The sequence below is a fragment of the Denticeps clupeoides genome, chromosome 2 (genome assembly GCF_900700375.1).
Source record: "Denticeps clupeoides chromosome 2, fDenClu1.1, whole genome shotgun sequence".
NCBI lineage: Eukaryota > Metazoa > Chordata > Actinopteri > Clupeiformes > Denticipitidae > Denticeps > Denticeps clupeoides.
This window is the reverse complement of record NC_041708.1, coordinates 35184724-35328902: the sequence shown is the minus strand read 5'-3', so window position 1 is coordinate 35328902 and position 144179 is coordinate 35184724. Positions and strand designations below refer to the sequence as shown.

General features: G+C 42.7%; 6 protein-coding genes across 10 annotated transcripts; 4 read left to right on the top strand and 2 right to left on the bottom strand.

Annotated features, from left to right (window-relative positions):
• Positions 1-336: 336 nt before the first annotated feature.
• On the top strand, positions 337-4010 carry pi15a (peptidase inhibitor 15a). The gene is made up of 6 exons (XM_028969903.1): positions 337-478; positions 575-890; positions 1714-1832; positions 1940-2072; positions 2217-2332; positions 2868-4010. The coding sequence occupies exons 2-6, from the start codon at positions 621-623 to the stop codon at positions 3001-3003; spliced, it is 774 nt and encodes a 257-aa protein (XP_028825736.1). The 5' UTR covers positions 337-478; positions 575-620; the 3' UTR covers positions 3004-4010.
• A 5937-nt stretch (positions 4011-9947) lies between these two features.
• crispld1a (cysteine-rich secretory protein LCCL domain containing 1a) lies at positions 9948-23407 on the top strand. The gene is made up of 15 exons (XM_028966890.1): positions 9948-10053; positions 10272-10538; positions 15252-15370; positions 15449-15581; positions 16232-16347; positions 16626-16726; positions 17238-17363; positions 17937-17997; positions 18634-18700; positions 18830-18960; positions 19061-19104; positions 19202-19274; positions 19385-19460; positions 19542-19675; positions 22052-23407. Exons 2-15 carry the CDS (start codon positions 10293-10295, stop codon positions 22101-22103), a joined length of 1479 nt encoding a protein of 492 aa, XP_028822723.1. The 5' UTR covers positions 9948-10053; positions 10272-10292; the 3' UTR covers positions 22104-23407.
• A 14851-nt stretch (positions 23408-38258) lies between these two features.
• On the top strand, positions 38259-76490 carry dok6 (docking protein 6). Of its 2 annotated transcripts, XM_028968263.1 has the most exons (8): positions 38261-38490; positions 52098-52205; positions 55188-55302; positions 62152-62271; positions 65992-66181; positions 67312-67450; positions 68179-68287; positions 75385-76490. In XM_028968263.1, the coding sequence occupies exons 1-8, from the start codon at positions 38425-38427 to the stop codon at positions 75543-75545; spliced, it is 1008 nt and encodes a 335-aa protein (XP_028824096.1). In that variant the 5' UTR covers positions 38261-38424; the 3' UTR covers positions 75546-76490. The 2 variants fall into 2 exon arrangements, with proteins under 2 accessions (XP_028824104.1, XP_028824096.1); XM_028968271.1 differs by lacking the exon at positions 62152-62271 and having other exon boundaries at positions 38259-38490.
• Positions 76491-76929: 439 nt separating this feature from the next.
• Positions 76930-81666, bottom strand: cd226 (CD226 molecule). Of its 3 annotated transcripts, XM_028965660.1 has the most exons (7): positions 81596-81666; positions 80864-81181; positions 80429-80770; positions 79216-79551; positions 77782-77875; positions 77433-77487; positions 76930-77343 (listed from the first exon to the last, which is right to left on the bottom strand). In XM_028965660.1, the coding sequence occupies exons 1-7, from the start codon at positions 81660-81662 to the stop codon at positions 77224-77226; spliced, it is 1332 nt and encodes a 443-aa protein (XP_028821493.1). In that variant the 5' UTR covers positions 81663-81666; the 3' UTR covers positions 76930-77223. The 3 variants fall into 3 exon arrangements, 2 of the variants coding, with proteins under 2 accessions (XP_028821493.1, XP_028821504.1); XR_003744213.1 differs by lacking the exons at positions 76930-77343; positions 77433-77487; positions 77782-77875 and adding exons at positions 78527-78894; positions 79023-79122; XM_028965671.1 differs by lacking the exons at positions 76930-77343; positions 77433-77487; positions 77782-77875 and adding an exon at positions 78527-79122.
• Positions 81667-81728: 62 nt separating this feature from the next.
• rttn (rotatin) lies at positions 81729-120602 on the bottom strand. Its single transcript, XM_028965682.1, has 49 exons — positions 120457-120602; positions 119638-119825; positions 119344-119539; positions 119154-119231; positions 118980-119070; positions 118777-118891; positions 118124-118271; positions 117753-117918; positions 117427-117608; positions 117014-117129; positions 115292-115459; positions 115008-115220; positions 114465-114577; positions 114253-114379; positions 114058-114183; positions 113716-113832; positions 112905-113044; positions 111746-111917; positions 111507-111606; positions 109674-109762; positions 109018-109135; positions 107957-108056; positions 107544-107609; positions 107264-107455; positions 104776-105015; positions 104317-104461; positions 99691-99857; positions 98363-98582; positions 97566-97694; positions 97205-97315; positions 95434-95592; positions 95130-95207; positions 94833-95019; positions 94395-94486; positions 94126-94222; positions 93367-93565; positions 91678-91768; positions 89399-89543; positions 88960-89097; positions 87675-87877; positions 87231-87336; positions 86477-86574; positions 86322-86402; positions 86087-86213; positions 83889-84091; positions 83495-83762; positions 82827-82930; positions 82645-82714; positions 81729-82016 (listed from the first exon to the last, which is right to left on the bottom strand). Exons 1-49 carry the CDS (start codon positions 120485-120487, stop codon positions 81934-81936), a joined length of 6693 nt encoding a protein of 2230 aa, XP_028821515.1. The 5' UTR covers positions 120488-120602; the 3' UTR covers positions 81729-81933.
• A 4033-nt stretch (positions 120603-124635) lies between these two features.
• socs6a (suppressor of cytokine signaling 6a) lies at positions 124636-130862 on the top strand. Of its 2 annotated transcripts, none has more exons than XM_028965649.1 (2): positions 124636-124758; positions 126560-130862. In XM_028965649.1, exon 2 carries the CDS (start codon positions 126607-126609, stop codon positions 128122-128124), a length of 1518 nt encoding a protein of 505 aa, XP_028821482.1. In that variant the 5' UTR covers positions 124636-124758; positions 126560-126606; the 3' UTR covers positions 128125-130862. The 2 variants fall into 2 exon arrangements, with proteins under 2 accessions (XP_028821482.1, XP_028821475.1); XM_028965642.1 differs by having other exon boundaries at positions 124658-125016.
• The last annotated feature ends 13317 nt before the right edge of the window (positions 130863-144179 follow it).

The following is a 144179-nucleotide window of genomic DNA, read 5'->3' as shown; positions in this document are numbered from 1 at the left end:
TTTACGCGCGTAACGGGGGCGCGCCGGCGACGTGCGCAAACGAAGGCGCGTCGCAGCAATCGGTTACGCGCACTTTCCAAAAAATCATAAATAACTTGCCATAAAAAATCAATAAGCACCAGATCCACAATGGTTGACGTATCGTACGCATACCCCCCCCCCCCCCCCCCCACACACACACACACAATCGGCCAGCTGTGCAAACCAAAAGCAGATGTTTTGATTAAAAGTTAAGCAAGAGCTGCCAGGAAAGGAGAGAGAGAGGAGGGGGGAACCACGACGTTACGTTTCAGGTGACGCGGAGGGGATTCAGCACACCTTCCCCGGCCAAAAACACTTCCTGCACCGGCACCTCCGCGCTATATAAACCCCCGACGACCCCGGGCTGCGGCAGTCACTCGGAGCCCACGCCGTCCACGCAGCCCACGCAGCGCAGGCGACGTGACCGGATCATCGTACCGAATAGAAATAGCTCGAGGCAAGGTTTGTTTGTTTGTTTGTTTGTTTGTTTATCATAATTATTTGTCTTTTTTTAATCGGACTCGTGACTTCCAACATGCGCATGTGCGAGCAGGAGCGCCGCGTCCCACCATCCGCGCACCTGCCGCACCGGGGGAACGATGAAGGGGACCCGCGTCGCCCTCCAGCTCCTCCAGCTCCTCCCGCTGCTGCGCTGCTCCTGCGCGGCCAGCCCCGCCGCCCCGTCCTCGCTGCCCGCCGCCAACCGCACCGCCGCCGCCGCCGCCGCCGGGGTCCGGGACGAGGCTGCGGAGCTCGGCAGGGGCCGGAGGAGGCGCTACATCTCGCAGGACGACATGCTGGCCATCCTCGACTTCCACAATAAAGTGAGGGGCAAGGTCTTCCCCCCGGCCTCGAACATGGAGTACATGGTGAGAAACAAAAAAAAACAAAAAAAACTGACGCTCATAAGCAGTGACTAGAAGTGACCAGACTTTTGTATTCTTGTTGGTGAATCTAGTGACAAAATGTGGTTGTGCATCGCACAGGGACAGACCCTTTTTGTCCGACGCGCCGGCGGACGTCTTGCGACAAATGTCCCCTTGACCATTTGGCATCACCACCTGTTCAGCACATTTAATTGGTGGACCACCAGTGTAGACTCTTGTCTGTGGGACCTTCGGCCTGCTCATCAAACCAGGGTTTAGGGTGGTGGTTGGGGTGGGGGTGGTGGTTGGTGTGAACTGAATGTTCACCCATTGTTCACCTTTCGACCTTGCCGGTGGAAAGATGGCACCGAGTGTTGTGGTCGCTTACGTCTCGTGTGACGGATTAGGACTCTTATGTCTCTGGAGCTCGGGACTGGCCGCCCTGCAAATGTCCATAAGTCCGTAATATGCATATATATACGATTCTCAGGACAAAGATGAATGCTCATTGCTCATTGCAGCTGCTTTGGTTTACCGGCAGAGGGACGGGGGTGTTTTTAGTTCCAAAGGTCTGAAGGAGATTGGAAAAAGCTGGAAATCATACAGAAGCCGTTTCTACAATCTGGTGCTGCAAAAAAAAAAAAAAAAAGTCCTACAGTGCAGCATTATCCCAAATTGCATTCTGGACCGAGACGGAATTACGCTGCGAGTGCGCAGGGTTCAGCCGGTTCGCGCAGTTGTTTGCACCAGATGGCAGAACTGGCCAGGGGGAGATGGGAATGCCGTCACGTCCAATGCTTCTCACTCTCTGTTCTGTCTTGTGCAGGTCTGGGACGAGACGCTGGCCCGGACAGCCGAGGACTGGGCTTCTACCTGCCTGTGGGAGCACGGACCCAGGAATCTCCTCAAGTTCCTGGGCCAGAACCTGTCTGTGCGGACTGGCCGGTGCGTGTCCGCATGATCCCCTTTCCTAGCACCGCGGGACCTTTCATTTGTGACCGCTGTTGCCCGAATGTTACGTGTGAAACAAATGTGTCTGGATTGGGTTACAGCTACAGATCTATTCTTCAGCTGGTGAAGCCCTGGTATGATGAGGTCAAAGACTATGCCTTCCCCTACCCACGTGACTGCAACCCCAGATGCCCTCTCAAGTGCTATGGACCCATGTGCACCCATTATACTCAAGTAAATGGTTCTACTGAAATCCTTCATTTACAATCTCTCTCTCTCTCTCTTTGTGTATGTATGTGTGTGTGTGTGTGTGTGTGTGTGTATATATATATATATATATATATACATACACATATGATTTCATTTTTTTTTCTGTAGATGGTGTGGGCAACGTCAAACAAAGTCGGCTGTGCGATCCACACATGCAACAACATGAACGTGTGGGGATCGGTATGGAAGAGGGCTACGTACTTGGTGTGCAACTATTCCCCTAAGTGAGTACTGGCCTATATATTCTGTTGCATGTTGCCGTATCACGTTATTTAAAACCCGGAGCACTGCCACGTCCTGCCAGCTCACATGACAATGGCCTAAGCGGATTGGGCAAGACCGCGTTCGGGACTTTTTTTCTTTCTCTCTCCCTGAAATGTGCGTTTTGTTCCCTGAGAACATTCACACATGACTTTGGCAACACCGGGTTCGGGGGATCGGGGCTACACGCTGCCCCACAGCAGGTCCGGACTGCTGCATTCCTGCTGCTCCAGCAATGCGTGAAATTACGGAGGACCTCTCGTCGTAATTCCTCAGCCGAAGCCACGCATTTCACGTCTCCAGTGACTTGTGACTGACACGTGACCCGGATACTGCAATTCACAGAAATGGGCTACATCCTCCCATCAGCTTGTTTTCGTGGCCTTTAATGTACAGTCCCCTTCGCCCCGGGCTTTTGTGGACACTGTACACCTGTCACCGCTGCCAGTTTGTCCATTTGCTGATGTCCAGTCTTGTCTGTTTCCTCTTTCTTCCCAGGGGCAACTGGATCGGAGAGGCTCCTTACAAAGTAGGTGTCCCATGCTCCATGTGTCCTCCCAGCTACGGGGGTTCCTGTAGCAACAACATGTGCTTCCCTGCTGTGAACTCAAACTATCTGCACTGGTTCAAGTAAACACAGACAGTGGCCCCATCACAGAGACTTTTCTCACAAGGAATTTGCACAGTGTTTCTTATACCCTAATTTGTATATATGGGCTTATTTAAACTATGATCACATGTTTTAAGCAAAACATATATTGGGGTAGTATGTAAGTATCAATGTACCATGTTACTGTCCTTTAAAAAAATAATAACGGTAATAATAATAACAGTAAGTGTGTTGAAGTGAATGTGAATACGTAATTTATCACAAGAAGGAGTCTAAAATGATTGTTTTACTACTTAGCCTACATGGTGCTGAAATACCGGCTGCTGACTATTATCAGTGGTGCTATGGACAGTACACCCGTACACATGGTGGCAGTCTGACTTGTCTAGGCAGTAATACTAATAATATCTCTGCTATGCACCCGAACAACTATTGTAATGCATTAGTGATAGTAGTATTGGTATTTGTACTCATCCCAGGAAAATTATTTTCTTTGGGAAATTTTCTTCACAAACCAACTGGAAATCCTAATGACATCCTGACATCTGCATCTTTAGAGAATATCACACCGAGCATGTTTCTGTGCTCACAGATAAAGTCTTGTGGTCTTCGAGCACCTTAAGTGTCCTTGAAATGATGGATCTGGATTGTTCCAGATCTGCATTTATGTTCATGGGTATTTCACATATCTTGAACTTAGATGTATTAGGTATTATAACGCAAATGTGCTACATGTCACGTCAATGTCTGTCTTTATAATGCTTAAAAATGCTACAATTAGAGTCCATGAAGAATTGGGTTTCAAAATGTTCTGAATACTGCCTGACCAGCTCATGAAATCCAAAGCTACTGTTCGGAGCTGCTGAGAACTTTTTTGTTTTTGTCTGAGAAAGTGAACGTTGGAACTTTTGCATAATGAACAGTAACATTATCAGCACTGAGTGTATTTAAATTCATTTTGTATTTATATGTTTCATGTATAAAGGATGCATTTTATACACTGATAATAATAAAGAAATGTTGTTCTTCCACAAAGTCTGATGTGTTTCCAAATCTTCTGAATGGTTTCTATTCTATTTCCATGCGCAGGGTGCTCATGATTACGGGATTTGTCGAGAAATCCCGGCTCATCCCTTCCTCTTTGATGCCCTGCTTTTCCTCTGAAATAAATGCTGCCATTGAATCCGACCACATGCCTAAGAGTAAAACTCACTGGCCTCTGAGTGGGAACGGGTTTAAAAAACACGGATCTGCGCCATCTATTGAATGTCCGTTTTGCATTTGATACGTCAGATGGAGGACACTCCTGACGCCCCTGAACTTGGCTGAACCTGACCTCACCCTGTCCTCCATTTGGGCTCAGACAGCAGCGTACGGCTCCCACCGATGCAGGCTATCTGAGACCACTGAAAAAGTATGCTGAGGTCCTAGGGGGGAAAATACGACGGCGTAAAGGTTTTGATCATTTGGACAGACGCAGCGGTGCCTCGGCAGACCTGCAGCTGGGATCCAGCTCCACACCGCGGCCAGCAGACCATCATGTGCCTTGGAAATGGCCCGGAAAGTAGGAAGGTGGAGTTAAAAAAAAAACCTCGTCCATCAGTCGCCATCAGTTGGGCCAGTGGTGGACTAGTGGTTAATGTAAAATGTAAAGTGAAGTGATTGTCACATGTGATACACAGCAGCACAGCACACGATGCACACAGTGAAATTTGTCCTCTGCATTTAACCCATCACCCTGAGTGAGCAGTGGGCAGCCGTGACAGGCGCCCGGGGAGCAGTGTGTGGGGACGGTGCTTTGCTCAGTGGCACCTCAGTGGGACCATGGTGGATCGGGATTCTTCTGATCCGGCAACCTTCTGATTACGGGGCCGCTTCCTTAACCGCTAGGCCACCACTGCCCCTAAAGGAAGCGGCCCCGTAATCAGAAGGTTGCCGGTTCGAATCCCGATCCGCCAAGGTGCCACTGAGGTGCCACTGAGCAAATCACCGTCCCCACACACTGCTCCCCGGGCGCCTGTCATGGCTGCCCGCTGCTTACTCAGGGTGATGGGTTAAATGCAGAGGACAAATTTCACTGCGTGCACATGAGACAATCACTTCACTTAAGTTGCCGATAAAAATGACGGCTAGCGGATTCGGTCACCCGGTCGAGGGAGAAAGCATCGTACAAATTGCCCCTCAAGACCAACGTAAAACAAACCTCTTTACAATGACCCGTTGCGTTCGTTATAACTGGCGGTTATGAAAGAGCCGTATGAAATTCAGACTGCTGCTGTTATTTTCCAATAATGGCCGCCTGCCCTCACTGCCAACGTTTACACCCACAATGCAATTTCCCAGTATGCTATCCTTGTCTAAGCAGCCCTGTCCTAATTAGCTTCTAATTAACCCGTCGCTAAATAAACTGTGACCATTAAAGCTATTAAATAACCTTCTGTCATGATAGCGACGGCTTGTTTATTTCTCTAAAGCCTTGAGCCGTCCAAACGTGGCGAGAAGGTGATTAATCGCTGCAGGGTGATTAATCGCTGCAATCGCTGCCAGCAGACCTTCTTTCCAACCAAATGTCAGTAGAACGCGGCCACCGAGTTAACGGTGCCGCACGGGAGCACCCGGACGTCTGGCGAAAACGCCGCTCCTTCTCCGAGTCCTTCAGGAGGAGCCGTTCACGCAGCCGAGGCCTCCTGTAATTCCCACAGCCCCCCCGGCCAAGGTGCTTGGGTTCAGGCCGGACTTTGTACACCCGCGAGGGCTTCCAGGTTTGGCGCCCCGGCATTACAAAGTGTGAATTGCACACTTTCCCTTTCACCGAAGCAGCAGGCCCGGGGGCTCAGCGCGTAATCAGGCCCAAAGCATTCGCAAATCCACTCACGAATCTGGACGCTTCACCCGCGGGACGGACAGAAGAGGCTTTGAGTAAATCGACTGTCGCGTCAGGTGCACCAGACGGACTTCCACCATCGCGCCCGGCCCTGAAGAAGCTGTCGAGGCCACGAGGGCCTCATCTTGAGCTCTTTTGGAGGGTCCAGCTGGGAGTACCTACACATCTGCTGGACACAGTCTAATGTTTGGGATTATAGGCATGTTTTGAGATCTGCACAGATGTTGGCATGTGGATGTGAAAGTCTTTGCAGCTGTAAATCTCCTGGGCTGGTGTGCCTCTGCTGACAGGATGTTCTGTACTCTGTCTTCGTGCAGAAAAAAACAAGGCGCGTTCTGTAGGTTCACACAACGAATCTGTAGAACTGTGGTCACCTTTCTTAAAATTCTGAATGCAACTTAAAGAGTTCAGATCGATGCCTGGTCCTTCTAAGAAGCAGATCTTTGGCACTGGAGGGTTCCTGCACCTTGCAACAAGGACACTTGAGTTTGTCCGGGGTGGGAGTTGAAGGTGCATGTTCAAGTTTGATGTTGTAAAACCGTAAATTGTAAAATCATGACGAACTAGCTCTTCGGGCCCGCAGTCTGTCTTGCACCTGCAGCTTCTTCTGTGATCCTGGAACTGATTAGTGGATATATAAAATGTCTGGATGCAGTAACATGTAGATAAAGGTACCTTTGGTTAAGTAAAGCTTATAATAAAATAATAAAATGAAAATGTATATTGGAAATATACAATAGATTTAGGTGAAATGACCGAATAACGCTACACTGGCATCATTAAACGTGTAATCATCCAGTTACCATTGTGGGGCTCCTCCAGTTCCAAGTTTTGCATGGTTTAAAGTTGATTAAAAGATCTGGCTTGGGCAGACTGGCCACCCATCCTGGACAACGAGAAGCCTTCATTTTAGAAAAAGTGTTGAATGTGCAGTTTAAAAACACAAACCAGTGCTTATGATGACCAGTGTTTACCTTGAACCGCCTACTGTAATCTTTGTCTTGGACCAGGAGCTCCCCACTGTAGTCCCAGAGGCACAGATTATATTGGGAGGACATCACAGAGATCCCGGAGAAGTGCAGTGGGCCAAGATAAATGTCCATGAGGAAATATAATACTGAGAAATTGACAAGAAATCAGATGAGGGGGGTTTCCAATGAATTTCAAACGTAACTTTGAATAAAAGCTGCTACCATGTCCATCCTAACTTTGATATTAAATTTGGTGCATGGCCTGCTTTGACACACAAACCCATTCACCTTTGGATGGCAGCATGGATACTTTTGTTCCTGGCATTGAGAACACTTGGTTATTGTTGGGTTGAATTTGATTTTATGTCGGAGAAGAATCATTAGCGACATGTTGCCCTCTAGTGGAGAGTCTGTGGGTCTGCATTTGGAGAAAATAGTACTGGCAACCATTCCATAGAGCATTAATCAAAAGTTATTTTTCTGATTTGTATGTCTGAAGCCTTGAGGTCAAAGATTACAGCCTCTGGAGCGTTCTGATTTGGGCTTTGAGAATGAATGTAAAATGAACATTATTCCAGATACGTTTGCAATATCCATCCAGTTCTTCATTTTACTCTGACAGTTTAATTTCTTAAGTATTATGTTCCCATATGCTCAGCATATATTTACATTTACATTTACGGTATTTATCAGACGCCCTTATCCAGAGCGACTTACAATCAGTAAGGGATTACTTACAACCAGGGACAGTCTCCCAGGAGCAATTTAGGGTTAAGTGTCTTGCTCAGGGACACAATGGTAGTAAGCGGGATTTGAACCTGGGTCTTCTGGTTCATAGGCAAGTGTGTTACCCACTAGGCTACTACCACACTACCATATATGTAAACTCCCAGTCCTTACGCTCCCTTAGAAGACATTTTTTCTTATTTTCTACCCTTTGTTGAGCTCAAGGCCGCATATGGTATATAAAATAAATCCCAATTGGATTAATCACATCGAAGAGAAACACCATTACTCTGGAATGTCTGCATTGTGCATGTTTCCGTTCTATACAAACCATGACATCTCTGGAAGAAAATTGGAACGACTGGTTTATTTCCACCTCTGGCAGCTCACTGTTGTTGTACAACTTCCACCAAATTTTTGGCTTGATTTTTGTTTCCGAACCTTTACGTTTACATTTATGGAATTTTGGAGACGCCCTTATTCCGAGCGGCCCAAAACGTGCTTTCATGTTACCATCAATGAAGTAAGTTCACTAGGACTCAAACCATGAATGCAATCATTTTATTCACTTGTAGTTGTCATTTTTGTCTTTTACCTTCAGAGATGGAGGGACCAGGCGAGCAGTACTGGAGGCTCGGAGTATACGAGGTGCAGTGTGACCACAGTGGAATAAATTAATATCTTATGTTGTGACAACTTTTACCCCTTCCTCACAATCCAGGTGGTACAAGTAGCTCTAGCAGATATGATTGCATAAGAACTACTCACCGGAAGAGGGCAGTGCTGAGGCAGATTGTTTTTTATCAAGCGACGCTTCCCCTGGGTTCATCAGGTGCATTCAGGCTTCCAGCACCAGCCAAGGCCCTTGGACTTGTGTGTTTCTCTCTCGCTCTCTCTCTCACAGTGAGACAGAGAGAGAGAGAGAGAGAAAGAGACAAATAGTTCATTTATGCCAAATGTCAGTGTGCTATTTTGGAAAGAATACACTGTTCCTACCATGTGGCGTTCATTCGATACAAATGAAAACCGGTGACGAGCACACACACGCCCCCACACACACTAACACTTGTCATATGTATTATAAATGCATGACTACCTTGGCGTTACGGCGATTGTGTAAAACTCCTGCGCATTCTATCTTATCTGAGCATTTGGTCCTCATTGTGATAAAAGACCCACTTCTTATACTTTAGAAATATGTGTAATCCAGCCCGAGCCATTTCAGCGAGGCTGCGACCTCCATTAAGTGTTTTAGGCCGCTGCTCGAGCGCTTGTATAAAGGATGCAGTATTTCTACGCCTTTTGGAGCACAGCCACAGCGGACCCTGCTACTTCAGCTGGAGAAGCCAGAGAGTCCCGGGCAGCCGCAGAGCCGTGGACTCCACCAGCCGCGGTCAGGGCCCTCTGCCAGTGACCCAGGGAACTTGACCGTAAGCCTGGGCATAGAGGGCTTTCGGGGCGGCGGCAGATTTAGGGGCAAAAGTTGCACGGAAGAAGGCGTACCTGTGGGCTCGCCAGTGCCGCAGACAGGTTGCCCCGGGCCGGAGGTCTGTCAGGAGGGCCCGGTGCATGTGAGCCATCCCCTTGTACGGCGTATTTCCACCGGTGCTTCACTGTGGTGCGTCTGTCTCGGTTCTGTGCCGCATGGTGTGATCGCAAGCCCGGGTGTTTCATTACTTTTTCCAGGATCTCATGTAGGAACATATAGACATGCTTGTGGGTGTGTCTGTGTTCATGAGTGTTCAGTTCTGGCCAGGCTGATTATTTAATCTGTGCGGAAAGTCCTGCGGAGTCGCGGTGAGGGGGGTTCCGTCCAGCGCAGGTGAAAATTGCTGTGTCCGACCTTGAAAAAGTGTAATTAAGAGACTGAATGACCGCTTCATTAGGTACGACTCCACCCTTCTCGTCCTGCCTTGTGCAGTGTGTGAGGGACAGTAGTGGGGCTGCTGCCTCCTACAGCTTATTCTGGGCTTCATTTTTGAGCTGTGTGTACATTCATGAGGCAAAAGTATTTTACATTTACATTTATGGCATTTACCAGACGCCCTTATCCAGAGCGACTTACAATCAGTAGTTACAGGGACAGTCCCCCTGGGGCAACTTAGGGTTAAGTGTCTTGCTCAGGGACACAATGGTAGTAAGCGGGATTTGAACCTGGGTCTTCTGGTTCATAGGCGAGTGTGTTACCCACTAGGCTACTACCACTCTTTTACTGAAATGGTTTTAGCGATACGTTCCACACCATCATGAACGAATGACGCGTCGAACCGAAGCGTCAGGTCGAGCGGGGCCCAGCAAAGATGGGGGTGTCGAGAACCCCGGAAACCAGAGGCTGCGCGGATTAAGGCGCGTCACGTGACACCCCCGGACGAGGCGGGGCCTCGGACGTATAAACGCGCGCTCGGACGCGCGCAGAACGGGAGCGCGCCGAGGAGCGAAGACGCGTCCGTCCGTCCGTCCGTAGAAACGACGTCTTGCTGTCTCGTTGCTGAGGTAACCGCGTTCTTTTTTTCTTTCTGTTTTTTTTTGCACGTGCATGGCACAAGAATAACTTCCGTTTTTCTCTGTTCTGCGCTGTGAGCTATTTCCCTTTCAAGTGCCACTATATATGTGCATGAACCGAAGGAAAACCTGCATCTGTTGTCAGTCAACGCTTTCCTAGATGAATACATGCTTGGTTGTAGATCATTACGAACCTTTTTTCTCCGCAGGACCAGACCCCGCCGCCCAGCATGGACCTCTCTTGTCAGCCGTGGCTGGGGAGCATCCTGCTGCTGTTGATGTCCCAGGCTGTCGTGTCCACGGTGCTGCTCAACGCCACCTACCTGAGCGCCCTCCTGGACAAGTACGGGGACGAGGGGCTGGCCAAGCCAAGGGGACGGAGGACCATCACCCAGGGCGACGTGCAGGTCATCCTGGACCTGCACAACAGACTCAGGGGTCAGGTGTACCCTCCCGCGTCCAATATGGAGTACATGGTGAGAGGAGGTCGCTCCTTTTGTGATTCCAGATTCAAGTCAGGGTTTTTGTCCCTTTAGATGCAATAAAAAGATGAAGATGAAGCAACTGCTGAAATAAATATAATGCCTCTGGCTGCCAGCTCAGGTTAAGGCAGCTTCAGACAGAGAGAAAAGGGGGCGCACGAGAGAGAGAAAGAGAGAGAGAAAAGTCTGCTTAGGCAGCAGACGACCACCGAGGTGGGTCCTGTTACAGCGGGCGGCTTTTTTAGTCGTAGGGGCCCCACGGGGAGAACATGGAAAGGCATGCAATGAGAGGAGCAAAGAAGAAAGCGAGAGAAGCAGGGGTGGGTCATCTCGAGTCTCACCTCGTCCAATATCTCCTTAATATCATGGAGACTTTAGGGCGACTCGGGGGAATTGGCGCACCTTCCATTAACTCCATAACCAATTCCGTTATATGGCCATCTACACACGCTAAATTTCTCCTTCTGTCATATACATGCGCACAGTCACATACAGCACAGGTCAAAAGTTTGGACACACCTTCTCACCTTTGGACACGCCTTCTCACTGAAGGCATCAAAACTATGAATGAACACATGTGGAGTTATGTACTTAACAAAAAGTCAAGACCTGGTCTCCACAGTCACCAGACCTGAACCCAATCCAGATGGTTTGGGGTGAGCTGGACCAACAAGTGCTAAACACCTCTGGGAACTCCTTCAAGACTGTTGGAAAAGCATTTCAGGTGACGACCTCTTGAAGCTCATTGAGAGAATGCCAAGAGTGTGTAAAGCAGTAACCAGAGCAAAGAAACTAGAGTATAAAAATAATGTTTTCACTTATTTCACCTTTTTTGGTTAAGTACATAACTCCACATGTGTTCATTCATAGTTTTGATGCCTTCAGTGAGAATCTACCATATAAATGGTCATGAAAATAAAGAAAACTCATTTAATGAGAAGGTGTCCAAACTTTTGGCCTGTACTGTACATGCATATACAGTTGCATATAATTTTGCAGATTGAACTGAGGCTTAGGGAACAGCCGCAGGACAAAAGAGCATTTTACATATAGTCATTTAGAGAAGGAAGTAATACAATCAAAAAGTTTAGATAAATCAATATTCGGCAATTCGGCATTGCTACATTAACAAACATGGCATGCATGTTTCTATGTTGGTTCCATTTGCTAACAGTCACACCGCCAAGGTTGTGAGTTTGAAGTAGACTAGCTGGATTGGTGATTCCGAATCCTCCATAGGTGTGAGTGAATGGTGTGTGCGTGTGTGCATGTATGCCCTGTGGTGGCCCTGCATCTAGTGTCCCGGAATGGGCCCTGCAGTGCGACCCTAAGTAGGACTAAGCAGTTATGGAAAGTTACCTCCGCTAGCACCACACACCTAGTGTTACTTTTCTACCGTTGTAATTGTAAAAAGTATAAAAGAGAAGCGACAAACAATGCACTCGCTTTTTCAGACACACACACACAGACACACACCCTGGGTTGCCACACATTTCTGGAGCCCTAGCTGTCTATTCCAGCACCACTGGCCTCTGGCAGCTCCCTCCTGTCCGCTCTGCCCTTGCGGGGCTCCGCCCACTCTGGCAGCATCCCACGGCCTAGTGTGCTGTGAGTAGAGGTGCCCGGTGCTGAGTTCACCCGTTCCACCGCGGGCGACAGGGCGCCAGGCTACTTTTTTCCACGTTAGTCAGCCCAGAGCGGGTCTCGGAAAACAGGAGTGGGAACGTGGTGGGCCAAGCGGTGACACGACACCATAAATCCCAGTAATGCTGACACCTCGCAGAGCTGCCCGCTGCCCCTCTGGGCCGGCAGAGTGTGTTGTAAAGATAAAGGCGGTGTGAGGAATTCCAGACCAGGTGAGTGAAACCAGCCAAAGGGGGTGAAGAGGAAAAAGAGTTCATGGACCCCGTACCTTTAGCAGAGCATAACCCCCCAAATCCACTAACCTTCCCTTTTCTGGAAAAGCGAGTTGCTTTTCCAGAACTGAGTTCCAGCTTCCTTGCAGCGTGAGCAGATGGCAGAAAACCACTGCAAATGAAGTGTTAAATGATATAAACAATGCTGTGTGGAGGGACGTAGGAGTCGAGGGGGGGGCATGTTTTTCTTTACACGGCTCGCTGGGGCCCCTCTACTGATTTGAACTCTCTGCTTTTGGCGTTTACATTTACATTTCCGGTATTTATCAGACGGCCCCTTATCCAGAGCGCCTTACAATCAGTAGTTACAGGGACAGTCCCCCCCTGGAGCAATTTAGGGTTAAGTGTCTTGCTCAGGGACACAATGGTAGTAAGTGGGATTTGAACCTGGGTCTTCTGGTTCATAGGCGAGTGTGTTACCCGCTAGGCTACTGCCACCATCTGGCAGTGTGTGATGGTGGACTAATTGCTAAAACAAACCCGAGAGGGTTTTTGTCATTAAAGGAGCCGTTGGTAAGAATTGGGGCCATACTTTCCTGGTGCAGTGAAGGACGTAGCGTGTGGGCACATCCGCTTTACTTGAATTAAATGCACACAGGTTATCAGCACCTCTTGTTTTGTGGCAGCAGTGGTTCCAAATTCCCTGTGGGATGTTGGCTGATGCCCGTCGGTACATGTACATCATTACTAACATAGAGAATGGAGGGGAATTGAGCAGCACGGGTCAGTGTGGACACTGCGCTGTGAGACGTGTTGACAGGAGGTGGTTTACATGGTCTAGAGTGATGAAGAAGGGTGCCGGAAACCTGTCAATCATCTCCGTTAGCTACTCCAACTTTGCTGAGAAAAGCATATTTGAACCTCAAATAATTACACACCAACAAAAAGGGCTGCATACAAATGACTGGCAAGCGGGAAAAAAATGATATGCAAAATGACCCATCAGGCATGTGGAGCTCATTGTCCAAAGTGCATTTTTTCACTAGTGAGCGGAACACAGCTCCAGTCCACCTTATTGTCTGTGACCCTCGCTGTCAATGACGAGTTGAATGTAGATGTACTGGTGGAAGCAAAAGAGGACAGGAGCCATTGGTGCATTTGAAAGTGAAGTGATTGTCATTGTGACACACTGCAGCACAGCACACGGTGCACACAGTGAAATGTGTCCTCTGCTTTTAACCATCAGCCTTGGTGAGCAGTGGGCAGCCATGACAGGTGCCCGGGGAGCAGCGTGTGGGGACGGTGCTTTGCTTAGTGGCAACTTGGACGATCGGGATTAGAACCGGCAACCTTCTGATTACGGGGCCGGTTCCTTAACCGCTAGGCCACTGACAGTTTTCACCTATCACCTCCTGAGGTACACAGTTTGATTACAAGAAGGGTGGGAAAAATCACAATAACACACCAGAGCCATGCTTATAGCATGATATTTTGACACCGGTGTGCTGTTTATGGGATTTCGGCTTCATTCCTGTGGCTGCAGCTGACTAGGTTGAAAGTCTCATTGAATCACACGCTGTTCCATATATTGATTATGCGCTATATAAAGCAGACAATCCACAGGGCTTTCCACTGTGTTTAAACTGGAAGGAGACAAAAATTTGGAGCGTGCACACGGAAAGCTAATTTGCCAAAGCTCCAGACGTGCCGTATCCAGGTGCAAACGGCAGACGTAATGTGTAAGGCACTTGTTCCATAGGGTGCCTGCTATTTTGGGGGGTGGGTTACAGATTTTACAGTAGGGCTGAGCCGTGGGACTTCCAGGGCAGAAATGTGTGAGATGCCTGTGCTCTGACAGAATTGGCACGTATGCCCCCCCCAGCTCGATGGATTTGACTTGTATAAACTCTGGCCCGTGGGTGAAGCGAAGGGCCGTCGCTGAAACCAACCTGTTGGCGAAATAATAGCAGCTCGCCATTTCGTGTTCGTATCGAAGAAACTGAATGTGGGTCACTTCGATGAGGGTCTGCTCGTGTTTCAGTGTTGACCGAATGGCGGTGCAGTGGCTGGAGAGGGGATGGAAGCTGTAAGGACATGTGGAAGTCATTACTGCGGGGAAAAGCGCGGTTGTAGGTTGAACTGAACGTTTAGACAAAACAAACGTAACTGGCAGATCATGTTGCCTGAGGGTCAGGGCGGTGTTGTCGGCTATAGAGGGTTCTGTCAAGCAGAGGGCTGAAAAAGCAACTTTGCTCTGATGAGGCATGAAATTGTCCTTTTTAAACACCCTGACGACCTCGACACAATGAGCAGGAGAGGTCGCGGCTGGATCGCAGGATGTGGCGGATTACGAAGTGACTGAGCCACGCCTACCGGCGTTTGGGATTTTTAACAACTACATTTCTTGCAGTATTCTGTAGCTGTCATTTTCCATTTCCAGGATTTTTTTTAGCATTAAAGGTTCAATTTGCTAGTGGCAAATTGTTGCCGCGGCAACAACTAAGAACAACACAGTATGCCACGTTTCGCACATACAAACCTGTCCACACATCCTTTATATGTACAACTTCTTGACAGTGTTGGAAATCCCTATTTTCATTGTGTTATAAAGGACACAGCACATTTGTGTGTAAATATTTCTGACTGTGCTTTTTGTTTCTGGACTCCTGGGCCATGTTTTATCTAGGCATCTAATTAAATGTACCCCATCTGCATCTGAATTAAACATTCAAGGTTTGGTTCACCTTCCTTGATTCTACTTCCATTGGTACTTGTACTGATACTGGAATATATGATGCATGTAATGAGTGTAGTGAAGGTGTGACCAGAGTGCTTTTGTCTGATCTTGCAGGTATGGGACACCGAGCTGGAGAGGACTGCTGAGGAGTGGGCGGAGACGTGCCTGTGGGAACATGGTCCTGCTGGTCTGCTGCCTCATATAGGACAGAACCTGGGGGTCCATTGGGGAAGGTCAGAATGGTCCAGTCTACTCAATTGGAATAGGATTGTATGCTGTGTGTGCTGATGAATTGCTGGCTCCTGTTCCAGGTATCGTCCTCCAACGTCCCATGTTCAGGCGTGGTACGATGAAGTTAAGGACTACTCTTTCCCTTACCCGCAGGAATGTAACCCCTACTGTCCGTTCAGGTGCTCTGGACCTGTCTGCACCCATTATACTCAGGTACACCAACATCTGTATGATGGTCTCATGATTTTCTGTGTTGCTTCAGTAATGAATCCAGACATCCAGATTATAAAAAGCAGTGGATAGGTGAAAACTGAACATATAGTGTTAGCCATCAAGGCCAGATCTTCTATGGGAACATGACTTTTTTTTTTTTTAACATCCTACACAGTTTAGTTTTTTTTTACTTTTATTTGAAATAAATCACTCTGACTCGCCCAGTTCCTGAAACACAAATTCCAGACACTCAAAGTTACCATAAACATAAGACTCGGAGTCACACTGATTCCGCCCAAGACAAGGAGAACAAACAGCTTAGCGCAAAACGACATCTCCCTTTCTTCGTTTGGTTCTCGAGTCGATACCGGAACCTGGAGCACTGGTGCAGACAAAGCTAAATTCTGGGGAATTAAGAGGGGGCGTGGCCTGAAACGAGTGCTCCGGGAACCCTTGTCCGGTGTGTGCCTGGTCCTCCCGGGATCCGTGACAAGGGCTGTTATCATTAGGTAGTTATTATGGGTGGATTTTAAAAGTCCTTCTTTCTTTGCTCACTGTCTTTGTGTTGACTGTGTGTGTGTGTGTGTGTGTGTGTGTGTGTGTGTGTGTGTGTGTGTGTGTGTGTGTGTGTGTGTTTTTTTTTTTTTCAGCTAGTCTGGGCAACCAGTAGCCGCATAGGCTGCGCCATCAACGTTTGCCACAACATGAACGTCTGGGGTCAGATCTGGGCCAAGGCTGTTTACTTGGTTTGCAATTATTCACCCAAGTAAGCAACCTGCTCAGAACTACTTATTTACATTTACATTTACAGCATTTATCAGACGCCCTTATCCAGAGCGATTTATAATCAGTATAATAAGTTGCTCCCACCGGAGCAACTTAGGGTTAAGTGTCTTGCTCAGGGACATGATGGTAGTAAGTGGGATTCGAACCCGGGTCTTCTGGTTCACTAGGCTACTACCACCCCCACTACAACTACCACTTATTGTATATGTAAATTCATATATCCCATTCAATCCCTTTTTTGTATTCTCTCCTGATTAGGGGGAACTGGTGGGGACATGCACCATACAAACACGGCACCCCATGCTCTGCCTGTCCACCTAGCTACGGAGGAAGCTGCAGAAACAATCTCTGCTATAAAGGTGCAGAATTAGCTTTTATTTTATCGCAAATGCAGTGTCAGAAATGTGGGATGGGTAGGCCCGTATTTTCACAATAAGCCTCGGACGAACTGTAGGAAAACTGTAGGTAACGACTGCATGATTAAGCGGGTACGGCTTTGCGCTGTTTATTTGAAATCGTGCAGCACAGTGACTGCAGACATTGCAGAACAGCATGGAGACAGTGTGGAGATCCGGAGCAGGCTTTCTACTGAGTCAGTTCTCCTGTTTATTATGGAGAGGTGTTAGTCTTGTATGGTTACATTTAGGGTTTGCCAAAGGTGCATGTTTCCATTGTGTTATAATAGACACAGCACATTTGTATGTATGAGAGGTGTGTAATTATTTCTGACTGTGTTTTTTTCCTGGGCCATGTTTTATCTAGGCATCTAATTATTAATTATTCTAATTTTTTTAATAGTTGAGTGACATATTCTTTGTATAGGTTGTATTTATACTGGTGTTATTGATATGCTGCGATTCATGCTTGCAGACGAGTGGAGCGTAAGAAGAGATGAAAACAACGCAGTCGAACCGGAGGCCCCGCGAGGTTACCCCACCGCCAGAACCCCCAGTGAGGTCCCGGTGAAGCAAGTGGTGGTCGACACCCAGCAGATGTGTGAGTACCTGTCCACCGAGCGTGTTATTCTGCCCCAAAGTGCAGCGTCACCTGAAACCAAAGACGCTGTTGAAACGCCATTTCTCAGAAATGGCAGCGCTGCAAGCACATTCCGGCCAGCTGCTGGATTGTTCTCAGAGGCGGAAAAATGTGGGAGAAGCGGAAACGCTAGCCAATTTATTTTGAATTGTGTTGATGTTTTACGGGCTGGATCTGTCAAGCCTCTTACTTGGCACGGCAAGAAATCATTTTTTTCCCCCCAACGTTAATAACATTTTATTTACTCTTTCGAGGAGGGAGCCTTTTTCTCTGCGGTTTTAATACAGGTCTCCTGCATGCGTGTTTGCTCTGGGGGAAACCAAAGCCTTGTGGGTTTTAAATTGCTTCCTCCCATGTAAGAGAGACCCTGGCTGAGAAGCGAGACGCGTCTCCCGGTGAACCCCAGTGCTGGAATTGCTTCATTTTTATTCAGAAAGCTTCACGAGAACAGTTGTGGAGCCGAGATCTATATTACACCGCACAGTTTGCCAGCTAAAACCACCTGACCTGCGTTCTTTTTTTTACTGTGTCTAGCCCAGCAGGTGACCTGTGACACAAAGCTTCGTGACCAGTGTAAAGGGACACCTTGTAACAGGTAATGATGCTCCTGTGTGTGTGTGTGTGTGTGTGTGTGTGTATATATATATATATATATATATATATATATATTGTTGTTTCCTTAGCAGTTTTTAATTGCGGTCTTGTTCCCTAAATCCAGACTACATAATGTTTAGGGTCACTGATGTTTGCTGACCAAAATACTGATCTGAGACAAAAATAATGGTTGGTCTGCAATTGGCATTCACTATGAGTGAACGTTGTCAAAAACGCACACCAACCAAATATCTAGCACGCTAAATATCTACAGCCAATGAGATCACGGGGCATGGGGCAGAGACCTCACAGGGCATGTGCAATTTCTTGACTACAGACAGTCAGTTGTGTTGTACAAACCCTGATGACCCGATTGAGTCAGAAAGTTGTGTAGCGATAACTGTGCAGCTAATTCAACAGATTTTAAAGTCGCACAGTCTGAATGTATTCATCTCTTTACTGAGCCTTTAATTTGACTGAAATACATAGCATGACTAGCTTGGTTCCTTTGCTGGTCAGCTGCTGACTTGCTGTACACTAGCTGATTTCATTAAACCTCTAGGCTACTGCCTCCATTCTAAATGATAAAGTGAGTCTGTATGAGTCTGTGTGTTAAACCTGGACTGTATTTACATAGGTATGAGTGTCCAGCGGGATGTTTAGACGGAAGGGGAAAGGTTGTCGGGACTGTATTCTATGAAATGGTGAGTAAAGAGTTCCCAGATGGTTCACTTTCATTGAACGTCATGCTGATATCCAAGGTGCTGACTAGACTGAATATAAGTAGACTTTAGTCAGAAATATTATTTGCTCTTTCTTTTCCTTTTATATAGCAATCCAGCATTTGCAGAGCTGGTTTGCATTATGGTGTGATTGACAACGATGGAGGTTGGCTTGATGTCACAAGACATGGAAGAAAAGAGTTTTTTATCAAGTCAAACAAAAATGGAGTTCAGTCCCTTGGGTAAGTCCGTCAAAGTATTGTAATATCAATTTGAGGTCTATAAAATCACCGGCCGGGGTTTCCTGAATGTAATTTCGCTAACAGGACATATCATTTACAGGAAATACCACAGTGCCAATGCATTTACCGTATCGAAAGTGACAGGTGTGTGTTCCACTGCAGCTCTCAGCTAATAACTTTCTAAGTAATTTAACTGCAAATCCAGCTGAAACCCCCTTCACTTTCATTTCCTTCATTCCAGTGAAAGTTATCACATGTGAGATGACTGTTGCACAGCTGTGTCCCTTTCAGAATCCCACGAGGCACTGTCCACGGTAAGACCTGCTCTGTACCTTCAGAGTTTTTCACCCCATTTTATTTCAACATGGCCATTTTTGATCATGCATCATCAACTTTTCTCTTTGAATTTATCATATATTTTCAGGATATACTGTCCACGGAATTGCATGGAAGAGAACTCACAAATGTCTCGGGTCATAGGAACAGGGATTTATTCAGATGTGAGTTTTACACAGTTTTTTTTTAAAACTCAGTTCTCGCGTAATTGCAAATGCAAAGTTTCCCATATTTGCTCTTTTCAGGTTTCCAGCATATGCAGAGCAGCGGTTCATGCTGGGGTGATAATGAACAGTTCTGGGGGATATGTTGATGTGATGCCTGTGGACAAGAGAAGACAGTATATTGCTTCATACCAAAACGGCATATATTCAGAAAGGTAAACAAAGAAATTAAATTGTACTAGAGGGAGTATTTCAGTAAAGATCTATCCCTAATCAGTCATTAACAAGGAAATATTTGGTGCTTCCCAAACGATTATTTTTTTAACAATTAATCTAGCGATTATCTAGATGCATTGATGCATCTAACGATTCATTTTTCCTATTGGATTTGATTTCCACAGTAATTAATTAATATAGCTATTTTAATTTAGATGTCGGAACGACAAAAACATTAATTTATTAACATTCCAATGCATGTTCATAGCTCTTAAACTCAAAATTACTAAATAAATTTCAAGTAAGAGTAAAATAAGTGTAAAATAATGGCAGAAGTCACATTCAATTAAAAGGTATAATACTTTCTTAGAGCAATTGAAAGAATTCAATAATGAAAGTAAACTTGGGGGCTTAAGTAGTGTTTTATTGATTTTTTTATTTAAATAAACAGCAGCAATAGAAGCCAGAAGCCCACCATGGTGTCCTTCTTGAACAAATAGAATTTAACAATCATGTTGAAAACACAAGTTTTTCAGAAACACGAAAACATGTGTTACCGTATATTGCTTAAGACAACTGAGGGTCACAGATAACCAACAGTAGCCTGAAGCATCAGCCGGGATTTTGCAGTGTCCTGGGATTTGAGCTGCTTAAACATTCAACTACATTACATTTTACATTTCGTAGACGCCCTTATCCAGAGTGACGTACATGTTAAACATTCGTCATTGGCATCCAATTATTGAATTGATTCAATCTACTCTACTATAAATGTAGTTCAAAGTAAAGGGTTTAGCACTTGTTATACTTGGGATTTCATTCGATTTTTAAAGACATCTGCGTATTGGCCAGTGTTTGAATTTGAAGTGTAAATTACACACTCACAGTTTGTTCATTATAATCTCCAGTAATACCATTTGGAGAATTAAATTTAAAACCTAGTTTTAAAACCTGACAACTAGTTTGCAGGTTCACAGTCAAACAACTTAGTGGTGCTTTGATAAATGGCAGAAAACAGATAAGCTCTTACAATTTAGAGTTAGGTTACTTCAATATGGAAAATGCAGAAAAATGCTGATAGGTGTTTTACATTTTATATAACATTTTTTTAGCAGACAGCATACTTACACAGTCTAGAGCAACTTGCACTAGTAGTTACAAGGACAGTCTTGCTCAGGGACACAATGGTAGTAAGTGGGATTTGAACCTGTGACATTGTGGTCTTTTGTTTCATGGGCCAATGTGTTAAAAACACTAGGTTACTACTACCCATCATTTTTTTATCATTGAAGCATGGAAAAGGCATTGATCCCAAGTCTGAAAAGTATCCAATTAAAGTGACAGTATCTTTATCTGTTAACTCCATTATAAATAGAATCTAATCTAATCTATTACTGTTTATTATAGACTATATACAGTTGCTTTCCCAATTTGAGCATATAGACTTGGTTGGTATTGAGCATGATGGAAGTTGTATTGGAGAATAAGACATTAGGAGGAAGTTTAGCAGGGAATGGGTTGCGGAAAGACATCCATGAACGCTTAAGCTCATATTTTATTACAACTATTGCCAAAGGCAAGACATCAGGCAGACAGCCAATGTTGTCGATGCAGACAAGCCTAAACACTAAAGATTTATAGTCTACTACATAATCACTGCAGTGAAATCAGTTGTCTGCTCCCATTTCTTCTTGGAGCGGCATGAGAACAGCAAGCACCAGGCCAGTTACACCAGTTGTGTAATACAGAGCACCAGGTCTGTCACCGTCAAATCGGCGCTTGGTTTGAATTTAGAATTGAACTCACTTAAAAAATACTGCACTATGGAGTAAGTGCTCCAAGCTAATACTCTGCTGGCCAAACCCATGATGCAGGCACGTGTGCTCCTGTCTTAGGGGCTTTAGCTCCGTGGTCCAAATGGAGGGCAGGAGATGGAGCAGCATGTCTCCCCTAATCTTCTAAAAACGCCGCTGGTCAAAACAAAGCTGATTAGAATAATACAGCCGTACCACCACCACTGGGGTGCTCAATAGAGGAAAGGTTCTGTGTGTGGAAGCACTCAGCAAAATTGTGACTGGGGACACCCAGCCATTTATAAACAGCCATTAAAAAATATTTGGGTTTTTTTTATGATGGTGGAGGCAAATAAAATTCTGGGCCAGATACCATGACCCGCACAATTTTGCAAAATGCTAAAAGCTGAGAAGCAGAACTGATATAGACAAGTACAAAAGGATTTATGCTATCTGCATTTTGTCAAACTCAACAAGTTCTTTAGAGCATACTATGTTTATATGTTTTAAATTGAAAAACATATTAATGTTGGTATTTCCGCTTTACTGTGATTCACCTTCATACTTGTTTTATTTTTTCAGTATGCAGAACCACCCAAGAGGAAAGGCATTTAGAGTATTTGCAGTCATCTGATCGTGCCAAACACGCAAATATGAGAATATGTTTTCTTTGATGGTTTAGGCCGTAACTTTAGCCTTTGCACTCAATGCGTTTGCAGTATAAGTCACCTGGGTGCCAGTTGTGACCTTGATTGTGTAAGGGACCAATATTATATTTGTCCGAGGTTTGTTCCACACGGCTTGCAAATCCAGCATGGGTCTTATAACTAAATAATACATATAAGCACTTGAGGTTTTTTAATCTGTAGTTTCTATGTATGCATAGTGGAACATGTGCTGTTTTGGTTTGTTGTTATTTTTTTGTGTCTACTTTGAACTTTTACATTCTATATTTCCAAAAATTATTTTTATTTTTGTATCAGTGTGATTGTAGATGAATGCTGCTAAATTTGTCATTTTTATATACCCTTAACCATAGAGATTATGGTTAGATTTGAAAAAAAAAAAGATTTCTAATCTTAATTCTTGTTCTATTTCTCCAAACTGAGACTACTGTGTTGACCTGCATAAAAGATGATCCTGATTATAATATGGTCCAAACACACACACACACACACACACAATGATTGTCATATTAGATTTGACCTAGTTGTCACTATAACAACTTGAACAACTACGAGTATGATTAAAACTGTCTGAATACCACACAGCAGATCCAAGATGTTTCTCCATCCTTTCACACAGGCCTGCTCCGCCACTTTCTTTTCTCTCTCTCACAGGGATTGTTTTGCACTATGAACTGTTACTGCTACACAACACAATGATGGGAGAGTAAATGCCAAAAGCCTGAAGTGCCAAATAAAACTGCCATGTACCTGCAGGTCAGGGGGTCTGATTGTCAACGTTTGCTACATGTCTGTTGAATGCCATATTTATGAACATAGATTTTGTGTATTCACATGTATCTTTGATGTTTATAGAAGTTTTATAGAGATACAAACTGCTATGTTTTTTTTGTATTTTTTTTTCGGACAGTATTTGAGCATATTCACCTTTTATATGGATTACATATAGCTTGCCATTTTGAATAGAAAAGTATGCTTCTAAGTGACGTTTATCCTACCTCATGCCCTGTGCTTGCATGGACATATTGGTACTTGTTTCACTTCACATTACAAAGTTCAGAGTGGAGCATCATTTGGTCGATGATTATTCTCAACCTCGATCGCCTTCAGATGTGAGGTTTAAATTTGGCCTCGCCCAGGCAAGTAAAAGATTACTTCAGACATGGCTCTCCAAGTAAAATAAATAACTTTAGGTAGGCACAGAGGCAAGATGTTTTTGTAAGATTTTCCTCTTGTTTCAATAAAGCGTAACTGACGTGACGCGGGGTTTGTGTCTTGAATAATTGCTTCTGCTCTGCAGAAATATGTTGCAGATTTTTTAGGTTAAACAACAAATCAGTGCTGCACAACACGAAAGTGAAGTGATTGTCACACGTGATACACAGCAGCACAGCACACAGTGCACACAGTGAAATTTGTCCTCTGCATTTAACCCATCTCCCTGAGTGAGCAGTGGGCAGCCATGACAGGCACCCGGGGAGCAGTGTGTGGGGACGGTGCTTTGCTCAGTGGCACTTTGGCGGATCGGGATTCGAACCGGCAACCTTCTGATTACGGGGCCACTTCCTTAACCGCTAGGCCACCACTGCTTACTGGTACCATGTTATGGTTGCAGCTGATGTTAGGGTAGATTTACTGTAACTACATGGTATTACATTTAGTTACATAGTCCTAGGAAATTAAGTGTAACATTCAACCTATAACATGAAGGGTTACTTTTGTTTTGTTTCTGTTTGAAACGATTTGTTGAACTTTTCGGAGTGTGAAGCCATCATGCAGATGGTTGGCAGTAGCAGCTTTCTCTGTGTTCTCTGGAACCATCTGATAACAGCCCCGAACCCCGAGAATATCTCATAAACATAACTGAACCTCATCACCCTGCAACGTTACATCTGCCAGCTTCACCAGACTCCAGTGCTTCCACATGGGAGATCATGGAAAAATGGTACGTTTTGAACGGGTGAAAAGGGCATTGGCCTCTGCCGTGCTTTACGGAAAAGCAGCTGCTGAGAATCAGCTCGTAACTCAGAACTTCAGAAAGTGTTCAGGCCGAGCAGGTGAGCTGACGGCATTCAGACTGACGTCTGATGTCACATGTCACATGTCGCATGGGTTGCTGCAGGCCCACATCTGGCGACGTATGTACTGACGTATGTAATGTAACCAGCTGCTGACATAGAACAGCACAAATTTACGACTTGATAAATACGTTACCTCGGTTTCCTAATAGCCCACATAAAAATGTCAAGTTGTTAAAAATAAAGGTAAATAATAGCGTTTGTCTCAACTGGAAGCCCTCATAAAACGTAGCCGTGAGTCGAGACAATCACTATACGGAACCCCATTAAAGCTTGTGTGCTAAACTCCTTACTTCAGCCAAGTGGCAGTGCCTCATACGAACGGACAAAGAGTGACATTGTGCGTTCGGGTGTAAAGCAGGCCACCCTGAGTGCGTGGGTTTGGCTGGCACCGAGCTGCAGGAGGCATGGCAGACTCTCGCTGGCATGTCACAGCCCCGTGGCTATTTCTGTTGCTCCGGCAGTCACCGCAGGGATCAGCCGGCGCACGGAATTGTGAGCTCGGTGGGTCATCGGTACACCTGAGACACGGGCAGCACACCAGCCACCTATGCAACACTGTTCGGAGCGACAGCTACTCTTACGGAGTAAGGAGAACGCGGTGGGCATTTTTCAAAAACGAATGACTAAATAGTAAAACCAGCAATTTCATTAAACGTTTGGGGGGGGTTTTTGCAGAAGGTCACAGCTGGGAGCAGATCCTTCTCCTATAGAGCTCCGCAGTTGTGGAACAGCTTGCCTGTCAGTGTCCGGGATTCAGACACAGTCTCAGTGTTTAAATCCAATCTCAAAACCTATCTGTTTTCTCTGGCTTTTTGCTAAAGTCCTAGACCCTCATTTCACTTGATTTTGACGCAGTGTCAATTATAAAGTCCAGTTTATCACAGAGTCCCCCTGTTAGACACCCACTTAATCTAGACCATGACACTGAATACATCCTGGACTACTCCAACCCTACAACCGTAGGACTTTATATCATATCCAACCCTGCACTGACACCATTTGCAGGCTCACACTACCCTGGAAGGGGGTCCCTCTCTGTATCACTCCTTCCCAATGTTTCTTCCTTTCTTTTTTCTCTCTCCTAGAGTTGTTTTTTTGTGTGGAGTTTTTCCTTGTGTGCAGAAGGGTCAAGTGTGGGGGGTGTCAACTGTAGGGCCTGTCAAAGCCCATTGAGACATACTGTATGTGATTTTGGGCTATATAAGAAATAAATGTTGTTGTTGTTGTTGTTGTTGTTTTGAAAAATCAGCTGAAACATGTTGCCATACAAATGGTTGGCTGCTTCAGCCATCAGTCATCCCAAACTGTGGGGCAGTGGTGGCCTAGCGGTTAAGGAAGCGGCCCCGTAATCAGAAGGTTCGAAGGTTCGAATCCCGATCCGCCAAGGTGCCACTGAGGTGCCACTTAGCAAAGCACCGTCCCCACACACTGCTCCCCGGGTGCCTGTCATGGCTGCCCACTGCTCACTCAGGGTGATGAGATAAATGCAGAGGACAAATTTCACTGTGTGCACCGTGTGCTGTGCTGCTGTGTATCACATGTGACAATCATTTCACTTTATAAAACTGTACCAAAACACAGACAAACAATATTTTACCTGAATACGTAACATACTCGAAGTGGGTTCACCACATGCTCTCAAGATCCAACTTTAAAATGCCCAGTCTGGCAAGACTCTCTTTCTCACGTGCTCTTCTTTTCTTGTAGTTGGCTGGCCATCCCAAACGTGATCACTATTTCAAACATTTTGGACCGCGGCCACGTAAATTATCTAGTCATTGAACCAAATAATCTTAAATGATGTCACAACACATTCTATTACAGTTGGATCCGAAGGCAACTTTGAATACTGATGCAGAGTGATCACTTCACTTTATTAAATGCAACCAAGTGGTGGTAGTAGCCTAGGGGTAACACACTCGCCTATGAACCAGAAGACCTGGGTTCAAGTCCCGCTTACTACCATTGTGCCCCTGAAAACAACACAATAATGACACATGATCTTTATCATCTTATCAACAGACTTGCATTTTTTTGACACTACATGCTCCCAAGAAACTTGGGATCTTTGGTAGTAGGTGGTAGTAGCACCGTAGCACACTCATCTATGAGCCAGAAGACCCAGGTTCAAATCCCACTTACTACCATTGTGTCCCTGTGCAAGACACTTAACCATGAGTGTCTCCAGGGGGGGGGACTGTCCCTGTAACTACTGATTGTAAGTCGCTCTGGATAAGGGCGTCTGATAAATGCTGTAAATGTAAATGTAAGTGGTGCACAGTCAAATATGTCTTTAACGAAGACTCCATTACATGGCCTGCAGGACATTCATCTTGACTAGGCCTGCGTGCTTTGATTGACAGAACACACAAACTTTTCCGAGCGGCCCTATGAGCTCAGCGGTCTGAAGCAGAATGTACACATGTAGGCTGGATACCCAAGCAGACGCCATCGGCCATGCACCGATCAATCATGCTCGCGACAGGCCCATAATTCAGCCAACAGATCCCCAGGCAGGGAGCTTGCGGGCCTTCGCTGCCGAGGTTGGTAGATGGGAGGCGGGCTGCGGCCGCAGGAGGGGCTGAGGACAGATGCTTCGGTGGCAAGGACGGGCCGGCGGTCGGCGGGGGTGCGCCGTGCCACTCGTGCTTTCGGGCTGTCGTTTGAAATAAAAGCGGCCATTAATAACCCCAGCCTGCCGGCGAGACTCGGTGAGCCGAGCCAAACTAACTTCAGGAGGGCTTTCCAGACCTGAATGCCGTGTTTTTATTGATATTTATTTATTTGCCATGTTTACCCCACCTCTGGACGTTAGTCAGCCCTGGTGACGATGAATTGAAATATTATGGTGCCTTCCTATTCATAGCTTTACTTTGGCCAGAGAATTTTCACACATGGAAATTGATTTTTATTTTTTACTTTTCAAAAAAAAGGAAAAACATAAAGCATCACAGGCTGCTCTCGGAACATATTTTATGCAGACAGAGTGACCACTTTCAGCCTTAAAAGAGTTTCCCTGCTTGCCAAACGAGTCAGAGTGTTTTGGGGCGCTTTTAGCTCTTTATGTTCTTAGGGGCATAAAACCTCTGACAAGTCTAAGTTAAGACAGTGATTTAAAATATCCTTTAATTATCTGGCTTTCTGCACTGGCAGGCGAAACAGTACCTGCTTGCTTCAGTGTGTGTCATTGGTCTTGGTTTATTTCAAGAATGGTTTGTGTGCATGTGTGGTGGTTTGTGTCTAATCCAACACAGACATATAGGATCCATGTGCCATGAGAATGAAACAAATAACATGACACTAAATAATGACAAATCCATTAAATCAGTGTTTGCATTTTCAAATTCAGATTTTTTCTGTTTGTAGACACTGCTTTGCATAGTTAAAATGTTTCAGATTTTGTAGAAGTTTTGTAATTAACATGATCGCTATTCATATACTGCGTATTTGTTCACTTCTATAAATCGACAGAATGAAATATAAGTCAGCAGCTAAGCCTGTGAGTCAGAAGGAATAAAAAAGTTTTTTAGGGATTGTGCACATTTGCAGAATCTCTCCCCCTAACACACATATGCAGAGGCTTGCTTTTATACATTTTTATGCATGATACATATGCATCATGTGTATTTTTGCTGTCCACGCAGCTCCTTATTTGTATGTGTGTGTGTGTGTGTGTGTGTGTGTGTATATAAAAACGATCACTTTCAAATACATATTTATTCAACTTTTTGAACTATATACTTTTGTCATACTTTTTGTACAATTACTATTAAAGAGTCTTGTATAATTCTGAATATGTGTAAATCCTCACAAAGGATTTGGTCCCCATTAGGTTATAAATGTAAAACACTTACACATGCACAAAGAACATAAATCCCCATAACATTTATAATCCTCAAAATGTGCGCAGACGTCATTGCATTTTATGATCTGACACAAGCTTGCACAGTAAAGCACAGCTGAACAGTTGTTCATTTGAGCTGTGCTGAACTGTGCGGGTGTTGTGCTGGTGAGACGGACGTCAGAGAGAGACAGAGGGAGCGTTAAGGTTCTGCACTCAGATGTGCGCCATATGTGCTCCCCTCACCGCGAGAAACGGCAGCAGCTGAGCAGGCCTTCCTCCCGACCCACATCAGCATGGGCAGCAGGTCCTTCCATTTCCCCGGCCTTCGCTGCCCAGGCTGGTCTCAGTTTGACATGGGTGAGGACAGGCCGTGTGGAGGTTTCAGAAAAAGGGGGGGGGGAATCACCATCGACACAAACCACATTTGTATTCACCTGAAATGCCTCAGAGGATCCTGTTTGGCGATTCTCATCAAACAAAATCTAATCCCCATTCTCTTCTGAGATCATAGGAAATGGCTTTAGTGCTTCTGCTGCGGCAGAATTGGGAGAAAACTGATATTACATTTGTCATCATTTTGACAGTCAGCACATTGTTCAGAAGTTCCAAAAATCTAAAAAGTTTCTGTCCAGAAACTGATAAATCATTCAAAGTAACTGACTCGCCAACGCTACTCTTCAGCAAGTGAGAATCTACTGGTGGTGACCATAAGGAAACAAGGAAAGGTTTTAATTTGAAGGAACTGTCTTTTAAATTCATGCAGAGCATTTTTTATTTTAATTTTTTTTTTTACATATTTTCAATTTAACACATTTTACAGTACAAATATACAACTTAGGCCAATTAGTTTGGTGGTTAGTATTCAAGGTTGTGAGTTTGAATCCCGGCTTGGGCCTTGTGTGTTCACTTTTGCATGATTTCCCCACGTTGGTGCACGTTTGATACCTGCCAAAAGCTAGGTGAATTGGCAACTCTGAATTGTCTGTGGGAATGTGACGCAATAGTGTGTGTGTGAGTGTGTGTGAGTGTGTAGGTATGTGTGTGCCCTGTAGTGGGCTAGCGCCCCGCCCTGGTTGAGTACCTGCATTGTGCTTTTTTTTTTGTAGATTTTTAATGCTGTTTTGGTTGAGTGGTTAGTTGAGAAGAATCAACGTGTAATAGTCAAAATTACACTATCAAAAGTACACGAAAACAATCTGAAAATAAAATATGTTTGAGTGTATTGAAAATATCAACGTGTGTGTGTGTATGTACACATAGAATATATATGTATATATGTAAAAAGTGGATATATACACTTATTGAACATGAAAAAAAACGCTGTGGTGTATTGACTATGTGTGTTTGTCAGTTGTTGTATAGTATGAAAGCACTTGGAAGGAAAGAACTTCAGAATCTCTAACTCTAATCTTGCTATTGAAGGAGCTGCTCCTGCATGGGTTGGGAGATGTTGTCCAAAAGGGATGACAGCTTAGCCACCATTCTCCTGTCACTCCCTGCCTCCACTGTGTCCAGAGGGCATCCCAGAACAGAGCTGGCCATCCGGACCAGCCTGTTCAGCCTCTTTCTGTCCCCAGCAGACAACACCGTAAAAATGGCTGATGCCACTACAGACTCATAGAAGGTCCTCAGGACCAGCCCCTGCACTCCAAAAGACCAGAGCCTCCAACTCAGGTACAGAACTACTCTGATTAATGTCTTACCAAACTGCTTTAACGTTTTAATGTTGCAGTAAACATGCTTCACTGCAGTATTATTTAGACAAATGCCCATTATTCAAAGGCGGAACTACTGTGGAAACTGAAGGTCTTGAGTCAGTAATGAGAGGCTTTCCCCTCTCCACGTCACTACTGACCTTTCTGTGTTTGCAAAAGGGGTCTGTTTTTTTTTCTCCACGTTTTCCACATTTGAGAAGGTGTGGCTTTGCCCTCATGGGGTGGCTGCATATGTCCAACATGAGAACAGGTACCCAGTCTGCACCCCCAGGCTTCAAAAGCACTGGGTGGTAGTTGCCTAGTGGGTAACACATTCGCCTGTGAACCTGAAGACCCAGGTTGAAACTCCGTGCATAATTCTCATGATGGTGTGTTTGAGACTCATTACAAAAATGTCAAAAAAGTCAGAATGAATTGTTTCACAATACATAATGTATTTTGTTTTTGTGAGAAACATTCGATTAGAAAACAGATTAGAATAATGCTTTATGTACAGATATAATGAAAAAAGCTGAAAAGTCAATCTTGTGTTGATTTTCCTTGGTTCAGGTTGTAAATAATCGTGATGTCAAATCAATTCTGGTGCATTGGAATCCAGACAGACTTGTCATAATTTTTAACTAAAAAAAAAGGAACAAAGTATTGCACCTGAATTTAACCGTTTCTGGAAAATTGGCACCTTCCTACATCTGGTAAGTAGGTATTTTTGGAATGTTTGTCGTGCCTTTGCATGCTATGTCTTTAACATTACACTAGGAACTGCTGTAATACAAAATGTGCTGTATTAATGGATTATATAGTAATGAGAGGTGGCGTTTTTAAACTTGAACTGTGGTGGATAAAGTGTTGATTGGTGAGTCAAATATACAAAGCACATGAACAAAGAGATAATTACAGATACAGACAAATGTATGTATGTATTTTGAAATTATATTTTTAGCTTCCCTTTTGGAAACATTTTTGAAACGTATTTTTTTATGAAGGTTCACAGTCACTTTCTGGCTTCTCATTTCTTCTTTTCAACAGCAGATGTCAGCATTTTGTAGACTTTCACATTGAAATCCTTTGAAGTGTACCCTTTGTGTTTAACAGCTGATTTTCTTTTTTATAAGCAAGTCAGATCCAGTACCATGTAAACATTAAGATGAACCAAAAGATTTGGTTCTTTGAGGTTGTGTCCCTATAGCATTCAGTATGAATTTAAAAATGATTAAGAAATTATATTTCTCCCCAGATATTGTCATACTTTTGCCATATATAATTAGCAAAGTTTCAGAAGATGTGCCCTTTTTTCTTGCTTGATGTGAGAGTGTGCACCAGACTCATCTGCAGTGTGACGCTCCCTTCCTGTTTACTGGAGAAACAGGCGACAGCAGCAGAACTGTCCAGACCCCTGGGAGACCTCCACTCTGACAAAATAAAGCCGAGTTTATTTTTCCCCCCTAAAAAATTTGATTGTGCATGATGAGTGTAAATTGTATAAGTCACATGCTCCACAACTACTCAAAAAAAAATTGTTATCGTAATGACAACAAATCCAGTGATTTCGGCACAGATTGTTGTTTCTGATTGGATCACTTATCCACACTGCTATTTCGCAGTCAGAATACATAAATGGGTAGATACCTCTATTACACTGGCCAGTGTATCAATTTCTTGAATCATTTCATCCAAACAGTCATAGCATATTGCCTGAAGTCTTTTGCTTTTCACTACATCTGTGTGTTGTATACGTTGTTTGTACTGTCTTGATCACCTTTTTTCACACTGTTGTATGCGTCTGATGCACAATGCCTTGGCATATTTGCCCCATGGGTTCACTGCATAATCTGAGCCTCTCTGAATACTCATACTGAAATCTTGCTCAATACTTTTAAGAATGAAAGAATGATGCTTGAAACCTGATTTGTAAGCTGTTGGCTGTACAGTGCAGAGAAAAACCCTGATCACGTGTTTTGCTCAGCTAGAGCTCATCATTTCAACTACACCAGAATTGCATCATTTTAATAATGAAGTTCTTTCATTTAGACCCTAACAAATTTGAGGGGGGGGGGGGGTCTGACAGGGCACCATTTCATTACGGAGATGTGGTCGCAGTCAGGACTCCAGGTTTGAACTGTCCTGGGCATGTTCGGACTCCACTTTTTTTGTTGCCTGCACACTCATCGGTGTTAAAAAAATGCCATTACCTTTAAAAAACGAATTATAAACCTGCTGATTATTGACTGATGGCTTGCCTTAGTGGCCTAATAGGAAAGTTGCCAATCATTATTATCACCATTAATTATTAACACCATTAATTAATTAAACAACCACATAATGAAATAAATAACCATATGAATAATTAAGAGTCTGATATATAATATCAGAATTAAATAGTGAAATAACTGAACTGTCACAATGGCTGGACATGGCGAGGAAGAAGGATGCACACGCACAACGTGCAAAACGGGGGTTTAATCCACGGTAGAAATATCACCAAACAATGACCCGACGGCAAACAGACACGAAAAGGGCAGGTTTATACATTCATACACAGGTGAACATGATCAGGAAACATAATTAAACAGGACTAACATGAATCTCCGGTCCGAACTCCAGCTCCTTATTGTGAAATATATGTGAAAAAAAAATTATATTCTGCTATGTAAAAGTTTTCCTGGGTTTGTATAGCAAGCGACACAGTACTAGTTCAAATGTCAAAAGGATGCAATTTTGCATTTTTTTAGGGTGGTAGTGGGTAAGACACTCGCCTTTGAACCAGAAGACCCAGGTTCAATTCCCACTTACTACCATTGTGTCCCTGAGCAAGGCACTTAACCCTAAGTTGCTCCAGGGGGGGACTGTCCCTGTAACTACTGATTGTAAGTCGCTCTGGATAAGGGCGTCTGATAAATGCTGTAAATGTAAATGGATGCGGACTGGCATGAACTTCATTATATTCTGCTTAATTTAGAGAGGGATCATTTACAGGTAGCCGCTGTTTTAAGTAGTTTAGATCAGGGGTTATTGAGCAAGTTATTACACAAATGTAAATTATTACACAAAAGTCTGGCATTGAGTATGAACATGACCCGGCTCGGACCAGATGTACAGCTCTTGCCTATATAGCCTACAGGATTGTAGAGTTTTCATTATCCTATTGGGTGTGTTGTTGGTGTGTTATTTAAAAAAAATTACTCTTTACATATCTAATTTCGGTATCCTTAGCGCAGCTCCAGGTTGGGAACGACTGATCGAAGCGATAAGCAGCCTCTCTACGCATTATTTGTGTGCTCAAGTTTTACTTCGCCACTTACAGTGTAGGAGAGCGTATTGCAGCAGAAGACCTAAATCAACTCTTAATGTGCTATTGCTTACATCTGAGCAAAGTCGCAGCCAATCACACAACTAGCTCTACCCTGTCTCTCCTGATAGACAAAGTCCTTCTGCTGAAAAGTCGAATTATGAAATAAAATAGGCCATTGGGAAAAATGGCATTTTGAAATAAAGGCTGACTCCGAGGTTTTGGAATAAAAACTGCTGAAATGAAAAAGGCCTCTAAATTAGCTATGCTCTTGGGGGAAATTATGACCATGAAATAATATTTCACAATAAGAAGGACATTTATATAGCAAAATGCGATATATTTCACAAGAAGGAGCTGTATATCAAAATGTGCCCAGTTATTTCACAATTTATTTTCGATATTATATATTAGTCGCTTCTGTAGTCATAGTGCTATTAATTTCATTATGTCATATTTAATTAATTAAATATGGAGTTCCACACAGATAACGTCATGTTGGGTGGTCTTTTTATATTAAGACACATTAATACCAACTTGTTTTAAAACCACATTTTTTCTTCCTTCGTTTGTCGTGCCGCCTGGATGGATGTTGGTGCTCTCAACATTTGCTTTGTATTTCCTACGGCGGTTAGCAACGTGGCATCACGCCTCCACGGCTGTGAGTTAGAATCCTGGCTTGAACCTTGAGTGGGCGGAGTTTATAGGCTCTTCCTCCCGACGTCCAATGGCACGCACACTAGGTGAATTGGAGACACTAGACTGACCGCACGTATGAGTCCCGGCATGGAGACCCTGAGTTACAGGAAGTGAGGGATTTAGAGAAAGGCATTGTAAAGTCCTGCATGGTCACAGTTCCCCTGATCAGTGCTGATTGACCACTAGGCCCACTTTTTCCTTGACTTGACCGTGAGAGCCGTGTGAAGTGCACACAGAAAACATTATTCCATCTCCACAACACAGCACAGCCGACTCGAAGAGGAGGAGAAAAGTTGTCAGGTTCGTCTTAAAAGTGAAGGACAAAGAGGGCCCCTAACTGTTTCCCCCATACGGTTCTGGATAAATCATAAATATGACAGTAGGGTCCTTGGGGGTCCTTGTTCCTCAGTTATGTGCTGCTCTCCTCTGCGTCCTCGTTGCGAGGCCAAGGAGCCGACCTTGGCGTCACTCCACTTTGCCCCCCCCCCCCCCCCCCCCCCTCCTCTTCTCCCTCTCTCTCCACCCAGAGGCATTGACATTTAATCAAACCCAAATCCCGACACACTGGTTCTCACAAAAAAATAAAATAAAGTAAAATAAAAACTCACGGCGAGGCATTACCATAACTCTGACTGCAGGGCTCCGTATCTGATTGCTTACAAGGCAGTCAGTTGTACCCCCCCCCCCCCCCCCCCTTGAATCCATTAATTATTTATCAACTCGTGTAATTGAAAGCATGTGAGATAAAGCAGACGGGGGGTGGGGTGGAAGCGGGGCTAAGACGATACCTCCTTCTTTAAACCTCCGCTGAGACTCATTTGTAGCCGTAATGTCACAGACGGGCGGCCCAGGCACAATTACCGTAGGAAACGCGGGGAAGGGGGGGTGCGGTTTGCGCAGCGCATCGCTGTAATGATGAATGGTCTGATTGTTTCACAGAGGAAACGAAGATAGCAATAAATTATTGAAGACAGGCCAAGACGTGGTGAGCAATGAGAGTAGATCAGTTTGTCTATAGCAAATCCTCACAGTCTTGCATCGTCCTCACAGACTTGCCTGAGGATTCATCCGGTACTGTTTACTGTTTAATGGAACCCTGAGGTGGGAGGAAACACGTACTAGTGCACTTTGCGCAACTTCCCTTTTTGCGTCAGGTTGTGGGACAGGTCAGCAAGGGGTAAACCAGGAAACCTCTGTTGTGCAAAACATTTACATTTACATTCACAGCATTTATCAGACGCCCTTATCCAGAGAGACAATCAGTAGTTACAGGGACAGTCCCCCCCTGGAGCAACTTAAGGTTAAGTGTCTTGCTCAGGGACACGATGGTAGTTAGTGGGATTTGAACCTGGGTCTTCTGGTTCACAGGTGAGTGTGTTACCCACTAGGCTACTACCAACCCCTGGACACGTATCAAAAAGAGAATCCCGGTGGTGTGGCCATCTTCGCCACATGAAGGGACTGTCATTGTGAGGCACAGCAGGCACAGCCCACGGTGCACACAGCGAAATGTGTCCCCTGCATTTACCCATAACCCTGAGTCAGCCCCTCCTGGTTTTGTGGCGAAAACTGCGATGTCGCGGTGATTCGCCTCGGCTGGTCGCGCATGTCCGCAACTCTCCGCGAGCGCTCTGTGGTAGAGCAACGTTGCACGCGGGAAGAGCGAGAATGACGTTGGCGTCAGCCAGTTGGCACACAGTATAAATAGTTCCTGAGGAGTGGGTGTGAGTGGGGGGGACATCGAACTTGAGTTCGGACGTTGGAGCGAGGCCGTCCCAGGAAAGGCTAAGTTGCACAGCATTCCTGTCACGTGGTCCCCTTCCACGCTGACACAGCAGCAACATCGATCTAGCCGCAGCAGCCACCGTGAGGAAGAGGGACACGCTACAATAGTTTACCCCCATTTTGGTGGAGAACACTTGGACTTTTTGGAGTGTAAATGAGCAGCATTCCTGTTTGGTAACACGGAAGTAAAACTGATTATGTTTGAGTGACACAAAATGTAGGAAGTCCTGCTATAGGTCAAAATTGCTAAAAAGGTGTGGTGATTCGACAAAAGTTAATTGTTGCAACATCACAAATTCCCGGTGGGACTGCTGAGTGAGCAGTGGGCAGCCATGAAAGGCACCCGGGGAACAGTGTGTGGGGACAGTACCTTGCTCAGAAGGACCTCGGGGACACCTTGGCAGTCACCTTCGTTTACGAGTCCGGTTCCTCACCCGCTTGGCCCTACTGCTGTGTTCAGGCCTAGAAGTGTCATCATAAGTGGGGTTTGAACCCTGTGACTTTGTAGTGTGGTGAGTGTGTTACTCAATCAGCCATATTTCACCGCCAGTCTGCGTAGCATCTGTTAACATTGAATACGTTACATGACGCCTCCTATTCGTTGAGGTTGAGGTTTTATTGTCATATGTACAAAGTACAGCGTACAGAGCACAATGAAATTCTTACTTGAAAACCTCTCCCACGTAGACAGAACATAGAACATGATACATAGAAGACAGAGAAGACAACGTGCAGCAGCAATAAATAATAAGTCACAGAATATATCTAAGTTGCATAAGAAAGTGATTGTGCATAATTTAAGTGACAGTGCAGTGCCTAGTGGGTAAGACACTCGCCTACGAACCAGAAGACCCGGGTTCGAATCCCCCTTACTACCATTGTGTCCCTGAGCAAGACACTTAACCCTAAGTTGATCCAGGGAGACTGTCCCTGTAACTACTGATTGTAAGTCGCTCTGGATAAGGGTGTCTGATAAATGCTGTAAATGTACTATGTGTTGTATAGCCTGATGGCACTGGGGTAGAAACTGTTTCTGAATCATGATGTGCGTGTGTGAATTGTCCTGAGTCTCTTGCCTGATGGCAGGAAAGTAAAAAGTGACAGTGCGGGGTGGCTGGGGTCCCTCAGGACGTTTTCCTGAGACAGCGCGTGGTGTAAATGTCCGTTATTGCTGGGAGTTGTGTGCCTGTGATCCTCTGGGCTGTTTTCACCACCCTCTGCACAGCTTTCTTGTCCTGAGCAGTACAACTGCCGTACCAGGACGCCATACTGCCCGTGAGGATGGACTCCACAGCGCACCTGTAGAAGCTGGTGAGGACAGAGGTATTAAGTGGGGTTCGTAGTACCACAGCAGGTCCAGTTAGCATTTGCCAAAATACTGTCCTGCAAATACAGGATTGCTAGCTGCACTTTGCCATCTTTATATAGCCGCTTGTTGTGTCTGCAAGTTGCAGTGTGGCCCGGGGGCCGCTGTGTACCTTTGTGCACGCTTGACTGAATGCGGTGGGTTCACACGCGGCTCAATGAACGTGTCTGGAACGACGCCTGCTATTTATTTTGCAGCGGCACCAAACAAACAAACAAACAAAAAAACAAACAAAAAAACAAACACCAACACAGGCCGCCTTCTGAAGACTCGGAGAGACGGCGTCATTCAGTTGTTAACATGAATGGGGACTATATTAGCGCGCGCCGCACACACACAGGGGCGAAGAAGACAAAAGCAGCCGTGACAGGTTCGGAGCTCCAGGACACCCCTGGTGCCAAAAATGACAGCTATCAAGGCCGGCATGTGTCTGTTGCTTAGTTCGCGCGAGCACCCCTAGTGCCAAACAAACACGGAAAAATATAGCTCCGGAAAAGAAAAAGGAGAGCGCTTTTGCCATAACTGAAAGCTGACAATTGACAAATAATAGTTCTCAAAGTGCCAATCACCCACGCTGCCATGAATAAGCTTCCCCTTGTTCCCCCAGTGCTCCTTGCAGAGGGGTAGAAAATAGCTTCATGATTTTTCCAAGAAGCTCAATAAATTTATGAAAGTGAATGTTGGGGAAAAACCAAGGACAATAAAGCTGGTTATTTCAAATGTCCATTTCTCTACCATAATAATAGTGTTTTTTTTCCTTCTTGTTCTTCAGATGCTGAATTGATTTGAACATCTCTTGTGAATGCGGTGATCGCCAGATATGGTCGCGGCATGATGAATGGAGGTTTTGACCTTGAAGACCTGGATTATGCAACCTGTTGCGCAACAATCACTGTTGCAGTAAGTAACATGAGACAGTATGAAAGTAGGCTGACTTTATATTGATCACATCAACAATGTTTGCTAAAAAAAAAGAGGAATGGATTAATTCCTTCCCATGCAATTTGAGGGGTTCAGGTCTTTTGATCTTTGAGGACAAAATATTGTTTTTAAAATATAATCCATTTTATCCATCAGTGTGTGTTGTTCTATATACAATTTTATGTCTTTTTTATATTATTATTTTGCAAAGGAGTGTACATGAGTGTATATTGTGGATTGATTCGTCAGTAATTTGATGGTCCATTGCTTCAGCCTTTCTACTGCCGAGAGAGAATCACAGCCCCCCCGCGATGAAGAGGGGTGGTGCGATCCAGTAAAGCACGCCGTTCGCGGGTTAAATCAGCGGACGAGCCGAGTCGAGCCGAGGGGAGCCGAGCCGAGCCGAGTCGAGCCGAGCCGAGCCGAGCCGAGCCGAGCAGCATCTCTCCCCGTCCGCGCCGATGGACTGACCCGCCCGACTCGAGCCGGGCGCCCCGCGCCGTCGTGTCCCTGCACGTCTGGATGTCGCGCGGCGCTCAAGGGCGACACGAGGCGAAAGGGGACCTGTTACGATGGCCTCCAACTTCAACGACATAGTGAAGCAGGGCTACGTCAAGATCCGGAGTAAGAAGCTGGGGGTGAGTGGCGAGCCGCACTTGCTGCTGCGGCTTTTTTATTTTTATTTTATTATATATTTTTTAACTAAACTGCAGCAGCACCGCCAGCAGCTGTACGGCACTGCAACACTTCCAGGTCCCGACGAAAAACACGCACAAACAAACCTGCATGCAGAAAAAAACGCGGGTCAGAATCACGGGACGCTTTGCTTTGTTGCGTTTAGTTTTTTTTTTTTTTTTTTTTTTTTACGTCACTACTGCTAACACGTTAAAACCCAGCAGCTGGTGGGAAGGCGGCCCTGAGTTTTTTTTTTTTGTTGCTTTGGGGGAATTTGCATGTGTTTACTATGGTGTCTATAGAGCCGGGCTGTCATGTGCACCAGCTGAAGTCCCCAGAGCACGGCAGGGTTGTCAGGCAACTCAGCATCCTTAAAAGATGCTGCACTTCCTTGGCCCCGCGTGCAAATAAAGCATCCGATTCAGCCGTAGCTCATGTACATTGCCTATGCTTATTGTACATTTGTGTATGCTTTACAGTTTCATCTTGCCATCATCTTTAAAAAAAAAAAAAAGTTATGGTTCCTAATCTCGGTTTCTGCATGTCCGCGACAGGGTCTGCGTGACCCAGTTGTCTGTTTTCCACCCTAAATATATTTCACCTGAATATGCCAGCAGCGTACCAGTGGCCCTCGGTGCCATCTGCAGGCGTGGGACCGCGGGCCCACCGCTCGTGGCGCCGGTGTCGGCGTGGTGCCACTACTGGGTGCAGCGCTTCGTTTTTGGCCCCCAGGGGAACGCTACAGTCGGAATGTTGGTTTGCAGGAGAGACTGCACTCGATTCCTGTACTCGTAAATAAAATTCCATACTCTGGGCCCGTTTATTGGCGGCCAGCGCTATGCAATTTATTTAAACGGAGCACACGCGTGTAATTTATTACGTCAATAACGAAAGGACCAGTAAACGAGGAAGGCAAATAGGAGGAGGCTATGCTGCACAAGGTATGAGGTTCTGAGTGACACTGAATCTTGGCTTGGGTTTAGTCATTAATAACGATATAATGAAGTTAAATCAAATCCTTAAACCCAACTTTCACGCGGCCATCGCTCACTAAAGTTTTTTATTTTTATTTTTTTCAAAATGAATCCCTTCCTCAACCGCAGCGAGTCTCCTTTCAGTGGGAGGTTGTCCTATATGTTGACGTCTCTGTATCTCAGACTGCAGCCATTCAAAGACGCAGGCAAAAATGCTTTAAAATGCAGAAATGTTAAAGTGCACAGCTCACTTTTTCTCCTCTGTACTGGTGCTTGACTAGATCAGCCAAACTATTGCAGCTCAAGCACTTGGATGAGACATGCATACCCTGCCGTGCCTCCCCTCTCCTCCCGTTCCAGGGCCGGTGCATCACACACTGCTACCAGCAACTTAAAGGAGTCGCTTCATTTATTCTTCATTTATTCTTCATTTCGAGCTATGCTGCCCTCCGCCCTTTTCACAAAACCCCCTGAATTTTATTCAGATTTCTCTGTGGTTCTATTAGGCTTCTGCTTATTAAAGATCGGCCGTAAATATTTCTTTTTTTTTTCTAGGGCGGGGTTTAATAATGCTGCTTTGTTGGTTGTGTAACGTGTGAGTTTGCATTTGGCAATTTCGTTTTAACTATGACCTTTGAGAAATGCATTGGGATCTTTAATATGTATGGCCTGGTGTACAATTTGTAACGGTACAGTTATTCTGCATAGCTCTGACCTTTGGGATGAATGACTTCCAGAGTCCCTTACCATTACGTTTAACCCTCTAAAGGTGCACTGCGTTCAATTTCATCTTATAATAATAGTAATACAATAATAATCAGCAACAAAATTTGAATATGTGAAAATGTGAATAACTCAAGGCGTGATGAAGAATGTTGCCTGCTGTCCTGAGAGCAGATTCTGACCGCATCTAAGTCATGGTGAAGGTAATTATTGTTGTTTCAGTTTTCAGACAAGTCACATATACTTTGTGCATCAACAACCGTAATAACTATTTATTTTTGCCATTGGCATCAAATTCTTAGTTTTCTTTTACAGATAAATAGATTTGACAGAAACACGATACGGCTTATTTGACGTTTATATTTTAAACCTTTGATGTCTTTTGATAAAGTGCATGATATATCAGGTCATATCAGATATTAAGTTTTATTAAGTTTTCTGCATGTTTAGCGTGGCTGTAAGAAGAGCAGAACGGCCATGTCCCGTACTTTCGCACAGATAGTGGGTTTTTTTTAATTCTCCAACCGATCTCCTTTGTTTCATGGGGGCCTTTGCAAAAAAAAAAAAAAAAAAAGGGTGTTTCCCATTACTTGTCTACTGTATTCTGAGAATATAATTGTGTGTGTTATCCTGAGCAATTATACAGCTGCTAACAAAGGAGCTGTATTGGCGAACAATAGAGGCATTGTTACGTTGGATAGCTGATAGTTTTGGGTTCGCTTTTGTTTCCAGCTTTCGACAAAAATGGTTAAAAAAAAAAGAATTACAGAAAATGCTGTGTAATACGGTCAGACTTTGCCAGGATAATCTGGTAGAATATTTTTTCATGTTACATTCTGTAAAACACTTTAGCGTCCGTAGCATCGTTTAGCCTTGTGGTGTTAGCATGCAAATTCTATTTTAAGTCAAATTCTAAAAATGAAATAGCTTGAAGGAGCTTTTTTCGTGCATCTGTGGTGTTTTTTTGTTTTATTTGGATGTACTAAATCCTCTTCTTCTATAAATTAACTTCTTAGCTATTATTCTGTATGCTATATAGCATGTGCGTCATTTGTAGGTGGAGAAAAATCAACTGTTCACAGTTTTGCTTGCAAGTATCGGCCAGGCAACGTCAGATTAAAATAAAAATAGTTAAACGTCCGCAAATTCTTTCAGACGCGGAGTGGAAGATAAACGGCCGCTCCTTTTGGCAAACTCGCCATCGTAGCTGTAATTCGCGGTGAAAAATGTCGCACCGCCGTGTGTGTTTCTGTTTTTTTTATTTCGCAGAAAGGAGTCCTGGCCAAGAGTTTGGTTGATCATTGATCTCCGGTCGTTCTTAATTATCACAAAAGCTTTTGCTCGGAGCGGGGTGGTGGGGGGGACAAATGTTACTCCTAGCTGTTAGCGGCCTCGCGAGACGTAATTGATTAAGCAGTGCGGCGGACGGCGGGGACCGCGGCGCACGTCAGGGCTTTTACACGATGCCCCTGAGTCCTCGGTTCAGCTCTTCAGTGAAAATCCTTTGACAGAACACGTCTGGTGTCATGCGGGCTCCCTAAATGGCCACTTTGGGTCCCCATTTCTCATGCTCAGGTTGTAAAAGTGTTGAGATCTGTAATCCACGGGGGGAAAAGTCGAACCTTATCGCGGGCGAGAGTTTAATTCGTCTAATCCGGTGTCAGACCAGGCCGTCACAGCGGGACCATCACTTTTTCATGTTCGAACCAGGTGACCCTTCAGTGAAATAACCACCGGCAGCACAGAACCTGGGAGAACAATGATTTCATTACTGAATCAGCTTACTGAGAAATCCTGACCTTCATGTCCTCAGAAAACATGAATATCATTGCAGTGGACCTCTTTTAACAGGACTGGGGACAGTGTCATTTGGATTCATTTGCATGTTAAACATTGTTTGTGTTAATTGTCCGTGAATCTCCGAGAGTGGCCATTATCCGCGATTATGTCCACTTTAACTGCGCACTTAACCGAAAACTGAGCAATTCCTGTAGCCCTGTTTGATAGTATCAAGCCCCAGCACCCTCCTCATCCTCGTCGTTTTGCTCCCGCCTGGTGACATGGGTAGCGTTGGAATCCTGATGGGCCATGTTCTATGCAGCCACTTATGGGGAAGAGAAATGCCTGGTCCAAATGGATCCACCACGGCTCCATTTATACAGTTCCTTTACCCTCTCATCATTGGGCAGACATTAATCACTTTTCCGTCCCCTGGGCCCAGAACATCCCCAGGTTTGCTCTGAAGTCTGCGAGTTGCCGGGGCTTCTTGCAGCAGGCAGCGTTCTGTCTCACTGATTCCGATTCATCGTCATCCTTAACACATCGACTTCCAGGACAGTCCGTCCTGGCATGAAAAAAAGTGCATTTTAGTCATTTTTTATGTATTCAGCTGATATTTCAGGCAGATAAATTTAGACTTAATTGACATGTCAGGCAACTACTCTCGCTATGTCTGCTCTTAATGCTCAGCCATTGAGGTCGGGAAAATGCAGATTATTTCTGATTATAAGTGATGAAAAAGGACTGTTCTGTTTCTGTAGCAGGGGAATTATTATATGTTAACAGACACACATACTTCATAAATCAGCACACTTCCAAATCTGTACTTCACAGCCTTCTCTCTCCCTGGGTGTTTGGGTTTTGTCAGAATGAATAAGCATGGCCGTTCACGCACACAATGGCGACCACTGACTTGTGGGTAATGAAGAATGGTGTAGCGGTCACGCTCACATTGCTGTCAGAGTTTAAAAAATGCACTGGGCTTTAATGAGCTGTGCGAAGCAAAGTCGAATCTTCCTTCTATTAAACGTCTGCAAAATATATCGTTTGAAGTTATTGTTCAAGAAATAACGATTGCCAGAGGAAACGCTGTATAAGCCACATTCCGAATTCACTTATTGGTTATAAGCGGATGAAAAATGACTTCTGTTGGTAATGGCAACATGTAATCACGAGCGCAGAGCGGGCACAGAATTACGTGAATTGAAAAGCATTCAGTGTGTTCTCAAACATCGCGGGGAAATGGGCAAATGAAATGGACATTTTGAGTGGATTTGATGAAAGGGAGCTGCCTGAAAATTCTTGGATCTGTTTGACCTTCTCAGCTCTGATGGGGTTTGCTCAATGGCATGTTTGCGAGCACAATATCCCATTCAGACCAAAAGAATGATTCCTCTGAGTCACTCCGATTGTCAATTCATGTTTGCTCCCGTAGTACCGCAGAGTCTCTGCACCTCTGTTCTTTAACCAAATCACACTCTTTCGTCGATTAGATCAGTGACTGCAGTACTTTTTTGGAAGACGTGTAGGTGACTATGATCCGTGTCTCAGATTATAACGTTTATGCACCTGCTCTATTGTGCTAGAATTTAGACGTGAAGTCGATTTTTCTCAAATGGGACCTAATTTAGATCCGTTTGGAAGAATCCATTTATAGGCAAGGTTGCATGTGAAAACTGCACTAGCAGAAGGAAACAGGTTTATGTTCTGATTACGAGTAATCCGTTCCTTTTTCTCTTTATTATGACCGTTGTGAAAATTCTATTGTGTTTACAGGTTACCAATCTGACAGTTTTTTTAATAATATGCCACGCCCCCTTAAATTCAGTTCAGTGAGACTCATTTATTTTTATATGTCTAGTAATGCCTACAGCCAGGGGCGAAAATCCCTCATCATTACATTTACGGCATTTATCAGACGCCCTTATCCAGAGCGACTTACAATCAGTAGTTACAGGGACAGTGGAGCAATTTAGGGTTAAGTGTCATGCTCAGGGACACAATGGTAGTAAGTGGGATTTGAACCTGGGTCTTCTGGTTCATAGGGGCACCATGGGGCAGTGGTGGCCTTGCGGTTAAGGAAGCGGCCCCGTAATCAGAAGGTTGCCGGTTCGAATCCCGATCCGCCAAGGTACCACTGAGGTGCCACTGAGCAAAGCACCGTCCCCACGCACTGCTCCCCGGCGCCTGTCATGGCTGCCCACTGCTCACTCAGGGTGATGGGTTAAATGCAGAGGACAAATTTCACTGTGTGCACCGTGTGCTGTGCTGCTGTGTATCACGTGTGACAATCACTTCACTTAAAAAGGCGAGTGTGTTACCCACTAGGCTACTACCACCCTACCATCATTGTTGGGGGGGGGACATTAGACAGTAAAATTAGGGCGACATCAAAAAAGCTTTTTTCATGTGCTGCTGACACTTTCTTAAATGTCTCATATCATATTAAACATCTTTCTCTCTTAACCCATCGTTAATATAAACACATGACGCTGCTTAAGATATCAGTATATGTTGTCTATGTGAAACATGCCAGCTGAACTGTAGCTTTACGTGTCGTGTGTTGTGCTTGTTGAACAAGTGTGGTGATCAATGACCAGTTTTAATGCATTAAAAACACGACTGAATGCATTAAAAACTCACCAGGCAACTATATACATGCCGCTCTGCTCTGCACCTCGCAGCGCACTCTGGGTGCGAGCAGCAGCAGCCCCTCCCATCAGAGAAACTGATCGTTGGACTGAACCACCGAGGTTCACATTTATGTAAGTGTCCCCTCTGTCCCCACCGGGATTTTCGCCTATAGCTCCCAAACCTCTTGATAGTTCTGATTATTCTCATTCATCATCATTGTACTGTCGCGATATAGTAATATAGTAATAATAGTAATATAGTCGTGAAATCTTGACTCAAATATCTGACCAACTATGCTGCGGCATAAGATTATTTCAACTCTAAAGCAAAGTTTCAGAGGTGCCCACCAGACAGCTCAGAAACTCCAGCAGCGATCAGATTTTAGTAGGGACTAATGTCCTCAGCCTTCTGATGCCACAGTGCAGATCAAGACACATGCATCCTTGAAATCCTTAAGCTGATGAGTCTTGTATGCAATACATTATGCAATGTGGCTTTTAATTACGTGAAAGTGAAGTGACTGTTTTTTTTTTTTCAAATATACTAACCTGTGGGCCGCTGTTTATTTGTATTTATTTATTATTATTAAGAAAATCCCTTTCCCAGCATGTCCCACCTCTGCGCTTCCTTCCCCCGTCAGCTTGCCAGCATGACAACGGGGAGCGATAAGAGATTTTCTATAAGCAGTGACATCATGGTGACTGACAGAATGATCCATTGCAGCGGCTCGAAACGGTGGGCATCACCAATGCATGCAACTACTGAAAGGAAAGATTGAGAAGCATGTAGTATGTAAACGGCCTCTTGAATACGTTTTACATATACAGTACAGGCCATATATATATATATATATATATATATATGTGTGTGTGTGTGTGTGTGTGTGTGTGTGTGTGTGTGTGTGTGTGTGTGAGTGTGTGTGTGTTTGTGTGTGTGTGGTATGTCTGTGCGTGTGTTTATAGTGTATATTGCATCAAAACAAAAACATGCCAGAAATTATTAAGTATATTGACCTACATTTCTTTCTTCCTCTTTCGGAATATAGTAGCTATTTTTGCAAGCTGCTCAAGTGTTAGGAGGTTAGGCCTTCGCTGTGTTTGACATTTTAACTAATGCTGCTTGCAAAAGGTTATCGTGACCTACATGTTTCCTTTTTTTTTGCTTTATTTCTGTAGTGCATGGTGTTTGTATTCAGCCATTCCTTCAAGCAGGAAAACTTGCCAACACTTTTTACATCATTGTGCATCTTTTAGAAAATGTTCTGTGGAGCTTTTCATGCAGGAAAAAAAAAAAGAAAATTTTTTTTACGAGCCTATTTTTAACAAAGCATATGGTGTCTAATAGGGCTTTCTCGTGTGGTGTCTAATGACTGCAGAACATTGTGAGTCAGGGTTCGATACCTCTGACTCATCATTGCCTGTTAAATGTAGCTGGGAACTGATCTGTGGGCAGCAGGTTCAGGCGAGGCACGGCGACGCAGTGAAGCATCATCTGAAAACTGCCACTCCCTGCGTGCCGTCTCAGTGCTGGTGGGCTGCCGCTGCAATTCTCCCATGATTATCTCTCTCCGGAGCTTTACCCCCCCTTCCTCTGTCCGTTGCCTCTTTTTCTCTCCCCATCTCCCTGTCCTCCTCCTCCTCGTCCTCCTCGCTGCGTCTGCTGTCCTGCCTGTCCTACCTGCCACTTTTATCAACTCCACTGATCTATGATGGCTTGTCTTTGGACTAGACCTGTGCTGACACAGCCTGACCTTGTAGCACCTTGTGTGTGTGGGGCGATCGGTGCTGCTTAAGCATTTGTGCGGCGTTTTTATTGAAAAACTCCCAACCGTGCATGGGAGATGAGGCGCGGCGCGGTATGCTGTGGTTGTGAGTACATTATACATGGTGATTGGGAGTGGCCCAGATAAAGTAATCTATGATTTTACTGGGGCAGGGTGCTGTCGCAGCTCAACTTATAAAGTGAAAGTAAAGTGAAGTGATTGTCACATGTGATACACAGCAGCACAGCACACGATGCACACAGTGAAATATTGTCCTCTGCATTTAACCCATCACCCTGAGTGAGCAGTGGGCAGCCATGACCAGGCACCCGGGGAGCAGTGTGTGAATTAGTAGCTGGGGAACTGATAAATCCGCCCGGGGAGCAGTGTGTGGGGACGGTGCTTTGCTCAGTGGCACCTCAGTGGCACCTTGGCGGATCGGGAATCGAACCGGCAACCTTCTGATTACAGGGCCGCTTCCTTAACCGCTAGGCCACCACTGCCCCTTGGAGAACCTCAAGACAGGGGCGTGGGGTGGGTTGTAGTGACAGATTAAAGATGATGTTAGGTGATGATAGACGTTGCATGAAACTAAGCTTCTTTCCATTGGATTTATTAAATTAGTTAGATGAATAATTGATTTATTACATGCAATTATTGCAATCACAACAATCACAGCAAGAAAAGTTTCAAGTTCATAAACCCCTTGCTGGATGGGAACTTGACCAATTTATTCAGACAAATAGCAAATTCCAATAAACAAAGCCTTGGAAGCTTGATTATCTTAACACAGGCAGCTGCATTTTTGTTATATTAATTTAATAAAAAAGCATTTTGGCAGCCGCTGCAAAGCTTAGAGTGAACATAGCCTGTGATGCCGGTCACTTGTTAAGTCTGACTGCTAATCCTCTGTGAAGATATGGCCAGAACATGAGCAGAATTCATAATCCTTCATTAAAAGGCCTGGCCATGTTCTGGTTCCAGCAGGATTCATATTCAGGTCAGAAGAGGCTGGGTTTACTCCTGTAGGCTGCAGTGGTCATGCAGGTCGACCATGTAAAATCTTCTCAGATTCAGCCCAACTGTAGGATCGCATGACTATGAAATATATGAATGCCTTTAAAAAAAAGATGCTCAATGACTAATTCATCCTCAGAGTGTTACAGTAACTAACAGTTTATTATTATGTAAAAATATCTGTTAAAAGAGAAAAAAATTGCATTAGTCAGAGAATCAAACGTTTATTTAGTTTCAAGGATGAGCTCTGCGTTCTTTTAATACCCTGCCTTTCGTTTTGTCCCTGTGGCTGTCACAGCAGAAGATTTGCTCCCTGGGAAGATAGACGTTATTAGAGCTGGTATCTGACATCATATGAAAGTAATAAAAACCCAACCCACAGGCACCAGCTGCACAATTAGATCATTTTTCGGCTATTAATTGCCATATTTGGCATTGAAGGCATCCCTCGGACCCCTGACAGTGGTGGGCGAACAGTGCCGGGAGGATCTCATCTGTCTCTAGGCTGGGAAAGTCGGTGGAAGACGGCGGGGATGCAGCAGTGGTGTCTTATACAACTAATGAGATGACCTTCACCCCTAGCAGCTGGTGACTCAGTTCTCGCACTTCACAGAAATTTCATTTTGAAGGTGAGGCATCGGGCTTTGTAGCAACACAGCTGGCCTGGCTGGTGATGTTGGCACATGAAAAGGTCATAGCCCTCACCCTCGGTGTTCTTTTGTCCCTAAATCAGTGAACAGTATACTGCAGGACACGTTTGTCTACCCAAAGAGAAAAATGTATATGAATCATGTACATTTTTATTTATATATATATATATATAAGTGGGATCATCATATTTGGCGTTACCGTATATACAGGGCCATCATATATATATATTTTCTAAGACATTTTTGAGAAAAACGGCTTTATGAACTGAAATTAAAAATAAATTTATTTTATTGGAAGATAAGGTAGGCTGATGTAACATTATTGATATGAAATCAATTGAATAAAAAAAAAGCAAAACATACATATTAATGCACATTTCATTCATTCAAATAAAGATTTTTATTTGTTACTTGCTTTGTTTTGTACTTATTAGGGCTGTCAATTGTTTTTAATATGCTACAAGTTAATCACACATTTTACAATGAAACAATCACTGTTAATCAGTATTAATTCATAAAGGGCCGCTATTATGGCTTTTTTTTTGCTTTTATACAGGTCTTAATGGCCCCCCTATATCTGAAGTCTCTTTCCGAAATTCAGCCGTGGTGCAGAATTACATCGACTTATAGCCAGTCCCACAACGAGATTTCCCCAGGATGCGCCGCCCCTGTGTGTGTGACTTTAATGATAATGTGGTGGAGAGAGGCAGGTCGAGGAAGTGAGCATTAGTGGAAATGACATCATCAGCACCATTCATCAACCACAATGTTTGGTGCAACCAGGAAGTCGTGTCAGGGTTTTTCCAGAAAAAAATGTAATTAACCCACTGTTTTTACAGTGCCTCGCGCCACAAAACTAAAAAAAAAAAACTGCAATGCTTCACGTATTCAAGCCGTGGCAGGCGGTGGAGCAATTTTTTAGGGGAGGAGCGGGAAATTCTCTGGATGAACAAAGCATGAGAAAGGGGAGGTAACCTTTCCCCTTATGACGACATAAGGGGACAAATTCCAGATCCGACCGTCTGAGCTGCCGCTCTCTGAACGGTGAAGCAGAATAACCAAAACACTCTTTACACCCATCGCCATTTCTAGCCACTGCAGGACCATAGACAGGCTATATTAATAGTTCATATTAATGTTAAATAATCTAATTTCATAATAGGGAACCTTTAAGACCCCAAAACACTTTGAACCATGTGTGAGCATTTCCGTGTGTGAGCAGCCGTGTCTGTAAAATAATGAATATCCGTGCACAAAAATGTACATTTACATTTAATTGACATTTATGGCATTTATCAGACGCCCTTATCCAGAGCGACTTACAATCAGTATTTACAGGGACAGTCTCCCCGGAGCAACTTAGGGTTAAGTGTCTTGCTCAGGGACACAATGGTAGTAAGCGGGATTCGAACCCGGGTCTTCTGGTTCATAGGCGAGTGTGTTACCCACTAGGCTACTACCACCCTAAAAAAAATGTACAAGTTCATGCATCTTCTGAATTGGCCTCAAACACATTTATCTTTATGTAGAAATTGTCTCTGGCTCGGATTAATTTGACATCTGTGTTGTAGGTCAGACCCACACAGGAAGTAAACAAAAAACAGCTGACATTCAGTGCATCCGGATTAAGTATTCACAGCGCCACATTTTTTCCACATTATGCTATGTTACAGCAAAAAAATGGTTTATGTTACTCCATAATACAGAATAATTTGGATAATTATGTTACTCCAAAATGGATTAAATGCATTTTCCCTCAGAATTCTATGCACAACACACCATAATGACAACAATAAGTAAACACTTAAATTAATAAGTATGCATAAGCCTATAACATAACTACATTGGTGTTCCTCTTGTGTGGAAGTGTCCCTTTATGATGTTTTTTTGAAAGTTAATAACATTTTGGCACCTCAGACACCTGATTGGTCCTCTGATTGGACCAACCAGTTCATTGCGCTGTTGCGTTCCTTTCAGAAAGACCACATTTCTCATGTAAACACGCTGTTTTGTTTGGCGAATTAATGAAGTCTCTTGAACTACGGATTGAAAGGCTCTCATGTTCTTCTCTAATTTCCACCGTTTGGAAGGAACACTGTTCCCTGATTCATAATTAACCAGGCTGAGCGAGAAGGAGGGATGGAGAGTTTCATTCATTAATCAGGCTTTGAAATTTCAGGGTGCAATCAGCGGCCTCCAAAAGGTGCAGTCCATCCGTTGCTTTTAGACCCCCATTGAAGGGGAACGTAAAGAAAGGATGGAATAAAAAGACCACTGATTGCATATTCATTCACATCCAACCTTTTGAGGAACCCATAGAAGATATTTGGTGTCTACGCCTTAAAACTATCACCATAGTTTAGTGCACAAATGTTTCATGCGTGAAAAGCAACCAATTCAGAACAAATTGTAATCGGAGTAATCGGAGATTATCTTTTCAAAGTCAACCCTTATGGAAAGGCCAGTGACAAAAAAATCACCTGAACTAAAAGATGACCTCCCATTGCTCCCTTTATGTCAAGGTGAGATTTTAAGGAGCCCCAAGGTTATTTCTTTAAAGTGGATATTAATTGCTCAGTTAAACTAATTAATATTGAGTGGACAAAGGTCACCGTGGTCACTGTGATGTGATGTTCTGGTGAACATCATATATTGGGAGCAACTCAGAAGAGAGTTCTGCACTTTTTGCACTGTGTTTTGGTAATTTTACATTACAGCAGGATAAGTGAAAGTGAAGTGCTTGTCATCGTGATACACTGCAGCACAGCAGTGCTATTAACCATCACCCCGAGTGAGCAGTGGGCAGCCATGACAGGCGCCCAGGGAGCAGTGTGTGGGGACGGTGCTTTGCTCAGTGGCACCTCAGTGGCTCCTTGGCGGATCGGGATTCGAACTGGCAACCTTCTGATTACGTGGCCACATCCTTAATGGCTTGGCCACCACTCTCCCACAGTCTGCTTTGTCATTATTTCATTAAAAATAATGTCTCACAGTAGGAAATATGGAAGTTATCCATGATTTATGAAATTAGCAATTACAATAAAATATGAATTGAATGGAGATATTTTGTCTCCTCTTGTACACATTGTGTAATACTAATAGAAGATATGAATGACCCATTTTCCCTTTGCTCTTTTTAAATGCTTTACATCATTAGAACAAATGAGACTTCTACTGGAGTATGACTGCAGCCAAAAAAAGGAGCTGAGGAGCACGGATTCATCACACAAATGAGTATTGGCTGCCTGCAACAGGAAACTGAGTAATCACTTCGCACGAACTCGGTAAAACGCTGGGTCTCCCATGTTGTGCAGCCTGCCGCGTGGCCGTCACGTCGCATCTGGGCGGGTTTATCACCGCCTCATCTTCTGATGCTGCTAAAAAGGCAGAGTATTGAGCTAATAAAGCATGGCCGCAGTCCAGCTGGCCCTTCAGCTGCCTCCCCATCAATGCATCATAAAATGTTAAAGGGCCTGTCATTCTTAATGCAGGGCGGGGCGTTATCTGAATAAATCATCGGCGTTAAGCAGATGTGAGAAAACGCCACTCAGCTTTTATTTGTTAATTATGCTTAACTGATGGATTATGGGTGGTATAAAACAATGTCTTTAGGAGGCTTTTGAAGCTTGGAGCTTGTCTGTGGTGGTGGGAGGGAAAAAAAATTAAAAAATAAAGTGCGAAAGAGAAAGTGTGCACACTGCCTGTTCACTACTGACCTTGAAGTGGTCCTGTGGGAGAAAGAATGTTTAATCAGCTAAAGCCTCAGACCCTGCTGGGCCTGGTGTTCCAGACAGAATTAGAGGCTTCTTGCTTTATTTCTTTAATCGATACATGCAGGGAAGGGGCTAAAACTGAGGCACTCAGGCGGTGGGTATTAAACGAGCGACGCGGTGTGTAAAGCCGCTGTGGACCTTGGATAAGTGCAGAAATCAGAGCAGTGAACAAACGAACAAAAATTATCTAATAATCTAATTATCTCATTTCCCCGACTGATCACTATTTGACAGTTTTATGCTTCTCTCTGTTTGCAGATCTTCAGACGTTGCTGGCTGGTCTTCAAGAAAGCTTCCAGCAAAGGCCCCAGACGATTAGAAAAATATCCCGATGAAAAGGCAGCCTACTTCAGAAGTTTTCACAAGGTAAAGCGTCATCTTCGCTAATGAGTGAGTTTTTGTTGTGAAAACGCACAGTATTTGAAACATGTAGTGTATGAAAATTTACAGCACTCTGTATTGTGTGTCCTTTACCAAGACTACACTTCCTAAAAGATTTAACCAAAACTGCTATGCATTCTGGGAATGTGTTTTCAACACAACAACAAACTCTTTTCTGGCTCTTATAGTGTGACAGATCATAGACTGTTATACTATCATCAGCTATCATCAGCTCAAAGTTGCCCACAAACTTGAAACTAGTCTCAAAACGACTGAAGGGTCACAAAATGTGATCTCCCTAAATGTTTTCTCCCTAAAATTGCATTTTGGAAATGTTTTTTTCTGTACAAACTCTCCCCCCCTCTCTCCTGCAGATAAGTGCACTACGCATATGGTACAGATATTGCAGTTAAGATTCCATTAAGGCACATTTGCAATTTTATTGAGTTCCTCTGGGGCTTTTTCCGCTTTTGAAGAAGATGATCCAGTATCTAATATCTCTTTCCTACTCCAAAAAGCCCTTTGAAAATGTTCCAATTAGGACTCATTATCAGTGCGGTGGCTGATGATCTTAAAGCAGCAACACGCTGAACAGTCTGTTTAAATAATGAGGCTGGGATGCGACCCGCAATTTATGCCCGTCAGAGTGTAGTTTGATGTTGTGTTGTTTAATGGTCCTTCATCCACCGCCAAAAAAAAAAGCATTATTTTATGTAATATTATTATTGTACACGCGCAGGATGTTGTGAAATGCCAGACAATTGTCACTTTCTTTTTTAATATCAAAAGAAGAGTCTCCGTATAATATATATTTTTTCTTTTTAATGGCACCGTTGGAGTGTGACAGGAAGTGTGTGCCGGTGTGCCTGAGTGCTTTTGCTGGAGAGTTCAAACAGAAGGGAACTGAATAGGACTGCATATTCTGCTGTGATTGATGCTTTTGCTTTTTCCATGCTTCAGAGTTTTAAATTTCACCATCTGCCTCTAGAATCAAAAGATTTGCGGGGGAAATTGTTTTGTTCTGTATGTGACTTGAGGCCAGAGTTTGATGACTGAGCAGCAAAATGCCAAAACAGATACATGCAAGGGGTGCGAATTCCTGAGCAAATTACCAAAGACTTTTTATCAGATAATTTAAAACACAAGCTCATGCAAATACATGATAATGGAGATAAAAAAATTATTTGTCTGTGTCCATAGGCCATCATCTGAATAAAATGTCTTTTTTTAGTTTATTGGTTATTCTTTACTCATGTTGGCTGTATTGGATTTGGAAGCCATCAAGCATTCAGAATCACAATCATAATCGAGTTTTTATAAAATACAAAGAATGCTTTGGTGATTTGAAAATGCAGAATCGAAAAATTCCAATTTATTTTTCATAGTTTATTTTTTACATTCAGCCCTGCTAGCATCCACTTTCCCCCGTTGCATATTAAGAAGCTGCATTTTGAACCGATGGTGCATAGTCAGATTTTTTCCCCATGCGCTGCTGTGATGGCGTCCCTGAGTGGATCTTACATCACACTGTCCAACACCTCTCCTGCATGCGTCCCCCACCTGACAGCCGCTACAGTCCCAGATCTCATTCCCTATTGTTGCTAGGAGAACACAGATTAACAGTTCCAAAACGCCATCGTCCCACAGCACTGAATATCCCTTTGTCCAAATGTGTGCTGGAATACCGGAAATGTCGCTTCCTTAACCGCTAGGCCACCACTGCCTCAAAAGAGGACTTTCTGTCAGAAGTGGGATTTAGAATGAAATAATAGGGCTTTAAAATAAAATGGTGCTCATGCGTTACTAAGAGAACTACTTTTGACTGTACTATCTATAATAAGGCAACTGTGTCATCTGGGTCATGAAAATATAACTTTTTATTTCAGAAGAACTTAAAGTCGATTTGAAATAAAAGCCATCAGCTACAGAAGTGAAGGAAAAGACCCAACGCTCCTATTCAAAATTGCTCATAAATGTCAAGGGTGTTTTATTGGATGCAATCTTCTTTCTCATAGTTGACTGCCGTGTTTTATAGTTGATTTTAGAAGCCTTTAATTTTTCCCAGGTGGATCACATCGATCGTGGAAGAGCAGGGAGGGAGTTTGAAAAGTGCACTGCTTTCCAGACTGGCCAGTCTGCAGTTTCAGGTTCCCTGCTGCAAGTAGAAAGTGAAACGCTTCTTTCTGCACTGCGCTCAACACAATGGGCCAGTTTGTCAAATGATTTGTCAGTTCCACAGTTCCGGCTGGGCAGCGTTGCAGCTCTCGCTGGAATCGTTCTACAATGATTCTACCATGTTGGAGATCCCATTAATCCATTTTATCTGCATTGATGATAGTGGAATTACACCCCTCACTACTATTACAACCATTGTATTTTTATCATGAACCGCATATTTAGAAAATGACTAAATACAAAAGTAAATAAAAGTATATCATTTTTTTAAACAAATGATAACAATAGTATCATGTGGTGGTGGTAGTAGCCTAGTGGGTAACACACTCGCCTATGAACCAGAAGACCCAGGTTCAAATCCCACTTACTACCATTCTGTCCCTGAGCAAGACACTTAACCTTGAGTGTCTCCAGGGGGGGGACTGTCAGTGTAACTACTGATTGGAAGTCGCTCTGGATAAGGGCATCTGATAAATGCTGTAAATGTAAATGTAAATGTAATATTACTCTCTTATTTAGAGTGAAGTCAGCAGAGATGAACTCAAACACTATTAAAAGTATCTGTTTCTTTTTATTCGTTTTGTTTGTTGTAGTCGCCAATAATAGCTTTTAGAGACCACGGAGTGCAATATACACTGTATGTGCTATGTGCTTTGTATATGCTTCCCTGTATGACACTGAATATTGATAAGCCTATGCCTGTTTATTTCCTGCTAAAGATGCTAATATGTTGATAATCATTTGGAAAAGTTTGACATGCAGGCCACTAGCAGTGCATTCTGTGTTTTGCAGATAACAGAACTACACAATATCAAGAACATTACCAGAATGCCCCGGGAGACCAAGAAGCATGCGATCGCTATTATCTTCTACGATGAGATGTCCAAGACATTTGCCTGTGAGTCAGGTAAGGAGCAGCTGCCCGTCGCACGGACAATCTTTTCAGGCATAGGCGGAGTCCATCTGACAGATGTGGAAGGCGTCCAAGGCGGACTTGTTCATTAACTCTCTAGAGCTTGTATTATGGGAGTAAGGACACCAATATTGATTTTTGTCTATCTGGTTCAGAGTTATTCTATGATATAATTTGAATTCATGTGTACCTTGTAACAGTAATTCTTGCCTTAAACATCTTGGCGGAAACCCACACCCTGCGGGAAGTTGGATGCATTGGATTTGTTTCACATTTAGTATGAGCCCATCTTAAAGCAATGGCCAGGCAGGCAGTATTTAAATAACCCGAACAGAGGCAGAGAGGGTGAAAAAATGGCACCCAGAAGCTTAAAATATGAAAGAAATGTCTCTCCCCGTCATTAACTTTGGGAATAAGCTGTAAATACAGACTTATGCTTTATAGGGAACATCAGAAGTCTCCACTTTTAAGGCTAAAATCAAGGCAACTCATGCATTTTGATGTTTCGAATTACATGCTCCCAAAACATCACTTTAATGGCTTTTCAGGGATTGAAGAAGAGTTGTAATCTGCTGATCACACTGGGAATCACACTCCTCACACTTTGCAAGTTTCTTTGCTTATGTTTACCCATGCCAGCTGCATTTTCATAGTGCCTACCTGTTCCCTTGCCGTGTTTGCTGCAGCTGCGTTTGGTCATGTTTGTTTGTCCCACGCGCTTTCCCCATCTGTGTTAACGTCATTTTGCCGTTTACGTTCAAAGCCATCTCCATGATCAAAGGTGTGCTAACTGACTTGATAAGTGCACATTGCTTGAATTATATATTCTGTGTGGCCTGTTAAAGAACTGCAATACACGATGGAAGAAATGCTTTGAATGGTTTATTATCATGAATAATGCGGACAAATAGACAAAATAGTTTAATTAAAAAAAACGTCAATGGGATCTCAGCTTTTAAAAGACTGTCAGTAGGTGTAAAGATCTGGTAATGATCAAGCAGTCCCTCTTGAACTGGGGTACCTTTCATGTGGTCAGTGGTGCCCCTTACTTCACTAACTTTATATTAGTGCAAAGCTAACACACTTTGCTCAGACCTGGCACAAAGTTGTGTCTTTGGTCACAAGTTTGCAGCATTGGTGATACGTGCAGCATCTTTTGTCCAAGCACTGCACATATCACCAATGCTGTAAACTTGTGACCAAAGACACAACTTTGTGCCAGGTCTGAACAAAAAGTGTTAGCTTTGCACTAATATAAAGTTAGTGAAGTAAAGGGCACCATTGACCACATGAAAGGTACCCCAGTTCAAGAGGGACTGCTTGATCATTACCAGATCTTTACACCTACTGACAGTCTTTTAAAAGCTGAGATCCCATTGACGTTTTGCTATCCCTTTGTGGATCTCTGCACACTCATTACGCCAGACACATTTAGGCAGTCTTCACGACAACACTACTTAATTACAATAGAATCCGTGTAATTCAGGACCTTCTGCAAGAGCACTGTTTTTTTTTGTAAATAATCTATTTTGACTATTTGTCCGCATAATTCATGATAATAAACCATACAAAGCATTTCTTCCATCGTGTATTTCAGTTCTTTAACAGGCCACATAAGGCTCTGGAATAAGCTGACTCATGGTGTTAGTTAATATTAGGAAATATTTGTATCACCTCAGAGATGATGTAGCGGGATTTGCTTTAAAGAATAGGTCTGTCTGGCTGGGGAAGGCGGAGTTGGAGTGCTCCTGCTGAGACATCATTAGCACCTCAGACTCATTTCTGGGGCCTGTGAGGGAGAGAGGAATGTTCTGGTGAATCAATTTACTGTGGTAATGTGTCCTGATAGACTCTGACTTAACAATAGATTCACAAAGGAAACCAATCTACTCAGAAGAAGTTGATATAGAGAAATATGTGATGAAACATGGTATTTGGAAGGCAGCTGCGGGACATCTCCTTTGCAAATATATTAGAAGTATGTATATGTTGCCCATGGAACAGTCTTTTCCACCAATATACAGTCCCTAACAAAAGTCTTGTTGCTTGTGTGTAAATTGACCTCAAGTGCCGCTGAATTATATTTCAAATTTTCTTTTTTTTACAAGAAATGGCTCTTTTATTCCCAACAGCTTTTGCAATGTTTCAGTGCAAAATGAAAATGTTAAAAAGTATTCTAATATTCAAAGTTTGGTAAAGCCCATTGAGTCCATTTTTGCAAAGACATAAGTGTTGTCGCTTTGTCATATGAGCTACACCTCTGACTAATAATGGATGAATGAGGTGTCAGGTGTGTATAAAAAGACCCCCAGAACACTAGACCTTCACATCGACTGCAACTAGACCTCTGCAAACATGCCTAACATTCACCCTGAGACTAAAGTGTTGATTATGTTATGTACTTAACAAAAAAAGGTGAAATAAGTGAAAACATGTTTTATATTCTAGTTTCTTTGCTCTGATTACTGCTTTGCACACTCTTGGCATTTTTTTTTTTCAATGAGCTTCAAGAGGTCATCACCTGAAATGGTTCTCCAACAGTCTTGAAGGAGTTCCCAGAGGTGTTTAGCACTTGTTGGCCCCTTTGCCTTTACTCTGCGGTCCAGCTCACCCCAAACCATCTCGATGGGTTCAGGTCCGGTGACTGTGGAGGCCAGGTCATCACTCTCCTTCTTGGTCAAATTGCCCTTATACAGCCTGGAGGTCCAACTAAACACAAACTGGATGGGATGGGATGGCATGTCGCTGCAGGATGCAGTGGTAGCTATGCTGGCTTCCACACCATCACACCTCCACCTCCACACCATCACACCTCCTCCTCCACACCATCACACCTCCTCCTCCATGCTTCACAGTGGGAACCAGGCATGTGGAATCCATCCGTTCACCTTTTCTGAGTCTCACAAAGACACGGCGGTTGGAACCAAGATCTCAAATTTGGACTCATCAGACCAAAGCACAAATTTCCACTGGTCTAATGTCCATTCATTCTGGGTAATGGTAATGGTGGCCACTCGTTTTTCTTTAGTTAGCTGATTGGATCTTGCCATAATTTGAATTTTAACACTTGTCCAATAGGGCTGTCGGCTGTGTAGTAACCTGACCTCTGCACAACACAACTGATGGTCCCGACCCCATTGATAAAGCAAGAAATTCCACTAATTAACCCTGATAAGGCAAACTTGTGATGACCTCTTGAAGCTCATTGAGAGAATGCCAAGAGTGTGCAAAGCAAAGAAACTAGAATATAAAACATGTTTTCAGTTATTTCACCTTTTTTTGTTAAATACAGAACTCCACATGTGTTCATTCATAGTTTTGATGCCTTCAGTGAGAATCTACCAACGTAAATGGTCATGATAATAAAGAAAACACATTGAATGAGGAGGTGTCTATATATCCTGTTCTGTATATATATATATGTGTGTGTGTGTGTGTGTGTGTGTGTGTGCTTTTATCCTGAACATGTCTGACTGGGTTGATGGGAAGCACGCTGCTCTTCCTGTACAGGTCTGAAAATAGATCTCAGATCTACAAATATTCCGTATGTGTACTCATATCACATATGAGTTTGTTTGAAGATGGGAGTGTTTGGGTACAGTTGACTGGTTACTGCCCCTATCTCTCGCTCTCTCTCACTCGCTCCCGTTCTTACTCTTGGCAGTGGTACATGCCCACAGCTGCCCCGCTCCGACACTTCCCCCACCCACAAACCCATGCCATATGGAGCATCCTACCCTTGCATGTCCGCCACATGCGGGAGTCTGACCTCCCAGGAGCCTTCACTTCCTCTGCACCGTCCTGGGCTACAGCGGCTCTTACGAATTTATTTTTCACGGCAGCAGAGAGGAACGTGTGATGGCTCTGCCAGTTTACATGAGAGATTTTGTTTATTCCCTTCTCGCAGGGGCCCATTCCGCTGATTAGAATGCAGTTTGATTCACATTCCAAATTCAAAACTCCTTCGTCCACTGAGCTGCCTTTGTTGTGCGCTAGCCGGTGTGTGTGTGCGTGTGTGTGTGTATGTGTGTTGTGCTGATGGAGTGTTTATCCAATTTTCCACTCAGTGGGTCTAAAAGTGTGTGCGAATTTAGACACACTTAAAGGTCACTGTCTCGGGGAGAGAGGCCATGCAAAAAATGCAGCGGCAAACCATGTGTAGAGGGGTGAACAAAAAAAAACGTTATTTATTTGGCCGCTGTTGGCCAGCAGAGGAGCGGAAACCAGGCATTGTGTCACCAGGAACCCACCGCTCGGGCCGCTGAGACGTTGCTTTAAAACGGCTAAATAGTGTCCCTTCCCCCCACTTTTGCTCAAGCGAGCTGATGCTTAATTAAGTTTGTGCGTTCTGTATTCCGCACACATAAAACGGCTGCAGCAGGGTCCTAGACACTACAGAGATCTTCAAGCACAGCAACGTCCATGTAGTCTAGGACTAGTTTTAATTCATAAGAGGGGGGACTGACCCACAGGTGATTATTTGAGTGCATTTCTGTAACCTCAATCTTCACGGAGGTTTTTAATGCTCCAGACATAAACCACAATGGATTATATTGTGTTAATGTAAAGTAAAGGTATAGTGATTGTCACATGTGATACACAGCAGCACAGCACACGGTGCACACACTGAAATTTGTCCTCTGCATTTAACCCATCACCCTGAGTGAGCAGTGGGCAGCCATGACAGGCGCCCGGGGAGCAGTGTGTGGGGACGGTGCTTTGCTCAGTGGCACCTCAGTGGCACCTTGGCAGATCGGGATTTGAACCTGCAGCCTTCTGATTACGGGGCCGCTTCCTTAACCGCCAGGCCACCACTGGAAGGAGGACAATAGGCAGGCTGCCGAACCTTTGATGTCACCGAGCGTTGACAAAGGAGTTGTCTTTCCGTACCCAGACGGTAAATTTCACCATCACGTGTAGAGATGTGATGTGGCGCCACGTCCTACAGACGTGAAGGTAAAATGTGTATTGAGCTCCGGACTGGGACTAAGATTGCGAGGGTGCAGTTAACATTTCACCTGGATGCATTTTGTGCCCTACCGGCACATCACGTTTTGTCTGGACGAGATTTTTATACTGTTTCATCATTTTCTTCATTTTTCTGTTAAACTGCCATATGTCAGTTTTTTGTGTATATGGATGTTGACATTGATTTTCTAACATGATTGTAATGGATAAAGCATCATTCAGGAACATAACCGAACTGGGGGTGGAAATGTGATAATGATTTGATATCATAATAGTGAGATGTTGTGACTCCCAGGATTCCTTTCGGTCGATCAGATCGGCAGTTTCCTTGGTGTAGTATTCAAAAAACGCCAAACATAACAATATAACTGTGTTGCATTCATTGCACATCATGTTTTTTGTGTTTTTTATGAAATGTCTACAACACCCCGGAACGCTGGAGGAGCTTTTAATGGGCGACACACTAATCAGTGTCGTTCATTAGAGTTCCTCAGCAAAAAAAAAAAAAAAAAAAAAGGTCCCTCTGGTAATGTTGTTTTGACTTTTGTGCACACGATACATCCCAATAGCAGCCTAATGAAGAGTAAGATGTCAGAGCCGGGGCTGCGCTTCCTGTGTAATGAGAGTGTGAATGTGAGGTGGAATTCCTGATGAATAGGGACTTTTTGGTGAGACGTTTTAATGCCTGTTTACCAATCACGTTGTCGTCTCCGAGTTTTCAACACGGTGAATCGTTTTAATTGTTTCGGCTCACAGACGTGGGGACAATGACCCTCCTCACTTCAGTCTGGGTAATAAGATATTGACCGGCCTGGGTTCAGCACGTACTGTATTCTAAACTACACTTGCGTTAGTAAAATGTGGTCATAAAGCAAGGCCCTGTGTAAGTGGCCGAAGGGGAGGTTAAGAAAAATCTAAATTCATCAAGGCGCCCTGTGTTCATAAACTGGTTGCTTCTTTCCATCAGCTCTGAGTCGATGGTATGGATTTTCTCCCTGTTCTTCTCACCTGTTCGTGACAGTGCTGAGCTCTGCCTTCTACACACAAACGCTCTCTCTCTCTCTCTCTCTCTCTCTCTCTGTATCTGTCCATCTTGCTGTCTGTCTGTCCTCCCGGCGCCTCCTGTCTGTGTATCTGTATGTCTGTGTGTAGCTCCATCTTTGTCCCCTCTGTCCGTCTGCCCATCCGCCTCCATCATAGTTATTTAATCGCTGTCACTCATGATTGCTGGCTGTCTGTCTGTCTGGTGTGTCTGTCGGTCTGCTTTGGCCAAACCGAAGAGCCGATAACTGCATGAATGAGGGATTCGGGTGTAAAGGGGTGTTGGGCAGTGGGTTCACAGATTTTTGATTTGTGTTTAAGGCAATAAATTCATAGGAAATTGACGATAAGAAAGCAATAACAATACCCATCCATCCATTGTATCATGAAATGAATGAAATGAATGCCCGGGGAGCAGTGCGTGGGGACGGTGCTCTGTTCAGGGGCACCTCAGTGGCACCTTGGCCGATCGGCTCGGCCACCACTGCCCCACCTACCCATTGTTAAAAAGTTGGAGGACATCAGTCCTTCCATTTCAACAGCACCAGTGTTCCTGCTGTAAGGGTTGTCTTGAGTAATGACTGCGATGAATGGAAATCTGTGCAGGTTTTTTTTCAATACTGGACGTGTTTTCTTTGGTTTATAATTGAAAGTAAACTACTCTGTCTGTTCTTTACCTATTATGGGTTTTCTTCCCTCCCATCCAAACCTGACTCACTCCACTAGACTGAGTTTATCCTCCTCGCTCTGTCTGATTTTCTGCTATCCTTCTTCCACCTCTCTCTCTCTCTCTCAGACATGTGTGTTGTGTGTGTGTTGTGTGTGTGTCGACAGAGCTTGAAGCTGAGGAATGGTGTAAGCTGCTGTGTTTGGAGTGTCTGGGGACCCGGCTGAACGACATCAGCCTGGGCGAGCCGGACCTGTTAGCAGCAGGAGTGCAGAGGGAGCAGAGCGGTCAGTGTCTAATTAGTGACGTCTGGGTCACTTCCTTATTATTACTGTAATTGTTATTGTTATACATTTTTTGGCACCACTAAAGAATTCCATTACCAGCCATCAGTGGACCAAGCGGCAACGCGCGTATGGACTGTTTGCGCGGCCCGAGTTGCTTTATAAACCTTAATGAGGGCTGCTGTACATCACCGCTCTTTGCCATAATGAAGCTTGTCACAGAGATGGATGAGATTATGGTTCTCAAACAACGTGAAATAAATGTGCTAGGTTCTGCTCATGCTTGCCGGAAAAACAACAAAGAACACAAATTGTCTTTCTCTCTCTGTCCCTCTCTCTCTCTCTCTCTCTCTATATATATATATATATACACACACACACACACACACTGCCCTCCATAATTATTGCCACCCCTGGTTAAGATGTGTTCCTTAGCATCTAATAAATTAGTCAGTGGGAAAAAAAATCTATATTATTATTATTATTATTAGAAATTATTATTTTACATCAAATCATGCCACAATTATTAGCACCAATGATGTTAATACTTTGTAAAACGCCTTTTTGCCAACAAAACCACCTAATATACAAAAGGAGGGATCTTTGACCATTCCTCTTTGCACAATCTCTCTAAATCATCCAGTGCACTCTCCTCTTCATCTTACTCCACAGGTTTTCAATGGGGTTGAGGTCTGGGGACTGAGATGGTCATATGAGGAGCTTGATGCTGTGTCTGGTGAACCATTTCTGGGTAGATTTGGCCACATGTTTAGGGCCATTTTCTTGCTGATGAACCCATCTTCAGGGTTCGGGCAGACGCCTGGGATTTCAAAGCATTCATTATGCCATGCACCCTAACAAGGTTCCCAGGGCCTGTGTAAGAAAAACTGGCCCTCAGCATCCCCGATCCTCCCCCATACTTCACAGTGGGCATGAGGTGGTTTTCTGCACTCATCTTTTGTGTTCCGCCAGACCCACGTACAGTGTTTGTTGCCAAAACTCTCTATCTTGGTCTCATCTGACCAGAGCACACGGTCCCAGTTGAAGCCCCAGTGATGCTTAGTGAACTCCAGACCTTTGCGTTTAAGACTGTGAGTGAGAAAAGTTTTGTTCCCTGCATGTAGGTACTGCCTGATGGTTGTTTTGGAGACATTGTGACCCCAAGATGCTACAATTTGTTGCTCTTAGTTTGTATACTTGATATTCTATAGAAATCGAACGAGAATTGCTGGTGTCTTCCCATTGTAAGTCGCTTTGGATAAAAGTGTCTGCCAAATAAAGTAAAGTAAAGTAAAGTAAAGTAACAGTGATCTTTGGAGAACTTTTTTTTTAACATCCTCTTCATTGTGTGTGGAGGGTAAAATAAATTTGCTTCCCTGTCCAGGCTTGTTTACCACCGTTCCAGTTCTTTTAAACTTCTTAATAATTCCTCTGACAGTAGATATGGGCAGCTGCAGGCGACTGGCTATTTTCTTGTAGCCGTTGCCTGACTTGTGAAGGTCGAGACACATCTGCTGTACTTGAATGATATGTTCCTTTGTCTTTCCAGTGTTGGCATCTGTGTCACGTCATATTTATACCCCAGAGAAACAGGAAGTGATGAAGTAAATGATCCTTGATACCCTGATCAACTTTGTAAACTACTGTAGAAATGACAGAAATACTTAAATTCCATCTCTTTCCTTGGCGTTTTTAGGGGTGCCAATAATTGTGGAAATATTGTGTATGAAAAATACTTATTTCTTAGTCAGGGAATATTTTCCTGACTTTTCTCTACAGTTTTCAGTGTGAGAGTATGCTTCTGCAATAACAATTAAATAGGGCTGCACGATTTGGGGAAAAAGACATATTGCGATTATTGAGATCAATATTGCGATATGCGATTGCGATATGATAAAGGACACTTGCTTGTATATCAATGAAAAAAGTCACATACTAATAGTGAAATGTTTCATTTCAAAGTGAAACATACAAACTACTTATAACAACCTAAAATGCCCAGTTCAAAATACAATTTTCTACCAAATTAAATAAATCACAAAAAACTCTTTACATTACTGTCGAACGACAAACCCTGGTAAGGCTAAACAACTATTTTGATTATATTTGGCCATTATAAAATCCCGTATTATAGTTCTTACATTTAACCAAAACGTTGTTTGGAGGCGGACTTGAACACAGGGATGCATAGCTTTGCTAGCATAGCTAAGGTTAAGATTTGTAAACTGAGGTGAATTTCTTTAGGAAACCTTCAAAGTTTGAGAAAGTTAACTAAACAGCTAAGAACAGTCTAAATAGTTAATGCCTACGTTTAGCCAAAACGTTGTTTGGAGGCTGACTTGAACACAGGAATGCATAGCGTCGCTAGCTTAGCCTAGCTTAGCTAAGGTTAAGACTTATAAAACGGGATTTTATAATGGCCAAATATATTCAAAACAATTGTCCTGCCTTACCTATGAAATGTAATCCCCCGGGATCTGGTTTGGAGCGTACAGCGGTTTGTACAGCCCCAAGCAGCACAAGAGTGAGGCATTTTTATGCACTTCTCTCCATAGACATGTATATGCTTCACGCCACAGCAGAGCCTATCGCAATATGGCGGCGACATTGACGTACGATGCAGCGCGTCATGCGCCGTCTACCCATATGTCTCCGAATCGAAAGTCATGTGACCAAACACGTCACATTCGACTGAAGTGAGACTTCAGTCTGCTCGCAAACTTTGAGAGAATGGATCGGATATGTCGCCGATCCAATCCATGTACTAATCATTTAAATCGCAGCTTTTTGCGTTCATGTAATCGCACAGACTGACATCGCGATTACGATTGCGATTAGATTAATCGTGCAGCACTACAATTACATTTATTTTAAGGCTTTTAACACATCTTAGAGGTGCCAATAATTATGTAGGGCACTGTGTGTGCTTGTGTCAGATGGGGGTCATCGAGGCGAGTGTTCGTGGTCTGAGGGGTGGGGGGTCGTGAGGGAAATTCTGTGTTTGTGTTTGTGTGACGGAACAGCCTAACTGCACGACCTGGTAATTAAATCGGGATTCATTTGCACGTTCCCAGAATAGCTTCATATTACACGGCCGCTTCGTCGCGCAAGACACGCTACTTTATTTTGGAACACTGGGCATAATTAGCCACTATTAATTTTGATTATGATGTGCACTCATCCCCTTTACAATAATTGAGATTAAGCTCGACTTCTCGGCTTTGTTAACGACTGGTAATACAGCGGTTGCCTTATTTCAACCCCGGTGCCATGGCAACAATCAAACTGACCTTCATATTTATGATACAAAGCCCCTTTAATTCTGCAACATTAGTCCTGCAAAATGACACACATTGAAAGGGGGGAGAGGGCATGTTTTAATGATTTATTAATCTAATCACCTGTTATAATAATCTTGCCACGTTTGTCTAAACACAGCCAGTTGGACTGCACTAATCATTTATGCAAAGTAGCCTATCTTAATAGATATTAATATCAAATAATAGTTGTGTGATGCCAAGAAGACTTAGATTGTGTGACATTTCGTGTGTGGACACAAAAACTTATTTTTTCAGGGCAAGTTAACTAATAAATGGGATTCTGTAGCCTCTGCTGGTTACATCACTGATGTTTTTGTGAATTGAGATTTTATTTGTGATTCATATTTTCCAGTCGAAACTGGAAAATAGAGCTGACCTCTGCTTTAACTCCATAATCTTTCAGAAAGATTCAATGTCTACCTGATGCCAACTCCAAACCTTGACATCTATGGGGAGTGTACTATGCAGATCACCCACGAGAACATTTACCTCTGGGACATCCACAATGCCAGAGTCAAGCTGGTCATGTGGCCTCTCAACTCCCTCCGAAGATACGGAAGAGACTCCACTTGGTTCACGTTTGAGTCGGGAAGGTATAACAGTGTCGGTTATTCTGTGTTAAAGGGTGAAAACCCAGTTCTTCAATATATACACAGGTGAAGAATTTATTCTTGAGAATCTGGTGAGAAAATAAAAGGTGCACATCCAGTGCATGCTTGTTAGCCAATGGATAATGAATGTAAGTCTTTTCAATGGCTAATGACCAATAGAAAGCCATTTTTTGCAGTAATATTGGAATATTCTAAGAGGTTCTAAGAAGTCTACCAATCAGGCTTTATGTTTTGTACATGAATGTAACAGTATATAAAAAATGTAACATATATAAAAAATTTAAGTGTAGTGAGTGATGACATATTTTTCTTTTTGCGGCACATCTTACAGCATGTGGTTGATGGTGTCATATTTCAAGCCACATTAACAACTCTTCAGTCATCTGCATGTGCCATTGCCTCTACTGAGAGTCTCTTGGGTGGGGTTTATCTGAACCATAGTCATGTGGCAATAAACCAAGGGTTATAAAGAACATAAAAATAATTTAAGCCTCATATTTGTACATGTTATTATTTTACTTAACACTTTCAGCACTATTTAACTCAGTTGAATGAGAAATTATTTTAATTTATTCTATTTTCCTAAAGTAAATGATGCCAATTTTAATATACACAAGGAAGTCAAATAGCGTGACAGGGTGGTAGTAGCCTAGTGGGTAACACGCTTGCCTATGAACCAGAAGACCCAGGTTCAAGTCCCACTTACTACCATTGTGTCCCTGAGCAAGACACTTAACCTTTACTGATTGTAAGTCACTCTGGATAAGGGCGTCTTATAAATACTGTAAATGTAAATATTACCAGATTAAGAATTAATATTTTTTTTTAAATATTGCTCTTTTATTATTTGATCTTATATATAATATGGAATAATATAAAACAATGTTATTTGTTAGATTTAGACTATTTGTTATAAGATAGTGGTAAAGAGATAACGAATAGAATTTTTCACTATAGAGCCACAGCCATTTAATCACAATCATTTAATTACTAAATATTGTAATTAGTTGTAATTTAATCAAGCTAAATTGTTTGAAACTGCCTTAATACACATGACCCAGGTCCCTTCTTTTCTTGACATGTCTTTATGGCCATTTGGTTTGTTTTTTCAGGATGTGTGACACAGGGGAAGGCCTGTTCACCTTCCAGACACGAGACGGGGAACTGATCTACCAGCGGGTTCATTCGGCCACGCTCTCCATAGCGGAGCAGCATGAGAGGATGATGATGGAGATGGAGAAGAGCTCGCAGGTGAACCAGTTCAGTCAAGCTGTGTGGTAAATACAGCTTAACTGAGAACAGTAATAATCGCATTTACCTAGCTGACCAAGCCTAGTAACATTAAGAAACATTTCTAGTTGGCTAGAGTGCACACCACAGTCACTTGGCTTATGATATTTGGTTGAATGCTTTTTCTGACACATCTTTAATATGTTGATGATACTGGAGCTACTAGCGCAATCAGAATTAAGCATTTACACATATTTAGAAAAATTTTTTGAACTTTACTAGTGCTTTAGGAAGCATCAGGAAAAAAACATCAGGAAAACAATAAGATTATTTTAAAATCATTACATTATGATACCCTTGGTTCTCAATCTATGGTACTTAGGCTCCTTCTACTGGTACTAGCCCAAACTAGTACTAATATTCAGTGTTTAAATGTAGTGTAGTTTTTATTCTCAATATCAAATAGCTGTGTGTTTGCAGTATAGACATTAAATAATACATTATATTCATATGAATAATAAATTTGCCTCCTCTTTAAACTGTAAATGCTACTGTTTGTAATGCTGTTTTTAATGGTGATACTTGGAGAGCCAGATATATTCGTGGGAGGTACATACCATTAAAAGCGGTTCTTGCTTTCTTTGTCAAAAGGCCATTAAGAATGGTGAATGCCTTATAACCGTAACTTTTTAGAAAAGATAAAGGTGACACGAATAAATGTGCTATTAATATTATGTTTACTGTTCTAGATGCTGTCAAAGGAGAGCACATTAAGAAAATCAATCTCTCTGCCTCGGAGTGCTTATTGGCACCACATTATGCGTCAGAACAGCGTCAGCGATATCTACAGTTATCAAGGTAATGTTCTGTGGATGTTACTCCAATGTTTAATACTCATTTGCAGTTAAGAAACGGCTGCTCAGATCCTGTAAAAAAGACCCACCGCAGTAAACAGATGTGCGTTGTTCAAACCCATCCCAAATCAAAGAAGCATGAGGTGTCCACTTCAACCATTTTAATTACTACACAATCATCACGCTGGCGATGACATGAGCGGCAGGGTTCTTAAACATATGTGGACAGCTAAGTCCTGTCATGTGAAGGCAGGTCTGGGGTTCCTGTGGGACCCACACACCAGCTGTGCAGATAGACGACGTGATGACGCCTGTCTCCTGCATCAGGATTGCTTTCTCTCATCTGACTGGACTGTTTGGGGACACTATACATTATGGTAACGGAAGTAATAAACTGGACGTTCCATCAGACAGGGTGTAATTTGGGAGACACTGGCATTAAATGCCATCTGGAAATGAGGGCACATTCATTTTTAGTTTATTATGAAAATTCTGCTCCAGTGGCTACACCATCACTGTTGACCCATGGTGATAGAGTGCAGCCACTTGCGGTTAAAGCTTATTTTCTAGTATTATTATTGTTTACATAAATGCTAATAATAGTAACTATAATAATAATTATTATTATTATTATCACCTGGACACTAGTTGCTTTTTTTTTTTTTTTTTCATTTATCTGTGATATTTATTATGTTAAGACACCTTTATTCCACCGTCTGGTCCCCAAAGATTAGTGAAAGTTTGTACAAGCTGAGCCACCGCAAGTAAGACTGTTTGCTCACTGCACTGTGCACGTTCACAGTAATTACGATCGCAACGCATGCCCCGCAGCAACCGTTTCATCAAAGGGTTAAACAAACACACTCTTTGTGTGACTGAACAATGGGATCACGTGGATCCTTATTGGTACGGGATTTGTTCTTTCTATTTCGGCCGAGTAGTTTCCTAAGTTAAGGTGACTGATTTGCGGCAAACTTGTCCCTCACGCTTGATTGTGCACAGGATGAATTTCAGTCGGCGCGCTCAATTTGCTGACTCACGGCCCGTCTCAGCTGAAACACCCACGGGACGGGTGCTATAGTTAAGGTGCACTGATTCGTGTGCCATTGAGGTTTACGGTGCTGCTACAGTATTTGATTGGGTTTTTTTTTTGTTTCTCTCCCCATGTAATTAACGAACAACTGGATTCCTGGCCTGAGACTTTTAATGCAGCCTGGCAGGGGAGGCATATTTAATAATTAGCGATGAGAATCGGGTTCCAGTCCCGGCTTCGAGTTCCTTCCTGGTGCACGGTAGCCGTTACCTGTGTAAAACCGAAGAGAACAGAGTAAAAAAACTCTCTCTCTCTACACACAAAAGCACTGTTTTCGAGCCACTCCAACTTGATGTTACCTGGCAGAAAGAGGCGTGGCATAATAGAGGTTAAACGGATGACCAGTTTCTACTTTATTAACACCAGTAAATTATTATTGCAGTTACATGTGAATATTGTAAGTAAAAAATGTACCAATGTTACAGAGAAAACCGAAATGAAAGACAGGAGGAAAAGATATTAAAAAAAAGACAGAACAGCCTGAACTAAGCTTCAGAGACATCACCTGATCCAGGAGAAAAATGGGAGGAGACAAAAAACTAGAAGGCCGGAAGGCCCACCTCAGACGCCTGAGAGACTTCAGACTGCCCTCCAAGGTGCTCAGGAACTTCTACTCCTGCACCATAGAGAGCATCCTGACAGCAAACATCTGAACCAGGTTCGGGAACAGCACCATGCTGGACATGCGAACCCTACAGAGGGTGGTTCGATCAGCCGAACTAATAATCCGTTCCAAGCTCCCTGACCTTCAATCTATCTACAGCAAACGGTGCTGTACCAGGGCCAGGAAGATAGTGAAGGACCTCACCCACCCCAACAATGGACTCTTCTCTCTGCTGCGATCAGGGAAGCGCTTTCGCTCCCTGAAGTCCAACACAGAGAGAATGAGGAGGAGCTTCTTCCCGCAGGCTGTCCAAGCTCTCAACATCAAGAGTACATAGAACTCCAGCACTTTCACCTCCAATCACTCCGGACTCTTTGCACAAATCACTTTGCACAAAATCTTTGCACTTTTTACTTTACTGCTCTTTTTTAAACATTGTCTTTCACTCATTTGCACACCTTCACTCTACCAGTTACACATATTTTATGTTAAAGACGTAAAAGTGTAATATTTGCAATATTTGCATATTGGTTTTCATTGTATACTTGCAACATTTGCAAAAATGTCGCAAAAAGCATTTCACTGCATATCATACCGTGTATGACTATGTATGTGACAAATAAAATTTGAATTTGAATTTGATTTGGCTTCCTATGGAAAAGCAGCTGAGAAAAAAAGTGAAGTCCCGCCACCCCACGTGAACAATCCTTTATACACCTGACCTACAGGAAGCTGTCACAGACCAATCAGAACCTGTTGTTTCTGACGCCGCGTGATATGTGGCGGTTGAATTAAAACAATACTTTTTTCCTATAAAATGTAATAAACGTTTCAGTAGTGTCACAAGTGTCTTACTCAGGGACACGATGGTAGTCAGTGGGATTTGCTGCTGCCGGAATCCATCACTAGGTGGGGACTCCAGTCAGGGTGGGGCGCACGCGCACACAGACACGCACTCTATGGATAATTTAGCCACCAACTCATTTAGTGTACACGTCTTTGCACGCCAGGAAAGACGAAAATCCAGTACAAGACAGGATTAAAGCTCAAGACCTTGGAGGTGTGAGGCCACGTCACTAACCACTGTGCCACCATGCAGTTTGGCAACTTTAATTAGTTTTATGTCATTCCTTGACATGATGGCACAACAAAAGGTATATTGGATTGCATATTGAATAAATCATTAAATGAAATAATTTAATATTTTTTCTGAAAGAGCCAGGCAGTGGAGCCAGTGGTTTGGAGACCATTGGTGTTAAATATGACTAAATATAACATAATGGTGTGTTGGGTATAACTAAAATGACTAATATTACTGTATTATGTGACCAGTGTCATGCTGAATGGACAGTGAGGTACATTCTGTTATCGGGCCCAGTAAATGCATTACATGTGATAGACTATATTTCTTTGAGGGAGGCATGCACCCGGTTAAATTCCAATAACAGACTCTTATTTCAGTGTCTCGTCTTTTCCGTTAATTATTGAGTATGTCTGTTGAGTTGTAGCTCTCATTATTGAGCTACATTGTCATTCTAAATCCAAATCCACCGGAGACTTGACTTCGTCAGTTCAAAGCACGGCTTCATCTTCACCAGCACTGGAGACTTTGGGCCCTGCCACCAAATGTACAGATTTTTCCCAGAGCCACAGGGATGTTTTTGAAGTTAGAGTGTGACATAAGTTCTCACACAAAATACATTATTATTATCATGAAATAAATTATACACCAAAGGCTGTACGAAGACGCCTGCCGTGTACGTTTGATGAATAAATACATTCTGAAAGGTCATCGCCAGCCAGTAAGAAACAAGTTGGGTTACCGATGAATTAATCCTGCTTTGACAGTCAGGGTATATCTTCTGTACCTGTTATATGAGCTGTCACTCACTAGCTTCTTTTTAGACTGTATATAAATAGTAATAGAATTTCACTGTGCATGGAAGGGAGAGGAAGTGAGGTGAAGTGAGGTGAGGTTTTTTTTTCAGTACGAAGAATCTTAATTTCATTTACAAGATGTGATATTGATTTCCAAACAGAAAAGAATCTCAATTGTATAGTGTTAGTGGCAGGGTTCTGTCCTTCTAGAAGTGATAGAGCGGTATTAACAGAGTCTGGAGGTTCTTGCCAAAGGACCGAATTCAGTCTGATCTTCACATCTGCGCACATCTGGCGTGGCCGCTGAGTCAGTAAGGGGCGAGGGGACTCTATTTATCAGCCGCCACTTCCTTTTTTTTTCTTTTTAATGGCGACCATGACAAATGTCTGTCGGTCTCTCACCAGGCGATATGAGCCCGTTGCCAAGAGAGCCACTCAGGGGTCCCTGAGCCTCCAGTCGTGGCTCCGCGGGACATGATTTCTTGTTTGTGGCCCTGAAAAATGTTTCCATTCGTTTCAGTTGTCAGCTTAAAACTGGAGTGGAACTGAGACATGCGGCATCTCTGCAGCAGGGTCTGGTGAAGAGATTAGAGTGGTATGAGGTCGGTTCGGGTTCATAATTTCAGGAAGCTTCCTTCTTTTAAACTGCAGAATATAGGTATCTTTGCCACATGCTGGCCAGAAGTGTTTAAGAATGAGCATGCAGCTCTGTCTAGCAGATAACTACCAAGCTGTTCGTTCTTATTTGATGTAACCTAGTGCATAGTGCTGAAAATAGGGTTTAATGCCCTTTAGAAAGAAAAGTTGGGACATTCTTTAAATTAGAAAGAAACAAGAACCAACAGGCTTTCAAATCACATGAGCAAGCATTTCACAACAGAATCCAGATAACATAACAAATATAAAAACTGTTCACCTTTGTCCACTAAATGAGCTCATCTCAAATTTGATGGCTGCTGCAGGTCCCAAAAATTGACATGGGGGCAAGTAATGGTTAAAAAAAAAAAAGAATGTTTAAAAAGATTTATCTGGTAGAACATCTAGCATCGAATTTAATATCAGGTCTGTAACATGATTAGGGATGTTTAAGAGAGGCAGAGTAAAAATGGACAGAAGCGGTTCAACCTGTGAGAGAAATCTGTGATAAAAGATTGTAGAATACTTCTTCAATGTCAAATTGCAAATGATCTTGCAAATCCGATCTACAGTCACAACATCATCAGAGGATTCAGAGAAACTTGAGATATCACTGTGTGTACAGAACAAGGCCAAAGATCTTTACTGGATGCCAGTAAAGGGACAATGCTGGATGTGACAATACATCACTCATCTTCACGGCTGTGTGGCTTCAGACCAACATATGCTCCCCTCCAGATGACGTGTGTTTCAGGGAAGACCTTGTGAATTTCAGCAGGACAACGCAAAACCACATACTGTAACATTTACTACAGCTATGGCTACAACAACTATGACCTGCAGTTCAGATCTTTCACTTATAGAGGACGTTTGGCGCATCATTGTGGCAAAACTACCACAAACTCTTCAACCTGTATCAAGCAAGAATGTGAGCAAATTCCAACACCAAAACTCCAGGAACTCATAACCTCAATCTTCAAACTGTCTTGATAAGAAGAGGAGATGGTAAACATGCCCCTAATTTTAGACCTGGAGCAAGCATCTGAAATAAGCAAATTTTGTTCCAAAAATGAGTGGCTCATGTGATCTGAAAGTCTTTTGAGACATTTTAGAACATCTCAGCTAAGTCGTGTTTGCATATTTTGCACAGTGAACATTCTGCTTTGGACATCAAAAACCATAATTCAGTGTTCGTATACAGATAGGAGCGGTTTTAGCTGTTAGAAATGTGACTGTTAGTAGTGAAATTCCCAAAATCTCGGCCCCGGCTCCGCTGTGGCACGCGTGCGAGTTGTGAGGTACAGTAGGTGGGTTGTGACCGCGGGGGGGTCGGCTGCGAGAGCAGGTCCCTCCGCGGGGAGGCCGGCTCCTGCTCCATTTCCTCCCATCCTGTTCCGCCCGCTGCCAGCTCGGATCATCCACCGCCTGGGACGGCTGGTCTTCCCGCGAGCTGCAGCTTGACAGCAATTTCCAAGGTGACTGGAGCATGCTTTATGCCGAGGAGCTCTGGCAGACGAGCTGTCCAGCAGAGACCCCCCCCCGGCTCGTTTCCGGAAGCCGCCGCGGAGTCTATTGACTGGGCGTGAGGGTCGAGTGCAGCTCAGTGGGCTGCAGTTGACAGTGCTGTTCCCAAGTAGGATCCCTGCACAGCACAAAAGTGACATTCAGAGCCAGTAATTCTGATGTCTGTTTTAAAACGCCATTGTAAAGCTGTGGTGCTTATGGAGGGTGTGTTTTGTGGTGTTAGTTCATTCGGATTGGTTGAGCAGCAACATTCATATTTTGTCATTTCTGATATAACTTGATGAATTAGTCTGAGTGATGGTGAAAAAGACCAAGATGTGGATTATGTGTGCATACGCCCCAACCTCTTGATTCTGCTGCAGAATTGATTATTTTCACAATAATTGCCAATGTGGTGCTATTAAATGGACAGTGCCACAAAATTACATATTTCAGCCATAGACTGAGTTTCACTGAGTGGGGCTAAATGTAAAATTTCACACTCACACTTGTTAAGACGGTGACTTCAGTGTCTGCTGTGGAAACTGGGATGAGCTCTTTAATGAGAAGTGCCAACATTTACGGCTCTAAATTAAGAGTGCTTGAGTCACATCGACCCTGATTTGGGAGCTTTGTTAGATATTGGTTTTGGAGGATGGAACTAGTGGAAAATCGTAATTATAATAATATGACACAAAAAATTATAATTGTATTTTTTTCTGTTGACCGATCTATGCATTTTTACTTCTTTGCAGCAACAAGCAGAAAAATCAACAGTGCCAACCCCCTGACGTGACACGAAATATGATCTATATGTAGTGAACCCGTTTTGAAACATGGCATGTTTAGTTCGTGCCACATTACGCAGGTAACTAAGGTATCCTGGTTTTGCTGCTGCCATTGCTCGGCTCGCGTTCATCTATAATTAATTACCGCAGGCCTGCAGAAGCCAGTCCTGGGAATCCATCTCCTTCCCCCAAGCACACGGAGCACATTAGGGACGAACCCAATTGGGTTATTAATTTGAATCAAACAGGGGAATGGAGAGTAACTGGCATTAATCACAGCTGGAATGAACATTTAATTCAACACAGAGCAAAATCCAAAAGTTAATGCAACAAAATGAAAATCTGAAAATAAAATTCAGTGAACTGAACCTTCTGGTCCTTAGTGAAATCCCAGAAATGAACTCTATGGGCAGTGCTGGTGCTGTCAGTGTGATTCTATTCCTGTTAGAAATTGTCATCCTAATTAGATATGGTTTAATGAAGGACATTAATCTAATTCTCTTAATTATTTTCTGCCCCGCAGGTAGATTATGTTCAAGACCAATAGTAATGATGTCAATGATTGACTGTTTTTTTGGGGTTTTTTTCCCTCTGCCCAGGAAGCACCCTGACTATGACACTGATCCCTCGCGCCCAGACGCTCCCCAGTTTCCTGACGGAAGACCTCGAGGGGCAGAAGAGTCCGGCTCCGAGCCGCAAGCAAACTCTGCCTCCCTCTAATGGCTCGGAAAGCAACTACAGCACAGCGGCGCTTCAGTGACATACAAGGCCAAAGCGTGGACGATGCCGAGCCGCTGGGGACACGTGCGACTATATACACATGTACAAAAGACAGAATTCAGCGTAGAGTTGGTAATACGATTAACGAAGCTTTTTCAAAAAAAAAAAAGCTGCAAAATGTTTTTTCCCTTGTAGAATCACCAGATTTATTTTTATGCCACTGCGAAGTGGACTTCTTCTTCAATCCCGTCTTGACATATCTGGTAGCGTGACGAGTGACCCTTCAGTTTTCTTGCGAAAATGGAGCGATGGTGCCGCATCCTGCTGGTGGTTTTTCTGGTTTCTCTTCCTCTTTTTCAGTCCTGAATCTCAACATTTCACTCTTATGTCTCACGCCTACCTGCTTTCAATTCTGGGTTGGTGTGACTGGTGGGGAACCCCCCCCAAAAAAAAAAAACATGTACTTCTCATCTAAATCTGAAGTGCCTTCTGATTGTGAAAGGATGAGTTTTGGCAAATGGTCCGGACTGGGAAGTGGTGACTGAACTGGCTGACCAGTTACTGCAAGTGGAGGTTCAGTCTGAATTCAGTCAGCAGGTTCTGTGTGAATTTTCTCTGGAAACTATAGTGAAAGCACTTAAATGCGGGGAAAAAAGGGGAAGAACCGCTTATTTAACCAAAAACGATAAAAGCACGTCTTCTGTTACTGTGAGTCGTTTTGGGGTGAAACGGCCGTGAGACACTGAATTAACAGCAGGCTATGACAAAACTGCAGATCATTCTTTAATGACAGGGGTCGAACAACGTGAAGTCGGCCCGTATTGTTTTCCTTATGGTGTCCGTGCGTGTTTTCGTGTCACCTACAGTTTTATTTAACTGTAGCTGCATTTTCTCACTTTCACATTGTGAGTGAAGGATGTAAAGTTCGTTTGTTTCATATGTATAAGTGCAATTTTTGAGAGGAAATAAATGGAGATGTACATTACATGAAAACATACATTTTTGTGGTGCCAGCTGATGTATGTCCTGCTAGCCTCCTCAGCAGCCCGGAAGGTGGAGGAACGCTGCAGCAGACCTTTTCCGACTCTGCTCAACACAAATTGAACGAAAGATGAGGGTTTTTTTTTTTTTTTAGACCAACGTCCTCAGGAATCCAGTTCACCTACCATTTGCTGATGGTTCCTTCCATTAATGCACAGAAGCGAAGCTCACTTTTTATTTAAGTTGCATATTTAACACTTCTCACACAAGAGTTAATAAATAAAACACAAAACCCAACCCCCCGATAGTTCAAAAGGTACATTGTCTAGTAGAATTCTCATTTGCAATGCTGTCACCAGCCTCTATCCTCTGTGCCTCCATTTCTATAGTCATGCAGGATCAGATGACGCTGCACAAATTTAGAGCCAAAAAAAAAAAAAAAAAAAAAAAAAAAAAAGACCATCCACCCACAAAGGGTGCTCGACGCCTTGAGTCACATCATTATTATTTCTTTCACCCGACTTTGCTGTACATGCGGACAGATATGAGATTTCCAAGGGAAAAAAGTTAAACTGTGTGTCAGTAAGCTCTGGTAAGATGGCCGGTTGCTACAGAGTTCGGCCATTGATATTAATCAGCCAGGTTCGTTTTTAAATGGACCGCCACGCGATGATGATTTGTCCGCCAGGCCACAACTCATCCATGCTGCTCTTCTGCCAGCTTGTGTTTGGCATCGCTCATCTCTTCCTCTTGTGCTGCTGTATTGTGTGGATGTTGGCATAAACGGCATCATCTTTGCGCAGCTTGGTTCCCTTTTTCATTCGGTCGTAGAGGCCTCCCTGTTCGTGGTTGCTGCGCTGTTGCAAAAGAGATTTTTTAAGATGTCGCCTCTGACATTTGGGGTTATTTTTTTTATTTCAGGTACAGACAACTATTTAACATTTACCCATCTCATCATTGGATGCAGTTTGAGTCTGTACTGCTCCCTCCTTTTTTTCCTCCTGAGGAAAATGCACATGACTGGCTTATAATAATAATAATCATAAAATATTGTTATTTCAGTGTGAACATAGATAAATGGCACCAAATAACAATATAAACCCATATTAAAAAAAAAAAAAAAAAAAAAAAAAACAACAACAACCTCACTGGCAATAAATCTTATAATCATCCAATTCTGTCATGATTATAATTATCTTCAATTATCATGCAATGAACTGTTACTTTTTAGACATTTTTTATTGAATTATCATAAATGGTGGAATAATGAACAACAGAATAAACACGTTTAGTACCTGTGCCACCATGTCAGTATGAAGGTCATAGCAATTAACAGCAGGCCTGCTATTCCACCTCCAATGTAAATGTACATCAGCTGCTGGGAATCTTCTGAAATGAGAGATGAAACCACAAAAAGAGGTCAGTTTAAAAAATGAAATAATTAAAAGGCTAAGATCTGGCAAATGAGTACGTTATCAGCTATGAAATAAGAAACAATAGTACGGGGAAAAAAAGAAAACCAAAAGGACACTCAGCCTTGTCATCTGGAACTGTGGCAATATACACATCATTAAAACACCAAGTATACAGTCCCTGACAAAAGTCTTGTCTGGCAAGAATTCATACAATTTAAGGCAAGAATTCATACAATTTATTGGTGAAGTCATAAGGAATAGCAATGAAAGCAGTCTTGCATGCCTCCCAGAGTTTATCAATATTCTTCGGTTTCATCTTCCATGCTTCCTCTTTCATCCTACCCCACACATGCTCAATGATGTTCATGTCTGGTGACTGGGCTGGCCCATCCTGGAGCATCTTGATCATCTTCGCCTTGAGGAACATTGATGTGGAGGTGGAAGTATGTGATGGAGCTCCATCCTGCTGCAGAATTTGGCCTCTTTTATGGTTGGGAATATAAAAGGTAGCTAAGATTTCTTGGTATTTCAGACTATTGATGTTGCCTTCCACCCTGCAGATCTCTCACACACACCCCTACTGGATGTAACCCCAGGCCATGATTTTTCCTGTTTTCGGGGTGAATCTCAGATCCATGTGGGCTCCAGTATGTCACTGCCAATATTGGCTGTGGTGTAATTAAACAGAAGATTCAACTGAAAAATCCACCTTCTGCCAGTGTCCATCCTTTTAGCAGGCTGTGGGCCTTGGCAAATGCTGCACGGTTTTCAACTGTCTTTTGTTATGTGCTGCAGAGGTGATCAGGTGAACAGCACTCAAGGTTCAAAATTCTTTGGAGAGAAGGTATGTACAACTGGTAAAGGCAAATAGAACGTGACCGCTGAGCAATGGAAAAGTTGGCCTGCTCTGCTGTCTGATAAATGCCATAAATGTAAAAGTATTCCCTAATGGGAGTGGCCTCTTTCAGCAGGATAATGCACCATGTCACAGTCCTGAAACAAAAAAGAATGTTTTGAGGAAAATGACGTGGCACTCAAGGTGGTGATCTCCTGTACCCCAGATCTCAATCCAATTGAGCATCTGGAATGTGCTGGAAGAAAGATCCAGTCCGGGAAGTCACCTGCTCAACTTGATGGATTTAAAACATCTGCTGCCAACTTGGTGCCCAATACCACCTTCTGACATCTTCTGAGGTGTCCATGGTTGAACAAATCACTGCACTTTTGGTGACACAAGAAAGGCCTTCTCAATATACGGCAGAAGGATATAATGCTGTGGCTGGTAAGTGTTTCGTCTGTATTTGCCCTCCTTACCTGTAGAATGAACAGTCAGCACAATGGTGGCAGTATGGACGGCGTCATCTGTGCTGAAGTGACACCAGTACAGACCCTCGTCAGCCTGGACCACGTTGGTGAGATGCAGCAGCACGAGGTTGCCACACTCCACATTTGCTCTCCCTGTGTATTCCTCTCCCACCAGGGTACCGTTCTCCACAGTGCATGCAGCTATTAAGTCACGGCCCCCCTCACCCATCTTCTCAATGGAAATGTGGTCAACTGCCCCGGTGTGCATGTGGGTGAACTCCAGCATCACACTGTCCCCTTCTAGCACGCTCACCACAACGTCAGGCTTGTAGGTAGCAGCTTTTACTATAGGGACATGAGGAAACAAAAACTCCATAAAGCCTTACAGACGAAAGACCAATGAGAGGGGTTCAACCAACAAGCTTCAAGCTGAACATCTCATAAATCTTCAATGTCCTGGATTCATGCATAACGTGTCATTATGGTACCTCAACAAACATAGTAACCAGGTGAAGCTGTCTGTCGCTTTGTTCATCTTCTCTAATAATACAACAAATCAGCCATGACATTATGATCGCCCAACAAATGCTGAGTAGGTCCACCTTGTGCAGCAGGAAAGGAGGTGCCTCCATGGATAAACTTGATTTTCCAGCAAATCCCACAGATGTTCAGTTTGATTGAGATCTGTAGAATGTGGAGTCAACACAAACCATTCTTGAACCATTTGTGCATTGTGGAAGGGCTCATTATCCTGCTGAAAGAAGGCACTGCCATCAGGGAATACTGTTGCCATGAAGGGGTCAGAAACAACGTTCTCCAAACTTAGCATCTCCAAACCTGCCGTTCCTGTGAGAAGTTCCCACTCTGCAGTTTTGGAGTCGCCACGACCCAGTCCCCTGACCATCAAAAACTAGATCCTCATCAATGAAGCTCAAATCCTTTCCCTTTTCCTCAGCTTCCATCTCATCAGTGTTATTCACTTCCTGCTTAATATTTCCCATTCACTGAAAGGTGCCACAAGACAATCTCATAATGTTATGGCTGATCATGGGTGCCACTGATTACTATCATGATTTATTAAAAATCCAAGCCAGTGCTGGTTCATCAATAGGATTTATTTAATCATAGTTGTAATCTGGAAGTTCTTAATGAATCCAGACTGGTTTTCGAAATGAGAACAGCTTTATTAAAGCCACCGCAGTGCCTGTTGTCACTTCCTCACCTGCTGTGTGCACAGTCAGCAAAATGGTGGTTGTCTGGATGCCCGCGTCTGTGTTGAAGTGACACTGGTAGAGTCCCTCATCACCCTCCACCACGTCGGTGAGCTGGAGGCTGGCCGTTGTGGCGTCGGTGCAGTTCACGTGCGCTCTCTCGACAAAGCCCTCGCCTTCCAGCCTCCCGTCTTCCACTTTACATGACGCTACGAGCCCACTGCCCTCCGTACTCATCTTCTCTATGGAAATGTGGGAGATGGTGCCATTGTGCATGCTGGTGCACGTGAGGACCGCATCATCCCCTTCCAGTGTAGTCACCTCAGCTTTGGGCTTAAAACTGCCAATTTCCACTAGGGAAAGGAAGAAGGTGAGACAAAAGTGTGGGCCTGTAAACTTCAAGTGAATGAATGAAGAGTACTGTGCCAGAAATGCACTATGTTTACCTATGTTCTTTACGTGCACGTCTTTAGTCCAGGAGCCTTTGGGAAAGGTCTGTATGGAGCAGTGGTAAACGCTGATGTCCTGCTCAGTGACGTTGCTAACGGAGATGCTACCGTCCAAGGGTGTGGCCCTGATGAACTTTATCCTGCCTTTGTACTGAGGCCCCAGAACGACACCATACTCCGGGTGGTAAACAGCAATAGGCTCCCTGTCTGGCGGTTTAGTCCAGGAAACCATGCTAAGATTACCAGTCCAGGGACACTGACAAGCCAGAACCATGCCATCCTCTAGCTTCACTGCTGGACCCTTCTGAAGAGTGTCTAAAAAATGACCACACCAACGTAGGATATATTTTTAAAGATCATTAAAACAATTTTAAAAGCAGCCTTAGAGAGAAGGTTAGGGTCTCTGCCAAATTTTTTTTACGTGCAAATATACTCAATTTTTAAAACAGAGAAAATTGTCTTTTAAAAAACAATTACATATTGAAACAGAAATGTAATAAAAAAATGAATTTAAAACCTGAGAACATGTCTTCATAAAGATTTATAAAGACAAGTTTAGATGAATATTTGTTCGTTTTAAAGTGCATCTGAACCTTTTGCTCTAACATTGTTAAAAAAAGTTGAGTCAGAAAGACTTAAAATTAAGCGACTACAAAAGTACTGAGTGTTATGCCTCTGAAGAATATGATTTGTTGTAATACAAGAATAATCTAAAACAGAGCACAATACCTTTGAAAAAAATGAGAAATGTTGCGAGTACCAAGAAGTACCAGTAATCCTTTTGTACAGCCTCCATGGCAGCCCTCTGGGCGAGAATGAATACTGCATTGATGAGTGAAGAGACACAAGCAGTACTTCCTGGTTGCATACACTCAGCGCGAGGGAAGGGGGGGTGGGCTTGACTTATAGTAAATGCTCTGCTTTATGTAAGCCTCAGTTATCTTTCTTTTCAATTTTGTCTCAAAATAATTTATTTATTCAGTATACACACAATTTGCATTACAAAACATGAACATAACTACAAAAAGTAAAAAAGTTGAAGGAATCTAAAAAGACATTTTTACATTTCAGGCACTAAGGATTTGTTTAAGTTTCTCGAGACATTTGAAGAGATAGGCGTTGAGAGGATCATGCATCTTCTGCTCAGCCTCTGTATTAATAAAAAAAAAAAAAAAAAAAAGAGACATAAAGAACCCTTTAATTGGTTATTTTAACACAGCAAGAATAATTCTTAGTCCTTACTAGAAACCCACTCACTAAATATAAATATATGTCTCAGTGTAGGTGCTACAGCATTCTAAAGCTGTGTTAGAAGATCAAACGAGTCACGGTGGTATGGCGATACTGTCCTAGTTCTAGGAGTCAGAAATGCACCTTTCTATTCCCAAACCAATGCATGCAGGAAGGAACATATTCACAATAATGATGTTTCATTTGCTAAAAACGGAAGCCTGATTCACAAAGGACTGGAAAAGTAAAAAGCGGATAATGACCCTGACTGCATTCAACCTATAGCGCAAGTGTCCAAGAGAGCAAGTAATACCATAAGAGGTGGTAGTAGCCTAGTGGGTAACACACTTGCCTATGAACCAGAAGACCCAGGTTCAAATCCCACTAACTACCATTCTGTCCCTGAGCACTTAACCCTAAGTTGCTCCAGGGAGGGGGGAGTGTTCCTGTAACTATTGATTGTAAGTTCTGGATAAGGGAGTCTAATAAATGCTGTAAATGTAATGCCTTTAGCATAAACTAAAAGGTCAGAGTGAATAAATTAGTACCTCTTTTAGCAGCAGCATACACATCATCAATCTTAAATCTGAACGAGGGATCCTTCAAAGTCACTTTTGCCTTTGTAGGGGAAAAAAGTTGACATTCTCTTAGACATGCAGATATTTAAAGTGCCACGACTTGGCGATTTCTCCGTTATTTAGATAGCACAAAGACTTCCAGTTGTCAAGACCTTCTGATAGTTGTGCAGGAGAGCCCACAGAGCTGAAGCTCCAACCGCACGGACCTCCAGCAGGTTACTGTCCAAGCAGGAGGCCAGCAGCCCTACGGTTTTACCTGAAATATAATAATGATAAGGTTTAAAGAGTCTTAGACCAGTGCAGAATCATGGCCAATCAATCACACAACTCATAAAAAAAAAATGAAAATATATAAAGCAGCTTGTGTGCAAAAGTTATTTTATTTTTTGTTAACCCTTGTGTGTATCTGTTCTCTTAATTAATTACATTTAGCATTTTGCGTTTCACATTTCCAGCTTTATTTGTAGCTGTATTATGTTAAACACTGTGCACATTTTTATTTGACTTCATATTTTATGATCCCTACACATTTTTATTAGCCCATTTCCTGTGCTCTACCTCCAATATTGATATAGTGACAGCTTGATGTGTTTGCTCAGTTGTCTAGACACCACAATGCTGTGTATTGTGTATATGTGCAGCTGAACTGTGTTTTTGTTTGTATATGCAAGTTACATACATAAGGCAAATGAAAATACCTTACGTATGTAATATAATGAATATAATGAAAAACGTTGTGTACAAATATTGCATCTGTATGCCATAATTTGTCAGTAATTTGGAGGTGATTAATAGGAGGAGTGGGCGAAGGTGAGCGTACCGCTGGCCAGGACTTTGGCTTTGTTGGCCGGGCTGAAGCAGATGTTGTGCAGGATGAGCAGGGCGACCGGTTTGGTGCTGGGACGTCGATACTGGGCCAGAGCTACCAGCAGCTCCAGACTCCCGTTCAGCTTCACAATCATCTGCTGGCCGTCTTCATCGAAGGACATGTTCAAAAGCAGCTGCAGCCACAGGCTGACCAGCGGCCCGGGGCTTTTACTGCCGGACCTTGGAAGCGGGAGGGACAGGAAGTGCTGGAGAAAATTGCTCTAGAAAGAGAGAAAACATTGTTTTTGGAGGAACAATTGGGACAAAAGACACTTTTCTCCTCCATCTTTTATTACAACAGCTGCTCGAAAGCCTGATTTCAGGAGGACGGGGGGCTGATGAGGAACCTTGTGGAGCAGGCCTTTGCCGTCACGGGTGATGGCCACGTTGGAGAGAAGCGAGAAGGCCACAGCCTGGACCCTGCTGTTCTCCGAGGCTACCTGGGAGGCGAGCCTCATCACGGCGTGCATCAGAGAGTTACTAACATGCCCCCTGGCGACAGCCTGACCTGAGCTGGCGCCACTGCCTCCGCTGCAGAGTGAGCTGCACGCTGGAGAGGGATGGAGAGAATGAGAAAAAGGAAGGCGAGAGTGAGTTACACCAGGGAGATTAGTCCTTCCAAAAGCCTGACTCATGTAGCTGACGGGTTCATTTAACTCGTAACAAAGAGTTCGAGCTGTAAACGGGGCTCAGGGCTGCCTGTGGGCTGTCTGCTGACAGGCGAGGACAAACAAATCAACTATTCGGATATCCGGAGGGGCGCAGAGTTACCTCCCTACACCGAGAGTCAATTACATAACAGTAACTTAACATATGAAGGAGAAAATGACGTGCAAATACACACGTTTGCAGAGTACCCTGAGCTGGCTGTAGACCCAATTCTGATTGGCTTGTGAGCTGTTATACCAATTTCCTGGCTGACACGAGCACACACATTTATTCATTTGAATATTTATTGATTTGAAAGTATTGTCTAATGCCTTAAGCATGTGTTACAGAGTGCCATCAGTGTGTGACTTTTTGTTTGTGACAAAATGCATTCCCTGTTTGTGAGTGAGCAAAATATATTACACTTGCGGTAACCATGGAGTATGTAGTAGTAACTTTAGCCAAGTTGTTGGAAAAATTTTAAGGCCAAATTGCCCAACTTGTTGGTTGTTTTGCAGTACTAAAGTTAGCAACAAAAAAATTGCCATTTTATTTGGCAAGCATGAGTTGGATTTTATCTTCAGAAATTGCATCATAAAACAATTGGCACATGATTCCACAAGCCCCATCTCTAGATGATGTCGTCAACCGCCTCCTCACTCAGCATCTATAAATAGATTGTTAGGTACATTGGGGGGGGGGGGTTTGCACCAGACCCTTTTCCTGTGCATTTGCAGCCTTTTGCAGCCTTCCAATAAATAACCACAGTTACAGTAAAAAGCATAAGGTGTGCGCCACAGGCTCAGCTTTCATCATGAGGAAACATGACAAAATAACTGCTGCAGATATATTTATTTCAGAAATAAATCTGAATGTACTCATTTAAAACCAGACTAGAATATACCTTAAATAAATTGTAAATGGAAACTTCTAAATGGACAAACTTCAACAAGCAAGATGAGAAGATCTTTTCAAAATTTGGTTTGATTTTAGCTTCAATTATGGAACTCCTCTTTGGCACAGGCGGCCTGGATTCGAGTCTTGCCTGCTCCACGTTCATTTGGGCAGGGGTTGGCCATGATGGGTTAAAAGCAGAGGACACATTTCGTTGTGTGCACGGTGTGCTGTGGTGTTTCACAATAACATTCACTTCACTTTCTTTCCAAATGGTCTGCACAGGAACATGGACCAAATCTAAATCAAAATTTGATATTTTCCCCAAATTATGTTCAATTCATATTTGAATTTAATGTAAGAGCCACCAGACTTTTTGCCTAATGTGTGTATATTCGTTGGATCAGACAAACCGAAAAACATACAGTTAGCTAAAGAAGCCATAGAGTAGAAATCATCTGAAATATATTGTGTGATATAAGGCACACAATGCAAGATATAACCTCTGTGTTTGTGTAGAGTTGAAGAAGCAGTGCAGTGGGTGAACTGCTTCAGCTGAGCAGCGGGAAGCTTGTACAGGGCGCTGTAGCTCCATCTGTACTGATCACAGGTGCAGAACCACATCCTGTAGCACCGGTCTTTTTCCGTGACCTCAACATGGCACACACAACAATACAGCCACACCCACAGCCAGCAGAGGCGTAATATTTAAAGCCTCTTCTGAGTTGAAATCCCTGCACCTCCTTTATAGTCAGAATTGATCTCTGTTCGCTTTCTCCACACCACTGAGCAGGGAAAAACGCACGGCCGCACGCCACGCTGCCCTAGTGTACAGACACCATGCAGAAAGATACTAGCCCTATTGTGGAAGCCTGCAGGAGAGGCTGCTTCTATAGGTCAGACCCCACAGATACAATGGAGCTCAGAGTGAGGAGGGGATGAGTCAGTCGGTAGGATGATGGAGTGCCTCGGCAGCCCGACTGGCTGAGGAGCAAGGACTGACCCGCACTGCAGTTCGCCGTGTAGACGCACAGCAGCTCTAGAGCGGCGGCCATGGCGTCGTCATCCAGCAAGAGCCAAGGCCACAGGCTGTGAATCACGGACGCCAAGCGCGAGTCAGTCGCTGCAGCCTGCAAAACAAAGCCGGGAATTCGGGTATCAGTGATGACCTACAAGCTTTTTAATCAACATTCTAAAACATACACTGAAGCAGAGATGAGGTGAATAAAGAAACTTGCTTTGGATTCGTTGTGCTGGTAGAGGCAGTTCCTTACAATCTCCATGGCTGTCTTCACATCCCTTAAATTGCTCTCTTCTTGCTGCAAATTTTAACAATTTATTCAATGGTCAGAAATGAGCAGTGGTGCACATGTCAGAGTAACTGCTGCTCTACCTTCTTCTTGTGTCCAGGTTTCCCTGGTCTCAGTGACCCCAGGTTGAGTTGGGTCTGCCACAGCTTCATTTGTTCCACCGTACTGTCTATAAGGCCTGCTAGAAGGCAGGAATTACATTTGTAGTTTTCAGATGGCCACAAAACATCTACAAAAAACACATTGGGCACCTGGCTTTAGTTTCCTGAAATGCCTATGTGATGCTGGAGATGCACTAAAAGTGACAGTTACTCACTCGATATTGGAAGCTATGGTGGACAGGGGTATGCAGCAGGGTGTGCTTGGGTCGCCAGTCTGCCTTGTTGGGCTTACTGAGGTTGTTGCTGGCTAAGCAACAACTAAATATCAAAATATATTTGGCACCCTGCTTATTTTTGATTTTGGAACAAAGTCCTGCAGATCTGTAGCATTATTGCATAGATCCCTAATGAGATAGATACACAAAGACAAATCTGGACACCTTCCTGTGATCCCTGATGTGCTACAACTGCAAACATATAGTCAGATTAGGATAAATGCATTTCTCATTAAGTACATTTTCAGATGATTACAGATAATTAACAGCATTTTCAGTCTCGTCAGAATTCAGTGTCTTACAAGTATGCACCACTACAAAGGCTACTATTCCAGACTACATTACACAGAAGACCAACTAAATGAATAAATAAATATGTGAAATGAATCACATACTTTGCAAAAATATATTTATTTTCTTTAATTAGCTAGTCATAGGTAATCTATTGAGTAAATTGTTACCTTCACAGGCATATGTCTGAGCACTAGGACTGCTGGCCAGCAGGGACATGAGGGCTCTTGCTATGACCTTTTTTAAAGGGTCCTGAGGCAAGGTTTTCTCAAACTTCTGGGGGAGAAAAAAAAAAAAAAAATTCCAAATGTTTCCTTATCTTATATAGACATGAGCTGCCAGAAGCAGTGTAAAGAACTAAAAAACACAATGGGATTGAGATGACATTAAACAGTACCAATATAACAGTATTATACAGTACAATATTGTGACATTGTTATTAAAAGGGTCTTTTGTGTGCAGCCAATTAAATGTGGAGGTTCATGTGAAGCTGCTTAAACAGAGCTCTGCGGGAACTGCTGATCCGCCTGCCCCTGCCCCAAGCTCCACGAGGTAATGATGCGCTAATCACTGGTTCATTAGCAGTGTGTGCGTAGTTCAGTGCATCTTAATACCTGAAGTAGGAGCTCACAGAGCTGCTCTCCAGGGCTGCCAACCAGCAGCTGAACCAGTCGGCTCCTGGGATCAGGGCAGGGTTCAGTCATTTCCTGCTCCTGCCTCTGGGCCTCCACTGATAAGAGCACACACAGGAAGTGCAGAGCGGATGTGCAAAGGCTGACTTCTGAGGACCCCTGGTCCACACAGAGACAAATGGTGCCTGAGGGAGAAGAAACATCCAGGGTGTGTAAGTGAAAATGTATAAAAGTAATAATCCACATAGTTGTAGTTAGATTGGTACCCCTATTATTCGTGCTTCTGATGGTCCTGATGGATAAACAAATGACACTTTATGCGCAGTTCTGTGATCTGAGGAGAGTTCTCCTCCATGTCTGGCAGTAAGACATCGGCATGTGGTGATAGTGTAGTCAAGCATTAATAATGTCTGGTTTACAGAAGTAATGATTTTCACTTCACTGCACAGATAATATGAACAAGAAAACTGGTCAATTGATAATTCATGATAATAAAGGATTGTTGTAGCCTAGTGGGTAACACTCGCCTTTGAACCAGAAGACCACAAATTCACAGGTTTAAACCCCACTTACTACCATTGTGTCCCTGAGCAATACACTTGAGTTGTTCTAGGGGGGCCGTCCCCGTAACTACGTGGCTCTGCTGAATGCCATAAATCTAAATGTAATTCATCCATGCCAAAACATTTGTTGGGCACCCTACATTGGAATATAGAGAGCAACAGTGTGATGGGCTCACCATCAGGGAGTTTTTTTTCCTTACATCTTATGTGTTCCATTACATAATAATGCTTGCTCAATTAAAAACTGTATGAAACCATGTATTGTTTAAAAAAAGATGGAGGTCATGATAGTGCTGCAAAGACTAAGGTCCTCTTTTTTTCTGGTGAGCCCCAATGATGGACCAACACTGGCCAATTGTTTCCCCAAAGACATCTATCCAGATTTATTTCAAACCGGCACAGGTAGTTGTCACCAAACCAGTCCTGCAATGTGTGTGATGCGAATCTGCGCCAGAACTGGCACTTTCCTCGTCTGCACCGCTGAGAGCCCCAGCACACTTCTCGCCAGTTTCTGCTTACAAAGCTAGTACCCAGCACCAAATAATGCAGCAGTAATTATAACGCACCCCCTCCAGCTTTGACATAGTTTGACAAATCCATCATTAGACTGTAACGAGACATGTCATGTTTTCCTCAGTCAGCGGCAAAGTGCGAGAGGAGATAATGAGGTGGTACTGGATCTGTCACACCCGAGTGGGCCCCACCTAAAAATGGCTGCCAGTGCCTCCCCATGGCGGCAGAGACAGATGGGAACACCGCAGAGCTCTTCCTGCGCAGCAGAGTAGCCAGGAGCATAAACAAACCCGCCCAGGTGTGGAACACCGCCCCTACGGTGACAGCGTCTGAGGATGAGCAGAGACCCCCACATATACACAGGAAGATGGGAGGGGGGGGAAGCACACACACCAATGAGAATCAGATAGCTAAAAGGTACATACAGTACAGTACTGCCACTGAGATAAAGAACATTTCAATTCAAGTTGTTACAAAACACAGCAAGAAGTCAATTAAAATATAGACACATTTTAGCATCATATCACATCAATCATATTCTTACAAAATTTTAAAACAAGAATCTGTATAATTTAAAAAAATTATGCAGATATTCCATTCATTTTAATCGGCAGTCCAAATCCTTTTTACCCAGATCTGAGGTCTTGATGGTGAGTAGAATAAAGACATGGGCCAGCAGTGGCTGGAGGAAGTCTAGCTGAATATCCGGCTGCAAAACCACAGCACCCTGTAGCAGTTTAGAGAAGCTGCCCACATACTGCAACAGGGCCTGGACCTGCGAAGGAGACACGGTTAACAAAACACACTAAGACAAGCAAATTGAAGATTAAATGCTAATGAATGTTTATTTAAATTCAGTAATTCGAGGTAATTTTTGAATCGGTCTGCATTACACAATTCATAACAGGGTTACCATTATGGACAAAGTAAATATTCTGTGCATTCAGGGGGTCTTCTTTTGAAAGACCTTCAGGGCTTGGAGCAGGGTTTGTTATTATCAACTGGTGAGTTCCAGAAGCTCACGGTGGGCATCAGAGAATTTTTACCTGAGGCTCAACAGCCAGAAGGTCATAGAGGTACTACGGTCACTGACTCAATGAAGGAAAATCAATTGGGAAAAAAAACCTAATTAATCAATTTACTGAAATATTAAGAACATTAATATGTTCTAATTTAAATAGAAAACAATATGAATACAATGACCATTGAGCAAATCATCATAATTCAGCTAAGCAGGGAATGAGAACTTGGTTGAATTAGTGTTTTAATCAACAAAAGTTATAACGAAAATATCTTTGTCAACTAACCTTTTTGACCTGATTGAGATGAGACGTAAATGTAATATTGTAGATGTATAAAAACTATACTAAAATGTATCAACAAGCTCAAGTTCATTTTTTTGCATTTCTTTTAGTATTCTAAATTAACAATTGGTTTATTTAAATGAAAGAATTGCTTGTGAGTAAATCTAGATAATCAGTGGAATTTACTGCGATGCAAGGGCGAGCCACCTAAAATCTTGCCTCCAAATTTGTAAGGGCCAGCCATGAATAATATAATGAAAATATATCCTTAATTGAAAAATGGGCTTGACTAAAAGAAAATGTTGCCTTGTCTGTTCTACTAGGTGCTAGTATGTAATCAGTTGTCATTGACTAAAACCAGACTAAAATAGTGATGGATAATTCTGAATAAAACTAGACAAACATTTTACCTCATAACCATTGGCAACTCAGAAGATAATGGCTGGACATTTGCAGCCATAATATGATTTATGATAACAGATGGGTAGTAACATTCACTGAGCACACACACTTAAACTTGGTGTTGTCTATGGGTCTGACTTTGTATTTGCGTGAAGGAGGACAGATAAAGAAGGTATTGGTTGGGAACCTAATATAAGCACTATATACATATATGCATGGTGTATTTTGAGCACTACTATTTATATACAGTAGATATTGATGAGTATTAGGTATTGATCATTGTTGTATGCTTCTGAGCATGTAAAGAGGGCACTGCATGGCTCTCTCAGGGAAGTTTCCACTTATCAATAAATCTGTCAAGCACATTTTAATTAAGCCTTACAAACATATAGAACTTGAAAAGATGGGTGAAGCACACACACATATTTCATACCATTGGTTACGCCTTAATAGTGGTGGCCAGCCCACGAAGGACAGACTGATGATCTGGGACAAATATATTGGGGGAATGCCTCTTTAAAGGATGTGTCTACTATACTAGTAATAGGCAGGTGCCAACAGGACAACAACTGCTGAATTCTGTATTAAAGAAGCTTGATGCAACTCTTTGGTGATTTCCAGACTTTTTCTTGAAGATTATTGATCCCACGTGGTATTATAAAAGATTATGAAAAATGGGTAATTTCCAGTTTTGACATTAGCTCAGAGACATATTTTCCTTGTGTTATCAAAATTAACACAAACTAGCAGTGTCCAATCCCATTGTGTACCTCAAGAGGGTAGTTTCAAGTTTCTCCTCAGTCCCCACTTACAACAGAAGAAGTTTTGCTTTTCGATTATTAACACGTAGTTAATTAGAGGCACAGTAAAGATCACAGAGATCACAGAGCACCATCAGAAAGCGATTGGTGTTCGGTTGCCTGATCAATACAGACCCCAACAAATCAGGCAGCGGGTAAGGGTTGACCTTTCAACATCCCTTCCACCACTGACTTACTGACTCTAGAATAGAATATTTCAGGGCCTTCTTCAGGGTGAGAACAGTGTATAATAGTAATATGTGTTGAGTGAATATTAATTGAATTTATTGACATTAATATTATTGATCAATGTTTTGACTGTAAAAGTTATTGCAACATGCATGACAGTCTTTTGGAAACACTGTCATGCAGGTTGTCACAAGTCTAATTAGATGCAACAAACCTGGTTTCTGGCTTCTTCTTCATCGCCAGGGAGCAGAGCAGGTGTCTTTAACTCAGTGACGCACCTCTCCACAGCTCCAGCGTCCAACAGACTGCAGCACAGAGGTGTAGAGACTAATCACACATTTCAGGGTATGACAAAGGAAAATTTCTACACTTTCTCAAGCGTGTGTCTCTCTGTGTGTGTCAACGGAATATAGGAGCTTGGTGTTCATCTTACCAGCAGGATGTGGTAGTGCTGCTTAAAGGTCCCCGATCATGAAAATTTCACTTAGTGAGATTATTTAACATTAATATGAGTGGCTAGAAATTCCGATAGGTGTAAAGAGAGCTTTGGCCATTCTGCTTAGTCGTTACGAGAGAATCAGTGAAGACAGTCTGATCTAATTTGTCCCTTTATGTTGTCAGAAGGGGAAAAGCTACCACCCCTTTCTCCTCCTTCTTTTTCATTAAAAGCTAAACACGCCAAAACTGCGCATCCTGGAGAAATTTCATTGTGTGACTGGCTAAAAATGGCTGAGACTTCAGATACAGTATTTGGGGACTACTATGACCTATATGAAAGAAGAAAAAAAAAAAGTCAGAGGACCTTTATATGTGGCTATGTGTGTATGCACCTGTGTGGTCACCATTGCATTGGCTTGCATGTGATCTGATCTGGCCAGGAAAAAAAAATAAAAATCACATGGTTGTCTGGGGTTGTGGTGCCTGTCATTACTGGTAAAGTGAGAAAAAAGGTTTCCTGCAGATATTAACTGTGTTTGGCACATTATTTTAAAGTTATCAGTTATAGTTACTTTTTCATGGAATGTAACTTGCATTTAATGAATCATTATACAAGAAACTAGTTACCAGGAAAAGAAACTTAAAACGTATTTTTAGCTCCATCTCCTCCTTCCTTAGCCACAGTGGGTTTTAGGAAATGTGAGATGATGAGCAGAGCGTCATCAGATTTGAATTGCTTGTTACCAATGAGGATAAATACCTACTAGTAGTTCCAGTGCATAATGTACATCTAACATTTACGGCATGTCTGTATTTTCACTGTAAAAATGTAAACTCTCCATTGCTGTGTCTACTGCACATGCATTTTTGTTTCATGTAAACAAAACCCACCTCTGCCTCTAACTTAACCTTAGCTAGTCATCAAAGTGAAAAAACTTCCCTGCTCCTGCGGCTCGTCAGATGAAAACAGTTCAATTACAGTAACGTACCGCATGTTATTGTCAGTAACGGTGACTGTTGTAACTAGGGAAACAGTAATTGGTTAAATTACCTGTTATTGAAAAATTACTTTTCAATTTTCCAGTAATGCTGTTAATCCCACCACTCGATATGAAGGTTATGAATTACGTGGAATTCTGCATGTGTGTGTGTGCTTTTGGGTGTTTTTTTTTTTTTTTTCTTCTAAATGAGAAGAGACAACACATTAGCCTACACACCACATCACCGAACCTAGCAGGGAGAGTTATTTTCATTTGTTTCAGAATCATAATAGCGACAACATAATCTTATAAAATTTAAGACTAACAAATTTTAAATGACCCACAGACACTGTAAAATATTTTTATGAACTGTGTAGGTTTTAATAGGGAGGGACAATTAGTGTACCATTTGGATGAATAATTTCTGTTTTCAATTTATATAGGTCACTCAAAATATTCATTTAAATTTGTGTGCTCTCTCTCACCTGGCCATGGCATGCAGAATGTGGTTGTGTGTTAGAGCAGTAAGCGTGAACTCCGGCAGCACTGCCAGCAGGTTAGTAAGGACGCCACAGAGAGCTGTAACTAGTGGAGGAGTGACCACTGCATTCTGCTCCGAGACCTCGTCACCCCGCTGGCAGACCTGAGACACCACAGAGTCACCAGAGTCAAGGTCACTCTGACCTGCAGAGAGAAAAAAAAAAGTGTGAGGGAGAAAAAAAAAAAAAAAAGCCACCTCATAACCCCAAAATACCCTTCTTCAGTACATCTGATAAAATTATTGCTTATTTTCCACACGTTACAGGATACGTGTTTACAAGGCGCAGAAACCTGCTGCTTTGGAGTCACATGATGTGGTCTGACTGCCTCCTGGCGGCAAAATATGCTTTCCAATTGAGTTTCATTAAAGAAAAAGGTAAAACAAAGCAGCTTGCCTTTGATATGAGAGTTATTTGCTGGAAGACTGCTATTTCATAAAAATTCTATACAATTAAAAAAAAAAAAGTGGGATCCAATGGCTGACCTTGTTTGCACAGATTGTTTCAATTTTTACACAAAACAAAAGAGAGATTTTGGTTCCAGCCGAGTGAGACAGCATGTTGTGCATGTTGTGTGATCAACAAAATTTTGTACAGTATGTGAAAATAGAAAAAATCGGCTTTTCTGATATGAAAATGTGTATCTGGTAATACATGTTAAACTGAGACATATATAAACAGTTGCAGATAAGCTTCTTTGGATACCTTGAGCTGTGAGTCTATTCACAGGTGCATCGTGGGCCGGACTTGGTGAGGACAATGACGCAGGTGGATGCAGTTCACTTGAACCGCCAGGCAGAAGCTGGTGGAGACAAAATTTGCCTTTATTCAAGCAGCAGAGCAGATTCACTACAGCAATCAGTAGGTGGTTTCCACAGGATTTTACTTAATGTGTGTGTGCATGTGTGTGTTTTTCCCTCCCTTCCTCCTTCACTGAGAATCTTACTTCTAGTTTTCTTGTTATTTCTACTCACCAGAGTGCTGGAAGTGGAGACGGAGCTTGAAGCCCGGTTTTGACTGGTCAGACCAGATGGGCCTTTCAATCGGCGTAGTGATTCATTCAGCTCTGCAACACACACACCTTCACTGAATAAAACCACTCTCTCCTGAGTGAAAGTTGAGGTGGTTCTGGAAAGCCGTTCTGAGAGATTATCAAAGCCGTAATTCGAGTTTCAGAAAGCTGAACATAAGCCACACACACAGAAACACAAACAGATTAACAACTCAGAATGAAAAAACTAATAAAATCATAGTTATTATAATTAGGGGTTTTACATGATGTAAGACATTTGGCAATTTGGATGAAGCACTTAATTCATCATTAACCTGCAGACAGTGTGGCATAAGACTGCTTATGTAAACGCCCATCTGTGCCGCTCAGAAGTTGTGGCAAGTTGGTGAAGTAGGCATACCTTCTGCCAGATCACCGTGGCCGCTGCTTATCCTGGGGAGGCTTGAGCTGAAGACCTGTCTGCCCAGGTAGCAGGTCCTAGTCATCTGAGCCACATGTTCAAAGAACTGGCAGTGGTACAGCAGAGCCTGCAGAGCAGGCAAGCCCACCAGAGCCAAACCAGAGGTGTCATCATGTACACAAGGGCCCTGAAAAAAACACACAAACATTTCAATAATACAACAATAGTAGTACGCTCCATCTGCTTTCATTGGCCATTCCTTTTAAAGTGTGTTCCCTTAAAACCTACAGCACGTACCTGCCAGGCAAAGTTTTTGGCCTCCTCTGTATTAGCTGGCATGGGCATGACGAGCAGATTTTGCAAAATAAAAGCAGCCTGGTGAAAGCAGTTGGGGGGGGTGGGGGGACAAAACACAAAGATCAGCAATACTGCCATCGTGTTGTGTTTGGGTGCCAATGCACATCACATTTAAGCACTTTCTGATATGCTCCCATAGGTAAAATCAGAGGCCTGCTGCAGATGTTCTGTTCTCTGCTACATACGAAATGAACAAACAATGTGGAGATGTCAGTGCCTGTGTGCGTGTTTTGTGAGTGCCCACCTCTCGGCGGACCATGCTGCTCTCTTGTGGCTCCAGGAGGATGTTGAGCAGGGTGCCCCACAGGCCGCCAGAGATGTTCTGGCAGCTGGTAGACAGGGCCTGGCAGCCGCTCGCCACCGACGACAGGGCCGAGCCCACGCCCAGACTGGCGCAGCGCACCTGAGACAGGAGGAGAAGAGAGGACAGGATGGGACGAGATGAGATTTGGCACATTTCAACACATGCCACAAACCGGGCTTCCTAATGGCCGCCACCTGGCAGCATCTGTGCCTGCACCGCTGCGAGGCGTATGGAAGCTGGAATGCTGACATGGGGTTTACTGCCATCCATCAGTGACAAAACATTTTGAGCTGATGGCTGAAAATGTGCACCCACCTGTATTAATCCTCTAGGAAACATACTTAAGGCGTGATTATACTTGTCTTTACTTGTTGGATGTGCGTGCTAAGATTTGGTTTGTTCGCTGCAGTTAGCAAGTAACCTTTTTGCCTATATGCATCATTTATGTTTATATCCACTAGGGGGCAGATTTGTCCAAAGACATTCCTCCTTTGGCCATTTCCTTAGTTTACTTTGTTCAATGAAAACGGCCACCAATCAGGTAATAATTTCTTACTTTATTACTTTTCATTCCTCAAATACAAAATATATTTTACCATAGTATTTGAATTTGTAATGCCTGGCCTAGGCTGGGCTCTGATTCCATTTGACTAACATAAACATACTGTACATAGGGCTGGGTGTCAGTCATTATATTTTGACACCAATACCTAAGCAATATTTTTTCAATGTTTTAGATCACAACACTTTCAAAGCAGGTTAATAAAAATATATTCTGCACCACAAAAGTACAAATGTCTGTCACCCAACCCCTACTGTATAGTATGATACCTGACAGCACAATGTGCAAGATGCAATAACAAGGCTGAATCACACACACCCAATACAGCATCTGCGAGAGGTGTTAAAAAGTGTTTGAGCACTACAGCCTATTTACCAAAAATGTGTGTACTGAGCATATTTTATAAATGCTAAACATGTGCCCATGTACTGGGTTAAGAGAGAAAGAGTATCCAAAAACCTAAGACGGGACTAATAAAGAACAACAGATATTATTTAATATTATATGAGACATTTAAGCTTTTTTTAATGTTCCCCTCAGGATTTACTCCTGAAAATTAATTTTACTGTCTAAAGTCCCCCCCCAACAACGATGGGGGATTTTAGCCCCTGCCAATACCTCAGATGTTTGTTTTTGTTGAGCATCTTTTCAGTCCTTATAAGAGGTCAGTTTGTTGCAGACTGGTGAAAAACTACCCACTGATTAACACTGTATTGGTGTTTATCAGTAATACCAATCAGTAATGCCAACAAAATTGGTATTACTACATATGCAAGAGAATTTAACAGTATGTCTCAATGGAACAAGAAACATCGCTATTAAAAAGTTTTAGTAAAACAAATAATACAGTTCCAACTATTAAAAAGCACTGCAATCTGTGCTTGACAACCCAAACGTCGGAATACTTTAACACCTTGTTAAAAAAAATTAGCACTGATCAAACATCTGGATCTGAATAATGACCTTGGATTATCCCAGAGACAGATGCAGCTGCACATTAATTTATATCACCAATGGCAATCATTTAAATTGGCTGTCGAGATCTAGAGCAGCAACGACCGCCTATGGTGAGGATGTGTGCGCCCGCACACAGTCCACCGCGTGTGTTCAAGCATGCCTGTTCTGTTTGTGTGTGTGAATGTTTCTCACCTCGGGGTCCCTGTCCACCCACAGGGGAACGAGCCAGGCAAGGCCTAATTGAGCGCCACTCTGCTCATCAGCACTCTGCTCGTGGGGCAGCGACCACAGAGACATCCAGTCCTGTCACACAGACACGCAGCGCCACAATTACAGCCAACCGCTGCACGATCCCATTAACCCAGCTCAAGGGAAACTGTGTGGATTACTCAAACAAACACTCCACACGCAGGAATAATAACGTGCGCTGCAGTGTGAAGAGCGTGATGCATTATTCAGCACTGGATGGCCGCTGAATAGTCAAGATCAGAGCGAGGTTTGAAAATGTTCAGTTGAAATGTAAGACTTTGCTTGGGGTCGTGTACGCACTGACCTTATCTTTGCTTTCTGCCATCATTTCGTGGGAGAGGTGTAGGAGGCAGATCACCGCGTTTTTGGTTACCCCTTTACCCATGAAGGACATGGAGTTACCTCCCCATTCCACGTAAAAGGAAGAGATTACCTATTGGGCCAAAGTGAATGGAGAGAACCCCTTTTAGCAGTCGGTACAGATACATTAATATTAATGCACTTATGAAAAGGTCGATATAAATGTTATTATAATACAATTAGCATTGACCTGGCATTTTGATTGGATTAAAGAAATCCCAAGAGTGCCTATAGCTCAGTAGGCATATATTTCAATTTTATTCTGCCTTATTACAGCTGGCTGACAAAAAAACCCAGCAACATAGCAACAGCTGGACTATACGGTAGCTGTTTCTAACAAACTGGTAGGTGAATGTTCATTAAACACAGTGATGAATAAAAAAATATATATATAAAAAAAAAAGCAAAAGACAATAATATGATTTCAAGACAGTTATATAAAAAAAACAGACCATATGCTTTATGATTCATTTTTATAAACACTAAAAGGCTTGAGACTCATTAAAAGCTTTAGAAAATCAGGGCTGCAGATTCTTCATGCACTGCTGTTAATGCGATTCATGACTTGGCGCTCTACACAGAACATCATCATCTTGGGCCCGAGATGCCCTTTGCATTCCGGTCTCAGTAGCACACAGATGGGGCGTGTTCAAGAACCATTCCCTACAGGCTCTAGTGCATGACTCCTTGTGTGTGTGTGTGTGTGTGTGTGTGTGTGTGTGTGTGTGTGTGTATACAGACCTCCAGAAGGCCGGTGAGGTACTTGACGCAGAGCATGTGTGGATCCAATGAGGGGCAGTGTGTGCTCCAGCCTGGCAGGGCGCTGACGTGGGCCATGGCCCTGAGGGTGCGTTCCAGAGAGGGCAGGCCATAGAAATGAGGAGCGTCCGACACTCGCAGACACTGCAACAGACGGTTCGCCAGCTGTGTCTCCAAAGCGCCTGCCAATGCCATACAGACGCTGCAGATATATATAAAAAAAAAAATAAAAAAAAAGAACGCGAGAAGGGTTAGGGTGGGCAGGAGAGAGCTACAGGGGGAGGTTTAAAGATACAAATAATAAAAGCCACAGACAACCAAAACAGCTTGTTATTAGATAAAAGATGCACACAAGCCACAGGCGAATCTCTGAAGTTACAGCAGTTTATCGATCTACAGAACACCATGCACCCCTGTATTATAAAAATGCACCATTCAAAAGGATGCAACTGTTGGCACGTTAAAGGTGCTTAAACCTCCATTTCTGTTGTGACATAAAAACCGTTGGTCTAACTGTTGCTAAGCAACCTCAGTCTGTCAGCAGTCAGGTAGGTAGCACAGGTTTGTTACTGTACAGTGTGACAGGTAAAACAAGGTAGGATGGGTAAAATAAAATGTAATGAGGTGATTGTGAGAAATCAGCACAGTTAAAATGCCTCTCGGCCATTCCGTCAAGCATTAAAAACTGTGTTCAATTTTAAGACCAACTCATTCACCTTTTAGCTCAGTTAGCACTCGACATGCACATGCGCATGCACATACACGGCTGAATGCGTGAACGTCATGATTTAAAATTTTAATTCAGAGCCACAGGCACCATGAATTATGACTAACCTCAACAGGACAGCAACAAGACCAATACAATATATCAATGCCTCCATTCAGGTTTTATGAGGGCAGGGCTTTTTGTAAAGATGTTTTTAACATGTTGTTTTTTTTAAAGCTGTCAATCTGCTATAGCTCCTCAGGCTATGAGTAAACCAAGTCGATTGCGAACCTGTCTGCCAGTCTCCACCAATTCCGGACCCAGACAGCTGATGGTCGTCTTTGGGCCCAGAGCATGTTCTCACCCCCACACACTTCCATAGCCATGTGTTTTACGTTTACAGCCCAAACACCCACAAGCAGCCGGGCACGTTCCGCATCCAAATGCCCCCGCGCTTTCAGAAGTGTGAGTCAACTCCACGCACAGGGAGAAACTTTCTCCGAATGACTGACTTGCCTTCCCGCGGTGTTGCCTGCGCGGCTGACTCACCGCATGCATGTGCGGTGCTATAGATAGACAGCAGGGTGGGGTGGGGGAGGCGTACCTGTCACAGGTGAAGCCGAGGCGCAGCAGCAAGGTGTTGAAGAGGCCTGTCAGCTCCCTCTGAAGCCGGCGGGCCACCGGGGCCTGCGGCTCCTCCAGCTCTCCCGGCATCTGCGAGCGAGCCGGCGACTCGGCGCGGAGCACCAGGTTCAGCAGGGTGTTCGGCTCCTTCTGAATGACGAGCACACACACGGAACACATGCGCGCACACAGAGTTAATGATGCAAACTGTCAGTCATGGCTCCCCAATGTCCCAGTGCTCAGCTACTGCTGGCTACAATGACACCAGCATTCGTTTGTCATAAAAGGGAGGGGGGAAAAATACAGTTACACAAAAAAAAAAATAAAAATAAAAAAAACAGCAGCTCGCTACACACAAAAATCTATGAGACAAACACTAACCACCCATTAACCCGCATTCATTTTAAAGGACTCTGTGGTGCTAAATGGCTTGTGAGGCGAAGAGTAAGGTAATTGTCCATAAATGGTTCTTCACAGGACCACTAGATGGACATGATTAGCCCAGTAAAGAAAATTCAAAGATTTGCCTCTGAAAGCCTTATACATGTTAGAATTTTATGGTGAGAATGCGACCTCTGAGGTACTGAATTATAGCGTTATATAAATAAACAATGTACACAATTTTGGGCGGGGCATAAATCATTGGTTGATGTTTTAGCTTCCCTGGATGAATCAATTTACATTAGTCAGTGTCCCTTTTCAAACCTCCCAATGATGTTAATGCAAAGAACACATGAACTGACTGTTCTATTAATTTGTGGTAGCCTAACAGTGTTTGGCTAGAGTATATACACTACTCACAATAAGTTAGGGATATTGTGAGAGACTTAGTGGATGTCATCCATACGGCGTTTGCGTCACTTCAGACATTTTTGGGATAGGGTTGCAATTGTATTGGGGTGATATACACATGTCATTTTGTGTTTTCCACGTAATGGTCTCATTGTGTACAGGTGTGTCTTATATTGGGGCCAGTACCAAGAGACAACCTTTCTCAACATGGCATCAATTACATCATTCTGTGTGTATAAAAAGCTGGTATTGTCAGTAAGTCATTCCAAGTTCATCATTCAAACAGCCAACTTGGAGTGTCTCAAAGTGTCATCAGCAGACTTGCATGAAGACAGAGAACTACTGGCAGAGTTCATGACGGACCCAGGAGTGGAGCCCCACGAGTGACAGACCGCAATGATGACCAGAACATAAAGACTTATGTACTTAGACATCGTCATGCAACAGCAACACAGCTACAGGCCCGTTTATAAGATGCGAGGGTACTAGGGTTTCCAGACAAACCATTCGCAACCGACTCCACCGCTTTGGCTTGAATGCCAGACGTTGCAGGTGACTCCACTGACACCGGCGTGAAGGTTTGCAGTGGGCACAAGACCATGCGACCTGGACAATGCAGCAGTGGTCTACCGTCCTGTTCACTGATGAGTGTCGCGTCAGCGTTGCTGGAGAAGGTGAGGTCAGCGATACGCTGAGGTCAACATGGTCCCCAGGGTTTGCATTTGTGAAGGAGGTGCAACAGTCTGGGGGCAGGCATCACCAGTTGGTTATTGTACATGGTTCAGTCACTGCAAGTTCTAACCTCAGAGACATCATAGAACCAATCATCATCCCCCAATTCCGCCAGCTCACCCCCAACTTTCTGTTCATGAGAATGCTCCACCACATCATGGCAGAATTGTCTGAGCTCGACTTCAGGAAGTTCCAGTGCCCTCATATGGTATCAATGTCCCCTCACCATAGAGCACGTCTGGGAGCAGTTGAAGCAGAGACTGAATGACCTCACCCCTACATGTATGCATGTAGCACTTGTGGAAGAGTGGAACGCATTTCCTCAGAACAAGATGGAAACACCCGTTACTGTCATTGTACATTTTTGTTCTCATATATTAATAGTAATATCAAAGGGGACTGTTACTGATTTCGCTAAAATTCAGAGCAAAAGGAATAGCACTCATGTAAATAACAATATTCCTAACTTATTGTGAGTAGAGAAGGTTACTTAATACACATTGCTGAACTTGGTAAAAAATGGGAGACTATATTTACCCTTCTATTTCAGAGTGAGACTGAGATGCTGGTTCTAGATCTGGCAGTGTGTCTGTATGTATATCTGTACCATTCAACAGCCAAATTCCACAAAAGAGAAAGCACCAGGAGAAGCAAATTCTTTTTAACATGTAGAATGAAGATAACATTGCATATTGTATTATTTTTACTTTTATGCTATGCACAAAAGAACCAGTGTTGCTTGTGAAATTTAATTTATGTAAGGAAAATATTTTTAACATTTAGAACTAGTTGGGGCCTTGCAGTTAAGGAAGCGACCCTGTAATCAGAAGGAATACCGAGCTGCCAAGGTGCCACTGAGGTGCAACTGAGCAAAGCACCGTCCCCACACACTGCTCCCCGGGCGCCTGTCATGGCTGCCTACTGCTCACTAAGGGTAATGGTTAAATGCAGAGGACAAATTTCACTGTGTGGACTGTGTGCTGTGCTGCAGTGTATCACAATGACAATCACTTCACTTTCAAACGAAATAAAAAGTCAAACTTAAAAGTATACATGCAGCAAACTAAAACTGACTATTGATCATGAAGATTAGTTGTGGGTGTGAGGGGGCTGGGGGTTCATGAAGATGGCATGTGTCCAGCATTATCAGAATGGCGTAATTTATGAGTTCCAGCTCACTCTTTTTCATTCTCACCAATGATACTTTCAATTTCGATGCTAGTTTTTTAGTCAAGTTGACCCCTTTTAGATTTACACTGCCTGAGGATTCGGTTGCAGTTCTGACATAGATCTCTCATGTGGGCGGGGCTTCAGCTGATTCGCCAGCAGGTAATTCCCCTGAACTCTATCACTGTGAGATTCGCGCACACAGCAGCAACAGCCTTTAGCAAATCACAAGGAATGACATTTGTGCACATAATCAAGTGCACGATTAACCAACTGTAAGCATTGATCAAATATGTTATGTTTATAATAAATATTATAATAATATTCATATATTATGCTGTGATCAATATGTGCTCGCTAATGGCTGTTGCTGCAGTGAGTCTTCTTGAAGCCCGCATAAAATTTCAAAATTTTGGTTTCATTATAGAGCCGACCCCTGAGCTATTCCTAATAAGGGTATTATTTATTATTGACTGGCATCCACTGACAATACTGCAAACACACCACAAGTGGAGATATTAACTGATTGCGTAACTCCCCTTTAATCCAGGGGAAAAAAAAAAAAAAAAGTCCCTACTAAAAGACCATACACACCATTTTTACCATCATGAAAGGGATAGATACTGACTAGAGATATACCAGCAAAGAGAAGCAGTTCAAAGATGATAAAAAAAATTTTAAAAATCATGCACACTTTCACACTCTTTTTTTCTGGTCAGTATGGAATTAATTAGAGGTGTGAACATTCACTGGTCTCACGATTCGATTATGATTATCAATGCCTCGATATCGATGCATCGCGATGCATCCCATAAACTTTCTACATTGTCACATGATGTTTTTAAATAAGGAGAGTTAAGGTCTCGTACACGTGTGGACACTTTGATTTGCTACAATGAGCAGGAAATCTGTCGGCTTTCAGTCCGCACTCACCTCGTAACAGTCGTATGTATACTGGTAGTACTTCTTTAAATGCACATGGTACTATGCTGTAGGCGGAGATAGTCGCCTGCCCCGGTCCTGCAGCAGATCGACTCTCCACCAAGCAAAGAAACAGAGCCTACTGGTCCCTTTATTATTTCATTTTGTATTACAGAACAGCAGTAACGTTTGGTATTTGTGATGTCCCCATCTCATCTACGAGCGGTTATCGATATTTACTTGGTCGTGGTTGAACTGAGGTGCTGTAAGCATAAAATGTAAGCGGGCCTCCTTTCTCTGCATGCTTCACCACAGTTTCATTCACTACATGACCCAAACCCATTACAACCTAAAGCCACAAATGCAAGAAAAATGCCTTATTTCAAGAAAAAAAAAAAACACATTCAGAACGAACATGGCACACGCCGCAGGGCTCAGCACAAACTTCACAAAAGTGTTTTTCTAAACTCCCCTTAAGATGATAATAGTGTTGTAGAGACAGTTAAGATCAGATTGTCCTCCATTCTCCCTTCTTGTGTGTTTGAAAGTGGCAGAAAGCAGCATGAAACTACAAACCAGAGCGACACTGTACTCAGACCAGGCAGCCACAGTCACTACCAGCACTACTCTTTAACAAGAATTTTTATATAAAATCAATGAAAAATTACCAAGCAACATCATTATGATATAATTGATTATATTCTGCACTGCATCAATGGAGAATCATCCACGTCTGCATCGCAATGCATCGATTATTCGATTCATTTCAAAACCCCTAGAATGTGGGCAGGTCTATCCTTCACAGGGGTGATGTATTCACTCCATCTTAAATAAATACACCCTGCTGTGCTTGGAATACAACTAAACCCAATTACACCTGCACTCGCTCCCTTTTTACTGCTTTAAGATGCCAGTTGAGCCTAAAGCAAATCTCTGCTCCACGCACGGCTCATCTGTTACCAGCATGCAGCGCAGTGCTTCTCCTGGCAGATACCTGATTGAGGAGAAGCTCCAGGGTCCACCGCAAGTCCTCAGAGTCAGAGTTGGACCTGTTCTGGCTGAAGAACATGTTGAGGAACGATACAACTTCCACCAGCAGTTTCTCATCTTCAGAGCATGCAGGCTGGACCAGCAAAAACCTACAAGGGGAGGAGGAAAAAAAAACAAAACAAAAAAAACAAGTAGAATATGATGACACACTGATCCATTCACTACATTAAATGCAATAAACAATACAAGGCCGAAACCAATAAAATATCAGTAAAACACCCAACAAAGTTCAACCTTTCTTCTCAATATATGCATAAAATTTTCCATTTCATTGTTAATACACAGCTTGGAGCATTTCTGCATTTAATCATAATAACAAAATTTAAGGAAAAATGATTCGATTGCACAGAGCAACAATATATTTAATAAAAATTCAGGAATTTCAAGTTGCCACGTGCTCTACCTTTCCAGGGCGGGATGCCAGCTGAGGGTTTGGAGTGTGGCCTTGCTGTTATGGCCGGTGTGCTTGAGCGCCAGCCGGTCGGTCAGCAGGTAAAGTTTCATCCTGGCAAGGGCGATGCCCACTTCGGCATGAGACCCGGCACTCAGGATGGCCTGAACACAGTCCTGCAGACCACTTCTGATGTCACTTGTCCGTAGTACCACGCCCTGAGTTGCAGACATGTGCAAATCACCATGGAAACTAGGGAATGGGAAGAGGGGGGAAAAAAGGATGACCTCATTCTGCTATTCTTTATTTTATTATTTAAAAAAAAAAAAAAAAAAAAAAAAAAAAAAAATCCCCCGGATCAGGCCTCTGAAGTGATGCAAGTTCTTTTTGAAGATTTTTCGGCTGCAATTCATTCAAAGCACAATTCATCATGAAAGTAAGCGTTCAGGTTTTACACCAGAGGATTTCAGTTCGTTTTAAACTAGGCTGCAAAACAACAACCACCACATCCACAAATTATTCAAAGCGCTGTCTGCCTAACTTTAAGTGCAGCGCACAGGGTGCAAAAAAAAGTTTCTTCTAAAGCAAATAAATAAATAAATAAATCTCTCTGTGACTCAAGTCCCTCCTTCCTACATATGTTGTTTTTATTTTAAACAACAAGAAATGAAGAGACATCTTTATCTACCCATCTCTACCCATTACCTAAGTTAGAAAACAGGGGGTGGTAGTAGACTAGCAGGGCTAACCAATCAGTTTTGGATTATGGGTGCAACATTAAATGTATTATATCTTATGTGATATATTATTATTTGATTATAAATTTTTCTTCCAATTATGTTTTAGTACTTTTTAGGAAGGGGGTCATATTGCGATTATTGAGTTCAATATTGTAAAATGCAATTGCAATATGATAAATGGCATATTGCAATTGTTTACCTATCAATAAAAACTCACATAAAATTACATATAAAAATCGTTATATCACTACAAATGTTATTTCCCCATACTGCAACTTAACAAATACAAATAAAAGAGTTTGTGGCTTTGAAATGAGGTGTGGTGTTTGGATAAAACCCTGCGAAATGTAATAATCTCCCTATAATACTAAATTCTCTGTATTTATTTGGCTCACCACCTGCCATGGAATAACAGTTAGCCCAGAGATTTAAACATGTTGTATATGATTTGCAAATCAAACTAACATTTAGTAAAAAACATTGAATACATTTATTTACAACAAAAACATTTAACCAATCACCAAAAACAAATTGATAGGCAGCGAATCATCCAGAAATGATAGGTACTGATAGGTACCCAACTGAAATTGTAGAAATTAATTTCTACATCTGCCACGCACTCTCGACTCCAGTGCGGAACACTGAAGAGAGACTGAGCAGCCGGTCTCAGTTTAGTCAGTTGGTAAACTACGAGTCCCACCCCTTCCCTGTTTCTGATTGGTTTATTGGCCTGTGGGTCAGTTGTTGGTGTTGTTGAGAGTGAAGCTGCACCTCTCAGATCTAGTGTCAGGTCACTTGGTTACAAAAAAAAATACAGTTTAAATACACACCCAAATGATTCCAACACTATTGCAGCAAACCAGCAGGGGTCAAAATGGGCTTTGCTTTAGTGGCCACCAAGTCCATGTCAAGGAAACACTTCAGGATTTACAAAAAACTAAGGGCTATACAGCTTGGGTAAATATATCAATTCTTCTAATCTGCTCACATTTTTTCCTTGAATGAAAGACAGCACAAAGCAAGAACATGGAAATAGTCATTTGCAAGTCCTGCCAGGGATCAAAGTATCCTCCCTGACATGGAATTTGTGGACACCCTAAGCTTTGATTAAGCTAAAGTCCACCTTTGCAGTATCTCGAGCCACTTCTCCTTCCCAAACATGTGTGGTGCTCAGCACGTCAGCAAGTATAACTATGCCCTTCCCTAGTCTCTTCTACTTCTTTCCTTGCTCTCTCTGCAAAACCTGAAATTACACCTCGCACTGCACCTCGTAAACTCCGAGCCTCCAGTACTGCTCGCCTGGTCCCTCCATCTCTGAAGGTAAAAGGAAAACATTCATCTAGACTCTTATCTGTCTTGGCCCCTCGGTGGTGGAATGAACTTCCCCTCGAGGTCAGAACAGCTCAGTCACTGAGCACCTTCAAACGACAGCTCAAGACCTTCCTCTTTAAAGAATATTTAGATTAAATTGTAATTTTCTTGCTGTCGAACTTGTGTACAGAATCTACAACAGAGTGAAAAAAATAGATGTATTCATAGTTGGGGTCCTAGTGAACCGGAATTGATCTCTTCATCGATGGTAACTTAAGCATGTTGTAAGTCGCTCTGGTTAAGGGCGTCTGCCAAATGCCGTAAACGTAAATGTAAATGAAATGCCTCATGTTATTGACAGCAGTGTTGAGCTACGATAGGATAGTGACTTACAAGGATTTCTGTGGCACACACCTACAGACACATAGCTTTAGTTGATATTTGCTTACTCTGCAATGTCACTCTGGTGACCTCTCAGCTGTTCCACAAGATGATCAATCCCAGAATGCCACGCACGGTTCCAGCTGACCTGCAGCATCTCCCAGGCTGAGCGCAGAGTCAGCAGGTCAGCGTAGGGGGCCAACACCGAGCAGTAGGGGCTGACCACATGATGGGACGCCGATTGAAAGGGCAGGCTGTACCTAATCATTGATGGCAGGAAAAGGAGTTAAAGTTCACTGGAAATCTATAAGTATGGAAATCAGGATATGAGGCACATAAACAGGGTACCTTCGTATAACTGAAGCAGGAAGAGAAAAGGGTGAAACAACTGGGATGTTGCCAGAGTGGTCACTCCTGTTAAAGAAACAAATACATAAAGCATGGGGCACTTAAACATATAATGTATATATTTTTAGAATTTAATATTTGCATTTTGTGAAATATATTGTGAAAAATATTAATAACTATTTATTTAAAATGTCACACAGAAAGACACTAGCAGATTGTGTAGCAGTGATTTAGACAGCCACCACCAACATGCAAGTAATACTGATTACTAAATAAATACAACTGGCTATTCATATTATGAATCACTGAACGTCTCTACTTAGCAATCAAGCTAATAGTGGTTTTAGACGTGTAACATTTTCTCTGTGCACCATAAGGGCAGACGTTTGTTGAAGGGTTGAGGCAGCACTTACCAAACATCTGCTCTTGCAATTTCATCAAAAAGAAGCAGGCACATGAGAGCTGCAGCCTCTGAAACGTCCCCCTGACCGCTCTCCTTGATAATCAAAGATGCTGATGGGTCAAAATAAGAAAAGAAACTCTGCAAATTAACCAAAGTAAAATGACCCCTATCAGACACAATGACAGACTGTGAGCATTCATGTGCTTAAGTGCAGACTGCAGTACAGGTAGACTGGAGGCATTTCATGAAGGGCTTGTTGAAAAGGAATCTGGAGGACCAGGACAGGCTTCAGAGAAATCCATCTGCCGAACCGAAAGGGTGGAGGCCTATTCACAAGCTCTCAAACATAACAGACTCCACACAGCAAATGTTGTAGAACCACAGCTGTTCATTTAGGGGGTGGGGTCCTCTCAACTGAACAAAAAACACAATTGGCACTAATTGCAAGGTGTTATATTAAACCCACAAAAACATTACTCTGTTAATTTCCGTCAGTTTGGGCAATGAAAAACTGTTTTAAAGCTTTTTTTATTACAGTGATCATGACAATCCATTGATAGATAGTCACATATTAATGATCTGAAGTCAAATCATTTTACAGTACTTGAGATAATAGCCTTAGCATTTCTAAATTAGTATAATACAATTTAATATATACTAAAATCATAGCTCAATCATCCTATAAATCTTAGTTCAATCATTAAGCTGTCATAAATGCAAAAATAAATAAATTACAAACTTAATTCATTTACAAAATATTACAGCAGTCACTGTCAAAAATACTCTCTCTAAACGAGGTACAGAAGCATGAGCTGCATGATTCACATCATTTAAATGCATATATGCAATAGTTGCATGCCAAAAAAACCCTTAGTAAAAACAAAAACAGGAAAAAGCTTTTTAATGTGGTGATAATTTGTGGTTTGAAAAGTGTCTGTCCCCAGAAACCATAACTTCATCTTGTCTTCTTTCAGCTCAGCTATCTGACATTATGCAGCACTCACACGAATATCTGACACTGCCAAGCAGCATGTTAATAGGAATGTGTGCAGTAGACAAGTCCTGGGGTACCTCTGAGAAGGGTGAGGAGAAATGCTTGATTTCCAGCCAGACTGTGCCGCAGGGAGGGGTCTGCATACACCAGCTTCCTCAGCATGGAGACGCTGGGCTCCAGCAGACAATCCATGTTCTGCAAAACCAAAACATTCAACATACTGACCCCCCACATCCCAGATGGGACATGGCCAAATAACTAAAGTTTTGTTTGTGTGGAAGAATATCTATATAACTAATTCTGTAAAAAACTCACTCCGCCAAGAACCTGCTGAGAGTCTGTAAAACCCACCTTGTCAGCAGGTTCTGTTTAAGGAACACATACAGACAGTAGCCTGAGGTGACACTCATCAGACCAAGGTGACAAATTAAGAGAGACTCACTGTGGGCTGCCACTATTGACTTAAATTGTTTTAGCCTCAGAGAAAAAAATGAAAAATGAAAAAATGGGAAAAAATGAAAGAAAAAAAAAAAAGAACTGCTTTCATTAGATAAGAATTAACTCAAAAACTTAACAGTGATTAATCTGAATTCATATTCTGAAGTTGTAATTCTGGTTAAGGCTGATCTCTCTGTTGATAAAACATGCACTCCAGTCAAAAAAAACTAAAAATCTACTAGGATTCTTTGTACTGTATACACATTTTATGGAAGATGACATCTGGGAAACTTACCTTCACATTGTTGTTTACAATGTCGGTAATAAATGATATCAGTTTTTCTGTCACACCAAGGTTCTTCAGGACTGCATGAAGTGTGGTGTCTGGAGAGGGGGAGTCATTTGTTTAAAAGTATAATATCTATTTTGAAAAATGACCAAGTACATTGGAAAAATCTCCTCATCTACCAATGTAAATAGTCATGAAAATAAAGAAAACACACTGAATGAGAAGGTGTGTCCAAACGTTTGGCCTGTACTGCATATATGGTGCTCTAACTTTATTAAAAATGACTTTAAAAAAATCCTGTGTTTGTTATTTCTCCCCCCGTAGTATAAAAATAGTATAGATCAGCATTCTTAGTATTGAGATTTTCAGTATCATGACAAGCTTACTTGTGACACCAAACTAGTTTGATTAGCGCATTAAGCCTTGTCCAAATCATGAGAAAAGCAAATTAATGTGGCTAATTTAAAGTTGTACTTCTCTCTGACTATCACCTGAAGAGGTACAGCATGGGATCTTCGAAGGCACTTTCAGAGAACTTTCAAAAAACATCTGTATGGCAGGGTGATGAGAAAGAAGCCAAGGTCATTTAGACAAGCCAGAATCATTTACAAGCTAAATCCTTTAGGCTGATGAGACAAATATTTAGTTTTCATATTGTGAAATACGAACACATCCCCAATCATACTGTTGGGGTTGTGTGGCTAGACTGGGACCCTTTCTAATGTTGAGGGTTGAATTAATTCAACCCAATATTCATATTCAAGAAAATATTCAAAGTTATGCAGAGGGAGAACTACAATGTTCTGGTCAGTTCCCTGACTTGATTATTGAAAATCTATGGGATGAGTTGAGGGAGGCTGTACATGCTTGGCAGCAATTTAACTGAATTTGAGAGACTTCGTATGAAAAGATGTGTCAGAAATACCTCCTTCATGAATCTAGAGACTCATCAAGAGCTATAGGGGGAGCATTGATGTAAATGCTCTGTTGGAGTGTCCAAATGTATGCATATGTCTAATTTTGTTTTCATGCATATTGTATATTTTACCTTATTCCAATAAACTTGGGATGGTGGGGGCCTAGCGGGTAAGGAATCGGACCCTTAATCGGAAGGTTGCGGGTTCGAATCCAGAGCCGCCAAGGTAACACTTAGGTGTCACTACTAAGTAGCAAAGTAGCATCCACATACACTGCTCCCCAGGTGCCTGTCATGGCTGCCCACTGTTCACCAAGGTGATGGTTAAATGCAGAGGATTTTTTTTGTGTGTCAGTGCTGAAGTCCTATCGTTTCTATAAGGCATGAGCTATATTAAAGGGAACTTGCTCCTTTGAAAGGTCAGCCAATGACAAACAAAAATCCCAAAAATTAAGCTCATGACTGTAAATCCCTTGATGTTTTGTATTACGAGTGCCGCTGTTCAAACTTCTGCAGTCTTGATAAGCAGTTCCTTTTGTATGTTTACTTGACCAAGAGAATGCTGGCATTCCCAATCTATTAACAACTTTAGCCAACATTAGCCTTCCAGTACCACACATGTATCTTCCTACATCGCAATAAGAGGTTACATTGGAATCGCGTTAGCAGATGATTGTGGTGGTAACATGGCTCCAAAATGAAGGTCGTAACTGAACCATGGACTTGGGGAAATGTTGCCCTCCCATTCAGAGAGTTTTAAGCAATCTCCTCTGTGATACAAAGAATCATACATCCAGATTCAACAGCAATATTCAGAAACAGAGGGGATCAGAAAGCATGCAAATAGCTTGCCACAGCTCATCATGACTGCTTGTCTGTCTGGAAGGGAGTACAGGGCGTGGAGTTATATGCTGATTTCTCACCCTGCAAAACAACAAGCAGCTGTTCCGCAGCCGATCTCCTGAGAACGAGGTCGACCGTCTCTGAGGTGAGAACCCCATACAGTTTATTCACCGACTCCACCTGGTTACACAGGGGTGAAAGAAGGATTTTAAAAAGGCAGTGAATGATTGTATCATTTTGCACTACAGCTTTAATTGAGTTTATTGGATGGAAAGGAACAGCTTAAGATAACATGAAAACAGCAGTTGTTACTTGTTACCTTCAGGAAAGACGTATCACTGTCGTCCAGTTTTAAATCCACTGGTCTGCTCAGGTCATAGAGGGATGGTAATGATTTCAGAAGAGAGCTTTCCAGTGCTGGCCGTGAACTTCTGGCACCTTCTGTATTAGTAAGGTGGGGAACCAAATGTTGCACTGCTGCAGTTCTAACTCTGAAATCCCATAAAACAATGTCATCATAAAGCGATGATCATCATGATTTTAACTCACCCACATGGCAAAACTTATAACTGGCTAGATTTCATATGAACACTACTGACATTGTGAAAAAAATATATGATAAAAAAAAAGGTGATTAAAAACATGATACAACAAATTTTGTATTGTTATTTGTATAACCATTACCTGAAAGACATTCATCTAATGTCTGCATATAATTTTCATTACATCCTTCACTAAAGTGAAGGGATTTGGAACAAGCATTTATGATGAGTGATGCTCTGGGCAGATCATATACGTCTGTACCAGACCAATCTCTTATCATTATCAAAAATAACTTTACATTACTGAAATTGCAATAGAGCAATTGCATGTAATTAATACTTATTATGAAATAATAATAAAGATGAGGAGCTTGCCAAGGTGCTTGATTAATTTTGGGGAAATTGCAATTACGGTATTCTAGTGAAGTCATGTGTCAAACTTTTTATATAAATAATGATGAAGTGGGTGTGATTTGTGGTAACATTATTTTGATGTGCAATACAGAGAGATGTGTGAAAATAAATCACTCTGAAACACTTTGCAATCAATCAACATTAATAACAACATGTAATATTAAATACATGTGCATGTTGTCATACATACTTAAGGTTAGGTACTTTCATTACTGTTGGTTTGATGGTATATTTACACCTAAAGTACATTCAGTCAAATAGCCCCCTTTTATTAAATAACAAACCTAACAAGTATATTTATATTTAACCATGCTTCCAGACACCCTAGTTAGAATCCCCCCCCAAGAATGTCAGCGAGTCCAACTCTCGAGTCTATCAGCTTCTTTTTTCCCTTTTTCAGCAAGTACAAAGAAACAGACAGGAAGGCTGACGGTTAGAGCCCACCAAGAGCTCCACTCTTGAGTGCATTAAAACTTTGCGAGTGCGCTGGAGTTAAGGGGAGCTGGTGCAGCGCACACTCACGACTTGTGCTTTGTGAAGAGCAGCCTGAGAGCAGCCCGGAGCCTGGCAACACGCGGGCATATCCAGTCACCAGCCTCATCTGACGCTTCACTTATCAGTAAGATGCAGTTTCCCAGGGCATCCTCTGTGCCTGCATAGCTCTAATATACATATAAAAAAAATTGGTCACAGACAGCAGCCTTTCCCGGGAAATCCAGCTGAGAACAGTAAATAAATATGCATTGAACAGATTACAGCATGTCTCCCTCCTGCTCCGCTGACAGGATGGGCAAATAACACAATGACTGAAGCCCTCTACAAACCTCAAACATCAGAACCGTGTGAATATTTTTGAAGCTATTCAAAAGAAAACCTCACAGTTTGAGGGGGAATATTGACAAATGTTTAATGCCCTACAATAGCTGATCATCTTAGAAACACCTACCATGATCCCTTCAGTAAGTGTACCCTCATTTTAGACTCACACATTAGAACATAAAAAATAACAGTTTATGTACAACCCAATAACATTAATCAGTGGGTTTTGACCTGACTATTGTGAGAAATTCTTCTCTACTTACATAATTCTGGTGGAGTACACCACCACCCAGAAATTTCAAGCAGTTATGATGTGGTCAGAAAACTATCACAGATTAAAAACCTGAAGATGCCCAGCACACAAACAACTTCATCACACACTTCCATATGGGTTTTGTATTTAAACGGCCGGTTTAGGTTGAACTTGAATAGCCCTCGGTATACATGTAATTATGGCTAGCACCAAATATGACTGTCTCACCTGGTGTATTGCAATTTAACAGGAAGCACCAACCTGTAAAACGGGGATGACCGGGTAAATTGCCTCATTAAATTTGCTCCAGGTTTCAGCTGTCATCATCAGTCTTCCTTTCAGCAGATAAAGCAGGATATCCTTGGCGGCCGAGTTCACCTGAGGAGCCCACATAAACCAAACTGATGGCAACATGGTAGCGCGCTCGCAGCCTCCATCACGCCATGCTGACAGCGAGCTGCACAACTGGCTTCTCGAGTGTCATGTGTTATGTTCGGCATGACCTTAACATGCATTTCAAGAGTCGTGCTATGGATTACAATCAGCTCACATGCACTGCAACGTCCTCTGATTTAAAAACACTGAGTTGTGTAGGTCATGTACCTTTTCCGCCTGGTCCTGAAGACCAAATGTGCAGATCTCATACAGGACACGCTCATGCAGCACGAAATGCACTCCACTGGAGACGGATGACACAGGCCTAGTCACATTTTGAATCCCCAAAGAATCCTGCAGGGACATGGATAAGCCTTCAAGAGCAGTTCAAGGGGGGCAGATCGGTTTGGTTATTAGGCTTACCTTCACTAGGTTCAAGGTGCAGGTGTAGCATTCAGCTTTAACGGGAAGAAGAGGATAAGCCAAGAGCTTGAGAAATATCTTCTGGCTCTCTTTGCGCAACAATGGGCTTGCTTGGGCAAACTTCCACCTGGAAATAAAACCGCTTTCTGAAATGGTTCCACTGAGACTGGTGGTTTTGGCAGGGATAAGTGAACTTTAACACAAGTCCTTACATATAGGAGCACATCTGAACACACTCAATCACTACAGGTAAGTGCTGATGGAAGGGAAAGCCATCTACTGCATATGTGCCTAATTCCAGCAGCTCCAGCCAGTTCTTTTCACCCTGGGAGGAAAATGCATGCACGAGTGTTTAAAGGCAAATTCCAATAATAACAACATCAACAACATTCATTTCATAACCACATACAGTATGTCTCAATGGGCCTTTGACAGGCCCTACAATCGACACCCCCCACACTTGACCCTTCTGCACACAAAAAAAAAAAAAAAGGAGGAAACGTTGGGAAGGAGTGATACAGAGAAGGACCCCCTTCCAAGGTAGAGTGAGCCTTCAATTGGTGTCAGTGCAGTGTTTGTGATGCGTTTTCCAAGAACCATAAAATATTACCATAAAAGTGTATGACATTAAGAAAAACGGCCATATTGAACTATTCCCCTCTTTGACAGGCATTGAAATGAACATATTCAGATTTTTTAAAAAACAAGCAAGTACATCAACACTAATTCAGCAACATCGAGAAACATTTACTCACATCTGACTGGGCTTCCTTTAAGAAGGCACATGTGGCTTCCAGACTGTGAGCAGCACGAGTCACTCTCCGGAAGAGATCAAAGCTGTCAGAGCTGGTCATCTCGAGGTAGGCCACTGCGGTTTCGTGGATGGTGGGAAAAGCCTCGCTGAATGGAGAGTCTAGGCAGAGCTGGAAAATGGCTGCTACGACGCTTTCCGGCATGTTCTCTGCAGCCTGATGCAGAAGTACTAAATAAAATGTACATCAAAAGCACCATCAAACAAATTGAGCGAAGCCCTACACACCCGCTCTCCAGGAAAAAGAGCTTGAAGCAGACGAATGGTGAAGATGGCAGTGGCCATGTATGCCATCCTGTGGTGAACTATTAAGGACTCTGACTGCTCAGTGTTTCTGCTGCTGTGGTAGCTCAGAATGTCTGCCAGGGTCTCCAGACACTCCTGTAGTCGCTCCTTCTGTAAACATTAAAAGTGTTTCAGCTGTGGCTTTGAAAAGGGGTCACAATGACATCCGTCAATGGCACACCATGAACAGCAGGGGGCAGTAGAAGCACTGTGAAATAGCCAGGATGTTTAGACAGCCAAACTGTTATTAGGAAACGGTACTGTGAGCGCATAAAATATCAATAAGGTTGGAATAAGGTTGGAGGGGGTGATGCAATTCTCAACAGAGCATTCTACTATTAGTTTGCAATAAAAAAGAAATTCAATTTCTAATAACAAGTACAACCACAATTTAGAACAGGGTCAGAAATCTTATCCACACAGGAACTCTGTACTCTTATTTCAGTAATTATGATGACTGATTGGCTTAAGTGCCCTCTCACCTTGGTATGAAAGCTAGTTTATTAGGAGAGTGAAAAGGTTCTCTTTTAAATATGATGGTCCCACTAGACAGTCAATGCATTCTTTACACTCTTTTTGAAGGCATTCTCAGTGCCACCTAACAATGTCTTACAGCAAGGAGAAAAAAAAATGTGGCCAAAAAAAAATAAGAAAACAAACACATGATGAAAGATCAGGTCACACTCCAAGTATTTGAGAATAAAAAAACAGAACTGAATAGAACTGAATTTACAATTGCATGTTTATTTCCCATGATGCCTTGTCGATCAGACATGGGCTGACATTAGAAATCCTCTTTTTATAAAAGATTTAGATTTCAGAATCAGATTTTCTGCTTGAATAACCGTGCATGAGCCAGTATTGACTGAGTGACTGCTCTGGGCTAATTTTGTTACAAATTGGGTATGACGCCCAGCAACAAGTAGTCTCCTCAGTCATGATAAACTGTATGTTGTGTTGGGGGAATTGAATAATACACTAGCAGTGTACTAGTAATACTGACCAAACAATTAAAAATAAAACCGTGATCATGGATGCAGCCACATGGTCCTTGGACAATGTTTTGCTTAATTAGAATGAGGTGAGAGTTAACAACCTAATGATGCCAGTAGCAGGCAGAATGCATCCAAGGCTGGAAAGAAACACACTGACATGTGGGCGTCAAGGAACAGAGATCGCAAACACTGGCTTAACGCACTCTAAATGGAGAAGAAAAAAAAGGGCCAACATTAATTTGTAACAAGTGGTTATAAAAAGCTGCATTTATATAATATAAAATGCTCTATATATTTTCCCTCTTGGCGTCATACTGTGAATGTTCTAGAGATAAGGTTTTTACTTTTGCTAATCTTGTTAGCAACAAGTTGTATCAACTGAGCAGATATCATTATTTATTACAGTCTAGGGTCTATTTAATTTAACAGGGTGTGCTATCCAGCTTTTATAAGAGAGAAGGTATTTCTGGATTAGATGTTTTTGAAAAATGTATGACCATGCAGATCAATAACAGAATTCCAGGTGCTCTACACTGAGGTGGTTGTGAGAAGATTACAAGAATACGAATTTGAGAATCTGGGGGGACACAATGAAGTGTTTTTGCCCAAGCTAATCCCCACATCAGCGCATGACTTTGCCATGTGGCGGAGGGGTTGAAGAGACACTCGCCAGCTCCAGAGCGAAGAGACTGGGGTCGTCCCAAAGCTCCTCTGACACGCTGGCTCCCAGCAGCAGTGCAGTCTCCGATAGCAGTTCCACGGCCCGCTGGAACTCTTTCAGCCTCTCTAAGGGAGAGGAGGGAGAGAGAGAGAGACACGTGAGCAGAGATGAATAACAATGGAGTGAAGAACAGTGAGTGTTCTGTGTACATGCACACATGCAGCAGAACAGAAATGTGTCAAAGTTAGACTCACACAGGCATACATCTGCATGCAAAAATGTGAAATAAGGATGGAAAGTTAGCAGGTCGGTTAGCAGTGTGTGTAAGTGGGTACACAGAAAAACAGAGTGGCAAAAATACAAAGCCTCGGGAAAGTCCCTAAAACTGAAAAGGATTGACGGACTGAGGTGGGTGTTCTCACCGGTCCTGAGGAGAGGCAGGGTGTGCTCCAGTGTCGCCACACAGAACTGGGTCAGGTTCCACTGTTGCATCTGCAGCTCCAGCAGGTCTTCGCCCTCCAGCTCTGGCCCCTCCAGGTGTGCTGTGTCCATGGGAGACTGCAGGGGGCGCCTGGGGGGAGCAGCTCCCTGGGAGCTACTTCCACTGCAATCAAAGGGAATGCTTAATAATCTATGGCAGTGTTAGTGTTGAATTGAGCACAAAAACACTTTTTTTTTGTATGAAGTGAGGTTATTTTTAACCATTTCCCCTGATGAGAAAAGACAAAAAGAAACATTTGGCTCAGACCTGCTGGATACAGTATCGCCATCCTGACCATCCCCTCTGACCCTCTGTCCAGTCCGACCAACCACAGATGGCCTGGGAGAGCACTCTTCTGTTGAGGAAGCCACAGAATGCTGGGTCCCTCTCACCTCTCGTGAGTAGGACATGGAGGAGTTCTGGGAAATGGGGTCTAAGCCATGAAACAAGTTCAATTACAGATTTAATATGTGTGATTATGTACTAGTCTAATACTTTTAGTCAAAGATATTCAGAGAACCATTTAATTATTTGCAATCATTCATAATATGTGGATTTGAATCGGGTGACTGCAAGCTTGATGTAAACCAAAAAAAATATATAGTGTATAAAAGAAATGTTGCTACTGCAAGGTGTACCTTGCTTGGATGAGCAGAAGCTGGGATCTCTGTGGAAGCGAAGCCGGCTCCTCAGGTTCGTGCAAAGCTGCCGCATGCAGGAAACCGCCCGGTGAGCGATGTAACTACTGCCATTTTGAGCATCGAAGCGGAGAAGTGACAGAAGACCCTGCAGAGTTATATCACAACAAGCATAACAAAGGTCATGCACACAGAGCTAAAAGGAAACACACGAAACAGAATTATGGGCACCAAGTTTAAGGTCACTGCCCTCTTCCGATAATGATGTTAAAGCTCCTAATTGCACGGGAAAATGCAATAAATGCGGGTAATTTATACTTTCCAATTTGGTGTATTGACTAAGGATAAAGGTCATAATGATCCAGTTTAAACCATGAACATGAGTTATACCGTGAATTAGAAGTAGTATATTTGTATTAACATGTTGTTGGGCACAGAGCAGCAGGACTGCACGCTCGAAACTGTCAAAACATTGGACACTTCCCTCCCCCATATCATCTTGCCTCTGTAGCGGAGGGGACAAACTGACAAGTGGAGCTGCTGGACTGGTGAAAAATGTGTAATGTAAAAGGACACGTCATGGATGTTGGAGACGTGGTTTTTTGCGAGTGCTGGTCTATTTCAGACAACAGTAGACTGGTTGGTTGTCTCACTTGAACTATGCTTGGGCGTTGCAGAAAGATTTCTGCAGGAAAGTCCTGCATGATGACGTCACACAGAAGTTCACAGGTGGTCCATACCAGCTTCTGGTTGTTACTCCGTAGGGAGCTACAAAAAAAAAAAATCAAAACAAATATGCTCTTTTATGAATATGCATGTTTCAGAATTTGCCATGTTTGCTGTTGACCGATTTCACCTTTCATTTGAGGACAAAATGTGTCGGTCAGTCGGGGTCAAGCTCAACCAAGGAAATGTTGAAAATTTCAGACATCTGAGAGTGCTGTTTACTGCAGGTGAGACACAGTTGGGACTGTAGGTCACTTCAGAAAGTAAAATACAATAGATTTCAAGAGATAATAACACAATGTACCTGCTGCTCTCAGGGGAGGAATATCTGTCTGAACTGGTCCGGATTTCTTAAAGTACCCTCTCACTGGAGGTTCCTCCCCTAGGAGATAAAAAGCCAATGGGACTGTTTATGTGAGGCATACAGCAATATGGACAACGTAATGTAAAGAAATGACATGAAGAATAGCAAAATATTCCAATATTTCACGTACCGGTTTCCAGAGTGTTTGCAAACTGGCATTCGTTGTTGCTTGCTGGGGTGCAGTTGGGGAGAGTCTCCGGCAGATGGAACAACTGATCGAAGATGCTGTCGATTATGCCTCGAAGCTGCTCCTCCACATTTGGTGAGAGCTGGGTTAGGAACTCTACTGCTCCGACATCTCTTAACATATGAGCTCCTGTGGGATGCTTAAAAACCATAAAACATAAAACCAACATATTCTCACAAAAGTCTAAAAAAACTCTTTACAAAAGCGTTAACATTATTAACTATTGAAACTTGGTACCTTGGATAAAGAACACAGGACATCCAGGACTACTTCTTTCTCAGGAACCTCTGGAAAATTAAACCACTCGAGAAGTAACACGAAGAGCTGTCGCTCCTGGACAAGGTCGGGAACGCCGAGCAGGCCATGGTCTAGTTTGGATTTGATGTTTCTGAGGGCTCGAACCCGGATCTCTACCAAAGAATGCCCTGCAGGACCAAAAGGAATCAGCGTCAGCAAGGAATCCATCAACCGCGCACTTCACGAACGTCAGTCTGATCTGCTGACCTCATGCAGCAGACGTTTTGAACATTTACGCACATCCAAATGTTGGCACCGCTCAACATGAGCCACGGCACTTGGTTGCACTTTATCTGCGCATCTTCCCCCACCACTGCCTGTTTTCCTGCAGTTAGATTGCTCATCCATTTTTGCAGTGTCTATAAGCCACGCGTATTGTCTATTTGCAATAGCTACTGCATAATTTACAGCTTTTCCTCTCGTTATTAAGCTTGTTTTCCAACTTAAGATTCCTAGCGAGAAACCTGTGGGGGTTTTGTACTACTGTCAGTTTTCAATTTCCTAGTCCTCGGCCCGAACAGCAACGCGGGCAGAAAGTTTCGCTTTCCTCACAACTCGCGTAGTTTCCGCTGAGGGGAAACGGCGAGGACGGTTTAGCTCTCCGCGTAGCTGCGGCGAGCAACTCGACCGACAGCCGATGCGGGGACCCCCGTCACGACGGCCGCCGCCGCAGGTCGGGCTGGCTAACGGGCAAGCTAGCTTAGCGCTCTCGGCCTCAGCCCACCCCGCGGCGGCTGAGGCGGCGGCCCAGCAACTCACCGGTCTTTCTTATGAGGGCCGACAGGTCCATGGTGCTCACGGGCCCGTGGGGACAATGTTTGTGCTTGTACAAGTTACAGGGACCGCTTGGGACACGCCCGTGTCCCGGCCAGACGGCGGCGGCGGCGCCCGGGGTTGGATTCAACACTCGCGCCGCCCCGCCGTCCAATGAAACGGCGTCTTTTAATCACGTGGCACAAACCTGTCTGACGCCGGATCGTCCCATGGAGGCACGTAAGTGGCGTTCAAATGGCTTTTCGAACGCAGCGTTCTGAACTGAGGCGGGCCTGCTTGAAATTCCACACAAGCCGTTTTTTTTTATTATTATTATTTTATTTTATTTTTGGAGACATTATCTTGTCATCGCCTTAATGCTTCGTCAAACACCGGTGTTCTGACACACCAGAGCAGATCAGCGCGCACGTCGCATTGTTTGGCACTTGCCCAACAGCTCCGATGTGAGAGAATTAAAACGATAAGATATTTTAATCAGGGAGCGATAATTAAAAATATGCAAATCCGCGAGATCTGCCACTGAACTGACGTGCATTGTATAATAGTGAAGAATAAACCTGCATAAGTACAGTAACGTTTTGGACAAATCTTGTCTGATTTCACAGAATTTTTTACAGGATTACTAAAACAAATCTTTTATGTCGTTTTGAATTATGCAACATGATGACACATACGAAGAGCATAAGAACGTGTGTAGGTGGGCATTCTTCATGTTTAAAAATAATAACATTAATAATAATAGATTTGAGATTTTAGTGGCCACTGTAGTGAGTTATTTGCTCGTCACCTTGAACAGTGGGAAATGACTTCCCCTGAAATGGATGAGGATGCACGCAGCTTCTGCTGTGAGTCATCTGTGCCCTCATGCCGAGATGCATTGCTGAAATCACTTTATTTGCCTCACATGCCACTGGGCTGCAGTCTGCAGCCCTCCAACTAAAACACAACCGGTTGGAATGGCCCCGCGGCAGACCTCGACCTGCAGACCTCGGTAGTTATTTTCGTGGTCATTTCCACACATCTGTCAGTCTCAGATATGTACACGTGTGACATGTAAGCGCAGGCAGCCCAATCCCTATAGCTTCTCTTGCAAAGATCCGTACTATTGCACTCAGATTATGGACCCTGTGCATCGTGTGAGCACCATACGAACCTAAATAATTAGCTACGTTGCGCAGGTCAGGCATCATTAATACTGACAGCTATGGAGCTTCCAACTACCAAAAGATCAGCCAGCATGATAAAAATGTAGCATGTTTCATCAACAGCATGCCTGCCTTTGTGTAATTATGCATTTTGCCAAAATCTCCAGTAGGGCGTGTCTCTCTTCTGTAGACTCAGATACTGAAAAGTGGTTCAATACAAACCACACAAACATGTTCTTAGGTTTCTTTTACACTTTAAGCAAACAAAAGCAAATGCACTCTTAAATGCAATTTAATTAAAGCATGCAGGTCAGCCACAAGTTTATTACTTATGAATTATTACTTAGTGACTTAGTTCGAATCCCGATTCGCCAAGGTGCCACTGAGCAAAGCTCCGTCCCCACACACTTCTCCCCGGGCGCCTGTCATGGCTGCCCACTGCTCAGGGTGATGGGTTAAATGCAGGGGACAAATTTCACTGTGTGCACTGTGTGCTGTGCTGCTGTGTATCACAATGACAATCACTTCACTTTACTAAAACTTTACGTTTAGCAGATAAATGCGACCTACAAAGCCTGCAAGCCCCACCCCTGATGTCTTTATGCGAGTTTATGCAAACACCAGTTCCTATTATAGTAAATCTGACTAAACCCTTTATTCAAACTGTTTACCTCCAGTGTTTTGTGCTCATAATCATTTTAATGAACAGACAAATGAAAGATTGTTGTGCCAAGAGTTTTCACCTACAATTATTTAATTAGTCAAGAGCTCTCTTACAAAACTAATAATAGAAGATAAGTAAATCACTTAGTAAATCATAATAAATCACTTTTCCTCGGCAGCTTCTTATACTCCTCTGCAGCTACTTATGCTCAAGTAAAATTTTACCTTGTACACAACTGTATGCAAGCATGACTTTCACACAAACAGTGAAGACTCTTCACCAAACATGATTACAAGCTATCCAAATCGTGCCGAAGCGGACTCATTACAATCTGTTTTGGTTGTAATTAATGTACGCCCTTGTCAACCCCCTCAAAGCTTCTCCTTGAGGAGACAGAACACAGATCTGATTTACTCTGGGTCTCTCTTAGAACATCAATAGGGCTACAAACACACTTGCTTGGTGCAAATAAGGTGGGCGAGAGGTAAAGAAGTAGAAATGATCAAATCGATAAATGGCCCAGGATGGGAGAACACCAGAATTCATTTCTCTGTAATCCCAGAGACAAATACCTAAGTGGTCCCACTGGTACCATCACTGTTTGACATGCCTGCTATACATGTCTTCCACTCCACTGCAAGTGTTGAGGATATTAGGGTGGGCACCCAGGAAGCTCTGACAACCCCCTCTTGGCGAAACAGTCAAACCGAAGGAGTAAATCAATTTGAAGGATGCTGCAGCCATATTGAGCAAATAATTTCTGGCTGATGCATCTTACAAATAGAAGATACACGTACATATTTTTAAAAATACGTAACAGATAAATTGTGTTAAGGGCACACAAAATTGCAGAATAATATGTACTTAAATATCACCTGAGCTTTGTCTGTACTCGTCATTAATAAGTTTAATATGCTTTCATATGACAATAATGTAACAAAATGACAAAAAATTCTATTTCTGTTAGCTCACATTTACTATGTTATGTTAGAATTGTCATAAAAATCACTCAGCGCTCACTCAAGATTATTGCTTAATTATAATTGAGCAATCATAATATCTTTTCTTTTTTGAGTTGTTTCCCCTTAACATTGTTGAAAATCAGTCGAACTTGCGTCTTTTGAACCCGCTCTCCGTAATGCGGCTCCGCCTCTGCCGGGCTGTTATGTGAAGCAGCTTGATGAGCCTTAATCAGCATCTGCAATTAGTAGCTCTGCATAGGGCCTGTCTTCTTGTTGCAGCCCAGAGCGGGTTTGCCGCAGCGTGCTACGAGCCTGACAGTTTAACTGCGTGGAATAAACAGTAACTCACAGTGTATGGTCCAAATTAGCCCGGCAGCAGTAAGCACAATTACCCACTTAAAAACAATACTGACACTAATTAGGCCACCTATTAACCGATTTAAAGTTCATGTTTCGCTTGCATGTTAAATGCAAATAGTTTGAAAAGGCAAGAGGCAGACGTGAAACGGATTGTCATTGTGTTGCGCTGCAGCGCAGCACGCGGTGACACAACGAAACGTGTCCTCCGCTTTTAACCACCACCCTTGGTGAGCAGCGGGCAGCCATGACAGGCGCCCCGGGGAGCAGTGTGTGGGGACGGCGGTTCGGTATTCAAACCGTGGACCTTCTGATTACGGGGCCCCGTCCTTAACCGCTAGGCCGGCCACCGCCCCCATGAGTAGATCTGAGCAGATATCCATGGGAAAGGCAGTACCCTCATTTCTGAGTTCACGGATTGGGTGCTAGGGAGATATTTGCCCCGAAAAAAATGCAGTTTTCTTTGTCAGGAGCCTGTCGTCGCCACACAGAGCGGAGACAAGTGAAACACCAAAGTCTCACTTTGAATTTGTACTGTCCAAAAATACCACAAAGCTGCAAGGCATTGTTTTCCACCCCTCTTGTCATAAAGGCCATTAATATTTGATTCTTTCTCAATTTACGTTCCCAAGTCTGACAGTCCCCTGAATATTGATGAGAAGGTGGCATTGTACACGGTCCAAATTTCGAACTGTTAACAACGTCCTTGCAAGTGTTTATTTTCATGGAAAAGTAAAAAAAAAAAAAAGTGCTCAGCTAAGATTCTTTTTTTTTTTGTGCAAGTAAACAACATGCAGAAGCTGGAATATCTCACCTCTATTTCACGAAACCTTGGGAACGAGTTACATATTACAGGCTTTATAAATAACACATCCGACGCCAAAACCTGCTTCAGGGCCAGCAGACTTATTAGCCTTTATACATTATTTGTGGGTTTCACGAGCAGGTAGGATTTTGATGTTTCCCCCAGCATTAAAACCACACTGCAAAACCAGACGCAAGCTGCCACCACCCTCGTATTTTCCCAAAGTCAGATCAGGAGAGGAACTTCTGACTGATGTCCTGGCTCAGTTACCTCTCCCATCATGCAACAGGCAACAAAGAAGAGGAAGGGGACAACAGAAAAGTAACAAAAAGAGGAACAAACCGACAGACCAGTGTAAGAAAAAAAGAGGATAGACAAAGAAAAAGAATATCAAGCGCATTCGTGTGGCACAACCTTTGCGCACGCCAGGAGATACAGAATGTTGACGATGCTAGCCTGCTAATGTTAATTCATTGGGGGAGCCCTAACTGGCTAACGCGATGCTAATGTTAGCTAGATTCCAGTTTAAAACGCGGAGGTTTAAGTTTGAGGGGATCGGAAATGATCTGTTAGTCCAGAATCGGAGCAGCACACGGGGGGATCCAATCACGAGTGAGTAGCTCCAGGACATCGTAATAATAAACCCACTTAGTTTGCTAAGCTAACCGATAGCGTTCGCTAGTGCTTGCGTCGAATGTGTGACGGTTGTTAGCCTGTCGCGAGGATTAACGCATTCTTTTATTAAAGAAAAAAAAAAAAGCAAGCGTCCAGGTCGCATATATTTGTCTGCAGTTTCCTGTAATATATCTTGAAACATGGCGACAGCAAACGTTTGTAAACTAGCCTGCTTGTCTCGACCACTGCGCTAGTCTACACTAAACTACTAACATGGCAGATAACGTGGTTATGCGTACGGAGTTTGTAAGCCAGGTTTACCTACTTTAATTGCTTGATTGTTTTCTTTTATTATGACGACAATTCGTGTGTTGGTTCCTGTTTGGACATGGAATCTCGTGACTGGTTTTAGTTCCATATGGTCCATCATGGGCTCTGCCAGAGAGCCTTGGTTTTATTGCCAAACTACAGATTTGACTGTAAATTCCATCCTGGTAATTGACTTGAATAGCATTAAGTGACAAAAAGGAGAGTTAAGAATGGAATGTGAATAAAAGAATTTATGATTCACACAGGGTTCCTGCTGACTTGTCAGTCTGTTGTACCCATCAGGCCTGTGTCATCAGCGTTAACTGGAAACACAAACCAGCTATAGCACAAGCAGAAAATATTCCAGTTCTAAATGTCCTTTTACCATGTAGACTAGTTTTGAGCTTCTCAAATCACCTTTTGTATTAAATATGCTTATTATATGCATTCTATTGTTAAATATGATTGAATCATATTTACATATGTGTAAACAAAGCCCTGTCTTAGTATTCAAATAGTATATAATCAGAAGATTCTGTCCAATATAGATGTATCATGGATCACACAAAACAAGTGATATTACACTACTATTTTTATGTATCAAATTTCTATTGACTCAGCACTTTTCCATTGATTGAGCATTCTTAATCTACCTGTTTTAATTTTGCGCTCATATCCACGCACACAGGGAGTTAGTGTATATTTTGGAACTAGGAGTGTATATTGGATACATGGATCGCGATACGATTAAATCATAGTATATTGTGATAGTGAATGTATTGCGGTATTCTACTCTACACTGAAAATGTTAAAACACGAAAGAAAATGCTCGACAGTACCACCCGTTGGACTAAATTTGTAGAAAAAAATGTTGATATTTGATGTCGCTGTAATGATACAATCACTGCGTAAAATATCGCAATATATTGCTTTATCGGTATTTTCTAACTCCCCTATTTGGCACCATACAGTAAGAAAAGCAGGAATCACAAACTTACACCGAAGTACTCCCTGTGCTGATATTAGCCTGATCGTTAATAGCATTGTTGGAAAGTGAAGCGTCTGCTGATACCCAGCCACAGAAAAACATTTCTTTGTGGCACTTTCTTGGGCTAAAACAAAATAGCCAATAAGTCAGTGAGAGTAGAGGTATTCCTATTTGACAGCCTTGACTGGTGTTTGTATAGTTACGTGGTTATTAATCACTGATCATAATCTTTGCTCTCTTCAGATGATTCCTGAACTATTCCACGCTTTCATCGAGAGGGAACGATCAGAATGAAGAAAATCAGTTTCAAGCTCAAAAAACAATTTAGCCTTAACAAGGATAAGGGGGACGGAGATTTTGTTATGCTCCAGCAGCCATCTTTGACTGGCAGCTTCTCCAAAGAAGACCCGTTCTTCGGAGTCTGTTACAACAATGACATCAACAGATGTGATCTTACCAGTGAAGAGAAGGGATTGAAGAACCGGTCCAAGAGTGAAAGTCTTATGGGCACGTTGAAGAGAAGGCTTTCAGCGAAACAGCGAACCAAAGGAAAAGGAAGCTCGGACTCAGTGGGTTCCGGAGATGATGACAACTACTCTTCTTCATCAGTTCCCATAGGCTTTAATGAAGTTAAAGCCCAGCGTCCCTTAAGATCCTCTTCCCTGCGTATCCATCATTACAGCCCTTCCCCATGGCCCCTCCGGCCCGTCAACTCAGAGGAAGCGCGCATCAAGATGGAGGTGAAGGTGAAAGCTATGGTCCACTCCCCCAGCCCGAGTCCTTCTCTTAACGGCATACGGAAGGAATTCTCCAGTATCCAGGTGGAAGGTCAGTTCCCCAACCAGAATGGATCGCTGAAAGGTCTGTCGCCGCAGAACAGAGGCCTGCATGTGAAACTTGACGAAAACGTGCCTGTAGTCATAGGTCTCACGCCTCAGGACTACATCCAGTACACAATGCCTTTAGATGAGGGAATGTATCCGGACGGTTCTTCCCCCATGGAGGTGCTTGAGGTGGAGGGCGACTCTCCACATGCGGACCGAGGGCAGGAGGAGCCAGACCTAGATGTGCCTCCAGACCTTTTCATGGAGCAGTCAGCGCATGGACTCCTCATTCCAAACCCAAGAGACATTTCATCACTCCCTCCTACGCTGTTTCCTGAGATCCCCAGGACTTTTTCAGGGTTTAGTAGTACAGATCCACACGTTGCCGAAAGGGTACGACACCACCTGAACTTTGACCCCAGTTCAGCTCCTGGTGTCAGCAGGGTCTATGATTCAGTCCAAAGCAGTGGGTCCATGGTTGTCACCAGCCTTACAGCAGAGCTAAAGAAACTTGCTAAGCAGGGTTGGTACTGGGGTCCCATAACGCGTTATGAAGCTGAGGAGAAGCTCGTCAACCTTCCGAACTGTTCTTTCTTGGTCCGCGACAGTTCAGACGATCGATACCTGCTCAGCCTGAGCTTCCGCTCGCAGGGCAAGACTCTTCACACACGAATCGAACACTCGAACGGCAGGTTCAGTTTCTACGAGCAGCCCGAGGTCGAGGGCCACACGTCCATCGTCGACCTCATCGAGCACTCTATGAAGGACTCTGAGAACGGAGCGTTCTGTTACTCGAGGTCCCGGGCACCAGGGTCCATCACCTACCCAGTCAGGTTGACCAATCCCGTCTCCCGGTTCATGCAGGTGCGCTCGCTGCAGTACCTGTGCCGCTTTGTCATTCGGCAGTACACGCGCATCGATCTTATTCAGAAACTGCCTTTACCAAACAAAATGAAAGATTATCTGCAAGAGAAGCACTACTGAATTTCCAGACACAGGGCTCAGTAGCAAGTTGCACTTTGGGTTTCCAAATGAAACAAGGTTTACACAGATGCTCAGTGGCTTTCATGGGACAAAACGTTCATTTAGTTATACCTTTCCTCAATTTGTTTTTGCCCAGATATAATAAAATTCTGGGGGTACTATGCCTGGCACATATTGGCATTGGCTTATAACCACATGTACTGCCATAATGTACTGATACTACAGTGATTTTGCGTAACCGTTGCATTTATTTTTAGCACGTTCTATTGGGACTTGAAATACGTTAGTTTCTATTTTGGTACATTTTATAGGACAAATATACAGCATAAAAGTGTTTATATTTTTCAATGAAGGTACGTCTATGATGATTTTTTTTTTTTTCGCCTGGAGCTGCTGGATTGCATTGATCTTTGTCTTACTGATAATTACATTTTTTTTTTTGGTCACACCATACAGTGATTAACACATTAGCAATGATCACGTTTAATCATGAGGGGCTTTCTAGGATCGTTTCTGTTGTTTATGGGAGAACATACTAGAATCATTTTAAATTTGTGATTTGGTTCCCTTTGAAATGAAAATGTTAACATCAGCGGGGACAGGACCCAAATAAAAACACCTGCGGTCAAGTTCACAGGGCCGTAAACAGTGGCCTGCGCTAAATAGATAATGGTCAAAATTCTTATGTGCCCCGGGATAAGCGCCTTTTAAACATACTGCCGAAAGGGGCAGTTTGAAGGTACATGAAATTTGATCTACATGCATTTAGTCAACAAGGAGCATAATTAGTATGTAAATATAGCTTATATTAACAGTAATAAACTCCTAGGTAGTTTAGTCTCATTTACAGTACATGAGTTACATAGATTCAAAACAGATTGCAATGATTAAATCTAATGTGCTGCATAAATATTCAGAACAAATAAGGACACAGAACATGCTGCTATATGTGTTTTATTTTCTTTGAAGTTGAGGGGAAAAGTATGTGAAAGATGATCTGATGCACAATAACTTTTATATATTTTATGTGAGAGTTGGCCCAAGATCACCCTAATGAAACTTTTTTTTTTTTTAATGAAGTGTTTTATTTGAAGTGTTTAAAAATGCACAATTCTTCATGCAAATCAATTTGGCCACTACATTGCTACCTAAAAAAGGCCTTCTTTAAACATAGTTGGACAAAAGGGAACTCTTTTTGAGGGTGTCAACATATGACCTTTGTAGGCTATTGTCTTTTAAATATGCAGACTTGAAGTATATTTCATTGCAAGTGAATATGTCTGCTAATGGTCTTGGTTGAGAATTTTGTTTAGGCTGCTGTCTATTTGGTGCATTTGAAATGGCACTAGCAGTAGAATCGGTTGCTCTGTGCCATTGGGCTTTGAAGACCCACTCAATCAGTGTTTTACTTGGTTTATCTCTTCAGGATGTGCTTTCATCAAACAATTGTTCATGGAAAGCTCATGGTAGGTTTTTTTTTTTTTTTTTGGAGTAAAAGCTTTGGAGGAATGGCCCTAGAAATGAGTTCAAATTACTTAGATTGAAGGCTGTGCTGATAATGGAATTGAAATGGACTAGCTTCCCTAATGCCTGCATGCCAGAGAGACTCATTTCCAGGTTGTTCCTGACTGTGTTGCGTTGTGCATACGGTAAAAAGCAAGAGGTGTTCGCATGAGTTTCGGGACTTATATAATCCCCAAAAATACTGCAGGAACCCATAATGCTCACAAGCAGGGATTTAGATTTCAAAAATTCTATTTTATCTCTAAAGATAAAGAAAGAAGCAAAGAAAAAAGCTAGAGTATTGACATGGTTTAGTCTGCCAGGATGTACATAAGAACAAGTCAAACTTTACTTCAGGTTCAGAAATGTGTTTTATTTTTATTTTTTTTTTATTATTTCCCCTCTCTTTCTCTCTATGTAATTGTGATTCTAGTGGCACGAAGGGCTAAATTCAGTCAATTGGCTTGTGTCTGCCAGTTGTATTAGAACTGATTTGGCTTAAATGATGGTAAGATTTGCATATCAGAGACAGCTAATGAATGCTTATCCTCTTGGTGTTTAGGCCTTGTGCAGTTTTAGGGCATGCACAATTCTAGGAACTTGGGTCTTTTAAAGTGCTTCAGTAAGTTTAGGAAGGATGTGTGATGATGAATAATATACATTTTTTTTCTATGTGCAAATGAATGTGTGAAGACAAGACACAGTTGTCAATGCAGCAAAGACATGGAAAAGAATGTCGAAGTTTTAGCAGAAAATGGTGAACATTGTAGATGAAATGTCAATATATGTAGTAAAATAACTGGGATACAGCGTTTTCTATTTTATTTGTTATTTTCTGTAGGCTGCTGCTTGTTCTAATTGCTAAACAATATTTATGTGAAAACTGTTAAGCACTTAACAAGCTCCGCCTAAGTATAATTTTTCTTATGCCTTTAAATTTAATTTTGTACTGCGAATGTGAATGTTTACAAGAAATATTTAGGACTTCCTTTTTGTTTTGACTTCCTTTATGAATATTGGTACAGATTTATTACCCTTTTATTTTCTGATGTGTTTGTACACATATTGTGCTGCTTTCTTATGCTGATTGCCTTGTTATGGTGAAATAGAGTGCCATAATTTAGCTATATATGAACTCAAAAGCATCATTGTGGGAGAGGGAAGATGTCCAACATTTATCCAGTCAACTGATTCACTTAATAAATCCAAACCTGTTTCCCAAAGTATGGAGCGCCCCCCCTACTTTCTGTTTTTGTTTGAATTTTTGAATAATTTGTTGCACATTTTTGGATACACATTTTGTATTTGCTGAAATAAATTATGAATAAATTCTATATGAAAACCTACTGTGCACTTTTGTGCTTAGTGTGCAGGTAGTCCATGATGGAAAATAGTTTGTGATAGTATAGGTTGAGTTTTGCTGCATGGAATAAGGCGAGGGGGGGAAAAATATTCAATGCCCAGAGTTTGGTGTCAAGCGTGTTAGCAAATGGTCTGCATTAAAATGAGGTTATGAGTCTTGTAAACAGCCTTCTGACAGCAGATCTCTGGCTTCTGAGGTGGAGATACACGAATGTTTATTCTTCCACTGGACGGCACATGATTTATTCATAGCGCAGGATGGTGGTCGCATGTCATATTGAGATGCCTCCTAGTTGTTTTTTTTTTCCCCTTTTCTCTCCTTTCTATAAAATCGAGCAGAACCTTTCCAGTGGAGTGGAACTTAAGACGCTTCTGTTATCCTCCTATTAAATAGGCTTTGCTGACACTTCTCAGCGGCATACCCACAAGATTCGCATGGGGTAGTTATTACTCTTCCGCACTGCAGTGTGCATGACCACCAGGAGGCCGTTTACGCGTGTTCACACACAGCAGACAAATATTCCGGCCGCTGACCAGAAGGAAAAGGACATGAAGAGGTTTTCAGAAAACCGCAATTCCTTATCTTATACAGCGTGACTTGTGAACTGGTCACTAAACTAGCCACCAAAGTCATCTTACTGTTATACTCACTGAAACAGTTCTTCCCAGTTCTGAGACAACAGTCCCACTGCAAAAAAAATGCTACAATTCCACATTAACATACCAATAAAAGTTTCTTTAGCTGCTGGGCAGCTGCGATGATGTTCTGTGTGTATTGATTGCATTTATTAGTCATCTTTTTATTGAATTTGTCTGCATTTTACTCACAGAGCACTTCAGGCTCATGAAAGCACCACTAGTATTGTGTTATTGTTGCAAGTGTTATTGTCTCATGTATTACAATATTCAGTGCTTAGTTTATTGGTGTATGGCAGCCAAGTGGCAGGAGGTGTAAAATAGTAGCATAAAACACACTCTAGTACACTGTAATTAAATATTTGTCTAAGTTGGGGCGCTCAAGGAACCCCCTGTAAAGCATAACAGCACACAGAAGCACAAAAGTAGTCAGGAACCACCTTATCCATGGCCATGTGTGAAGCAGCCACCGACCCCTACAGACCCAATTCTAACCACCGAGTGTAGGAAACGTAAAGGTAGGAGCAGGCTAGATGGCACCACTTTTGGCGTGTACCTCATGCAGAAGTGTTTCAGCACAAAGTACAAAAAAAACCAACTGCATTTCAAAAGCCTGAAGGAAAAGAAAATGCTCCATTTGAAAAACACTGACTGTGACAAAGTCAAATACTTTAATTAGATACTATAGACTTTTGATATCCTTTGGATTGGATGCCTTGTTTAGATGATTTATGGTCTTTCTGTGCATCTGGCGCTCTGCATGAAGTTCAATTTGTCACCAGCAAACAAGGATGATGAAGACAACCCAAATTGGCCAGTGTCGGTGTGTGTGTTTATATATAAAGGGAGCGCTTTAAATCGACATGCCAGCAACACATTGGTTTGTCTGTTGCGTGATGATAAAGCTCAGGGAACCTGCTGGCAACAGATGTCTCTCTGTCTCTCTTTTTTTTTTTTTTTTACAGTGTAAATGGTTCGGCACTATTAATGCCTGTGATCTCATTCCAGCGCCCCGCTCACCACTGAGACTGCACGTTGCTATGGGTCCTTTGCTTGCTTTCACTGAACCTTAATTAGACAAATTAGAATGGAACGCCTTCCTGCTCATGAAATCAGTTTCATCAGGAGCTCCTTTGTCAGCAGAATTAAAAACATTTCATTGCACCTAAATTAAAGTGATATGTGATGTTATATAATTTTTCATTTTTAAATCAATTTCTTAAAGACATGAATATTAATATGTATTAATGACCACTATTATTCATATTTTAGTTAACAAGAATATGTCTGCTTAATTGTACCTTTAGTAATGATCATATGTCATTCATATTGTATGCAGTCTTCCCAGTCAGACAAGTACTTACAAGACCTTAGAACTGCAATATGATAGCTGTCAACAGATTCAACAATATCAAATCTGATCAAATTAATTAAGTACATCTTTCGATGTGAACAGAAATAGAATGAAAGCAGTGGTGTTACATGGTAATCAAACATTTTCAAATGAAAACTATTTTGTATTCAAACTAAAGTTCCCATGTGGTGTCGTGGTAGAAATATTATTATATGGGTCTGTTATACAACCTGAGCCCAGATGATCTGACATTACATGAAGGGGGGAAAAACATTTAGGCAATGCATCTGAACCACAGAATAGAATAGGACAATACTATTGTGTGAGATCTGAAAAAGAAGAGAATGTAGGTCATGCAAGTGTGAAAACACACTGAACAGAAAATAGATGACCAAAGATAGGGGATTGATGTGAAAAAAGTAAAGGATTTTTGTGAGAGGGAACACAGCGCAAAAATGTGCAGTCTGTCTATTAGGGGGCAGTGGTGGCCTAGCGGTTAAGGAAGCGGCCCCGTAATCAGAAGGTTACCGGTTCAAATCCCGATCCGCCAAGGTGCCACTGAGGTGCCACTGAGCAAAGCGCCGTCCCCACACACTGCTCCCCGGGCACCTGTCATGGCTGCCCACTGCTCACTCAGGGTGATGGGTTAAATGCAGAGGACAAATTTCACTGTGTGCACTGTGTGCTGTGCTGCTGTGTATCACATGTGACAATCACTTTCACTTTATTATTCAACATTGTATTTGCATAATGTACAATGCACTGAACACACACTCTAAAAATTATGAGTTGCTATAAGTTGCATTGATTCTGAACAAATTTAATTAACTTCCTTGATATCTTGACAAAGCCTAGTGCCTTTTTGTTAAATAAAGAATTGAGTTCTTTATTTGAAAAAGAAAAATACACTGAACAAAACTATAAATGCAACACTTTTGTTTTTGCTCCCATTTTCATGAGCTGACCGGCAAGATCTGAAACATTTCCCACATGCACAAAAGACCAATTACTCTCAAATTTTGTTTACAAATCTGTCTCAGAAAACCAGTCAGTATCTGGTGTGGCCACCAATCGCCTCACGCAGTCCAACACATCTCCATCGCATAGAGTTGATCAGGTTGTTGGATGCTGGAAGGTTGGTCCGCTCCTCTTCAATAGCATCCAAAGATGCTCAAAGGGTGACATGTCCAGTGAGTGTGCTGGCCATGCAAGAACCGGGACGTTTTCAGCTTCCAGGAATTGTGTAGACATCCTTGCAATACGGGGCCGTGCATTATCATGCTGCAACATGAGGTGATGGATCGTGGATGAATGGCACAACAATGGGCCTCAGGATCTCGTCACGGTATCTCTGTGCCATCAATAAAATGCACCGGTGTCAGTTGTCCATAAGATATTTGGATTTACTGCCAAATTCTCTGAAACGTCTTTGGAGACGACTCATGGTAGAGAAATCAATATTCATTTCATGAGCAACAGTTCTGGTAGACCCTCCTGCATGCCACACTGAAACAAGTAAACACTGCCTAAACTTCTAAAAAAGTAATTAAAGTAATCTGTTACACCTAATATTTTAACATTGTCATAATCTTAATGCTAAAATATTAGGTGTGAAAGGTTAATGAATTTAATGACAGTTTAACTAATGTTAACTTAATGTACTTTTTTCAGAGCAACTGCACGCTCCCTCAAACGTTGCGACATCTGAGGCAACTGCGCATTTCTGAGTGGCCTTTTATTGTGAGCAGTCTAAGGCAGACATGTGCAATATTCGTGCTGTTTAATCTGCACCTTGATATGCCATACCTGTGATGTGGGATGGATTATCTGACAAAGAAATGCTCACTAACACAGATTTAGATGGATTTCATATCATTGGATCTTTTGTGTATGTAGTTCAGCAAAAACCACGTTTTTTGTTCGGTGTGTATTAAGCAACATAAAAGAGTGTTATATTAACATTCTCTGTACTATTATTAATAACAGGGCACCTCACTATCTCGCTCAACTCAACTGTCCCCTAAGCTGTTTAATGGTTTGTTTTATCATTGACACCCCAGGTACAAATATCTGTTATGCAATTATGCAGCAATAGACAACATGACATCAATTCACCTTAATTGATTTCTAATGATATTACCCCATCTGCAAATACACTGCTCATAAACACAAAAGGTAACACAAAAACAAGACATCGTAGACCTGAATGAATTAAATACTTTGATCGTTACATAGTTGAATGTGCTGGCAACAAAACCACACAAAAATTATCAATGGAAATCAAATTTATCAAACCATGGAGGTCTGGATTTAGAGTCACACTCAGAATTAAAGTGTAAAAACACATTACAGGCTGGCCAACTTTGATGTAATGTCCTTAAAACAAGCTCGGTAGAGTGTGTGGCCTCCACGTGCCTTTATGACCTCCCTACAACATCTGGGCATGTTCCTGATGAGGTGGCACAGGGTTTTTGAGGGATCTCCACCCAGACCTGGACGAAAGCATCCATCAACTCCTGGACAGTCTGTGGTTTGTGGATGGAGTGACACATGATGTCCCAGATGTGCTCAGTTGGATTCAGGTCTGGGGAACAGGCCATAGCATCAATGCCTTCATCTTGCAGGAATGTCTTGCCGGACACTCCAGCCACATGAGGTCTAGCATTGTCTTGCATTAGGAGGAACCCAGGGCCAACCGCACCAGCATATGGTCTCACCAGGGATCTGAGGATCTCATCTTGGTACCTAATGGAAAAGCAGCCTACCTCTGGCAAGCACACGGAGGGCTATGGGGTCCCCCAAAGAAATGTCACATCACACCATTTCTGACCCACTGCCAAACCGGTTATGCTGGAGGATGTTACAGGCAGCAGAATGTTCTCCAGGGCGTCTCCAGACCCTGTCACGTCTATCACATGTGCTCAGTGTGAACCTGTTTCCACTGTGAAGAGCACAGGGTGCCAGTGACTAATTTGCCAATCTTTGCCTTCTCTGGCAAATGGCAAACATATTTTTCTCATAAAAAATATATAATAATAAACTCTGCCTCTAACTAATCCCCAAATTGCTGTTAAATGGTTGACCGTTTGGGAGGATAGGACACATAATGGAACAACAATGCTCTTTTATTACAACAGAAGAGCCAAAATAAACAGACAACCAACCAACTTATGAGATAAACCAATAAACCTTCAAGTATTTATTTTTGTGGCATGTGAGATTAGAATCAACATGGCTATTCAGATATACACTTTTCACTGTATGGATAGGAACAGCCTGTATTTCTTCCAAAGAGAACCAGTGTTTTCTCCATTCTGGCTGAACTTTTGCTTGCCATAAGAGCTGGTGACAGGCCAGTCAGACTGTAATTGCAGTCTGGCTGTAAGTGTAACATTAAAGCTGCTGATGTTTAGTGTCCAGAGGCTAACAAGGCAAAGGTATTCTCCTTGTGTACCGCTACCTCTCCCCACCATACACTATGGTGTATTTTGCATGTGAAAGCCAAGAAACCCTTGGCAGCCATCAAATGGATTGGGACCATGATGTAGGTACATAGACCTCCTATATATACTGTCTGCTGTAGTCACCGTTTACCCTTAGGCTCCATTCAGGCTGACAGGACAGCAATACAAGTACAGCATTTTACTGGAAGTAATACACTGAGACTATGACATGGATTTATAGATTAGGACCTACGATGGTGATCATGATGCTGTTATGCTGGCTCCTCTGACAATCTTGAAATGAGTTCATTTTTCTGAAGGCACAGGGGTCATCAGTGAACCGCCGTTAGGTAGGTATCAGTACCGTGATCAGAACCATACACCATGGCTCCTAGGCAGTCAGTGAGGGAATCAGACAAAAGTGCCATAAATCATGCTGCTATAATATGGGTCACCTCTGCAGTTACTCATTTAAATTGCCAGTGTGCAGTGTTTATAACACTTTATGGCCACTTTATTAAAGATGGTAGAGACGCTGCTGCATACAGTTTGTTTATTGCATTTTAGCTTCTTGTTCAGTTATTTGAACTATAAATGTGTAAGTGAAATCAGAGATTTAAAGGCCATTTGAGAGTGGTTGGCTATCAATGGTTGGCCCAACCAGAAATGAACAGGGTGAGGCAGGGTTTGTCCTGAGATGTGTCCAAATAAGATTTTTAAAATCACAGATTCCAATGGTTTTATCTGCTACCTCTGATTTTCTATACTTAATTTATTATTTCTCGGTTTACAGTTTGATCTTTATATGTGCTGCTATTATTTAATCCTGTTGTTTTACTGCCTCATACCCTTGTGGTAGGTGTGGTCTGATTTATATATAAGAATGATTTTGTCACAGTTGAGATCAGGCAAATCAGGTACAAATGCACAACACTGAGAGGATTTTTTAGTGAACAAAACAGAAAACAGGTATGGATGTAAAAAAAAAAAAAACACCAAAACAAGTGTATAGGAATGCAGTTAAATGCGATCTTGTATGAGGACATTATTTGGAAAGGCATCATACTAATATTATTTTGGCAAGCAAGGACATGGTGCCAGGATGTTGCAGTATCCCAACCCCTAAAATGCATATATGATACACGCTGTACAGTACAGGGCAAAAGTTTAGACACACCTTCTCATTCAATATGTTTTCTTTATTTTCATGTGGAGTTATGTGGAGTTATGTACTTAACAAAAAAAGGTGAAATAACCCAAAACATGTTTTAGATTCTAGTTTCTTTGCTCTGATTACTGCTTTGCACACTCTTGGCATTCTCTCGATGAGCTTCAAAAGGTCGTCAACTGAAATGGTTTTCCAACAGTCTTGAAGGAGTTCCCAGAGGTGTTTAGCACTTGTTGGCCCCTTTGCCTTCACTCTGCGGTCCAGCTCACCCCAAACCATCTCGATGGGTTCAGGTCCGGTGACTGTGGAGGCCAGGTCATCTGCCTCAGCACTCCATCACTCTCCTTCTTGGTCAAATAGCCCTTATTCAGCTTGGAGGTGTGTTTGGGGACATTGTCCTGTTGAAAAATAAATGATCGTTCAACTAAACACAAACTGGATGGGATGGCACATCGCTGCAGGATGCTGTGGTAGCCATGCTGCTTCAGTGTGCCTTAAATTTTGAATAAACCCCCAACAGTGTCACCAGCAAAACACCCCACACCATCACACCTCCTCCTCCATGCTTCACAGTGGGAACCAGGCATGTGGAATCCATCCGTTCACCTTTTCTGCGTCTCACAAAGACACGGCGGTTGGAACCAAAGATCTCAAATCATCAGACCAAAGCACAGATTTCCACTGGTCTAATGTCCATTCCTTGTGTTTCTTGGCCAAAACAAATCTCTTCTGCTTGTTGCCTCATCTTAGCAGTGGTTTCCTGGCAGCTATTTGACCACGAAGGCCTGATTCACACAGTCTCCTCATAACAGTTGTTGTAGAGATGGGTCTTCTGCTAGAACTTGGTGTGGGATTTATGTGGTCTCTGATCTGAGCTGCTGATAACTTCCGATTCTGGTGACTCGGATGAACTTGTCTTCAGAAGCAGAGGTTACTCTTGGTCTTCCTTTCCTGGGTCGGTCCTCATGTGTCCAACAGTTTTGTTGTAGCACTTGATGGTTTTTGCGACTTCACTTGGGGACACAATTAAAGTTTTTGCAATTTTCCAGACTGAAGAACCTTCATTTCTTAAAGTAATGGTGGCCACTCGTTGTTCTTTAGTTAGCTGATTGGTTCTTGCCATAATTTGAATCAGCTGTGTAGTAACTCTGCACAACTCAACTGATGGTCCCGACCCCAGTGATAAAGCAAGAAATTCCACTAATTAACCCTGATAAGGCAAACTTGTGAAGTGAAAACTATTTCAGGTGACGACCTCTTGAAGCTCATCGAGAGAATGCCAAGAGTGTGCAAAGCAGTAATCAGAGCAAAGAAACTAGAATATAAAACATGTTTTCACTTATTTCACCTTTTTTTGTTAAGTACAGAACTCCACGTGTGTTCATTCATAGTTTTGATGCCTTCAGTGAGAATCTACCAACGTAATTGGTCATGAAAATAAAGAAAACACATTGAATGAGAAGGTGTGTCCAATCTTTTGGCCTGTACTGTATATATGATGACTGTCTTAAATCAGTGTTTGATCTTGGGTCAGACAAAACCAAATCTGGGCGTTGATTGGATTCTGAACACTTTGAAGTACTCCTGTCCCAATGGTGTGCCGATCCCACGTCCAGGTTCTCGCACATCAATTAACCATCTACATGAACGAATGAATGTGCATGACTCCTCCAGGCTCCATCTCATTCCGATCCATGAGCCTCCACTCCTCCCCGGCAACAGAGCTGTAATTCCTTCCTGAGATACTGCTGCCTGCTGCTTTCCTCCGGCGCTTATATGATCTGGGGATCTCTCAATCCACACACGCTTTTGACAACATGGCCCTGATTAATGACGCTTGAAGTCAGCATGCATGCCGATGTGCTCTACTGTTAGCATGCTGGGCCCCTGTCTGTTCCCCACAAATAGAGGCAGGCTAATTTTAGCCATGCCCGCGTTTAATTTGGCTCCGCCACAGTTTTATTTCGAGCAAACGATGGCACTAATTACTTCATGTCCATTACTTATCGTGACAGGAGAATCACGTTCACCAGGAAAATCGCATTATGATATTTACTTGTGTAAAACGACACTTGTCTTTTCTTTTTAAATCCCTGCTGGAGGGTGAACGATTTCACATGTGCCCATCACCGAACGATATGCTAATTATTCGGTCTCGCTCCTCTTGGAAATTTGAATCAGAAAAGTAGAACAAAGACATCTGAGAGCACTGTAAATGTGATCAGTGTGTGTGTGTGTGTGTGTGCGCGTATTGCCAGATTGACAGGGCCACTCCAGTACAAAACTGGAGTGCTCGGTCAGTGTTGGGGTTGTCTGATCAGTCTTTAACTTGTGAAAACGCATATTTACAGGGGAATATTTTCTTATAACTTTCACTTCAGAACTCCATAGACAGCACCTATTTATTCTAAAGCAACATATACTGCACATATTGTACATGTTTGCCCTCTCAGAAATGATTTTTTTGTTCTGCCCAGTGTTTTTTATGTTTCCAGAACACTGTGTTCAATTTGTCCACTGAATATTCAAAAACTGGAAGTGGAACCAAATGGAATTTATAGCTGGTGTATTTGATAACATATTCCATCTGTTATTGTCTTTTCAAGATTCTAATATTTACAACTGTTAAATCAATCAACCAACCAAAATTCTATCAGTCAACCAAATATTCTAATATTTAGAACTGTTAAATCAATCAACCAATCAATCAATTCAAGGGTAATGCTTTTGCAATGTACTGCAACCATTGATTGGTTTATGTGAGCTCTCTGTGATGCTGTTCATGCAGACGTAACATCAGTACCGTCATGGTGCTCCTATTCAGGGGTAGGTTTAGGGGTAATGCTCTTCCAGGATCAGCAGCATCTGGGCATATATTGGGTTGTGCACAAGTGGGTAGACACCCTTCTAAATTTCAAGAGGAGCAACTTCACACTCTGCGCCAGTTCAATATAAATTTATTCACACCAGCGTTTTGGCTTGTGAAGGCTGCATTCTTCTCTTTTGTTTATGGAAAATTCAGCAACCACAAAATAAATGCATACAACACAGGGAACATCTAAGAACCTCATTGGTTGGATCACCCTCCACCTTTTCACTGGGTAAGGGAACATATTTGTTTTTGTAAGTCATGTGCACTTCACATCTTATCAAGACTGTAGCCTAATGTGACTAATTGCAAATTAATATTCATTTTAATTTGAGTGGATGAGTGTGTGTCTGTGAATTGATCCATTTGAATTGCGGCTGACTTTCACTTCTAATAGAGTGTTCAAAGTGACGATGACTCACAAGATGATGACTCATAATATCCCAGAAGGAATTTATGTGCAACAAGTGTTGCTTTTCATAATCTAGAACGCTAATTGTCTATCTGTCTTGGTTATCAGGGTCCTAAAGCAGTCACCCGGTCTGGCAAGTTCTGTGTGCAAATTGCAAAGTGGTGGCCCAGCAGGAAAGGAAGCAGAACTGTAATCGGAAGGTTGCGGATTCAAATCCCAAACCGCTAAATTGCCACTGAGGTGCTACTGTCCCCGAACACTGCTCCCTGGTGCCCACTGCACACTAAGGGTGATCGTTTTTTTTCTTCTTCTTTAAATTCAGGAACCCATACTCATACTTATATTAGGGGCATTAATGCTCCTCTCTCAGGGATATGATCATATCTGTTTGTAAGAAAATATATTAGTATACAGCCTAGCACAGTTGTTTTATCTGTATTCTTAAAAAAAGAGTGAGAAAAGGTACAGTAGAAATTTAGAAAATCTAAATTGTGGATATTTTAAGTAGCAATAGGAGCATTCCAAGATTAGCATTTTCTGTAATTAACAGCTTCATAGACCTGTCAACAGCCCACTGGCAAAAACAATTTCAAAATTTCATGTGCATATGGCCACTTGACCCTTTTGTAGGCATATTTTCTTGATCAACACAATGATTTGGCAAAGATGACTCCAGACACTGGAAAGTTGCATTAAAAGCCTTATTTCATATTGCTAAAGACCGTCTTTAGCAATATTCAGCAAAAAGTCAATTTTGTCACATTTACTCAGAGCAGAGCGTTCCTCTTGCATCTGAATGCTATACATTTGTATAGTAGTGCCACGTATTACAAGTGTAGAAAATGGAGGGGAATTGTTACTTCAATGCGTTATATGTATGTCCTGTATATGTGGCAGAATTGACAATAAAGCTGACTTTGACTTTGACTTATAAGCAGGGTGTGATCAGAGTATGGAAGTAGAGCATGTTAGAGTGGTCAGTCATGCCTATGGGCTCCTCCCTTTTTAGTTCATCATCTCCAATATATCGATGACAAGCAGGCAGTGCAGTTTAAATGTAAACTTAATGTGACCAACGCACCAATTCTTATTTAGCTCTGGGAGTCCAAGAATGTTTCCAAGATTGCTCTGGTGATGCTAAAGGTCCAGCTTTCACATAACCCAGATCTGGAAGAGTAACTTAAAAAATGTTCAACACCACCAAAAAAAGGCATAATAGATTCATAATCAAGAGGGTAGATATTTTAAACTGAACATAACAGTTAATTGTACAGAGTTTGGAGGGAGCTTGTTTTGATGGGCTGGATCAGATGAGTGGACTACTCACCGGCCTTGATGTGAATCTAAGAGGGAGCGGCGGCTGGGCATGAAAGTGAAGCTGGAGGCAAAGCCATCAGCCCGCGTCAAGAACGAAATGAAAGGTGGGGATTTGTGAGTAATATTAATAGTCATCTCCCCCAACCCTGTAAACATATAGTCCACAAGCAAGCAGATAACCTCTGCAGCAGATAAAAATTACAGTACCATCTTGCCATCTGTGGTAAGACATCCAATATGTGTGCTCAGACAGTGCTTGGCCTCTGACTACAACATACTGAAGGGTCTTCGTAACAAACAGCGACATCTTGCCCCCTAAGATAATTAACGGGAGCAGGCTGGGCTGAGATTGCTGGTGATGGGCTCTGCTTCTAGCTTCATCTTTCTCCATAACGCTTAATAGCTCACTGAGGCAGGAATTTTGAGGCTGTTAACTCTGGTGGCAACAATAAAGCAGCCAGGGTTTTGTTCCCGCTGACTTTTTTTTTTTTCTTCTCTTTCCTCGACGAGTCTAAGTGCAGTTTAAATGCATTCATGTCCCCTTACTCGCTCCTCCGAGCTTTGCTCAGGCTAATGCTTTTCCAGCTCTGGGATGTCACCAGGCTTGTTCCAGATCCGTTGCTTTGGGGTTCCTTATAAGACAGCTGCTTGTGGTAAGCGTTTACAGGCTGCTTAAGTACACCTACAAGGCGGGCAGGATGTGCAGTGTGTGCCTTTAAATCATTCTTTCATTCATTATTTACATTTCCAGAGCTTAAACTGCCCTCCGTCCTGTACTACGCCACACTTCGGTGCCACTGTTTTTGCATTTGTGAATAATGAAATGCCAGCTTGATGAAAAAGATTAGCTATAAGCTATGCAATAGTAATGAACTTTGGGAGCAGACTTTTGCAGAACTGAAATAATTCTGTTTGAGGATGGCTGGTAAAATAACTACAGCTGTCGTGCAACAGACAAAAGAATGCATGTTGTTATTTATTCATTTCACAAACTGTCAAGTTTTTACTCAAAGGAGCAACATAGACACCACGCCCCTAACCAATTTTATGAACAGTCATTTATCCCAAAGCTTGATCTTTGAGGCAAATGATTAATTGTGAACACTGGCTGCAATTACGGGGACATCTAACGTACACTAGGTCTAAAACATGAGTCTTCTTTCTCACTACTTCACTTGTTCACATCTATTGCAACTGTGGTAGGCAGCTGTTCCTGAAACGTTGCGGGTCTGCCGAAAGAAGTCAAAACTCGGACTCTGCATTAGACGGTCGAGTCACATTGTTTATAAAAGGACACAAAGCTCCTTAAAAAGTTTCATAAAATAACAAATCTCCTACTTATTGAATGAGTATAGGACAAAGTGTATTCTGCTTGATGCAAACACAGCTAACCATTTTACTTTCCTCCTTCCATGTAAAATTTCTTATTTCATTGAGTAGTAGTTATTATTCTACAGGAGAGGGACTCTTCATCATTTTTGGGATTGTACTGATTTGCCTTAAATTTCCTCGGCATAATATAATTCCTGGCATACTGTAGGCTAGGGGAAAAAAATATATATAAGTGCTTTTTCAACCTGAACGTCCCTGGTTTTGCTATGCAAAAACGCAATATGTGCAGCATTTGGTCCCATGAATCACAGCTGTGGGGTACTGTCATCTCATGTGCCGTAGCGTCTGCATCTTCACAGAGGAAAAGGACAGGCGTGCAGCGTGGATGTGGGCGGTATTTAAAAGCGTATAAATAATTCTTATTCACACCGCCAGACTGATAGATGCAGTGTCTTCTGAGCTGCATTTAAAAGTCAAAGCAGGAGTCATAAAACAATCATGAAAATAAAGACTTGTAACGTCGAGACTTAGAATGTTTGCTCCCCTGCGAAGGAAATATAATACTACATGTGCATGCATCGATCACAAAAAGGGGTGGAATCTCCATCCCAGACACGATGCATGTTCAGAATGTATACGTTGCAAAGCTTCAGTGAAAC

Excerpts from the sequence above, each read along its gene's own strand:
- pi15a (XM_028969903.1), top strand. The coding sequence starts at position 621 with ATGAAGGGGACCCGCGTCGCCCTCCAGCTCCTCCAGCTCCTCCCGCTG. Across the intron at positions 891-1,713 it reads CCTCGAACATGGAGTACATG|GTCTGGGACGAGACGCTGGC; the intron begins GTGAGAAACAAA and ends TGTCTTGTGCAG. Across the intron at positions 2,073-2,216 it reads TGTGCACCCATTATACTCAA|ATGGTGTGGGCAACGTCAAA; the intron begins GTAAATGGTTCT and ends TTTTTTCTGTAG.
- crispld1a (XM_028966890.1), top strand. The coding sequence starts at position 10,293 with ATGGACCTCTCTTGTCAGCCGTGGCTGGGGAGCATCCTGCTGCTGTTG. Across the intron at positions 15,582-16,231 it reads TCTGCACCCATTATACTCAG|CTAGTCTGGGCAACCAGTAG; the intron begins GTACACCAACAT and ends TTTTTTTTTCAG. Across the intron at positions 17,998-18,633 it reads AAAGGGACACCTTGTAACAG|GTATGAGTGTCCAGCGGGAT; the intron begins GTAATGATGCTC and ends GTATTTACATAG.
- dok6 (XM_028968263.1), top strand. The coding sequence starts at position 38,425 with ATGGCCTCCAACTTCAACGACATAGTGAAGCAGGGCTACGTCAAGATC. Across the intron at positions 38,491-52,097 it reads TCCGGAGTAAGAAGCTGGGG|ATCTTCAGACGTTGCTGGCT; the intron begins GTGAGTGGCGAG and ends CTCTGTTTGCAG. Across the intron at positions 68,288-75,384 it reads CGATATCTACAGTTATCAAG|GAAGCACCCTGACTATGACA; the intron begins GTAATGTTCTGT and ends CCCTCTGCCCAG.
- cd226 (XM_028965660.1), bottom strand. The coding sequence starts at position 81,662 with ATGGAGGCTGTACAAAAGGATTACTGGTACTTCTTGGTACTCGCAACA. Across the intron at positions 81,182-81,595 it reads ATTTCTCATTTTTTTCAAAG|ACACTCTTCAGAAGGGTCCA; the intron begins GTATTGTGCTCT and ends GTCATTTTTTAG. Across the intron at positions 80,771-80,863 it reads CGTGCACGTAAAGAACATAG|TGGAAATTGGCAGTTTTAAG; the intron begins GTAAACATAGTG and ends TCCTTTCCCTAG.
- rttn (XM_028965682.1), bottom strand. The coding sequence starts at position 120,487 with ATGGACCTGTCGGCCCTCATAAGAAAGACCG. Across the intron at positions 94,223-94,394 it reads TCTCCACTTCCAGCACTCTG|CTTCTGCCTGGCGGTTCAAG; the intron begins GTGAGTAGAAAT and ends TGTCTCCACCAG. Across the intron at positions 84,092-86,086 it reads CACGGCGAACTGCAGTGCGG|CGTGCAGCTCACTCTGCAGC; the intron begins GTCAGTCCTTGC and ends ATCCCTCTCCAG.
- socs6a (XM_028965649.1), top strand. The coding sequence starts at position 126,607 with ATGAAGAAAATCAGTTTCAAGCTCAAAAAACAATTTAGCCTTAACAAG.